The sequence below is a fragment of the Medicago sativa genome, chromosome 8, assembly GCF_051527215.1.
Source record: "Medicago sativa cultivar Bolivia chromosome 8, Bolivia_mono, whole genome shotgun sequence".
NCBI lineage: Eukaryota > Viridiplantae > Streptophyta > Magnoliopsida > Fabales > Fabaceae > Medicago > Medicago sativa.
In genome coordinates, this window is record NC_140756.1 from 32,702,488 (window position 1) to 32,846,666 (window position 144,179).

The 144,179-nt window shown below is 34.2% G+C and overlaps 9 protein-coding genes, 2 long non-coding RNA genes and 2 pseudogenes across 19 annotated transcripts; 9 read left to right on the top strand and 4 right to left on the bottom strand.

The window, feature by feature from the left end:
• The first annotated feature begins 1,869 nt into the window (after nucleotides 1-1,869).
• On the top strand, nucleotides 1,870-3,268 carry LOC146898535 (uncharacterized). 2 transcript variants are annotated; one of them, XM_085733759.1, is made up of 4 exons: nucleotides 1,870-2,007; nucleotides 2,243-2,309; nucleotides 2,581-2,690; nucleotides 2,782-3,268. In XM_085733759.1, the coding sequence occupies exons 2-4, from the start codon at nucleotides 2,264-2,266 to the stop codon at nucleotides 3,031-3,033; spliced, it is 408 nt and encodes a 135-aa protein (XP_085589885.1). In that variant the 5' UTR covers nucleotides 1,870-2,007; nucleotides 2,243-2,263; the 3' UTR covers nucleotides 3,034-3,268. The 2 variants fall into 2 exon arrangements, with proteins under 2 accessions (XP_085589885.1, XP_085589886.1); XM_085733760.1 differs by having other exon boundaries at nucleotides 1,877-2,007; nucleotides 2,249-2,309.
• Nucleotides 3,269-4,856: 1,588 nt separating this feature from the next.
• Nucleotides 4,857-11,118, top strand: LOC146898536 (TMV resistance protein N-like). 2 transcript variants are annotated; one of them, XM_085732491.1, is made up of 6 exons: nucleotides 4,857-5,399; nucleotides 5,508-6,609; nucleotides 6,832-7,122; nucleotides 7,232-8,158; nucleotides 9,333-9,854; nucleotides 9,960-11,118. In XM_085732491.1, the coding sequence occupies exons 1-6, from the start codon at nucleotides 4,930-4,932 to the stop codon at nucleotides 11,010-11,012; spliced, it is 4,365 nt and encodes a 1,454-aa protein (XP_085588617.1). In that variant the 5' UTR covers nucleotides 4,857-4,929; the 3' UTR covers nucleotides 11,013-11,118. The 2 variants fall into 2 exon arrangements, with proteins under 2 accessions (XP_085588617.1, XP_085588615.1); XM_085732489.1 differs by having other exon boundaries at nucleotides 9,333-11,118.
• Nucleotides 11,119-17,572: 6,454 nt separating this feature from the next.
• Nucleotides 17,573-18,688, top strand: LOC146898537 (uncharacterized; annotated as a pseudogene).
• Nucleotides 18,689-23,235: 4,547 nt separating this feature from the next.
• Nucleotides 23,236-29,653, top strand: LOC146898538 (TMV resistance protein N-like). Its single transcript, XM_085732492.1, has 6 exons — nucleotides 23,236-23,814; nucleotides 24,421-25,525; nucleotides 25,919-26,218; nucleotides 26,308-27,246; nucleotides 27,807-28,358; nucleotides 28,472-29,653. The coding sequence occupies exons 1-6, from the start codon at nucleotides 23,318-23,320 to the stop codon at nucleotides 29,534-29,536; spliced, it is 4,458 nt and encodes a 1,485-aa protein (XP_085588618.1). The 5' UTR covers nucleotides 23,236-23,317; the 3' UTR covers nucleotides 29,537-29,653.
• A 4,369-nt stretch (nucleotides 29,654-34,022) lies between these two features.
• Nucleotides 34,023-41,536, top strand: LOC146898539 (TMV resistance protein N-like). Of its 2 annotated transcripts, XR_015021433.1 has the most exons (7): nucleotides 35,011-35,596; nucleotides 36,515-37,622; nucleotides 37,814-38,092; nucleotides 38,185-39,108; nucleotides 39,484-40,008; nucleotides 40,094-41,269; nucleotides 41,425-41,536. XR_015021433.1 is itself a non-coding variant. In XM_085732494.1 (6 exons), the coding sequence occupies exons 1-6, from the start codon at nucleotides 35,127-35,129 to the stop codon at nucleotides 41,165-41,167; spliced, it is 4,380 nt and encodes a 1,459-aa protein (XP_085588620.1). In that variant the 5' UTR covers nucleotides 34,023-35,126; the 3' UTR covers nucleotides 41,168-41,409. The 2 variants fall into 2 exon arrangements, 1 of the variants encoding a protein (XP_085588620.1); XM_085732494.1 differs by lacking the exon at nucleotides 41,425-41,536 and having other exon boundaries at nucleotides 34,023-35,596; nucleotides 40,094-41,409.
• Nucleotides 41,537-41,630: 94 nt separating this feature from the next.
• Nucleotides 41,631-48,817, top strand: LOC146898540 (TMV resistance protein N-like). The gene is made up of 6 exons (XM_085732493.1): nucleotides 41,631-43,281; nucleotides 43,913-45,020; nucleotides 45,260-45,559; nucleotides 45,726-46,667; nucleotides 46,754-47,266; nucleotides 47,513-48,817. Exons 1-6 carry the CDS (start codon nucleotides 42,812-42,814, stop codon nucleotides 48,668-48,670), a joined length of 4,491 nt encoding a protein of 1,496 aa, XP_085588619.1. The 5' UTR covers nucleotides 41,631-42,811; the 3' UTR covers nucleotides 48,671-48,817.
• A 3,271-nt stretch (nucleotides 48,818-52,088) lies between these two features.
• On the top strand, nucleotides 52,089-59,798 carry LOC146898541 (CO(2)-response secreted protease-like). Its single transcript, XM_085732495.1, has 11 exons — nucleotides 52,089-52,207; nucleotides 52,295-52,398; nucleotides 52,758-52,855; nucleotides 54,744-54,905; nucleotides 56,290-56,401; nucleotides 56,587-57,091; nucleotides 57,298-57,398; nucleotides 57,686-57,928; nucleotides 58,258-58,372; nucleotides 58,488-58,695; nucleotides 59,064-59,798. Exons 1-11 carry the CDS (start codon nucleotides 52,118-52,120, stop codon nucleotides 59,609-59,611), a joined length of 2,286 nt encoding a protein of 761 aa, XP_085588621.1. The 5' UTR covers nucleotides 52,089-52,117; the 3' UTR covers nucleotides 59,612-59,798.
• Nucleotides 59,799-64,366: 4,568 nt separating this feature from the next.
• Nucleotides 64,367-76,810, top strand: LOC146898542 (CO(2)-response secreted protease-like). The gene is made up of 11 exons (XM_085732496.1): nucleotides 64,367-64,475; nucleotides 64,567-64,661; nucleotides 64,803-64,900; nucleotides 66,443-66,607; nucleotides 73,320-73,431; nucleotides 73,563-74,100; nucleotides 74,342-74,442; nucleotides 74,668-74,910; nucleotides 75,411-75,525; nucleotides 75,640-75,856; nucleotides 76,089-76,810. The coding sequence occupies exons 1-11, from the start codon at nucleotides 64,395-64,397 to the stop codon at nucleotides 76,634-76,636; spliced, it is 2,313 nt and encodes a 770-aa protein (XP_085588622.1). The 5' UTR covers nucleotides 64,367-64,394; the 3' UTR covers nucleotides 76,637-76,810.
• On the bottom strand, nucleotides 69,514-72,479 carry LOC146898543 (uncharacterized). The gene is made up of 5 exons (XR_015021434.1): nucleotides 72,350-72,479; nucleotides 72,159-72,249; nucleotides 71,325-71,422; nucleotides 70,436-70,767; nucleotides 69,514-70,308 (listed from the first exon to the last, which is right to left on the bottom strand). It is a non-coding gene; the product is annotated as an uncharacterized LOC146898543 (long non-coding RNA).
• Nucleotides 74,504-77,474, bottom strand: LOC146898544 (uncharacterized). Its single transcript, XR_015021435.1, has 2 exons — nucleotides 77,346-77,474; nucleotides 74,504-77,133 (listed from the first exon to the last, which is right to left on the bottom strand). It is a non-coding gene; the product is annotated as an uncharacterized LOC146898544 (long non-coding RNA).
• A 14,282-nt stretch (nucleotides 77,475-91,756) lies between these two features.
• On the top strand, nucleotides 91,757-98,946 carry LOC146898545 (histone-lysine N-methyltransferase, H3 lysine-9 specific SUVH1 pseudogene; annotated as a pseudogene). 4 transcript variants are annotated; one of them, XR_015021436.1, is made up of 3 exons: nucleotides 91,757-91,848; nucleotides 91,924-94,107; nucleotides 98,503-98,946. The product of XR_015021436.1 is annotated as a histone-lysine N-methyltransferase, H3 lysine-9 specific SUVH1 pseudogene, transcript variant X1 (transcript). The 4 variants fall into 4 exon arrangements; XR_015021438.1 differs by having other exon boundaries at nucleotides 98,506-98,946; XR_015021437.1 differs by having other exon boundaries at nucleotides 91,936-94,107.
• A 76-nt stretch (nucleotides 98,947-99,022) lies between these two features.
• LOC146898546 (protein ZINC INDUCED FACILITATOR-LIKE 1-like) lies at nucleotides 99,023-104,309 on the bottom strand. The gene is made up of 17 exons (XM_085732497.1): nucleotides 104,078-104,309; nucleotides 103,205-103,245; nucleotides 102,796-102,856; nucleotides 102,607-102,709; nucleotides 102,377-102,479; nucleotides 102,140-102,193; nucleotides 101,855-101,917; nucleotides 101,574-101,623; nucleotides 101,237-101,312; nucleotides 100,968-101,159; nucleotides 100,798-100,885; nucleotides 100,628-100,713; nucleotides 100,440-100,547; nucleotides 100,275-100,319; nucleotides 100,045-100,133; nucleotides 99,870-99,913; nucleotides 99,023-99,463 (listed from the first exon to the last, which is right to left on the bottom strand). Exons 1-17 carry the CDS (start codon nucleotides 104,226-104,228, stop codon nucleotides 99,351-99,353), a joined length of 1,467 nt encoding a protein of 488 aa, XP_085588623.1. The 5' UTR covers nucleotides 104,229-104,309; the 3' UTR covers nucleotides 99,023-99,350.
• A 4,481-nt stretch (nucleotides 104,310-108,790) lies between these two features.
• LOC146898547 (protein ZINC INDUCED FACILITATOR-LIKE 1-like) lies at nucleotides 108,791-113,632 on the bottom strand. Of its 2 annotated transcripts, XM_085732499.1 has the most exons (17): nucleotides 113,437-113,632; nucleotides 113,224-113,264; nucleotides 112,590-112,650; nucleotides 112,400-112,502; nucleotides 112,193-112,295; nucleotides 111,957-112,010; nucleotides 111,809-111,871; nucleotides 111,434-111,483; nucleotides 111,255-111,330; nucleotides 110,708-110,887; nucleotides 110,521-110,608; nucleotides 110,103-110,188; nucleotides 109,905-110,012; nucleotides 109,744-109,788; nucleotides 109,563-109,651; nucleotides 109,388-109,431; nucleotides 108,791-109,248 (listed from the first exon to the last, which is right to left on the bottom strand). In XM_085732499.1, the coding sequence occupies exons 1-17, from the start codon at nucleotides 113,576-113,578 to the stop codon at nucleotides 109,136-109,138; spliced, it is 1,446 nt and encodes a 481-aa protein (XP_085588625.1). In that variant the 5' UTR covers nucleotides 113,579-113,632; the 3' UTR covers nucleotides 108,791-109,135. The 2 variants fall into 2 exon arrangements, with proteins under 2 accessions (XP_085588625.1, XP_085588626.1); XM_085732500.1 differs by lacking the exons at nucleotides 113,224-113,264; nucleotides 113,437-113,632 and adding an exon at nucleotides 112,726-113,202.
• Between the last annotated feature and the right edge of the window lie 30,547 nt (nucleotides 113,633-144,179).

Below are 144,179 nucleotides of genomic sequence, written 5' to 3' on the forward strand. Positions count from 1 at the left end.
GCAACCAAGATTAGATTGAGGGGTGGTAGAAGAAGAGTGTGAAGGAGAGAAGAGAAAACAGTTACGGTGGTGGGAGAGAAGAAAGATGAAGAAGGATGATGAGGGTATTTTTGTCCATTCCCATGCATTTTGCTAATTTGATGACGCGACAGTCATTAACTGGGTCAAAGGACAAAATTTTAACTGATTAAACTTTGCAATGGCAAAAAACAAGGATTAGCGAATATAGGGACGAATTTTTAAGCGACCCCTATTTGCAAGGATGAATCACATATTTAACCCCAAGAAAAAAGAGGAAAGAACGTGATTAAGTTAAAAATCAACAATTCACATATTTATATTGTAAGGTAGGACATTCACATTCTAAAATTTGTGAATATATAGGCAAAATGACCCTAATCTTGAATTATGTCAAACAATTAAATCCTCCTATTAACTTCTATTTAATTTACTAGCAAATTATTCTCTAAACTATATCATTTATTAGTAAATTAATAGTTATCATACTATTATCAAATTAATCCATACAAGTTTTTTTTTTGTGTACTAATCCATACAAGTTAAGAGAATGATAAAGTTGTTTGACATCATTCAAAATCAAGATCTTTTTTGTCAAGGACATTTAAAATGATTGTCAAGTTTCTGGGTGAGGGTTGTTTTGCGTTGAAGGAAAAAAAATTAAAAGAATAAGGTGTTGCCTTCGTGATTGACACAAAAAACATAGTCAAAATATTGAAGAACGATTTCAAAATTTAAATTGTTTTTACGACTTTTGGACAGAAAGAAAAATAGGTAAGTTCGTCTTTAGAGAATCAGGTTCTAAGAAAAGAGCTGGTGCATCAAATTTTCTCTATAAGGCAAGTAAATTGTAGTCAATGACAAACGTCTCACAGCATGGTTGAAAGAAGGTGATGCAAAATACGAAATTCTTTGATGATTTAGTCAAAAACTAAATACGAAATTCTTTGATGATTTATTCAAAAAATAAAAAAAATTGTTAAATTAATAAATTAAAGAAAATTGGGTGTAAACTAAATTGTACAAATGAGTATGTGAAAATTATTCATAAGAGATTCAAAATTAAATATGTATGAATCGGTATATAATCCAAGAACCAACTAATTCGATCGGTTAAAATTTTACCATTCATTTTAAGATCCCATTTAAAGCAGGACAAAGCTATCTATCAACTACTTCATCGAAAAAGAGACATAGAATAATTGAATGTAAGACCTTAAGAGAGAAGTCCTAAGTCAACACGAATTCCTCAAATACTCCATCTAGTTCTTATAATTAATTACGCAAAAAATGATTGAACGGATGTGTAAAATAATTATGGAAACTTTTACGGTACACTCGTAAATTGTGGTGTACCGGTACTCTTACTTCCTAAATCTATAAATTAACGATCAATTTTATGAAATAAATAGTTATTTGTCGGCATTTATATTTTAGAAAATATCATTTCATAAGAAAAACACATCATTCATTGTTTATAAGAATCATAGTAAATTTTAACACATTATCGTATAAAATAATCAAATTTCTCTATTTTTAACGATAAAAATTCAATTTTATTTCGTTGACGTTTTTGGTGAATAAGATTTAATCATTATAATTATTTTAACGATAAAAATTCAATTTTATTTCGTTGACGTTTTTGGTGAATAAGATTTAATCATTATAATTATAAATGATAAAAAATAATATTTTTCTTCAAAAAAACAACTCAATTAACTATAAATTTTAATGTTTGGTGTACCGACACACTCAAATATGTTGGGTGTACGGTGAAATTTGCCAATAATTATATAAAGTTATATTAATTAAATCAATATGACAATAATGTTATTATAATGGTATAATGAGGTGGAAATTAAGTGGGATGTGTAAAATACGGTAACGTTAATCAGGGTGTCATTCATAGCGTTTTCTTCTTCTATCCTTTCCCTCGTTCGTTTTGAGATCAAATCTTTGAATAATCATTGTTTGCATTCTCACGTTCAGGTATTTTCATTTTAGTTGATTCATAATTCTTTTGCCTTTTATGAATTGAGAAATTGATTGAGTGTGTTTTGATGAAATTAAACCCTAAATATTCGAATTTGTTATTTGATGGTTGGAAATATTCAATCAAATTTTGTCCGATTAGGGTTTAAAACCTTTGAATTAGGGCTTCTCTTTTTTCTTTTTTTTTTTTTCCTTTTTTTTTTTTAAGAATTTTGATAGTTCATATTTCCAGCTGCAGCCGATTGAGTGTATCATGTCATATGAGGAAATATATAATGTGCCCCAAATGCCCGAACCGGGTAAACTCAATTCTATGTTCTTTATTGTCTTTGTTGAAGATTCATGTATTTAATATCTTCTTTGCATATCACCCATCTCTCATGATCATTTTGAACCATACATTTCTTTTTCTTTTGTTTTGACTTACCTATTATTATATGATAATGAATCTGCAAACTCTTTTTTTGGGAAATCAACCCTAGTTTATTTTTTGATGTTCTGTCTCTCTTCTATTTTGCTGTATATTAATACAACAAGCTCACCCTTTGTTTTTATCATTCACCAAAACAGATGATATGGATGATTATATGCTTCAGCATAACGATGCAGATGCTACATTAGTAGCAGCCAGCCCCGTAAAGTTTTATACGTCCTGGGAACGTGATCATGAATACCTCGAGGCAAGTAATGCTTTTGATACAAGGTTCACAAATTTAGTAGTTTCTATGTGCATATTTGAATTCTTAAGTATATCAATCTCTATACTTGCAGAAGAAATATGAAGTGTACAAGAATAGCAAGGCCGCGAGAAGGCGTGATATAATAGCACACTATGAAAATGAGCGAAACAAAGCTTTAGCTAAGCTGGATGAGGAAGATTCGGACGATGACTGGATCGTGGCAAGGCCTTTAGCTAACCAGAGGAAGGAAAATTTGGAGGCTGACAGGGCCGTAGCAACTGATAGTAAGGGCCCAGGAGCTGATAAAACAAGAGGGAAAAAGAGAAAGAATGACGATTATTGAATGTTGGATTAGTTACTAATAAAGTACTTTCAATCAAAGGTTGGAATCATGTGTGTTAGTGGGTTGTTATGCTATGTGTTTGTTGGGCTCTATGTTGGATTGTACTTCCTGCATTTTTGTTTATTGTTATTCTTATGTAATATATTAACTAGATTCTGATTTGTTTCCAACCATATCAGTTATCAAGGAATATTGAAAGTCAGAAATAAAGTGTGTCTAATTTTGTTTAAGGAAATTGATTAGCACCAACATGTTTATTGTATTTTTTTCTTAATCTTCAGCTACTGAAATGCTCTTTTTGAGAGTAAGAGTTGGGGAGAATTGACACATTTTATTATTACAGTACTAATATTTTAGAACAAGAGGGGCTAAAATGTCAAAAGGTCTACGTTTGATGTGGCAGTGTTGGGATTAGAAACGAAATGAAGAAAGTTGGTGGGAGTGGTGTTTCAATGTTATTAGAGGAGAGGGTGTAGTAGGAGATGAGGTGGGGTCCATCCAAGTGATGGAAATCGCAAATACAAATGAGTTTTTATGTGTACATGTTTCATAACTTCATTCAATCAGTATGGGTTTAGTGTACATGTTTCATAACTTCATTCAATCAGTATGGGTTTAGTTTGCCACTGCAGGCTGTTTAATTGATTTGAGTATCAGTTAAAGATGATGATGTGATGGTTCCGTCGATTAGCGTGGCGGTGGACTGAGCGTGTGTTCATTGTCTTAGAAGGTTTGAAGAGACAGAGTTGCCAATGTTCCTTTCCACCTTTAAGCACAGCACACCACGTTCCAATGTATTGTTCGTTTTCAATATAAACCCTTCACAATTTTGTCCTTTGTAATCGTCGGTTTGAGGAGTGTGGATGTTTATAAAAAATACCCTTGGTGTTGACTCCCAATCGATGTGGGACTTTTAAGGTGTACAAGAACAGTTTCCCCTGAATCGAGGTTAAGGGAGTTTTTGAACTTGATCCCCAGTGAAGTCGCTAATGATTCAGTTGGATCTAAGATGGTTGACTTGTTGCGGAAGATCCACTGTGTAAGGGGGTGTTGACGTTGTTGTCTATTGTGGTCTGTCTCCACTGGAGGGGGTTGATGTACCTGCACGTGCTCCGACGCTCAAGTTAGTGAGGGTTCAAGAGAGTGCGTCTAATAATATGGTAAATAGTAAGATACATGACCCAATGTTGTGCATTAAAATTTATAAGGACTAAGTAGAGTTTTGACTGTCAAACTTTCACCTAGACATGTGTTACCATTTGAGGGGTACTGGAGCATTGGATCTGTTGGTCCGTACCATTATCTGGTGGGATTTAGGGTGTGTCAATCGCATGGACTTGTCTGACTTCGGGTCTCGAATCGAGATAAAGGTCTAACCGGATTGAGCCTTAGCCCATTTTGATCTTTCTCTTCCAATTACATCATCAACTTATCATGTCTACCAAATACTTTCTTTAAAAGAAATGATATTTGTACAATTATTTTTGGACATCTCTCTCATATTTTCATTATGTTTTACTCTCACTTTTTTTTTTCTCTATCTATGTTTATTGTTTTTGAGAGAAAGAAAAAAAAAGTATCTAAAAAATTGTTACTAAATGGTTGAAATAATATTAATTTTTCCTTAATGAAATAATTTAGTTTTCCATTATAGAAAAAAGAAATAAAAAAACGAAGTAACATTTATACAAAATTTTGAATAACTCTCTTTCTTTCTTTCTCGTTGTGATCTTACTTTGTCTATTGTTGTTTTTGACAAAAATTTTATATATAAAAAAGACCGATAGAAAGATTGTCCTTAAATAAATAAATGATGGATTTGGCAATTTCAATCAATCAATCTGCTGCTTCATACAACGTTGACTTTGAGCAGTGTTGAAACTCATCCCCGATCTAATGGCTAGTCAAGCTTCCTTCAACTACAAATACGATGTGTATCTGAGCTTCAGAGGCGAAGATACGCGACAAGGTTTCACTTCACATCTCCACGCTGCTCTCAGTCAAAGAAGGATCAAAACCTTCGTTGATGACGGGATGCTTCTTAAAGGAGAAGAAATCACATCATCGCTTTGGAATGCAATCCAAGAGTCTAGGATTGCCATCGTTATATTCTCTAAGAACTATGCCTTTTCAAGCTTTTGCTTGGATGAACTCACCGCAATCCTAGACTGCTATGAGGAGAAGAAAAACGGTCTTGTGGTTTTACCCGTTTTTTATGACGTCAACCCTTCTGATGTCCGGAAATTCACAGGTAGCTACGGTGATGCATTGGCTAAACATGAGAGGATGTTCACGGAGGAGAAGGTCGACAAATGGAAGGCTGCTCTATCCCATGCGGCTCAACTCTCTGGCTTCCATTTCCAACGGTATGGTTTCTTTCTCCTATCCTTATGAAAATAACTTACATCAAAACCATTTCACTTTATTTTACTTTTTTGTTATACATACAAGTAGCTTATACATTAATTGAGCAGGGGCTATGGATACGAATACACATTAATTGAGAGTATCATTGAGAAAGTCTATGGCATGATTTCTCGTGTTTCTTTACATGTTGCCGATTATCCTGTTGGATTGGAGTCTCGAGTGGATAAAGTTATCTCGCTTCTGAATCTTGGTTCTGATGATCTAGTCCACATGGTAGGCATCCATGGTACCGGTGGAATTGGTAAAACTACAATTGCTCGAGCAGTATACAATTCAATAAGTCACCTATTTGAAGGTATGTGTTTTCTCGAGGATGTCAGAGAGAATTCAATAAAATTTGGCTTAGAGCATCTCCAAGAGACTATGCTTTATGAGATGTGTGGATTGAAGATTAAACTTGGACATCCGAGTGAGGGAATTCCAATCATAAGACAGAGGCTCAGCCAGAAAAAGGTTCTTTTGGTTCTTGACGACGTTGACAAATTGAACCAGCTCCAGGTTCTTGCAGGATCATCTGATTGGTTCAGTCCTGGCAGCAGAGTCGTCATTACAACTCGGGACAATACTTTGCTTGTTGAATTTAAAAGAAAATATAAGGTAGAGGAATTAAGTGAAAAAGAGGCTCTTGATTTGCTTATATGGAATGCTTTCAAGACCGACAAAATAGTTGACCCAAGCTATGCACCCGTTTTAAAACGTGCACTGGCCTATGCTTGTGGGCATCCACTGGCTTTGCAAGTAGTAGGCTCCAACTTGTTTGAAAAAAGTATAGACGAATGCAATGTCGCATTGGATCAGTATGAAATGGTTCCTAATAAAAATATCCAAAGCGTTCTCAAATTAAGCTTTGATTCCTTGGAGGATGAAGAGCGTAGTATTTTTCTTGACATTGCTTGTTTCTTCAATGGACATAAATTGGAAGACGTGGAAGATATACTTGGGGCTCATTATGCTTTATCTGTGAAATATAGTATAGGAGCATTGATTGAAAGATCTCTCATAAAGATTGATAGTGGTCTTGTGACATTACATGACTTAATACAAGACATGGGTAGAGCAATTGTTCGACAGGAATCACCAGATGAGCCTGGAAAACGTAGTAGGTTATGGCTTCCCCAAGATGTAATTCATGTCTTACAAGAAAAATCGGTGAGTAATTGACTGATATTGGGTGGTTTGATTTTTCATTTTTAACCTTGATTTATTCACCCCACTGTTTCTAATCTTGTTGACAGCACCAATTTACAGTTGTTTTTTCCTTTCTTTTTCCACTATATAATATTTGAGTTTCTCTTAGTATGCACGTTGAAGCTGAAGCATATATAATTCTATTGTGATTAACCTGTAGTGCATTTCTACTTGTCTTAAAAGGGTTCTAATACAATTGAAAGCTTATTACTGGATTTCCCCAACGATGGAATAACATCAAATGGTGAAGAAGTAAATTGGGATGGAGAGGCATTAAAGAAGATGCAAAACCTCAGAACACTTCTTATTAGAAATGATTGTTTTAAAAAAGGCCCCACACATCTTCCCAATAGTTTAAGAGTGTTGGAATGGTGGCATTATCCTTCACCAACATTACCAGATAATTTTCATCCAAAGAAACTTGCCATACTCAAGTTACCTGAAAGTTGCTTAAGGATAAGTGAACCAATTCAGGCAAGTATTGTTTGTCTGCACACTTTCCTTTAATACTAATAAATGAAATTTAAATTCTTATGATTTTTTGTTTGGAATCTTGTTTTTTCCTTCTTTTTTTTTATTACAGGGTTTCAAAAGCCTTACAGTTTTGGATTTCAGCTACTGTGAATCGATAACTCATATTTCTGATGTATCTGGCCTCCCAAATTTAGAAAAAATATCTTTTAAACACTGTGGAAGTTTAACTGAAATTCACAAGTCAGTTGGACTTCTGGAAAAACTTAGAATATTGGATGTTGCTTATTGCAAGAAGCTCAAGGCTTTACCGCCCATCAGATTGACCTCTCTTGAACAATTCAACCTTTCACATTGCTCAGTTCTTGAAAGTTTCCCAGAAATATTGGGCAAGATGGAAAATCTAACAGAGCTTTATATAATGGGAAGTCCAATAAAAGAATTGCCATATACAATTCAAAAACTTGTCCGGCTTAGAAAATTAGAACTACACATCTGTGGAACGATTCGGTTACCAAGTAGCATTGTTATGTTACCAGAACTTAGTTTGATGTGTGTTTCAAAATGCCAAACGTCGTGGTTTTCTAAACAGGACAAAGGTGACGATATGGAGTCCAAGTCATCAAATTTAGAGCATCTTATTCTGTCATATTGCAACATATCAAATGACTTACTTCCAATAGTTCTTACTTGGTTTGCCAATGTGAAAGATTTGGACCTATCAGGGAATAATTTTGAATTTCTTCACGCATGCATTAAAGAGTGTCCCTTTCTGAGGAACCTTAAGCTGGATTATTGCAAGAGTATAGAAGAAATTAAAGGGCTACCATGGAATTTAGAATCATTTTCTGCAAAAGGATGCTCATCTTTGAAATACCTGGACTTCACAGGAGAACGTCCATCTTCGATAAGAACAATTATTTTGGATGGTTGCTCGTTTTTACGAGATGTCATAGGTGTTCTGCCAAACTTGGACAGTTTCTCTGCACAAAACTGCACATCATTGACTAACCAGTCTACAAACATGTTTATGAACCAGGTTCCTCTTTTGATTCTTATTTAATTGAATTAAATTACCATTTTTTAAGTTTAGTCACTGCATAAATTTTATTCAATTTTAGTCCTCGCTAAAAATCTTAAAAAACAAAAAAATGAGTGTTTTTCAGTTTAAATCCATACTAGTCTCTTAAAATGCAAAATAGGGACAATAATTGAAAAAAAAAATAAAAATCTATTGGAACATGAATACCGTGAATTTTACAGGACTAAGAGGATATATTCAGCCCTTTAAATAGTTATGTTGACTCCTATTATACATTATTTCTTGTTGGTGTTTGAGTGTGTTGATTGTTACGGTATTTGCTGGCAAAGTTAGTTGATGCTGTAGATGAGTATCAGGAAGATTGGTGATTGGATGGAGTGGTTTGCTATACTTATATAAATTTGAAGTGCATGATGCCTATGTATTGGCTTTTATCACAGCCACATCAATTGCTTAAGAGTTTGTAGACATTAAAAGTCTTCACTTTAGTGATCTGTAAAATCAGTTCCTATCAAATGAGGATTAATTCCCGCTGACATCTCAAAATTTTCTGACAAAATCTGGTATCAAATGTAATTATTTATGAATAACAAAGAGTATTATCGATATGTCTTTGGAGAATGATTCCCAATCAGAGATTCAAACATACAAACATACAAAGTTAACAACAAAATCTGTTTACAAAGAAAACAAATAACGGAAACGCTCTAACAACTAACAAGGACATGGTTGTCTTGGTTCTCCAAGAATTGGAGAGCTAGTCCTCTCCATCCCAATAACCACTCAACTTCCCAATAACCAATTCTCTCGTCTTTCCTTCTTTATTCTAAAATAGAAACACACATAAATTTCCATACATAAACAACACAAATTATAATAAAAACATAACCGCATAATAGCTAACTTTGCACGCTCGCCTTATAGGACAAAGCTTAGGTGTGTTTTCTTATGTGCTTTTCTTATGGTTCTTAACTTATCTACCCATGATTTCCTTAAATCCATAATTTTCTCAAAGTTTGTTATAACTACAAAAAGTGTATTTTAAGGAAACCATACATAAAGTATCTAAGGAAATGCACTTAAATTTTGTCTCCTCTTTTAATTTTCTTTAACGAGAGGTCTAACACTATCTTGATTAACTTTTAACAGTTTCAGAACTTTTGATTGACAGGAATCAGTAGAAGCTGGAAACAAGATGTTTGCTTTTCCAGGAACTAAGATTCCAGATTGGTTTACACACCATATAAATGGAGAATCGATATCTTTCTGGTTTCAAGGCAAATTCCCAGTAACTTGTCTCTGTCTTGTTATTGGACAGGTGGGTGAGCAAGCTATCACCGTGAAGTTTAGCACCAGAGTGTTCATCAATGGCAATAAAAAGTCCCTTGGAAATTGGAAAGTTTATGAGTTCAGTATAGCAACAGATCACATAGTTTTGTTTGATATAGGGCTGCTCAAATTTGAAGATAATGAAGATGTAGCCTTTTCAAACAATAACTGGAATGAAGTTGTGGTTTCATATGCGGTTCATTTTAACAAAAATGGGTTCCCAACCAAATTGGCTTCCAAATATAGTGGAATACATGTATCTCAACAAAGGAGTGGCGAGACAGGTATCCAATTCATCGAACCAAATTCTTCGCAAAGTGTGAATTCAACTCCAAATTCAACAGAGGCAGACAAAAGAGATCAGGTGAAAGAAAAAAATTTCTCAGTTCTTTTCTCCTTTACCCCATTCCTATGTCGCTCAACCAGTATTTTTCCTCCTTGTTTTGTTTTTGTTTATTTATTTTTTCAGATCACGTCAGAGAGACCGCAAAAAGATCAGACAAAGGTTTTATCTTCCCCCATTCTCTCATCCACCCAACTTCGACCACCAATTACTGATGTGAGTAAAGGTTCACACCCTAAACTAATAGTTCCAGCTAAGAGCTTTTTGGATGATGTCACTGGAGAAACTTCTAAGAGGCTTCAAGAGGAGGAAGTTCATCCTACTACAATTCCAAATGACCCTTCTGTCATTCAAAGTTGTTGTGAGGAATCTTCTGAACATGAGTCTTCCAGCATTGAATCTGAAGGTTCTGACTCCGATGATCCCTTTGACCATGTTGATAGAAGACTCAGTATTAGTGCCGAGGAAACCATATCGTCTGCATCAAGTTCTGGAGATGCTTCACTTGAAGCAATTAGAGAGGCTATCAATTCCCTGGAGTTGTTAATGGTTAAGGACTTATCTGAAGTCTCTTCTGATCCTAAAACACAGTCTGGACTTCATCAGCTGTTGGATCTACTGAGTGCAAGTAGCCACCCCAAGGTGACAGTACAGGCGAAGGAGGCTATTGTGGAGTTCAAGGGAAAGGCCTTTTTATCATTCCAAGAATTCCGAACTGCTGCTGTGTCTGTCAACAAGCTAAAGGATTTTGAAAGGCATCTGGCCAGAATTAAGGAAGAGACTGTGGCAGGCAAGGGTCGATGGAAGGACCTCAAAAACTCAATTAAAAAGGTTTCTTTGGCCATTGAAGCTGAAATTAAGAGGAAGAAGGAGTTAGAGACAGAAATTGCAACTTTAAGAATACAACTATCTACTAAAGAAAGGGACCTTGAACAACTTGTGCTGAACCTCAAGAATCAGGAGGAATCACTCTCAACCTATTCAGCAAGTTATGCTTCTCTCAATGAACAAGCTGGAGCACTATTCAAACAAGCTGATGATCTACTTGCTGCAAACATTGGGGTAAAGCATGAAGGTAAAGCAGCTGAAATGAAGCAGACTAGGCTCAAGTCGACCTGGTCTATTGACCTAAACAACCAGTTCCATATGATTAAAAGTAACATTATTGACCTTTCATGACAACTAGATCCTTAACGCCCTTCTTAATATGAAAGGACTACAATATTTGTCATGTTGTTGATACATTGCTTATGAAGTAAACATGAATACATCTGTTTACACCTAATTTTTTCATCGTTCTTTTGATGCTTAGTGAGATTTTAAGTCATATTCAACAATTCTTCACCTTGACTTCAAATCGATGGTGATGACAATTTAGCCATCAATCACATTGTTCCTTGACCTTGCCTCAAACTACACTTTGTAGTACCACAAGATTTCACATTTACCTCGGAATACCTTCCACCCTCTTGAAGAACTTGCATTCAACCACCTTAGGATTTTTAGGTAGCTTCACAAATTTTCACCGAAACCTGCTTTACCCCTGGAGTGAGCTTCTCCGTCCTCTTTAAGATTTCTTAATCTCATTTAAAGCCTAGAAGAGACGGTATCAATAGTCGTACGGCTCTCTTCCAACATTGTTTGTCTCCTCCTAGTCCCACTAGTGGAAGACTAAGTTTTCTCCATCCGAACTTTCAAATGCCTACATCCACTATGCCTTTTGTAACACCCCGTTCTCCCAACAACGTAATATTAATTATTATAATCAGAGTAATCACACAACGGAGTGTCACACTACTTTTCAAAAATTCATAAATAGAAAATATCTATTTATTTAAGGCCAACTTAAAGAATCTTAATAAACTGCAGCGGAATAATTCTTTAAAAATATAATTTCAACCAAATTCAACATCAATGAAAATCTTGGCACAAAGGCCTCAACGTAATAGACATTATCCTCAACAATGATAAATCCAACAACGAGGTCTTTTCAAAATATGATACATAAAAGTATGAGAAGACATTCGCAACGATTTCCCCATCCTAGTATGTATCAGAGCCCTAGACACTTGAGCCAATTAACCTACAAGCCATCATTACCTGCACATTACCCACGGTCGAGGCAACATATACGCAGAAGGGGTGAGAAACTTATCCAATAATAATAATATATAATTCATCAAATTAATGAAAATAACAACAGTTCAACAACAAGCATTATCAAGTTCATATATACATATAACTCAGCATCATATTCATTTTCAACTGCATTAAACAACATCTACCACAACACCAACGTCATTATCAACAAAGAACACCAACTCGACTATGCAACATCATCAACTTAACATCATTTAATAAGGATAAAGCATCCTACCACATCTTAGTCATCAACAACATATATATTCATCATTAGATAACATCAATTAATATCATCCATTAACGTCAGAACAACAACAACGTCATCAAGAACAGCAACAACATCTTCAAGAACAACAACAACAACAACAAATTCGTTATCAATAACGACACCGACAACTCGACAATGCAACGACGGCAACGACAACAACGACAACTCGACAATGCAATGACAACACGACAACTAATGCATCATGCATGTGGTACCAATCTACGCGCGTTGAATGCTAAGCATTCCAGGGCATAAGCCCCCAACAATTTGGATGGTTAAAGCATCCCAGGGCATAAGCCCCCAATAGATGAATGATAAACATTCCAGGGCATAAGCCCCCAACGGTTGAATGATAAACATTCCAGGGCATAAGCCCCCAACGGTTGAATGATAAACATTTCAGGGCATGAGCCCCCAACAGATGTGAGTATGCAAATAGACTCAACCTGTGTATATCAACATACAACTTCAACAGCGACTACAACAACAACATATGTGCCTAAAACAATTATGACACACTCCCCAACTTCGACATCAGATGATACAATGACATCAACAACGGAAATCAACAACATAGCGTATATATAAATTCAATTACATTCCTCTCAAAGTTCAAAACATCCTTCAATAGCAATTAAGTTTTGATCAATAGAACATAAGCCAAATACCCATAAAACACCTCAATTAAATCCCTACCACTTAAGTTTGAAGTTGGAAAACCAACCATAAGTTTTTGGACTAACTAGAGATTAGTTATGCTAAGTTTTCTTAAAATTTTCTGAAGACCCACCAGAACTATTTTTATCATAACTCAAAATCTACAAATCTTTTCCACTCCAAACCAAGGCCATTATAAAGCTAACTTAATTATCTACAACTTTCATGTTTACACCGAAAGCTAATTCAACACAGAAACGGGTGAAAATCAGTGAACAATCGAGGAAAAAGTTTGCAGAAAACGTGTCACGATTTTGGAAAACGTGCCACGTTTTTACGACCAGAAAAACCCAACTTTCGACATTTTAAAATCGTGCCACGATGCCCAAAACGTGCCACGTTTTTGACAGTACCAGGTCAAAAAAACAGCTTTTCAAAAGTGCGATTTCAACATAGTTTCACCCAAAAATCCCATCTTTGATCCCTTAATCACCCAAATTGTCTTAGAAACATGTTTACAGGTTTAGTATACAACATAAGGAACAAAACAACATATAATTATGCAATTCAACAACAAGTTTCATCATAATTCATCATCTATCATAACTTCTCAAACCCTAGAAACCAAGAACAACAAATTCATCAATTTTCAAATTATATATCACGATTATTGAAAGGAATCCCACCCTTACCTTAATTCAGCAAAAATGAACGAATAGCTACAACAATCGATTCCTTCCTAGCTCTCTCTTGGTTCTTCTCCTCTTCCTCTCCAAAACCAGTTGTTTCTCAATTGTACGTGAAAATGTTTCTGTTCTCACTTTTCTTTCTTTTACTCTCAAAAATATAACTCTTTCCTTTTCTCACTTAACTCCCACTAAACTCTCATAATTATTTACTTAATTCTTATTAACTAAAATAAATACTATTTCTACCTATTTCTATTTCTCCTATTATTTCCACAATAATAAGACAATATTCATTCAAATAAAACACAACTCTATAAATCATATAATAAAATAGCATCACACCATATATCACATAAAATCACCCAAAACACATATTTCACATAAAATCATCTATTTAACAAATAAATTCATATAAAAATACTCACACATCTACTAAAAATAATTAAATAAAAATGGGGTGTTACAACTTTCACTTTGTAACCTCTGGCTCCCAACCTTATCATCGGTGTTTTTGAAGGTGAAGAAAACGCGGGGGGGGGGGGGGGGGGGGGGGGGGGGGGGGGGGGGGGATGGAGTTTAATTGTGCTGGCTTTTTTTGAAAAATGAGAAAAGAGAGACAACATAAACAATTATCCTTCTTTAAAAAAAAAAACCAATTATCCTAGTTCACCCCCACACTAGGATAGTCCAATCCTCTTGCACTTTTAAAAGATTTTCCACTCTAATCACACAAGATTACAAGTACTTAGACACACAAGTCTAAGATTTCATTGCCTCACACAAGAGGACTTCTATAGTTAAAGTTTACAATAAATTTGTGTGTGTTTACACTTTATATTTAGAGTGGTAAACTAACTTAAAGTTCAGATGACTTATAATACCTAAGAAATTCTAAGATATGAAAATTTATAAGAGTTTCTCTAAGTGTTTTTGTGCTATTGAATTTGACAAAGTTTAGACACTTGTAAAATATGTGAAGTCCCTTGTTATTCTATAAACTGCTCAGGTCCTTTTATATGAGAGTCGTTGTTTAAAGAGTACTAGAGGGGTCTTTTGCTTCTTTAGGAATGATCTGTTACATTCTATTTGCCATTGAAGTTCTTTGTTTGTTTTTGCATGTGGTCAGAAAAAACAAACAGTATTATTATAATGATAAATTTTTAGCAAGTGTACTAAAAATGCATCGAATTAATAAAATTGATAAGATTCATTTTCACAGGGACAATTTCAATTTCTACTCGACAAAAGCATTATTATTAAAGATGTGTTAAAATGGGGGGTTGCACAAGGCAGTTGATTTGGTTTGAATTGAATAAATTAAATAAAAGCTTGTAAAAAGATTGGTTAAGATAATTGGAGAAATATATTAAGTCTTGGAAGTGCAAGGGGACTGGACTACACCTGAATCCTAGGAGGAACCAGTATAATTGATCTCTGTGTGTGTGTCTATATATATATATATATATATATATATATATATATATATATATATATATATATATATATATATATATATATATATATATATATATATAGGGTTATGATAGAAGACACCTTTTGTGAAGGTGTCTTTTATCAAGTTACTCTATGAGCATTTGTTAAAAGACACCAACTACTTTTTATGAAGGTGTCTTTTATCAAAGTTATAACTAAAAAAGTGAAAATCACACCTTGAGGTGTGACTTGATAAAAGACACCACACTACTTTTTATGAAGGTGTCTTGTAACATAACCCATATATATATATATATATATAGAGGACATATCATGTGAGAATGACAACTTTATATAAGAATGTGAGAATATAATATGAACCATTGGATTCAAAATGAAGGGATAAGATTAAAACACTCCACTAAAATAATCATGTGACCAATTTTCACACACACTCTCGCAACTGTTCAACTATCCAGCACCACCGCCGCTTCATCTTTCCAGCACCGATTCACCATCACGGGAACCAACCTGCTTCCCTCCTTTATGATATCATCAATCAATTTTATGTGGACATTTTGTTCTAGATTCCTCTTAAAATATGAATTATATCTCTCATAGTTTATTAATTAAACAAATAACAGCTAAAAACAATTGGGAATCAGATCTTTGAACAACTAATCATACTAGATATTAATTTGGTACTAAATAATTCTTCGGTTAAGAATTGAAATGGTTCAGAGCTTTGCAATTGAAACTTGGGTTTTCAAAACTAACAAAATCAACAAAGCAGATGAAAAGAAGGCAGCGATGAGAAAGGGTGGTCACGGTGAGAAGAAGAAGAAGAAACGTAACCTGAAGATGAAAAGAAGGCAGCGCTGGTCCATGTTATGTTTATTTTGGTACTTTAAATCTAAGTCTTTCATTTTAATCTAAAGGGTTGATAATGTATTCTCACATTCTCATATAAAGTTGTCATTCTCACTAGATATGTCCTATATATATATATATATATATATATATATATATATATATATATATATCTTTGTGCTCACTCCCAACCAAACTTTCGAAAATGCCTCTGGCACGAGTTATCTCACGCATGTGTTAAACCAGCGTGAGTTAACTCACGCTATGTCTGTGCAAAAAATTCCAGAACAAGCAGAAACTCAATTTTCCCTAATTTTCTTCATTCCTTCATTCATTCATACATCCATTCATTCAGTTGCATCCATTTTTTCATCATTCATTCAAGCATTCATTTAAGTATTCAATCACCATAATTAAAATACGCATAATAAAACCTCAAAATACGCAAAATATCATAAAAACGCAAATGCGCAAGTGTAAATATATTACATTCATATCCGACAAAATGGCATAAAAAAACTACAAATATACGAAAGTCATAAGATAAGACCCAATCCTCCTCTGCGGAACCGGCACCTCTTGCACGATGCTATACTCGGACCGGATGCCCTCCATAATGCCAGCAACGACAAGATTTGAAAACACATTAGGATACCACATTGCACTCTCCACTCTGACTCTGATGTTGCCGATGATCTGGAATGGGTCGGGAAGCTGGCTGGCCCACTGATGCTCAACAATAACCTCTTCGTAGGGAGGGACAAGAGCTGTGTAGGGAATCAACACCTTAAGGAATCAACACCTTTTTACTTGTTGGTCAAGACGCGTGCTTTTTGTCCAAAATCAGCTGTGTGATTATTTCCTAAAGTAGTGACAATATTTTAGGAAACTTTGGATGTGTATTTGCGGTTCCTAAAGATGTTCCGACGTTTTAGAAAACAATGTGTTTGTTCCTGATTCTTGTAAAGCGGGTTAGCTCTTGGATCTGCAGCGTTTCTAAAGCCCAACAAGTCTATTCAGTCGGTACTGCTTCAGAGTATATATACAAGGACGCAAAACCTAATTCATCATTCAAGCTGTCATTTTGATATTAGTGCTTTATAGGGCTTTGAGTCATTGTGAATTGTGAGCCTTTCTTGTATCACCTTGATGCAAGTATAGGATTGTGTTATTGAGTTGTAAGTTTGTATATTACTCCTAAGCTTTGAAGTACGGAGTTAGTTTTTGTTTAAAGGTGTCTTCAACTTATTTTTGTAATCATGTAATCATGGGGTGTGTGATTAAGTGGAAGTGAGATGAGATCTCAGATCTAGGAGTTCCTAGGTTGAAGTCAGTACGGGTAGGTCCTAGGTCTTAAGTTGTAAACTTGGAGTTTTCTGAGAACTCAAAATAAGGACTACACTAGTGGATTTCCTTCCTAGCTTAGTAGCCCCCAGAGTATGTGTGTTTGTCACCGAACTGGGTTAACAATTCACTTGTGCCATTTATGTTTGTCATTTAATTTTACCTTATCTGTTTGTTTTTCGTTAGTTAAATGTTTAAACATTAATCTAAACATTCTCGGTGTTGGAACATTGCATAGAACATTATATTACTAGCGTGCCAAAATTTCAATTGGCATCAGAGCGGACACCCTGCCTGTTTTAGGGTGAGTTCCAGGGAAGATACTTTCTGGCGTTATGGACAAGGAAATAGGATTTGTGAACAGACCACCTCTGTTGGATGGTTCCAACTATGACTATTGGAAATCTCGCATGAGTGATTTCCTCAAATCCATTGATAGCAAGACATGGAAAGCAGTTCTAAAGGGTTGGGAACATCCTGTTGTTCTTGTCAAAGATGGAAACAAGACAACTAAGCTGAAACCAGAAGAAGAGTGGTCCACAAATGAAGATGAACTAGCTCTTGGAAACTCCAAGGCATTGACTGCGCTGTTCAATGGGGTGGACAAGAACATGTTCAGACTGATCAAGCAATGCACTATGGCTAAGGATGCTTGGGAAATTCTCAAAACTGCTCACGAAGGTACATCTAAGGTGAAAAGTTCAAGACTTCAACTTCTCACTACCAAGTTTGAAAATCTAAAAATGTTGGAGGATGAGAACATACAGGATTATTACATGAACATTCTTGACATTGCTAACTTGTTTGATTCACTTGGATAGAATTTTTTTGATGAAAAGCTTGTTAGAAAAATTCTCAGATTTCTACCTAAGAGATTTGACATGAAGGTGACTGCTATTGAAGAAGCCTAAGACATCTCAAGTATGAAGGTTGATGAGCTGATAAGGTCGCTTCAAAACTTTGAAATAATTGTCAATAACAAGACTAATAAGAAAGGCAAAGGCATTGCTTTTGTTTCAAATGTTGATGCTGAAGAGACACAAGGGAATCATGAGGATGATGAAAGCTTGTCAGAGGCTATTGTGCTACTTGGAAGACAGTTTAAGAATATTCTGAAACAAGTTGACAGAAGACCCAGGTCAAATGGTCAGAACATCAACTTCAACATCGATAAACAACAAAGTAATGTGAAGAAAGCAAGAACTGATGAGAAGAACAATCAATCCAAGGGATTCCAGTGTCATGAATGTGAAGGATATGGTCACATCAGAACAAAATGTGCCACATTTTTCAAGAGACAAAAGAAAAGCTTGGATGTTTCTTGGTCTGATGAGGATGACTCAGAAGGAGAAGTGGAGAGTGAATCTGCGAAGCATGTCTCAATTTTGACTGGTAAAGTTATGTCTGATATTGAATCTTGTGATGAAGAACTAACCTATGAAGTAATATAGTGGGTTGGTTTTTAATTTTTGCCCTCCAAAAACGCTGATGTGTCCATTTTTTTAGTGACGTGGCCAAAATGAAAATCAAATTGGGGATTTATATGAACCCCAAATCTTCTTCTTTCTCTCCTTTGTTTCAATTGCTTCGACATTTACACACTCTTTCTCAATTTGGCCTGCACTACTGTTTGCCATAAAAAATTAATTAAGTTTTTAGGGTTTCAAGAGGTTTGTGAATTGTAACGCCCTCCTTTTTATCTAATTATTTAAATTAGTTTTATAATATATTTATATGATGTATATGAGGGATATATGATTTGTTGAGATTAGATGTCTTTTTATAATTTAGTTAATATATTTTGTTGAGTGATATTTTGTTATGTTATATGTTGGTATTTACTAACATAATATATTTGTTAATTATTATAGATATATATTTGTTATTTGGTGTATTATTATATATTTAGTAGAGAAATATTATTTATTAGAATATGAGGATTATTAGTGTGAGTGGATTTGGGGGTTAGAATAGAAAGAAGAATAAGTTGTTGGGCCTAAATAGATTTGGGAAGAATATTTTAGTATTATAAATAGAGAAGCTTAGGTTGGAAAGAGTTTACCCTAAACCGCTTTTTGGAAAAGAGGAGAACAAGAAAGAAGAGAAGAGAAGAGAAAAGTCAAGAGAAGAGGAGAAGACCTTAGGAAAGAAGAACGCTGCTGCTGATTCAGGAATTAATCTAAGGTGAGGGTGAGACTATCTTGCATTAATATTAAGTTGTTAAATCATTAGATTACATCTAACAAGTTGGGGAGAGTTTGTGAGAATTTGAGAATTAGGGTTTTGAGAGAGATTTGATGATTAGAAGATGAAAACTTGTTGAATTGATGTAGAAATTATGTACAGACCTTAGATAATCCATAGGATGATTATTGGAAGTAGTTTTGAGGTTAGAACCATGAGATTAGGTGAAACTTGGAAAAAATCTGCATTCAGCCCGAATTTTGATATTAAAACTGGAATTGATCGGTGCCGAATTGGTCTTAGGTGTAAACACGAAAGTTGTAGGTATGGATGTTAGCTTTCTAATGCCGTTGGTCTCATGTCAAAACGATATATAGAACTTGAGTTATGGTCAAATTACTGCACATAGGTCACAGTGAATTTTTATGGACTTTCAGCACAACTTTTCCGAATTTAAAATAAAAACTGGTATTGATCGGTACATAATTGGTCTTAGGAGTAAACATGAAAGTTTTAGATAATTTTGTTAGCTTTCTAGTGGCTTTGGTTTGACGTGAAAATGATGTTTGATCTGTGAGTTATGATGAAAATACTACAGGGAGGTCTTAACAAAATTGTACGGTGACAGCATTCTCTGTTTCATGTTTTTGCGTTTTATTCATATGTTTCTGTTTTGAATTGATCTTTGTTGTAAACATGAAAGTTGTTGATATTTGTGATATCTTTCAAGTAGCTTTGGTTTGACATGAAAATATGTTGTGGATAATTTATTATGTTTTTACAAAGATACATAGTGAATTATTGTTGATGTTTAAATACGATGTTATATGATGTTGTCTATGATTGATGAATTACTGTATGATTGTTTATGATTGATGAATATGATGTTTTAAGATGTTGTTTATTATCATTTGATATTGTTATATTATGATATGACATGAATTATTTATGTGATCCATATGTTGTCAAGATGTTAAGATGTTAAGACGTTAAGATGATAAGAGTTGTTAAGTCGTCAAGTCGTTATGAAGTCATCAAGTTATTAAGATGTTATGTTGTCAAGATATCAAGATGTTAGGATGTCATAGATGTTCATGAAGTTGTCTAAGTTGTAGGAAGTTGAGTCCATTGCATACTCATATACGTTGGTTGGGGGCTTGATGCTCTGGAATGCTTAGTCATTCACACGATTGGTTGGGAGCTTGATTATCTGAAGAGCCTATTTACGCTCATATAAGTTGGTTGGGAGCTTGATGCTCTGAAGAGCCTATTTACGCTCATATAAGTTGGTTGGGAGCTTGATGCTCTGTATTGGTACCAAATGCATTTGCATATCAAGAAGTTTTAAGATGATTTAAGATGTGAAGTTGTCGAGTTGTCAAGTTGTTAAGTTGTCAAGATGCTAAGATGATTTGAGATGTTAAGAGTTACATAGTCGAGTTGAGTCGCATTGTCGAGTTAAGTGAGGTTTGATTATGAAGTTTGATTGTGATTTAAAGATTATGATTTAATGATGATGTTTGTTTATGAAGTTGATTATGAACTTGATTATGAAGTTGCCTTCGATAAATGCTATGTTTTGATAATGATACTTATGTGAATTATATGATGATGCTTACGATTATATTTGGTGTTAGATATTGATGCTTATGATCATGATTTAAGATAAGATGTTTTATGAATAATAATTGAGATTACTTGATGAAGTATATGACTAATGTAGGAAGGATAATGACACTAGTTAAGGAAGTTTAAGTTATTAGATATGATTAATGAATTATAAGATGTTTAAGTTGTTGAATGTACTTTATATGATTTATATGCTTAATATTATTGTTTGAGAAATCTCACCCCTCTGCTTGGAAATGTTGCTCTTCGTATGGGTAACTTGCAGGTAACCAGGATAAGTTGCGGTCGTGAGTGGACTCCTCACAAGTGTGTCTTAGGTGCTCTGATACGTAACGGGATGAGATTATGTCTTCTATTTCTATTCCTTACGTATTACTTATGGATTTTTATGAATAAATGTTGAACAAGACTTATGAGATTTTTATGTTGAGGCCTGCGTGCCAAAGATTATTTTTATTGTTGAACTAATTTCCGCTGCGAAGTTTTGAATTACTTATGTTAAATGATTTTGAAGAATAAATTGTTATTTATTCAGTTTATGAATTTTTAAGAAGTGTAGCATTCAGTTTAAAGTTGAAAAACTCTGATTTATTTATGAAATTTTTACGTTGGGAAAACGGGTGTTACATGAATCCGGGGTTTCAATACACAAAAGCCAATCGACTTGCGACTTTGATTTTGGGGTTCCAGTTCATGAAAGAGGAAACAAAAGAGGGAAAAAAAATTTTGATTTCGATTTTCAATACACAAAACCCAATTGATTTCAATTTTGCGATTCCATTGCACAAATGGGAAACAATTTTGAAACTTGAACAACTGAAGAAAAAGAAGAACTGGAAACAGATTTCGATTTGTTGAAAGAAAACGATGAGGAAGAAGTTGTAATTGAGCGAAAATGGAGGAAGAACGAAAATGGAATTGAATGGATGGATTGAAAACAGATTTGAGAATTAGGGTTTTTATCTTTCTTTTAATTTCATTTTAATTTCTTTCAATTTGTTTTTATTTTAATTTATGAAATGTTTAAATTGTTACTCCCTCCGTCTCACAATATTAGTCGTTTAAGGTTTGTGCACGATTATTAAGGAAATGATTAATTGTGTTGATTTCAATCGTAAAATTAGTAGCATTTACTAAAATATCCTTATTAATTGTAGTTAGTGGAGTAGTTAAGTTGAATGAAATTCAATAAATAAGGGTATAATAATGGAAAAAAGTAATAAATGTTGCATCGATATTGTAAAGTGACAATTATTTTGAGAAAAAGAAAAAATGCTAAAGTGACAATTATTGTGAGACGGAGGGAGTATTTTAAATTAAAAAAATGATGTTTTTATGACATGTTAATGTCATTTTCCAAGTTTGCATTGCCACATAGGTGTTCCTTTGCCATATCAACGTTTTTTAGGGCAAAATGGGGGGTAGGACTAAAACTGCAAAAAACATGATAGTTTAAGGATGGTTTTGTTCGATTTGAAAGAGGCAGAACTATTTTCGTGAGCTGATCAATATGCGAGGACGAAAAGTGCAATTAAGCCTAAAAAAAAATGTTCTTCTATTTATACCTTTTTCTTTTTACATTTTTTCTTATGCATTTCTTAATGTTACTTAAACCTAAAAACAACATTATCTTTCAAAGAAGTTAAAGAATTCACAACTAAGGCTAAGATTCCTCCCGTCAATTTACCGAAGGAAATGGAATCATAGTTAAATAGGTAAAGAACTTAGTAGACCGGGACTAATTTTTGCTACCATCAACAATATATGTTCAGTTTTTATGATTTTTTTTTTTACTAATATATAACGTATGTTGTTTTCCATGTAATACCTATGTTAAGAAGAAGAATGTTAACCGCTGTTTCAGAGCATTGATTAAGCTATTAAAACAAAACACCCTTATAATAAATACATTACATAATTTTTAAGAGCATTGCTACCAAGTGTCGTTGTGGAACTTGTTAAGGATTTAAAAGTGAGATGGTGTTTCAACGTGTTGCTTCAACATAAAATTTCCACATCAAGTGTCGTCCATTTGATTTTCTTATTTTTTTGGGTAATGTTAACCGATGTCCTTAAATTTTCTTAATCAGTAGATACCCGTTAACATGACCATTTTTTTTTTGGTGTCGGGTGCTGGAGGACAAATACTTATCTACATTTGTCACGACTATGCACCCACCTACTTATCTACATTTACATTGTGAGTTTTCAATCGATCTTCTTGCTACGTTGACTTTTGTTGTCCAAAGCTCGTACATACTCATCTAATGGCTGGGCGAGGATCTTTCACCTATGATGTGTTCCTCAGCTTCAGAGGGGATGATACACGACTGGGTTTTACGGGAAGTCTCTATAGTGCTCTGAGTCAGAGAGGAATTCACACCTTCTTTGACGATGAGGAGATTCGTAAAGGAGAGGAAATCACTCAAGCACTTATGGATGCAATTAAAGGCTCTAGAATCGCCATCGTTGTGCTGTCTAAGAACTATGCTTCTTCTACTTTTTGTTTAAAGGAACTCACGGAGATCATAGAGTGCTATGAGAAGAACAAAACTGACAAAACTGGTCGTGTAGTTTTTCCAGTTTTTTATGACGTTGATCCTTCTGATGTCCGACACTGCCGAGGCAGTTTTGGAGAAGCACTGGCTGAACATGAGGAGACTTTCAAGGATGACATCGAGAAGGTCAACAAATGGAGGTCTTCACTGAAGAAGGCGGCACCAGAGAAGACTGCTGAAATTGCTGGTTTCACTTTCAAAACTGGGTATATTTGTTAAAACATTTTTTGTATTCAATTCTATAGAAAATGAACAAGTTTATGTTGTCATTTTCAAAGTGATTTTAATTTGAGTTGTTTGAACCATATGCTTTTCTATATTTACTATCAATATTACTTACACATGAATAGGAGGCAAGCGGGCAACAAGCTGCGCCGCTAGACCTTTTTGAATGGCAAAACCAATCCTCGTAAACAAAACATCTATGGACCTAGGAGACATAACATTGCTATGCATAACCCTTTGGATTCTATGTAGAATGTCAGCAACCTCTGATACTAGGAAGCCGAAAGTGTCAAAAGCAAATGGTATAAAAGCATGTTGATTGTCAGAACACGCTTTCTCATGTTTGGCCACTTTGCTTGACGCATCTTTTAGGGCTGCTTGTCCTACCGTAAAAGCCCCGACCCCTAATCCCACAAGTGGTGAAACCCCCAGTCAAGTCCACGCATGCATGTTTTCCTCCTACCCATCCGTACACCATAACATCCGCAGGGAGGGAATTTAAAATAGAATGACTTCACATCCAGATTGTGAGGATATGATGCATTATATATGACTTGACTTCACACACCGTTTTTCTTGCTTGGCAGGGAGGGTTATGAGTATCAATTTATCGGAAGTATCTTTAAGGAAGTTGCCCTCAAGATTAACCGTACACTTTTACATGTTGCAAATTACCCTGTTGGATTGCAGTCTAGAGTGGATAAAGTAATCTCACTTCTGAAGGTTCCGACTGATGTGTGTCAAATGGTAGGCATCTATGGTATCGGTGGAATTGGTAAAAGTACGGTTGCTCGAGCTGTATATAATTCCATTTGTGACCAATTTGAAGGTTTTTGTTGTTTTCTTGAAGATGTGAGAGCGAAGTCACTTAAAAGTGGCTTATCAAATCTCCAAGAGACAGTTCTTTATGAGATACTTAGAGACAAGGAGACCAGGTCCTCAAATGTGTGTGAAGGAATGTCAATAATAAAGCAAAGGCTCTCTGGAAAAAAAGTTCTATTGGTTTTGGACGATGTTGACGAAATAGAGCAGTTACAGGCTATTGCTGGAGCACCTGATTGGTTTGGTTCTGGTAGCATAGTAATCATAACAACTCGGAACGAAAAATTAATATCACAGCATGAGGTTAAAAGTAAATTATATAAGGTGGAGGAGTTGAATGACAAAGAAGCTCGTGAATTGCTTAGTTGGAATGCTTTCAAAACTGACAAAGTTGATCCAAAGTACACCGACATTTTAAACCGTGCAGTGTGTTACGCTTCTCGGCTCCCACTGGCCTTGGAAGTAGTAGGTTCCAACTTGTTTGGAAAAGGAGAAGAAGAATGCAAACTTATATTGGATGAGTATCAGAGAATCCCAGATAAAAAGATCCTACGGATACTAAGAGTAAGCTTTGATTCCTTGGATGAAGAAGAGAAGCATGTTTTCCTTGACATTGCTTGTTGCTTCGGAGGATATAAATTGTCAGATGTTGAAAATATACTACAGGCCCACCATGGTTCTTCAATGAAACGTCGTCTTGGGCTGTTGATTGGACTATCTCTCATAAAGATTGATGAAGGTCTTGTGACATTGCATGATTTGATAAAAGACATGGGTAGAGAAATTGTGCGACAAGAATCAGACGAGCCTGGAAAACGTAGTAGGTTATGGAACATTGAAGCTGTAGTAGATGTTTTAGAAGAAAATAAGGTAAGACTGATTTTGTTTGTCTGATTTTTCATTTGTTTCAACACAAGAGATATAAATTTTCTGCACAGGCTTCCAGTCACATATCACCATTTTGCCAGGTCGTAATGTCTTACTATCACGACTTAAAAACTTGCAAAAATATCTATATATCGTGATGAAATATGATTGAATGTTTGTAAAATTGATCTACACTTGCAACGCACATGCATTAAATTCTAATTATAATGTTCTAGATGTATTTCATTAATTCCTCTGTTGATTTGTTTCTGATATTTTGTTGACAGTATCGATTCATAATTGAATTATTATTTTCATAATATGCTGTCAATTAATACACAATTTGTTTGTTATGTATGAGCCTAATATCTTCATGTATTGTGACTGCCTTAAAAGGGAACTAGCAAAATTCAAATGTTAATTCTGGATTTTCCAAAAGATGAAGGACATGTGAAAGGATCCAAAGGGGGAGAAGTAAAGTGGGATGGAGAGGCCTTAAGGGAAATGAAAAACCTCAAAACTCTTATTATTAGAAATGGCCATTTTTCCAAGGGCCCGGTACACCTTCCAAATAGTTTAAGAGTTTTGAAATGGCGCGGATATGCTTTATCATCTTTACCATATGATTTTCGTCCAAGGAAACTGGGTATACTCGAGTTACCTGGCAGCCACTTAACGCCATGCGAACCAATCCAGGCAAATATTTATGAATTCACATCAAATTCCTATGATTATTTATATAGCTTATTTTTAATCTTTTATTAAAATTATTATTATTTTTGCAGCCACTTGCATATTTGAAAATTTTGGATTTCAGCTACAATGATTGTATAACTGAGATACCTGATGTATCTGGTCTCCCAGGTTTAGAAAAATTGTCATTTAAACATTGTGAGAAGTTAACTAAAATTCATGGCTCAGTTGGATCTTTGGGAAGTCTTAAGATATTGGATGCTTCTAGCTGCAAGAATCTTCATACCTTTCCGCCCATCATGTTGACCTCTCTTGAACAACTCAATCTTTCACATTGCTCAAATCTTAAGAGTTTCCCAGATATACTGGGGAAGATGGAAAATATAACAGAACTTTATATAATTGGAAGTCCAATAAAAGAATATCCATTTTCAATTCAAAACCTTACCCGGCTTCGAAAGTTGGAACTACAAATCTGTGGAATGGTTCAGTTACCTATCTGCATTGTCATGTTGCCAGAACTAAGTTTGATGCATGTTTCAAACTGTGAAGGGTTGTGGTTATCTGAAAAGGACAAAGGTAAAGAAATGGTGTTGAAGTCTTCAGATATGGATCATCTTATTCTCACGTACTGCAATATATCCAATGACTTCCTTCCAATAGGTCTTAACTTTTCCAATGTGAAAGATTTGAACCTGTCGGGGAATAATTTTACAACAATTCATGCATGGATCAAAGAATGTCACTTTTTGAGAAACCTTAAGCTGGATAATTGCAGTTATCTACAAGAAATTAACGGGATCCCAAAGACATTAAAAACATTTTCTGTTAAAGGATGCACATCCTTGAAATTCTTGGACCTCACCGTTCTTCCTGCATGCACTGCAGAATCTTCTTTTTTGAAGGAACTGATTTTGGATGATTGTCTGTTTCTTCAAGAAATTACAGGGCTTCCACAAAACTTGGATCTGTTCTCTGCAAAAAGCTGCACATCATTGACTTCCCAGAGTATAAGCATTTTATTGAATCAGGTCCTGTCATTAACCTATTTTATTTAATTTTATATTGATTTTGTGTTGGTGTTTGGAATGTGAGGACTTGGAATGATAGATAGTTGACGCTATAGCGAAGATAAAAGTACTATAGAAGATTGGTGATTTGAAGTACTATTTCAGTATTACTTACTGATAAATATGTAACAACGTAGTACATGATATGCCCAATTATTTTCTTTTATCATATTTAATTATTATTGGATTGATAATATTATCTCGTAGGGTTAGTTTCCAGATTATTTAGTTATTATCATGATTTGTATTCCCTATTTATTTAGGATTAGGATTCTCTAACCCGATCCTTAATAAATATTAGTGTTGTCTTTTGTATCAAACTACTATCAAGTTATTGTCAATAATATTTAAACTTCAACACATCATACAACCGTCGTTCTAGATTTAACCTTTTTAGTATCTACATTAAAGTCTTCACTTCTGTGATCACTAAAATCAGTTCCTATCAAATTGCTATCAATTCCTATTGATGTTTTCAAAAATTGGTTAACAAGTAACCGTTCTAAACTTATGACTTACAGGAAGGGGTAGAGGCTAGAAACAAGATGTTTTTCTTTCCAGGGAAAAGAATTCCAGAGTGGTTCATGTCTCGTACAAATAAAGTTCACGCCTCCAAAGTGCTTACAAAACAAGAAATCACGGGGTCATTGTCTTTCTATTTTTGCAACAAATTCCCAGCAATTTCTCTCTATCTTGTTATTGGACTGGGGAATGAGCAACTTCTCACGGTCAAATTTATCCCCCTTGTATTAATAAATGGCAATAAGCAATGCATTGGCTGTCAGAAAATTTACGAGTTCACGATAGCTACTGATCATGTACTTCTGCTGAAATTGGAAGATACCGGGGACACAGTTTTTTCATATAATAAGTGGAATTGTGTGGAGGTTTCATATGCTGTTTATATTACCAACAACGAGGTACCAATTGGACAGGTTGTCAGATATAGCGGAATACATGTATTTGAACGAACAGTCGAACCACGGGATTTCCAATTCACCAATCCTGCACAAACAGTGATAAACGAGAATTTGAATCAGAACTCAATGGAAGGGGAACACCAAAGAGCAAAGGTTAAAATTTTATCCCATTTTTTTTCCTTTCTCTTTTACCATATCACTGTAGTTCATTTATATTTTTGCTATTTTTTTACTTTTCTTTTGTTTTTGTTTATTGATTTTTTCAGATCACATCAGAGAAACCACGGAAAGACCAAACAAAGGTGTTATCTTCAGCCATTCTCTCACCGACCCAACCACAGCCTCCAATTGCTGAGACGGAAAAAGTTCCGGTCCCTAAACAAATGATTCAAGCTAAGAGGTCTTTGGAGGATGTCGTTATAGAAACATCCAAGGGGCTTCGACAGGTGGAACTTCATCCTACTACACTTCCAAATGACCCTCCTGTCATTCCAAGTTGTTGTGAGGGTGATGATATTGACCTGGAAGCAATATCCTCACGTGAACTTGCATCTGAAGGTTGTGACTCAGATGATCCCTTTGACTGTGTTGATAGAAAACTCGGTCTTAATACCAAGGAAACCATATCTTCTGCGTCAAGTTCTAGAGATGCTTCACTTGGATCAATTAGAGAGGCTGTTATATCCTTGGAGCTGTTAATGGTTAAGGACTTATCTGAAGTCTCTTCTGATCCTACCACACAGTCTCAACTTCATCAACTGTTGGATCTACTGAGTACAAGTAGCCAGCCCGAGGTGACAGCAGAGGTGAAGGAGGCTATTGCGGATTTCAAGAGAAAAGTCTTTTTATCATTCAAAGAATTCCAATCTGCTGCTGAGTCTGTCAACAAACTGAAGGATTTTGAAAGGCATCTGGCCAGACTTAAGCAAGAGACTGTGGCAGGCAAGGGTCAAAGGAAGGACATCAAAAGCTCAATAAAAAAGGTTTCTTTGGGCATCAAGGCCGAAAATAGGAGGAAAGAGGAGTTAGAGACTGAAATTGCAACTTTAAAAGGACAGCTATCTACCATAGAAAGAGACCTTGATCAACCTGTGCTGAATCTAAAGAATCAGAAGCAAAGACTCTCAACCTATTCAACAAGTTATGCTTCTCTCAAAGAGGAAGCTGGAGCACTATTAAAACAAACTGACGATCTACTTGCTGCAAGCAGTGGGGTAAAGAATGCGGGTAAATCAGCTGAAATGAAGCAGAGTATGCTCAGGTCGACCTGGTCTATTGACCTTACCAACCAGTTCAATGAGATTAAAAATAACATTATTGACCATTTATGACTATGATGGCTCGGATGTAATCTTTCTTTTCTTTTCTTTCTAATCAGTTTATCAAGAATGACCAGAAACCAATGTAAAATAGAAAATATTTGGCTTTGCAATTTGTTTTTTGGTAAACTATCACTAATCACCATGCCAACCATTGTCAAGTTCAGACTCCATAAGAACAAGGAATTACTGGCGAAGAAAGGTTCAAAAGTTAGAGTGACTGAGAGGCGCCATACTCATTAGTCAGAGTCTCAAGCATAATTCCAGATGCAAAAATGAGGCATTCTTGAAACTCGCCACAAGAAAGATGGTTAAGTGGACACATTTAAAAATTAAACACACTTGTGTGTAGAAACCCTCATAAACTAATCTATTATTCTGTTGTAAAATTTCCTGCAACTCTTAGAAAATATATGCTGGTATTTAGAACTGTGCCCATCTCTATATGCAGAGAGTAAGGAAACCTGTTATATAATCTTCAACAAAATTTTGACATGAAAAAGTTTGATATGAAAATAACAAGCTTTGTTAATGAAAGTCAACTGGGTCTTAATGAACTATAGCCCTGCATTAACAGAGCATGTGATCATACAAAATTACCACTCATCATTAATTAATAATTATAAGTAATTTTGAAGTACACAGAATTCAAATCAGCTGATTTACCAAAAGATCTCTAAGAGTTAGGCTTTGATAGGGAGGTAAGATTAACCAAAGCCTTCTGAAGCTGGTATTTCAAGGTTGGAAAACCTTGAATAGCTAGGTAGGCTAATGAGGATGGAAGCATTGTCTCTAGCTTCTCAAGTGGAGTGGCATATTTGAACTTACAACTATGATGGTGAGGACCCTATAGACACTTCTTAAATATGGAAAGAGTTTTTTTCACTTCCAAAACGTTTCTTTGCCAAAAGCAATCAAGAACAAATTGCTTGTACTCTCTATCATCACGTCATTATGAGAGAAGTTATATTCACGAATACATTAAGTCTCATTCTCCTCTATCATCATAAATTTTTAGTTATCGTAGTTAATTTCTTGACTGTGAACTTTTTTTGTGCAAACTACAACTTACAAAGTTCTCTTAGACTAGTACTAAAGGTTATGATCTTTTGGCATATTTGCTAGACATTTCTAATCGTATTTTTTATTTTGTTCTAGATTCCCTTTTGAAATCCTTTTGTTTTTTCTAATCGTATTTTTATTTTTTTTATATTTGTATATTTCGCTTGGGGTTATTCATTTTTTTTTTTCCTCAAGAACTGTTAGGGACTTAAAGCCCATTTTCATTCCCAGAAAGATATACAAAAAAGGAAACCAATGTAAATGAACGCATAACTAAAAACGGTCTCATTAAAAAAAATATTGAGTTCTCGTAATAATAAAAAAAAAAGTATATTGAATTGTCTTCTAATGCCCTAATCAAAAGTGTTTGTCCAACACTTGATATATGAGTTTGCCATTTTACTTTTTCATCATGGTGTTCACCATCCACTTGACTCATTTGACAGCCAACTGTTTGGTCTATTTACAATTGTAGTTCACTGGCGTTGCGTTTTGGACTTATTTTTGAACAGTAACAACAATTAACACTTTTGTTTGAAATACAAAAGCACAAATCAATCCCTCCAATCTCATTCAAATGAATCTCATCTGTAACGACCTGATTTTTCGGATGAATTAGCAACTTTTTAGTGAAAAGGCAATTATTTTCTTTTAAAATAATAAAAGTAACGTAAAACTCATCGATTTTAAAATAAACCCATAATTAAGTTTCTTTTTGAATTTTAAAAAATAGTAAATCAGAGTTCTTACATCAAAACTATAAATTCCTAAGAACAAGACTTCTGGCCTTTTCCTACCCAAGACAAAACCTAGTCGGTCATAGTTGTAGATGCTTGTGAAAAGTTTTTTCAACAAGACTAATACCATTGCCAGAATATAACAAGCTTCCAAAAGTGCACCACTATTTTACTTGTGTCTTCTTCTAATAGATCACTTTGTCTCCCTGGCGTCACCCCCAAGGAGAAAAGTCGGATTGACAGTCATCTGTCCAAAAGTAAGAGTCAACTTCATGACAAAAATTTCATAACGATAAAAATACATAAAACATACATGACACCTCACTCCAATATCATAATAACCACACCTAGCGCTAAGATACAACCTAACTACAATGTGTTAATCCCTATTGGTTAATCTATATGTCAATGCTCATGATCTGGATTTCACCTCTATGTGGAGCCTAATGTCCCACCATTGGACAATATACCCCACCGTTGGGTAATAACTCATAAAAATTTGATATTTAGTACCCCACCGTTGGATATTATTCTGAAACAACTAATATATGAATGAATCGTCAATACCCCGCCTTGGGTAATAACTCTTAAAACTCGATGTTCAGTACCCCACCATTGAGCATTTGTTTGAGTCATCTAATGCATGAATGTCTCCGTAAATACCACACCATTGGGTAGTAACTCCCCAACTCTAATGTCTAGTAACCCACCTTTCGATATAGTTTTGAATCACCATTTTAGTTACTTAACAGTTATTCACCCATTAACAACTAGTACTTATGTTAAAGCAACACCACACAAATAATAACACATAATATTCATTTATCCAAAAGTAAGGGTCATCTCCAACTAACAAACATGGTACAAATAGAAATGTAGACATAAATTTCTTGTTTATTGCGGGAGTTAAGTGCAATGTGATAACCAACTATTTTGCTGGTTATCAAGATTCATGTTTCTAATGTTCTTAGGATACGATCAATTCAAGATCCATGTGAGATTTTTTGTGAAGAATGGATCTAAGGTAGTATCGGTTCCGGTGGTGATGGGATGCAGTGATTATTTCTAACACGCTATTTTAACTGATTGAATTTAAAATGAGTTCCATTAAATTTATGCGGGGGCTTAAATGATTTATTGAGATCCGCTTGACTGTCAATCAATTAGATTATCTCCAATGACGGGATCTTAACCCAATAACCATTGGTTGTACATAGATACCCCTATTTGGGAGAAAAAGTGGAAGGAGCTTATTGAGTTGAGATGCTCAAATAAGCACCAACATTTTTTATGGGCACCATGCATTTTAATATTAAAATAAATGTTGCTAAAATGTAACGATATAGAGTTATTTTCCTAACCTAAAACTTTTTTTAATATAGAGTTATTTTTGTAATCTAAGTTGAAGAGATTATGTGCTTATTTAGTACTAATATTAAAAAATTATAAATAAATAATGTGTATGTGTGTGACCCATTTAAGTATCCAAAAGTGAATGTCTATATTGTAGATGCCCTTAGATAGAGTGTCATGAAATGAGTATTCATTTCATTAGTTTAAGAGGAGTATATTCATTTCTTCCATTTAGAAAGAGAAAAACATAAATAAATTTGAAAAAAAAATTATAAAATAATTAATAGTGGATGAAACCCATTTAGTGATATTATCTGCTATTGTATATATCTCTCTAAATTTTGTATTCTCCATCCTATCTATCCTGTCTTATAGGTTATTTTTGCTTGTTTTAGGAGTAATGTAGACGTTATGGATCGAATCCAGGACCAAAAACTTAAATGCATTTTGTTTTACGACTACACCTTTGCAACACACCGGTTAAAAGAGGTGACTTAAAATAGTACTCCATCTATCCTAAATATATCATTCTAACAAAATTTGTTTTATTGCAAATTATATGTCATTTTATAATAGCAAAGAATCATTAATCATCATTTTTCAATTATGTCTTTTACTATTTACTTACTTTATCTTTTTTCAATTCTTTTAATTTATGTTTTTCATACTATTATTGAATGACATTTTTGTAAAATAACTCACAATTAATGTTTTTTATACAACTATAACTATATTTTTTTTTCCTGATCAAATAGGCTAGTGATTAGAATTCACTTTTTAAAGTGAATATGTGAGATGTCTGAATAAAGATCTCTCCATTTATCAAAATAAATGAAATATGCAATTTGGAGATAGAGATAGGCAAAAAAAAAAAATAGCCACCGTGTTTATTCAAAAAAAAAAATTAAAATAGCCACCATGTCTTACTCCCTCCGGTCACTATTATAAGAAAAAAAAACTACTTTTTAAGTTCATTGAATAAATGATGTATGTGGTTTATATTAATGACCACATACATCACTCATTCAATAAACTTAAAAAGTAGTTTTTTTTGCTTATAATAGTGACCGGAGGGAGTACCTCTTAGTGGGTCTTATCATTATTAATTATTGGGTTAATTAAGTAATTGATCCATATAAATATTCAGAATTTCGTTTTTAGTCCTTATAAAAAGAAAATCAAACTTTTTAGTCTCTATAAAATTTTTCGTCAGCATTTTCATTCCTTATAAAAAAATTTTGTCAACATTTTTGGTCCCTAAAATGCTTAAGGAAAATGTCACAGAGACTAAAAAATGTGATTATATTTTGTAGGTACTAAAAACAAAATTCTGAATATTTATAGGGATCATTTACTTAATTAACCTTAATTATTTTATACTTTTTTTAAAAAAAAAATTGTGTCTTTATCTCTATAAATAGAAGAAATGGTGAGAATCATGAATGGAGAGCATTCTAACTCTGGATGTTTGAGGCTCAAATCATACCTATAACAATGTAGTTATAATTCTCTCTATTTAAACTCTTCTCCATTTATTCTATTTGTAGAGGTAAAGAAAACAATTTTTTTAAAAAAATATTAATGACGGTGGAACCAATTAATGATAGAACTCACCACTTACTTTTTTTGTGTTTATCTCTTTTAATGTCTAATTTATAATGGTAATCTTCATTAATTTTTATAAATAAAGAGGATTTGAACGCATAACAATGCATTGTATCTGTTGTCAACTAAGTTAAGTAACACTAAAACTATACTCCCTCCGTTCCTTTTTAAGTGTCTTTTTTGGAGAAATTTTTTGTTCCTATTTAATTGTCACTTTCAAAGTTCAATGCATCATTAAATGCTGTTTTACCAATATTATCCTTTGTTATTTATTGCGGAGAGAGAAATATATAAAATGAGATGTTAAATTAATAAGGTCATTATAGTAAAAGTATGACTTATTGCATCAAAAGTAGAAACAATTATTGATTGTCTTGGTTTATGTAAAATGTCAAAAAGTGACAATTAAAAAGGAACGGAGGTAGTATTTCTGCGTTTGGTCTTACTAAAAGCGCCTTAAGAAATCTACAAAGAAATTTTGTTTTGAAATATTAGATGTTACTCATGTAATGATTAGACAACTTTTTCTTTAAAAAGTGACTAGTATAGGGATGGCTAAAGTCATTATAGTTTGGGAGTACTCCCTCCGGTCCTTATTATAAGAAAAAGTTGACTTTTTAGGTTCATAGAATAATTAATGTATCTTATTGTAAATATAGACTAGATACATCACTTACACATTGAACCAAAAAAGTCAATTGTTTCTTATAACAAAGACCGCAGTACATAGGAAGGCAATAAAGACAATTAAGAGAAACCGGTATTTTCAACCTCTCTTCTTAATCTTTGTGTTGCAACCGTTGACTCTGAGCAGTGTTAGAAACTCCATTGATCTATATAATCTAATGGGTGGGCGAGGTTCCTTCACCTACGATGTGTATCTAAGCTTCAGAGGCGAAGATACACAATGCGGTTTTACTTCACATCTCTTCCATGCTCTCGTTCAAAGAGGAATCAACACTTTCTTCGACGACAAAGGAGACGAAACCACTCCATCATCACTTGTCAATGCAATCAAACAATCCAGGATCGCCATCGTTGTTCTCTCTAAGAACTACGCTTTTTCTTCCTTTTGTTTGAAGGAACTCACCGCGATCCTAGGCTGCTTTGAAGAGAAGGATGTAAAGAATGGTCGGTTTGTGTTCCCGGTTTTTTATGATGTCTATCCTTCTGATATTCGGCACTGCAAAGGAAGTTACGGTGAGGCATTGGCTAAGCATGAACAGACGTTTAAGGATGACATCCAGGAGGTTGAAAAATGGAGGTCGGCTCTACAGATGGCTGCTCAACTCTCCGGTTTTCGTTTCAAGATTGGGTATTGTTATTCATCGCATTTCAATTTAGAATTACACTTTTTTTATTCTATTAATATTTCAAAATAGTTTGTCTCTGTCAAAAGTTGCTCAGATAGGTCCCTTAGTTTATGAAGCACAAACACTCCTCGGATTAGACGTGTCTTGGTGTTGGACATGTGTCGTGTCCGACACCGACACATATAATTACACTGAATTATGTGATTTTCTTAAATTATTAGGGGTTTCGGCGTGTCCGGTGTCATGTCCGGTGTCTGTGTCCGTATCTGTGCTTCGTACTTAGTTAGTATCTGTCATCTAACTACGTCAACATACAGTGTCATTTACTAATGGGCCACGTTACCATGCTACCGAAACTTTTGGCTAGGAAATTGACTTTTTTGAAATACTAATAGAGTTTGAGAGTAAGGTTTTGTGTTTGGAGGGGAGGGAGGGCTTTGGGAAAAAGGAAGGAGCAAGTGGAAGAAGTAAAGAACATTGGGAGGAGAAGGCTTTGCGGATTCATTTTTCTCCATGATGAAAAAATCAGCCTAATTTGGGGAACTTAAAAAATATATTGGAGAAGGTTTATATGAAATCTTCAAATTTAATCTACATTGTTATAATATTCTTCAAATTTAAAATATATTAATCTTAAGCATTGCCTTTTCATTCTCAGAAAAATATTTCAAAGAACGTGAAAAATTTCTTCATTTTCCCATATATTTAGCACCCCCAAAAGCCCTCCCTTCCAAACTCCCAAACAAAGCCTAATTTGAGAGTAACAGGGGCCAAATTGTTGGTTTACTCAACAAGAAATCCTTCATTATCCTTGTGTATTAACTTATAATTAAGAATAAAATAAAATGAAAATGGAACCATGCATACATGAAACTAAAATTCTTCTAACTTCACACAAGCATCTTTGATTCGGCATGCAGGAGGGACGGACGTGAACATGAATTTATTGAGACTATCGTTGAGGAAATCTATAGAAAAGTTACTCATGTTCTTTTACATATTGCTGATTACCCTGTCGGAATCGAGTCTCGAGTGCACAAAGTAAACTCACTTCTGGATCTTGGTTCCGATGATTTAGTCCACATGGTAGGCATCCACGGTATAGGTGGAATTGGTAAAACTACTGTTGCTCGAGCAGTGTATAATTCAATAAGTTACCAGTTTGAAGGTCTGTGTTTCCTCGAGGATGTTAGAGGAAATTCTATGAAATTTGGGTTAGTGCATCTCCAGCAGACTATGCTTTATGAGATATGTCGAGATGAACATATAAACATTGGACATCTGACTGACGGAATTTCAGTCATAAGGCAGAGGCTCTGCCGGAAAAAGGTTCTCTTGGTTCTTGATGATGTTGACGATTTGAAGCAGCTACAGGTCATTGCAGGGGTATCTGATTGGTTTGGTTCTGGAAGCAGAGTCATCATTACAACACGGGACAAGCATTTGCTAGCCAGTCATGGTGTTGAAAGAGCATATCCGGTGGAGGCATTAAATGAAAGAGAATCTCTTGATTTGCTTTGTTGGAATGCTTTCAAAACCGACCAAGTCGATCCAAGTTATGCAGACGTTTTAAAACGTGCATTGACTTTTGCCTCTGGGCTTCCATTAGCTTTGCAAGTAGTAGGCTCCTACTTGTTTGGCAGAAGTATAGATGAATGGATAAGTGCATTGGATCTGTATGAAAGAGTTCCTGAGAAACATATCCAAACGGTACTCAAGATAAGCTATGATTCCTTGGAGGAAGAAGAACAGAGTATTTTTCTTGATATTGCTTGTTTCTTCAATGGACATAAGTTAGAAGATGTCACGGATATGCTTTCGGCTCGTTATGGGGAATCTACAAAATATAGTATTGAAGAATTGATTGAAAAATCTCTCATAAAGATTGATGGTGGTCTTGTGGCATTACATAACTTGATACAGGACATGGGTAGAGAAATTGTCCGACAGGAATCACCAATTGAGCCTGGCAAACGTAGTAGGTTATGGTCCTATGAAGATGTACTTCATGTTTTACAAGAAAATTCGGTGAGTAATCTACTGATATAAGATGGTTTTATTATTTTATCTGTATTATCATCTCTGTTTCTTATCTTTTGTTGACATCGGATTTTTTTTTTTAATGCTTCATGATATCTTAGTTTGTCTCTGAATGCATGTTGAATTCTAAGTATTTATAATCATATTGTGATCGACCTGTACTTTTTTTTTCTTAAAAGGGTTCTAGTACAATTGAAAGCTTATTTCTGAATTTCCCCAAAGATGACGGTAAAGAAGTATATTGGGATGGAGAAGCTTTAAAGAAGATGCAAAACCTCAGAATACTTATTATTGAAAGTGGTTGTTTTAACACAGGCCCCACATATCTTCCCAACAGTTTAAAAGTGTTGAAATGGCGGGGGTATCCTTCAACATCATTACCAAATGATTTTCATCCAAAGAAGCTCGCCATACTTGAGTTACCTGCAAGTTGCATGGTGGTAATTGAACCAATTCAGGCAAGTATTATGTTTGTTTGTTGTATATTAATAAATTCACTTCAAATTCTTCTGATTTTTCGTTGGTGTCATGTCTTTTTCCCCCATTGCAGCGGTTTATTTGTCTAAAGGTTTTGAATTTCAGCAACTGTGAATCAATAACTCGTATACCTGATGTATCTGGCCTCCCAAATTTAGAGAAATTGTCATTTAGAGATTGTGAGAAATTATCGAAAATTCATGAGTCAGTTGGATTTCTGGATAAACTTAGATACTTGGATGCTTTTCACTGCAAGAATCTGAAGACTTTTCCACCCATCATATTGACCTCTCTTAAACAGCTCAACTTTTCACATTGCTCAACTCTCGAGAGTTTCCCAGAAATATTGGGGAAGATGGAAAACTTAACAGAGCTTCGTATAATCGGAAGTCCTATAAAAGAATTGCCATCTTCAATTCAAAACCTTAATCGGCTTCGAAAATTAGAACTACAAATCTGTGGAATGGTTCAGTTACCAAGTAGCATTGCCATGTTTTCACAACTTGGTTTGATGTGTGTTTCGAGATGTGAAGGGTTGTGGTTATCTAAACCGGACATAAGTGAAGAATGGGAGACCAAGTCTTCGAAGACAGAATTTCTTATTCTGTCCTACTGCAATTTATCAGATGATTTCCTTCCCATAGGTCTGTCTTGGTTTGCCAATGTGAAAGATTTGGACCTATCCGGGAATAATTTCACTATTCTTCACGCATGCATCAAAGAGTGTCACTTTCTCAGGAACCTAAAGATAGATGACTGCGTGCATATACGAGAAATTACAGTGATACCATGCAAATTAGAAACACTTTCTGCAAAACGATGCAAATCCTTGAAATACATAGACCTTACAGAAGAATGTCAATCTTTGAGAGAACTTATTCTGGACGACTGTATTTATCTTCGAGAAATTGACAGGGTTCTGCCAAACTTGGATCATTTCTCTGCCAAAAACTGCACTTTATTGACTTCTCAGTGTGCAAGCTTGTTAGTGAATCAGGTTCCTCTTTTGATCTCTGTTTTATTTTATTTAATTAATATGCTGAGTTGTATTCATAATTTCATGTTGATTATTATGGTATTTTCTCTACAAATAGTTGATGCTATAATGTATCAGGCAGATTGGTTGATGGAGTGTTTTGGTATACGTGAAAATACTTACATAACTTTAAATCGATCGATGCTATTTATAAGCTTTTATCATCCCCATAGTAACCTTTTATAAGTTTCTAACATTTCTTAATATATTTTTCTAGATTGAATTCTTCACTTTTTTGATCATTAATATCAGTTTCTATCAAATGGGTATCAATTCCTATCAATATCTCAAACTTCTAGATTAACTTTTAACAGTTTCTAAACTTATCACCGACAGGAAATGATTGAAGCCGGAAACAAGATGTTTTCTTTGCCAGGAACAAAGATTCCAGAGTGGTTTTCACACCGTACAAGTGGAGATTCAATATCTTTCTGGTTTCGTAACAGATTCCCTGCAATTTGTCTGTGCCTTGTTATTGGGCAGGCGGATGAGCTACCTATCTCAGTCAAGTTTAGCCCCAAAGTGTTCCTCAATGGCAACGAACAGTCCAGTGGCAATCAGGTAGTCTACAAGTTCAGGATAGCTACTGATCATATACTTTTGTTTGATGGGCAGATGCTAAAATTTGAAGATAACGGGGAAATAGTGTTTTCAGACAATGAGTGGAATCATGTGGTGGTTTCATATGAGGATCTTATTACCAACAATGGGGTTCCAATCAAAGTGGTTGCCAAATATAATGGAATCCATGTATCTCAACAAAGTAGTATTGAGAATATCCGATTCAGCAATCCCCAACAAACATTGGTAAATGTGAATTTCAATCCCGATTCAATCGTGGGGTCACCTCAAAGAGTAAAGGTAAAATTCTTCTTGATTATCTTCCCTGTTAATCCTGTTATACATCACTCATGCTCTCGTTTGTTTTTGTAAATTTTGTTTTAAGATTATGACTAAGAGACCCCAGGAAGACCAAACCACTGTGCTGTCTCCCTCACTCACATCAACACAATCTCCTTCTCCACCCTCTGAAATCAAAAAAGGCATTGTCACTCTTCCTACATTTCCAGTAAAGATGCCTTTGGGAGATGTGGGAAGAGAAAGTTCAGAGAATCTTTCCGATAATGAAGCTTATGCTACTGCAATTCAAAATGAGACTCCTCTCATTCAAAGATGTAGTGAGGGTGATGATGTCGAGCTGGAATTAGTATCCTGTGAAGAAGAGTCTTCTTCCAACACCGAAGGTTCTGACTCGGATGATCCCTTCGACTTAGTTAATAGAAAACTATGCGTTAGTGGCAAGAAAACCATATCTTCTGGGGTAAGTTCTGGAGATGCAAATCTAAGATCTATTAGAGAGACTATTAATTCACTGGAGTTATTGATGATTAAGGACTTATCTGAAGTCTCTGCTGATCCTTCCGCACATTCCAAACTTCGTCAGCTCTTGGATCTATTGAGTGCAAGTAGCCACCCCAAGGTGACAATAGAGATGAAGGAGGCTATTGCTGAGTTCAAGAGAAAGGCCTTTGCATCATTTCATGAATTCCAAGCCACTGTTGAATCTGTGAGTAAGCTGAAGAATTATGAGAATCATCTGGCCAGAATTCAGCACGAGACTGTGGCCGGCAAGGATCAATGGAAGGACTTCAAAAAATCAATAAAGAAGGTTTCTTTGTACATCAAGGCTGAAAATAGTAGGAAAAAGGAACTAGAGTCAGAAATTGCAACTTTAAGAAAACAGCTAGCTTCCAAAGAAAAGGACCTCGAACAACTTGTGTTGAATCTCAAGAATCAGGAGACAACACTCTCAACTTATTCAACGAGTTATGCTTCTCTCAATGAACATGCTCGAGCACTATCAGAAGAAGCTGATGATCTACTTGCTTCAAGCGGTGAGATAAAACATGATGGCGAAGCAGCTGAAATAGAGCAGAGTAGGCTCAAGTGGACTTGGTCTATTGACCTAACCGGCCAGCTTAATAAGATGAAAGAAAACATTCTTGGCTCATATGAGTAGCACTGGATGTGATCTTTCTCTGTTCTAACCGGTTTTTATCGAGAAGCACCTGGAAAGCAGCATAATAAGGATAACATATTTGGCTATGGACATTGTTTATTGGTAAAATGTCCTTACCTTCAATCTGAATAGTTTGACGTGCTTTACATCTTCTAAATGAATTGAAAATTGTAAAGCATAAAACTCGTTCATATATCCATATAAACATAGATGAGTGAATAAGCAAATATGTGATTATTTAACTTTTGTTGTTACAGGCTATGGCGTAACATGTTAAATGAACATGTGATTTTTCATGTATATTCCACATCAATGCACATCACCAGAAACTTATGTGCCACATTAAATTTATGCATATTTTGCATTAAATTTTAGGTCATGCTAACAGACATTGAGGATTCCATATAAGAAATTTTGTCTTGGAAATACTAGTCTTGTCAAAATAATAATTATATCATTTTTCTAAACAAAAGTTACCTCTTGATTCATTAAACAATGTCTTTAGAACACTTGGTAGCATCATCAAATTTTTTACACCTTTGAAGAGTTTCTTTTTTGTGTGAGTTTTTATTGTATATTATGGAGTTGGGGATAGATATCGTTTCTTCCCACTCATAATTGGTCTCATGATAAGGTACTATTTACTTTTGATTTCAAACATAGCTTTTTAAATTGTACCTTATCATATTTGGTCTCATGATAAGGTACTATTTATTGCTCTCATGATAAGGTACTATTGTTTTCCACTTAAGCTTCATTGCTTCCAAATAACATATCTAGAGTAATAAGCATCATATTAAAGTCATATCAGAACGAAGTAAAATTAAGATGTAAGACTATAACTTTCATGAAGGCACATAAATCAATATCAAAATTATAAATGGTTGAAATTGGATACCAAGACGACAAAGAGGGATTTTTGGGTGTATCGGAATAATAGCCCTCAGTCGAGGTTAATAGAACTCAATAAAGGGTCTGTCAGGCATTGTGCGTAACATAGATCTCATTTCCACGCACAACGCTAACTCTAATGGACCAGAGTGGATATGAAAACAACCGGAACTGATTGGATGCAACGGAAGACAACAACTACTCTTTGGAGGAGGTGTTGTACCTGAAAAGACTCCAACGCTTAAGTTGTGATTTGTGAATCACGTCAGATTGACCTGAATAACCATTTTGGACTCGGTGTCCCTTTACACCACACCTATAAAAGGACTCTAATTATTGGTGAAAGATACCTTCTCTATTATGATAAAACTTCTAATATCTCCTAAAATTCTCACTGACTTGGGTGTTGGAGTTGACTTGAGCGTTGGAGTTCTTGCGGTACACCACCCCTCCGAGGAGTAGCCGTGGTTCTCATACACATCCAATCAACTCCGACAGCGACTGTTGTCTTCAAGTCCACTCCAGATAAAAAAGAAAACTAAGAATCAAAATAGTAGCAAAAAGGGTACGTGCAAATAGCTGCACCTAATCTAAATTTATTTTTCAATCACAAGCAAACAAATTTTTACAGATTTATGTGTTGACTTTGGTAGAGAGAGAGAGAGAGAGTCTCCTAAAATAAATAAATATCACCAACCATCATCATCTTAGCATACCATTTCAATCCCTCTGCTTACACACATACTCCCATTAATGGCTGGTCGAGGTTCCTCTTACTATGATGTCTTCTTCAGCTTCAGAGGTGAAGACACAAGACTTGGTTTTACAGGAAACCTCTACAGTGCTTTGAGTCAACGAGGAATCCACAGCTTCTTTGATGATAAGGAAATTCGAAAAGGAGATGAAATAACTCCATCACTTGTTAAGGCAATTAAAGAATCCAAGATTGCCATCATTGTTTTTTCTCAGAACTATGCTTCTTCTTCCTTTTGTTTAGATGAACTTTCCACCATTCTAGAGTGCTATGAGGAGAACAAGGGTCAGCTTGTTTTACCTGTTTTCTTTAACGTTGATCCTTCTGATGTACGACACTGCAGAGGAAAATATGGTCAAGCATTGGAAAATCTTGAGGAGAGATTCATGGGTGACAAGGAGAAACTCAACAAATGGAGGGTTGCTCTACACAAGGCAGCTAGCATAGCTGGCTTCACTTTCAAGAATGGGTATATATGCTACTTATCTTTTCATTTCCTTTGGCTTATCTTGTTAGAAACACTCTTTTATTGGGTGAAATCCATACAAATCACACCATTTTTTGTGGGACCTAGTGTTGAAAGGAGAGTGTTATTAACACTCCTAACGACGAGGACTAGAAATTGTAAGGAGCAATATAGGAATTTACGAAATAGAAAATCAGTCCTTCAATTAATGATCAACATTGGATCCGAACTAGATGGTTCAGATAGGTGATCGGGACTGCGATCCAGTGGACTTTTGGGCGTGTCCATAACATGAGTCTGCCTTGAGTTGGATCTTAGTTGGATTTGGATCCTAACTTGGATTGGGCCTTGGCCCAGTTTGAAATATAAATAAATCAAGATTTTAATATTATCTTAATGTTAATTAAATTATTTGAATCTCTGTTAAGTTAATAGAATAATTTGCATGAACTATTTCTGGACACCTAGAATAAGAGAGAAAATTTTGTATGACCTAAAAATGTATTTAACTCTAGAATTTAAAAAGAAAAGAAACGCTTAGACTATAATATTACATTTGAAGTACAAAACCATAGATATAATGCATTTTATATTGCTTGGCTTTACTTCACACAAGCTTTTTCTTACTGAGCAGGAATGGATATGAATGTGAATTCATTTGGCGTATCTTCAAGGAAGTCTCCCTCAAGGTTAATCGTACACTTTTACATGTTGCGAATTATCCAGTTGGATTGGAGTCTCGAGTGGATGAAGTAATCTCACGTCTGAATGTTGGCTCTGATGACGTGGTTCACATGGTAGGTATACATGGAATTGGGGGAATTGGTAAAAGTACTATTGCTCGAGCTGTATACAATTCCATTAGTCACCACTTTGAAGGTTTTTGTTGTTTTCTCGAAAATGTGAGGGAGAATTCGCGCAAATATGGCTTAGGTCATCTCCAACAAATGGTTCTTTCTGATATACTTGGAGACGAGGATTTTAAGTTGAGAAATGTCAGCAATGGGATGCCAATGATAGAGCAAAGGCTCTGCAGTAAAAAGGTTCTTTTGGTTCTTGATGATGTTGACAAAATAGAGCAGTTGCAGGCTATTGCTGGAGCACCTAATTGGTTTGGTTTGGGTAGCAGAGTAATCATTACAACTCGGGGCTTAGGCTTACTAAAACATCATGAGGTTAAAAGAACATATGAGGTGGAGGAGTTGAATGACAAAGAAGCTCGTGAATTGCTTTGTTGGAATGCTTTCAAAACTGACAAAGTTGATTCAAGATACACCGCCATTTTAAACCGTGCAGTGGGTTATGCTTCTAGGCTTCCGTTGGCTTTGGAAGTAATAGGTTCCAACTTGTTCGGAAAAGGGGACGACGAATGCACACGTACATTAGATCGGTACGACCGATTTCCAGATAAAAAGATCAATGACATACTTAAAGTCAGCTATGATTCCTTGGAGGAAGATGAGGGGAATGTTTTTCTTGACATTGCTTGTTTCTTCAATGGACATAAGTTGGCAGATGTTGAAGATATACTTTCGGCTCATTATGGTGTCTCAGTGAAATATAGCATCGAAGAACTGATTGGAAAATCTCTGATAAAGATTGAAGGTGGTCTTATGACATTACATTACCTGATACAAGACATGGGCAGAGAAATTGTCCGACTTGAATCACCACATGAGCCTGGCAAACGTAGTAGGTTATGGTTTTGTGAAGATGTAGTCCAAGTTTTAAATGAAAATAAGGTAAGACTGATTTTGTTGGTTTAATTTTTCATTTGTAATTTTGGTTTGTCTCTTTTAATTATAATATGGCATATGTATTTTTTATCTATCCACTCATTTCTAATATTCTGTGGATGGCATCAATTCACAATTGTTTTTTCTATCATCTTAGTGTAATATGCTACCAATTTACAATTTTTCTGATATGTTTGTTCCTAATATATTCATGTATTGTCATTGGTTGGTGATTGTCTTAAAAGGGAAGTAGCAAAATTCATATCTTAATTCTGGATTTTCCTAAAGATGAAGCGCACATGAAAGGACCGAAAGGTGAAGAAGTAAATTGGGATGGAGAGGCCTTCAAGGAGATGAAGAACCTCAAAACACTTATTATTAGAAATGGTAGTTTCTCCAAAGGCCCCACACATCTTCCAAATAGGTTAAGAGTTTTGAAATGGCAAGGATATTCTTTACCATCTTTACCATGTTATTTCCATCCAAAGAAACTTTCCATACTCGAGTTACCTGATAGCTGCTTAAAGCCATGTGAACCAATTCAGGCAAGTGACTGTGCGACTGTGTGTACGTATTTATAAATTCACATTAACTTCACATGATTATTCATTTTGATCTTTTATATTTAGTCCAAAATTTGTACCAAATACATCAACTTCCGTTGACCAATTTTTGTCTATATTTTGATACGGAGGGAGTACTTTTTTGCAGGCATTTTCACTTTTGACAATTTTGGATTTTAGCAACAGTGAATCTGTAACTGAGATACCTGATGTATCTGGTGTCCGAAATTTAGAAAAATTATCATTTAGACGTTGTGAGAATTTAGCTAAAGTTCATGACTCAGTTGGACGTCTGGGAAAGCTTATGATATTGGATGCTTCTGGTTGCAAGAATCTGAAGACTTTTCCACCCATCATGTTGACCTCTCTTGAACAACTCAATCTTTCACATTGTTCAATTCTTGAGAGTTTCCCAGAAATATTGGGGAAGATGGAAAAAATAACAGAAATTCAAATAAGGGGGAGTCCTATAAAGGAATATCCATTTTCAATTCAAAACCTTACTCGGCTTCAAAAATTGGAATTGCAAATGTGTGGAATGGTTCAGTTACCTAGTACCATTTTTATGTTGCCTGAACTAAGTTTGATGCATGTTTCAAAATGTGAAGGGTTGGCCTTATCTGAACAAGAAAAATGTGATAAAACGGTGCTCAAGTCTTCAAACGTGAATCATCTTGTTCTCTCAAACTGCAATATATCCAATGAATTTCTTCCAATAGGTCTTAGCTTTTTCTTCAATGTGAAAGATTTAAACCTATCAGGTAATAGTTTCATAACTCTTCATGCATGGATCAAAGAGTGTCATCTTTTGAGGAATCTTAAGATGGATGATTGCAGTCGTCTTCGAGAAATTATAGGGATTCCGAGGAAATTAGAAAGAATTTCTGTGAAAGGATGCATATCCTTGAATTGCTTAGACCTCGGAGTTCTTCCTGAATGCACTGAACAAAGTTGCTTTCTGAAGGAACTGATTTTGGATGACTGCGTGTGTCTTCGAGAAATTACATGGCTTCCATCAAACTTGGACAGTTTTTCTGCAAAAGGATGCACATCCTTGACTTCCCAGATTATTAGCATGTTATGTAATCAGGTCCTCTCATTATGGTATCATCAATTACTTTCAATGTCTAAATGTTGTTGGTGAAATTTTAACCATTCTTTACTTACGATTGACAGGAATGGGTAGAAGCGGGAAACAAAAAGTTCTTTTTTCCGGGAAAAAAAATTCCAAAGTGGTTCGAGCATCGTACAAGGGGAGGGTCAATGTCTTTCTGGTTTCGTAACAAATTCCCTGCTATTTCTCTCTGTCTTGTTATCGGACACGGGGATGAGAAACATATCAAGGTCAAGTTTAGCCCTCGAGTATGCATCAATGGCAATAAACAGTTGCTTGGCTGTCAGAAAATCTACGAGTTCATGATAGCAACAGATCATGTGCTTTTGCTAAAATTTGAAGATAACGAGGACGTAGTGTTTTCAGATAATGAGTGGAATCATGTGGAGGTGTCATATGCGGATCATATTACCAACAGTGAGGACTCTATCAGAGAGGTGGCTAGCTATTGCGGAATCCATGTATTATATGAACAAACATCTGGTTCGAGGAATGTCCAATTCCATCCTCCACCACCAATGCTAAATGTGAGTTTTGATTCAAAATCAATGGCGAAACCACAACAAAGAGTCAAGGTTAAATTTTCTTCTGGATTCTCTTGTGTTTTACCTCAATTTTTTATAAAATAAAAATGGGGAAGGGGAAATTAATAATAATTATTAATTAAAGTGATATTAATAACCATTTTACAAACCGTCACTAAGGAGATTTGATACAAAATCAAACTCTTACAACTGAGTTGATACTTGTGGACAAATTCAAGGTTGCTCCATTCTGGATTCATATTCAATTCATCTGTTTTTTTTCTTTCCTTTTTCCAGATTGTAACAGAGAAACCCCCGAAAGATCTGAATACGGTGTTATCTTTGACGCAACCTCAACTTAATGATGGAGATAAGGTCCTAGCCCCTCAACCAATAATTCCAATTAAGAGTCCTTTGGAGGATGTCATAGGAGAAACTTCAAAAAATGGTAGAGAGGATGAAGAAGCTTATGCTATTACAATCCAAAATGACCATCCTTGCATTGAAAGACGTCATGAGCATGATGCTGTCCAACCGGAATCAGTATCCTCTTGTGAAATTCAATCCGAAGAGTCTACGTCTACTTTCAACACTAAAGATTCTGTCTCAGATGACCCCTTCGACCGAGTTGGTAGAAAACTCTCTATTAGTGGCCTGGAAGCCACATCTTCTGGTGCGAAATCTAAAGAGTCTTCTTCCAACACTAAAGGGTCACACTCAGATTATGTCATCAACTTAGTTGATAGAAAACCCTCCGTTAATGGCCATGTAACCATATCTTCTAGAGCTGATTCTCTTGGATCAATCAAAGAGGCTATCAATGCCTTGGAGCTGTTAATGGTTAAGGACTTATCTGAAGTCTCTTCTGATCCTGCTACACAGTTTGGACTACATCAGCTATTGGATGTATTGAGTAGAAGGACTGTTGAGGTGCAAGAGGCTCTTGCAGAGTTCAAAAGAAAGGCAGTGACATCTTGCCAAGAATTCCAATCAACTGTCGAGTCTGTGAACAAACTGAAGAGTAATGAAAAGCATCTAGAAAGAATTCAGCAAGAGACTATCACAAGTAAGGGTCGACGGAATGATCTCAAAAACTCAATAAAAGAGATTTCTTTGGCCATCGAGGCTGAAAATAAGAGGAAGACGGAGCTAGAGGTAGAAATTTCTAGCTTGAAAGAACAACTAGATGCCAAAGGAAGAGACCTTGAACAACTTTTGTTGAATCTCAAGAATAAGGAAGCAACACTCTCAACTTATTCAACCAATTGTGCTTCTTTGAATGATAAAGCTCAAAAGCTATTAGAAGAAGCTGATGTTCTACTTGCTGCTAAAGACGAGGGTGAAGCTGCTGAAGTAAAGCAGAATAGGCTCAAGTCAACCTGGTCCTCTGACATAACTCTGCAGATTAGTAAAATCAAGCATAACATTTTTGGTTCAGTTCACAATGAATGTTGATCTCTAATATAACCTGATAATAGGAACTAATCTTTGTATCTTCTCACTGCATTATCAAGATGGATCAGGGAAGTCCTAGCACTTAATTTATTGGGAATAAGGAAACCATTTTTAATTAATCAATTCATAAATTCTCTTCATTTTCAACCTGAGTAGTTCGTGATGCTTGTAAACTTTAAATCATTTTAAAAGAATATATTAATCTCTCGGTATCTATAGTTTTACCAAATTTTTAATTAAGTATTGATTTAAAAAAAAAAAAAAAATTAGGATAGTCCTTGACAAAGCCCTTCTATGAGTGTTGGAGAAGGAAAAACTTTGGGATAATGACATGCTTTGAAGTGGCTAATGGAGCTGCAAATTCATCAAAATGTCTTTGGGATCTTGGTGTAGTGAGTTTTTGGTTGTTTTGTTTGAGGCTCTTCGTGGTTTGAGTCCTCATTTGTTGACTGATACTATGAGAGTATCCTCCTATTGGTATCAGTTTTATGCCTTTTTTTTTGCCTTAAAAAGCAATAAGAAAATGGTGTGGGGGAAGAGTCAATATATGTATTTGCAAAAATACATATAACTGGTCGTTGGTATATACATCAACAGATCAACTGGAGTTTTTTCTTGCAATGATATTATCAGATTGATTTAGTATATTTGAAAAATCAGTTGTAGGAATAATACTAGAGTAACTGGTCGTTGGTATATACATCAACAGATCAACTGGAGTTTTTTCTTGCAATGATATTATCAGATTGATTTAGTATATTTGAAAAATCAGTTGTAGGCATAATACTAGAGTTAATGTTTAGAGATGTTATATTCAATCTATTCAGTTGCAACAAAGTTCAGAAGCCAGGTAAACATGTCTATGATGATTTAAGGGATTCCAACTTAGGTTGTAATTCATATTCAGAGTATCGAGAACTTCATAATACTGATAAATTGTGAATTAACATTGAATTGAATTACAAAGAGTGCAGTACATGTATTGCTTGTGGAACAAGTAAGCTTTGACCATAAATTACCATAATTTATTCAATCTATCTGCATTGCTTGGTTTAGTCAACTTTGAAATTGTATTGCTTGGTTTGAAATGAAAAGATTATTGCACAAGACTTCCAAACAGACCCTATAGTATCATTTGACCACCACAAAGGCTTCAATGGAGCATCCTAGCAATATCACGTTTGGCTGCTTTACTCCTAACTTTTGTCATGCCTTCATCAGTTTAAGCTTGATTGTGTGGCATAACTTCTTATTGTCTTAACTATTCAGTTGTCAATGGAAGGGGATTTAGTAATTAATAGTTTGACCGAGAGATAAATAAAGTCTAACTAATAATTATTTCGATTAGGATTTAAAGTGGAGTGATTATGTGAAGTAATTTTTTTGGAAATTTTTTCCCACTCTTCCCTCTTCTCACGGCCTTCGTTTTTGACTAAAATACCTCCGTCGGTCAGATTATATAATACTAACCAAAAAAATAAATCTCGGTGGATCGGATATACACATTGAATGGTTAGAATAGCTCTTCTCATATTTTCTAAGGGTATATGTTTAAATCTCGTTGTTGATATAAGAATTTCGTAGATAAAATATATTTAAGTATTTTTAGAAATAAACGGCTCTTGGGTCGGAGACTGAGTTTTCATTTTTTTTTTTTATAAGTATTCTTTAAAAATCTTGAGACTTTCTTTGACCTAATGAGACCAAAGCTCGTTAAACTAAACTATTTATTTACTATTAAAAGAAGGAGAATGCTAACCATTGCCCTTGGGGCATTGGTTAAAGTACTAAAATAAATAAGTTTACATTGAAAAATGGTGTAATTATTGCTAAGAAAAAAGTACATTAATGAAATCCTTAACCATTGCCCTTAGGACACTGGTTAACAAGACCCTTAAAAAAAATACTAATGCATAGGACCGAATGAAATTAGCAAACAAAGTACATAATTGCACATATGGATATATAGAATTCTCCTTCCCCGCTCTTTAGCACAAACAGAGACAAATATACTTGCATTTCAAGCACAAGATTTGCTTTATTTCATTAATTAATACATCTAATCTCAAAATAAAGAGAGAGCATCTGCATGGACAGGTAATAGAATCTCACTTTTTCTTTCTTTTTCATAAGAAAACGGGTGCTCAAAACAACTACATCAATATAACCATTTTTTTTTTTTTTGGTACAACATCAATATAACCATTTGAATTAACATATACAACTAATTCACTGGCATGCAAAATTTATATTTTTATTTTGCTACTGGCATGCACAACGGTACAAACATAGTATTTCAATAACAAATGACAAAAAAAATCCACCACAACCATCTGTATTTTTTAGTTACTGCTACAAAATAACGAAGGTTTCTTATCTACGCACAAATGTTAGTATTTTTGTTAAGAAAAAATTTACAATAAGAAAGAAATACAAGAAATAATTAATATTTTATAAACTTTCTTTTCAATTCTTTGATTATAATGATGAGACAAAATATTTAATTTTTTGTAAAAAAATAAAAATCGAAGTTTTGAAGGATACGAGACTTGCAAGTTGATGAATGACGATGTTGTTTTTTTTTTTTTTTTTTTGGATGTTTTATAGGTTTGAAAAAGTTACATATTTTAGTTTATAATTTCCATAATTTAATATTAAACAACTTTGTTACCAATACTTAGTATTTGTAGCGATTGATAATGCCATCACATGTTTCATGCTTCAAGAAAGAATACTAAGTATTGGTTTCTAAAGTATTGGTAACAAATACTTAGTCTCAAGTATTGACAAAGTCTAGTATACTTAGACTTTCATGCTTCAACAAAGATTCTTTCAATGAATTCTTTGTAGAATTCATTTAGCGATTGGTAACAATGAATGAGACAATTTAGCTTAGTCTCAAGTATTGAAAAAGTCTAGTATACTTAGTAACAATGAATTCTTTCAATACTTAGACTTTCATGCTTCAACAAAGAATACTAAGTATTGGTTTCTAAAGTATTGGTAACAAATACTTAGTCTCAAGTATTGAAAAAGTCTAGTATACTTAGACTTTCATGCTTCAACAAAGATTCTTTCAATGAATTCTTTGTAGAATTCATTTAGCGATTGGTAACAATGAATGAGACAATTTAGCTTAGTCTCAAGTATTGAAAAAGTCTAGTATACTTAGTAACAATGAATTCTTTCAATACTTAGACTTTCATGCTTCAACAAAGAATACTAAGTATTGGTTTCTAAAGTATTGCTTCAATAAATTCTACTTGAGACTAACATTAGTTTAACATAAGTGGTGGACCAAAAAGAATGAACAAAGATGCCATCACATGTTTCATGCTTCAACAACCTTCTTATTTTATTAAGAAAAAAATACACACACTTAGCCTATAAATGGACGATTGCATGAGCAACTCTATTCATTAGAAGCAATTGATACATCATTTTCAAATGGAGTGGCTTTTGCAATTCCTTCATCTCCTCTTTCTAGCTTCTCTTATATTTAGTAGTAGTAAAGCAATTTCAGATCAAATTGCTAAGGTTCATATTACACACACTTCCCCTATGTCTTTATTTTTAATTATTTTTTATGACAAAAATCACCAAAGCTTCTCCTATTTTGTGTAGCCTTATGTTGTTTATATGGGAAATTCATCACCAAATAACATTGATATAGATGGCCAAATACCAGAATCAGTTCATCTTGAGTTACTATCATCAATCATTCCAAGGTTTCTCACTAGTCACTACCATCACTATATTCATATAGTTTAATTCATTCATTTTTTTTTTCAATATGTCCAAGTAATATTCAACTTAGTTCGCAAGTGGACGATGAGATTGGTCCCCTTAGATTAGTCAGTTCATGGATCATACCAAATTTTCAAAAAATAAATATTCAACTTTGTTTTTGAGCTAAGGGACACCAATGAAGATATAAGCATATTCAAAATTTGATCCCTAAAATCTAACATAACCCTTAACTAACATTTTCCTATCAAAGAAAATAAATACATAATAATTATATTTAGATTAATTGAAATTTTTTTACCTAATGGAAAACGTTCTTCTCTTTTTTCAATTTTCGCAGTGAAGAAAGTGAGAGGATAGCACTTATCCACCATTATAGTCATGCCTTTAATGGATTCTCTGCCATGCTTACACAAAGTGAAGCTTCTGCATTATCTGGTATTTCATCTTCTCAGTTATATTGTTGAGTTTATGAGAATTCGGAGAATTAGAACGAAAAAGAGCCATAAGGTTTTGATTGAGAAAAGATTATCAGAGAAACATTCGGATCAAAAGATAGAAAATGTGTACAAACTAGTCCATATTTATAGGACTTATTGGACTAACCTATTGTGTAACTAACTTCAAACTCCACTAACTAACTTGTAATCCTAATTAACACACTAAATCCTATGAATCTTAACATATATAGCCTACACCTTTGCTATCTTCAAATGCCTAACTTTTTTAACTTCTTTTCTGCTTGTTTTTGTTTTCGTGTGAAGTGATCATTTACTCCTCTGCATATAAATTAATAATTTTGCTTGACAACCTAAACTATATTATTGTTCAAAAAGATTATCATAAAAAAAAAAAATCAAAAGATGTACAAGAGCAACAAAAAGTATTGTTGGAAGGAAATGGTTGTTTAAATAAAAAAAAGTACTATATTTATTCTTTCAAAATAAAAAACATATTTATGAGAAGAAAAAAAATGAACAAATAAGAAGGAAATGTGAAAATAAAGACGTATAAAGAAGTATATATCGTTTTGATAAAAATTAGTATTTTAGTTACAAATTTGAAACTAAACATAAAATTAGTATTTGTGGGTTTAAAAATAAAATATACAAAGTTGAAAATTGCTCTTCTCCCTTTCGAAATTGTTCATTCCATTTAACCAAAGGAATTAACTCACGTTGTGCACTTTTCAGCGTGAGTTAGCTTCCATTGACACTTTTAAGATTGGTTGACACGATTTAAAAAGTGATTGAACCGATTTAAAAAGCGTCACTGTGAGTTAACTATCGCTGAAAAATACCGAACGTGAGTTAACTCCCACTGGATAAAGGGAATGAACAATTTTAAAAGGTGAAGGGTAATTTCCAGTTTGTAATTTCACTCTAAGTGGTAGAGCTTATAGACAAAATGGACTTCTCTCAAAAAAAAAAAAAAAAAAGACAAAATGGACTGGGCTCCTCAAAAACTCCAAAATACCCTCTTCAGATTCTAACCCCTAATCATATCGCTTGATGGTGTTTTATAATTATGTCGATCAGCCCATAATTACTACGGTAGAAAATGGAACACCATCATATGCTAGGATTGACCGGAGATTGGGGGTATTTTGGAGTTTTTAAGGTACGAACAATCCAAGAGGTCTAAAGAACAATTTTCTAAAATTAAACGATAAATTGTAATTAGATTCTTTAGCTCATCAGGATTAAGACTGTGTATCAGGCTAGGCTTCGGGCTACCTGCATGACATGATGAATTACTTCCAAAGTATTGAGATTGAATATCTCCTCAACCTTGTTATGTAATTCATTGAATATTCCTAAGATTGGTCAAACAAAGTTGATGTACTTATCTAATTCAAATTTTAGATCAAAAACATTAATTTTTTTTTATCAATTTTTAATTGAACATTGCTAGATATCCCTAAGGATTTTATAGTGAGAGAGTCCCGAATTGAATTCCAACCTATTAAAATGTTTGCTGGCCGCAAAATATGGAGGTGAGGTTCTTATTTTTTATTTTTTTTTACTAAGCAGTCAAATAAAACTGAAATCTAATAGCCATTAATTTGCCAACACATTCGTGAACTGTTCACGAATTTGCTTTTCGCTAGATCTATCATTTCCGTTTTTAATTATATTTGATATCGGAGTACTGACCAATATTTGAGTGTTGAGACTATCTCTAATCATGAGTGACTTAGACTAGATTCACCTAAACTTTTTTATGTTGTAACTAAATTGGATTAAGGGCCATTAAATGACTTTTATGATAGTATTAGTACTGTCCCTTTGATGATGACTATCAATGTTGTATGGTTTGTAAACAGGCAATGATGGTGTGGTGTCAATGTTCGAAGATCCAATTCTTCAATTGCATACAACCAGGTCTTGGGATTTCTTAGAGTCAGATTTGGGAATGAGGCCTCATGGCAATATTCTTAATCACCAACACTCATCAAATGATATCATTATTGGTGTTATAGACACTGGTACGTCATAAACAAAATATACTCTATTCATTACTTTTCATTTGTCGGTTTTTCACAAAGAATTAATTTAATTTTTGTCAACAACACTTATATATTTGCAATTTCTCTATCCATTATTTGTTAAATACACTTTTACTATATTAATTTAATCCATAAATACACTTTTACTTTACAATATTAAATAAAAAGAAATGCAAAGACACTTGTCAAAGATAGGATGTGATCTAAAGGAATAATTCTTGGGTGAACACAAGAATTTGGACCCTCTATTTAATCACAAACACAAAAAAGTGAACATGTTATAATCATTAGAAAATTAATAATTATTTAATTGTTATTTTTTCTACCTTTTCCTTTATACGTGTGTGAACAAATAAAAAGTCCAAATTTCTTACTTAATAAAGCCAAAACACTTAATTTTATAGTAAAAGTATTACTAGTGCTAAAAGGAAAATATAAATATTACCTTCTTTATCGTTGCATGTTACTTTTTTTTTTGGTTGCATGTTACTTAACCAGAACAATTTTTGACTTCACTCTGACATGAATATTTGTTTTGTTATAATGCACACTGCATTTGTATGATGAATAAATTTTGGATATAATCTACCTAAATACTTTTATGCTAACTGAGAGAAAACATGCAAAAACTATTACACTATTCCCATGCAACTTTATGCCAACTCAGATACCTTCAATTAATATTATTGGCTTATCTTGATATTATTTTTGTTTTCAATGGTATATTATATAATATAGGTTTACTTTAGCAAGTATGTATTTATGCAGAATAAAGTATAAAGTGAAACATGCATGAGTCAAGATAGCAGCTAGAGTGAGCTAGTGATGTGAGAAAAAGCAACCACTATTCCTTATAATAATGCTAATGAATAAATAAAATTAACTTTGCTTTCTCAAATAATCCCCAGCTACCAAAGAATCCATACACTGGCACAAACTTTCTCTAGAAAACATTGTAAGATAATGTTAAGTTGTAGCCACCTAGTTAGAGATACAATTTGTTGGGTGTTTGTTATTTATTTTGAAATACATTGTAACTAGAGTCTTTGACACTACGACGAGTACATTAAAGTATCACCATAGTTTCAGGCTCTTTAGACCGACTATGAGACTAATCCCAGATCGACGGGTTGCACAGGACTTTATCCCTTGGTTCTTGGCCTCCCAATATGACAAAACTAAAGTGAATTGAAGTGTGTATGTAGCATTATTCTTCTAAAGAATGAATCCATGTTGAGCATTCAATAATGTCAAATGTTATCAGAATGTAGACTTAATGTGCAGCAACAATTTTCTTCCATATTATGAACAATTTGCTTGAATATTATTGAATTGTGTTATGTTATTTCTGTTCTGCATCAAGGGATATGGCCAGAGTCACCAAGTTTCAAAGATGAGGGTATAGGGAAAATTCCATCAAGATGGAAAGGAGTTTGCATGGAGAGCCATGATTTCAAGAAATCTAATTGCAACAGGTCAAGATTCCTTAGGAACAGTGTAGTAATTTCCATTTTTCAATTCCTTGACTGTTACCCTATTTGGATTCATTAGCAAGACCAGAAGCTCACATCTATTGCTAACTCTTTCTATATTTTGGATTTGACAAAATTCGTAATTGATTATATGTTACATTTAAAATTAAAACTTAAAACTACTGCAGAAAATTGATAGGAGCAAGATACTATAACAAAAAAGATCCCAAAGGTTCCCCAAGAGATTTTAATGGACATGGAACCCACACTGCATCAACTGCAGCTGGTGTCATTGTTAAAAATGCTAGTTACTATGGTTTAGCAAAAGGAACAGCAAGAGGTGGTTCACCTTCTGCTAGGATTGCTGCCTATAAAGCATGTTCAGGAGAAGCTTGCTCTGGTGGCACTCTATTGAAGGCTATTGATGATGCTATCAAGGATGGAGTAGATATAATCTCGATCTCTATGGGATTTAGCTCAGAATTTCTATCGGAATATTTGAGTGATCCAATAGCTATTGGAGCATTTCATGCAGAACAAAGGGGTGTGATGGTTGTGTGTTCAGCTGGGAATGATGGTCCCGATCATTACAGTGTTGCCAACACAGCGCCATGGATATTTACAGTTGCAGCTTCTAATATCGATAGGAATTTCCAGTCAACCGTTGTCCTTGGAAACGGGAAAGCTTTTAAAGTAAGTTTCTTGATCTCCAAGCCAAAAGAATGACGATAGACCTAACTATGTATGAAGTACGAACACAAGCACAAACACTAGACACTGATATGTAGACACCGATATTAATTGAAGAAAACATAATTGTCGGATACTTACACGTGTTGGATATTAGACACGCATTTGATCTAAAATTAATTCAATTTTCCGTTTGTTTGTGTTGTCAGGGTGTTGGCATTAACTTCTCAAACCTTACTCGCTCAACGATGTTTTCTCTTGTTTTTGGAGAGGACGTTGCTGCCAAAAAAGCAACAAAATCGGAAGCTAGGTACATAATTGTGATACTGATTGTTCTTATCGTGTTACTGTCATCCTTTTTTAAGCCTAAAATAACTTAGTTATCATTTCATAGCTCAACTCTAATGAGATATATATTCAAATTCAATATTGTTTTTGTTGTTGTTGGTAAATACTAGTAGTATATAAAATATATACCAATTAGTTTTATGTCATCAACACAAGCAACATATATACATACACACATAGTTATATTAAGCCTCTGATACTAGTTGACAGAAGCAGTAAGAAAAGTGTGAAAATGTCTCTAAAATGCAGGAACTGTTATCCTGGATCACTAGATAACAAAAAAGTTGCAGGAAAGATTGTTATTTGTGCTAACGATGATCAAAATCTTACACGCAAAATGAAGAAGCTAATTTTACAAGATGCGGGAGCCGTGGGGATGATACTCATTGAGAATGAACACATAGATCCTCCCTTTGATGCAGGTCAATTTCCCTTCACAGAAGTTGGCAATCTTGAAGGCCTTCAAATCCTTAAGTACATAAAATCTACCAAGTAAGTACCATCATCATTTGCATAAAAACAAATAATCGCATAAAATGTTAAATGCATAAACAAGGTTTTAAGTTACAATCATGATTGCAATTACAATATTTTGTGGTCAAGATGCAGTTGCAAAGACTTCTAAAATCGCATGATTGCCGTCACAGTTTAAAACACTTATTGAATGCTAAAGCCTAAAAGGTGAACATCTTTGTATAAAGGAAGAATAATATAAGTAAATAAAATGGTTAAAATTATTATCATTCTATCTATAAGTTGATTGGAAACAGTTGAAAAATAATATACCATAGATATGCTCAACCTATCATGTTCTGTTACAGGAAACCAACTGCGACAATTCTTCCAACAACAGAAGTTTCTAGATACAGGCCTGCACCGATTGTTGCATCTTTCTCATCAAGAGGTCCTTCAAGCCTTACTGAAAACATTCTCAAGGTATTTTTATAACATGTGTTCCTATTTGCAGTTCATTTCATCAATAAATTAACAAGAATTAAAGAAGCGTCTTTAGAAAATGTACTCACTGTTTTTCGCTGAATCTATTGTTAAGCCGGATGTCATGGCTCCAGGAGTTTCGATATTGGCTGCTTTCATTCCTGAAAAAGAAAATGTTCCAATTGGTAAAAAGCCATCGATGTTTGGCTTAAAATCTGGTACATCTATGGCTTGCCCACATGTGTCGGGTGCTGCAGCATTCATCAAATCAGTACATGGAGGATGGAGTCCTTCAATGATCAAATCAGCATTAATGACAACAGGTAATCATAGACTAAAACCTTTTTCTAATCTTTTAATGTATCACCGACACCTCAGATTAGAGGCATGTATGTGCCGGCCAGACAGCAACACATGTGGTTATATGCAATGATTTATATTCCCTTAAATTATCGCCGGTGACAGTGCCATTGTCGTGTCTAGTGTTTATGCTTCTATTAGTGCATCATATACAAGGGAGAAAGAGAGGATCAATAAAGCACTGACACTTCGACACCAACAGTAATTTGAGAAAATGAAATTGTTGAATGTAAACACATGTTTCTGTGTCAGACATGCCTTCAATCTGAAGTGTCGGTGCTACATAATAGAGGATTGATACTTATGTTGTTTTGTTCTTTCATCTTTTCAGCTACAACCTATAATAACATGAGGAAGCCGGTGACAAATAGCTCAAACTACATTTCCAACCCACATGAAATGGGAGTTGGAGAAATTAATCCACTCAAAGCTCTCAACCCTGGTTTAGTCTTTGAAACAAATGTGAAAGACTACATTAAATTCCTTTGTTACTTTGGCTATTCCAACAAAGACATAAGAAAAATGTCTAAGACTAATGTCACATGCCCAAGGGCCTCAAAAAGTCTTATAACCAACATCAATTACCCATCAATCTCTATAGAAAAACTTAAAAGGAAACAAAAACCAAAAGTGATCACAAGAACAGTTACCAATGTTGGATCCCTTAATGCTACATATGTTGCAAAGGTACATGCACCTGAAGGATTGGTTGTTAAGGTCATCCCCAAAAAACTTGTGTTTTCAGAGAGTGTTCAAAGAATTACCTATAAAGTCTCGTTCTCGGGAAACAAGGCTCGCGGTGGATACAATTTTGGGTCTCTAACATGGCTTGATCGTCGACATTATGTTCACACGGTATTTGCAGTCCAAGTTGAATAAATATGTGAATGCACAGCCAATGAGTTGAATAAAATGGTCTAATTGTGTTTTTTTTTTTTGCATTACTTTATGTTGTGTATGTGAAAGGGCTTGTTACATTTAATGAGCCAACAATAACATGCTTGTATTTTTAACAAAGCTTCCAACCTTTGTTCTTCCATATTGTCAATGGACTTTCAATTACAAATATTGTAAATTTGGATTGACATTACTAGCGTTTTTCTTATAGAAGTATTACAATAGTGCCAGCCAAGTTAAATTTGCAAGATGTAATTTGTAGATGTTTGATTTGATTATCAACTATCAGCTATGGAATGCAAATATGAGCACTAAAACAATAACATTTTCTGATACAAATGAAGCAGTTCACAAATAAAATATCACAAACAGTTAAGAAGTAAAAGAAGATATTGTCTTCATCTGAACATGAAGAAAACTATAACAACAGCAACAACAACAAACCATATCCCACTAAGGTCGGCTACATGGATCAAATTATGTCATTATGTTCGATCATAAACCATATTTCGATCATTAACCTCTAAATCGTTCCTAATAGTTTCTCTTACAGTTCCTCAAAATGTATTTAACCACTTTTTAGTGTATGATTTTTTAACCCAAGAATTTTTGAACAAAAAACAACTTAGCATAAGTCTACAAAATCATAAAAAAAATGAAGGAACTTGCCAATAAAATAAAGGATATCAGTCAAGAGAGTTTTTTTTTCTGGCCCCTCAATATCTCTCTATCCTAAAAAATGAACTTCGAGAGGTATCGATCGTAAATGTTAAAACTACACATATTGCCGCTCGGTAACTAGGAACCGAATGGTTTAAGAGCTTGTTTGGTTTAGCGGTGCTTTTTTTATAAAATCATGGTAAGTTTTCACATTTTTACAAAAGCTTGCTTTTGTAGCTTCAGAATTTTCATGTCAAACTTGCGCCGGGACGTCGTGATATTTGCCTTGCAAAAAGCTAATTCAAACACATACTAAGCATTTTTTGGGGGGTCTGTCATAAGCAATGAAAGGACTTGACTTGGTTAAACCCAAAACGCTGCCCCAATTTCTTGTGGGCCTTAGAAAAAACTTGTAAAAAATTAATGGAAATTACTTTTACCACCCTATGCTATTCTCGCACGCCCTATAAAAGTTTCAAAAATGTCCATGGGGTTTCAGATTATAAAATCCGAAAACATCCAAATTAAGTTTGAATTTTATAATACGAAATATGCGTATAAGCAGCAATCAGAATCTCTCCCATTTTAGGAGTTTTGAATTTGGCTTTTAAAAACAACCAAAAAACAAAGTAAAAAATGATAAAAATCTGTCAAATAAAATTATAAAAATCCCACCAAAAAAATTCAAAATATCAAATAAAACTAATGCAAATTTTTTCGGGTTTTTCTGAGAATATGAAAGAATAAAAAATATGGGTCTAAACGATTTAATTTTGAAATTTGAGGGGCGGAGTCCCATAAGAAGTCCTTCTACAACAGTCTTGATCCTTGATTTTTTTTCCTGATTTTCTAAGGAAGTTTCAGAGCAATCTGATAAAGTAGCTCGAAAACCGGATTTTTGAATAATAACAACTAACAATGACCTAAAACAGAATGATGAAAGTTAGGAAGATTAATATGGTCCGTAAATTGTTTATCAATGTTACAAACAGACTCATAATTTATGCTGATACAGTTCAAATTATAAAAAAAAAAAAGGGTGTTCGTATTCTATAATCCGAAAAAAAACAAGGAAACGCGCCCTATTTTTTTTGAGGTTTTCGGATTATAAAATCCGAATTCGTGAAAAACTCTTTTGTTTCCACCTCGTAACAAAGGAAAAACCCAGTTTGGATTTTAAAATCTGAAAATTTCAAGGCATTTTCGAGAGAAAAATAGGGCGCACGAGAAATGAGTAAGGTGAAAAAAGTAATAGTCAAAATTAGTTTATCAATAGTTTTTTTTTCCTTATGCGTAGTTGATCAATAGTTAGATTTTATTTTTTTGACAACACAGTAATTGATATTTAAAAATAAGAGAATAATTAAGAAAAATTTATAAGATGAAATATTTTCTAAATCTAAATAGATAAACTAGCTAGAAGATTAAATGGAGTTCTGGAAAATTGAGTTTATTTCTAAAATTCTAAAAACCTCAAAGTTCCGAGTTATCAAGAATAAAAAAGTTTTTTAGGAAAAAAAATAAAATAAAATAAAAAGTTTTCGCAAACTACATCATATAGTCTTTTTAAGTTATTTAATTATATCAAGTTAATTTTTTTGAGGCATATCATAAATTGTGAGACCATAAAAAGTTTAACTTTAATCATAAAGACGTATAATTCACATAAAAAATAATTTGATTAACAACATAAACTCTTGTGATACATAAGTTTTTTAAGACCGACAATAAGTATTCAACTTGAAGGCTTTATATCACAATATGCACACAAAGGTCACTTCACTTGTGTATTGAAATCGAGTAATTATATGAAAAGTTCTATAGTAACTTATTGTGTGTACTCAACACATTGTTAAGGGTGCCCCTATATAGAGTCTATAGACGTCACTAATTGGCCAAAGAGCCCAAGTAAGAACCTATAACAAAGAAGAAGAAATGCTTGAAGGTTAAGAAATTAATGGGAATGAGAGAAAGGGAATGGAAAGAATCAAATGAGAAAATTACACATGGCTATGGAAGTATGCAACAATTCTTTCTTAGTTCTTTTGCACAAAAAGAGACTAATTTACTTGCGTTTCAAGCATATGATCTGCTTTAGTTTATTTCACTCATACCATCTTATCTTATTAAAGAGAGGGCATCAACACAGGTAACTAGAATCCCACTTTTCCATTCTTTTTGACAAGAATTCGGGTAAGTAATTGACAATTAAAACTTATTGGCTATAGTATGCATAAATGTACTAACACACTACTAACATGGTACTCCCTCCGGTCCTTAATACTCCCTCCGGTCACTATTATAAGCAAATTTTGACTTTTTAAGTTCATTCAATAAATGATGTATGTGGTCTATATTGTAGATCACATACATCATTTATTGAATGAATCTAAAAAGTAGAAATTTGCTTATAATAGTGACCGGAGGGAGTATAAGAGAAGAATCTTTTTTTAGGTTCATTGAATAATTAATGTATTTGGACTACAATATAGACTAAATACATCATTTATTCAATGAACCTAAAAAAAGAATCTTCTCTTATATTAAGGACCGGAGGGAGTACAACATATTGCGATATATTTGGGTCTTTTCCAAGTGTATGAAAAATGTTTTTTGAAAATAGTTATCAATTATTTCATAGAATTAATCTTTGCATTTGCATGTTATATGTGATTGTTCTTTGATTTAAGAATAATGTATTAAACGAAAAAGTTTAATTAATATGAAATAATAAATAAAAAACTCACAAAAGCAATATAAAGAATAATGTTAGAAATACACTCTTCAAGACACACATCCCAATGCACTTTGATCTATTTTTGGTGACTGCTTCAAAATTATTACTAATTTGTTTTGTTCCTATGTAAGGAAAAATTTTGTATGGTTATTAGGAAAAAAAATTGACTGATGCAACAGTTATGGATTAAGAGTGACCAAATAGAATTAGGGTCTTGTTAACGAGTGTCCCCATGACATTTTTTAAGAATTATAAATAAAGTAATTACTCCCTCCGGTCCTATATTTAAGAAAATTTTCAAAAAAAATGTTGGTCCTATTTATAAGAAAATATCACAACTTTTAAGGTGTAGTTATTGCTTAAAAGACTTTTCTACCCCTTATTTAGTGTTTGTCTTTTTAATATTAGTAAGTGTATTTAGTGCTACACAATTTTTTATGAGGGTATATTTGTAAAAATATTCAAAAAGTTACACTAATTAATGAGTCTATTGGTTTTGACGTTTTTTGGTTTTTCTTCTTATATTAAGGACCGGAGGTATTTCTTAAAAAAATCAAATATTTCAATTTTCGATACATTAAGTACACACCTTTAAAAAAAAACTTACTACTAATTATGATACTTTTTTTTTTAAAGAACTAATTATGATACTTAAAAAGTGTTCTGAAACTACCCGTTAGCATTTCCCATAAAATTACCTAAAATTTATGCGTTCTAATTATTTTCAAACTTTGATGAGCTTTTTTCTCTTTCTAAAGATGGCAACATAAAACAGACAAATATTTACACTCAATACAAGTACAATATACCATGTCAGTGATGTCATAATATGCAAATTGTGTACTCCCTCCAGTCACAATTATAAGCAAAAATCAACTTTTTAAGTTTATTCATTAAATGATGTATTTGATATATATTATTGACCAAATACATCATGTGATGAATGAACCTAAAAAGTTGATTTTTACTTATAATAGTGAACCGGAGGGAGTATTATACCTAATTTTACTACATTGATTTAAGAGAAATGGTATTTTTTCTCTTAAACTCTCATTGTATTTCTACTCTTTCTTCCTTTTTCACTCTAGTGTTTTCTATTAATTTTGACAAGCAATAATGAGTAAATGTGTCCAAAAAATCAATATTGACTAACCTTTTTCTAGAAGCAGTATCAGTTACTATAAATGATTAATGCCAGAGAGAATAATAATAAAATAGTAGCAGTAGTAGTAACCGTAGTTATATACAATCATACTCTCATACAAAGGAGCAAGCTAAAGAATTAACAAAGATGCTCTCACATGCCTATAAAATCAACAATCTCATGGGAAATTCTCTTCACTAGCAATAATTCACACCTCATCTTCAATGAAGAGCCTCCAATTTCTTCTTCTCCTCCTTGTTTCTCTTCTTATTTGCAACACAACAATTGCAGATCAAATTACTAAGGTACATATTACACTTTATTTCTGTCTTACCATTTTATTTTGTTATATGATAAAGTGACCAAATTATAGTTTCTGTTATTAATTTTATGTAGCCTTATGTTGTTTATATGGGAAACAACATTAATGGTGTAGATGGCCAAATACCAGAATCAGTTCATATTGAGTTACTCTCATCAATCATTCCAAGGTTAATACATCATCAATGTCTTCATTAATTTTTATATATACCATTGATTTTTTTTTTATCTATAAATCATAATCAATATTTAAATAAATTGAACTTATGAAATGAAAATGCTTTTTTTCTTTTCTTTTTTTTTTTTTTCAGTGAAGAAAGTGAGAGGATAAAACTTATTCACCATTACAATCATGCTTTTAGTGGATTTTCTGCCATGCTTACACAGAGTGAAGCTTCTGCATTGTCTGGTATTTGATCTTCTCTACTATAGTCTCTCTTTCCTTTTTGTCTCTTTTTGATAATTCCTAACTTCCATGTTTCTTTGACTTTTCCTACTATACTGTTTTGCTGAGAAGGCAATATTGTCATTTTGGTACTCCAAAAAAACTAAATATCGTCATTTTTAGATATTGTACGTTTTGTGACTTATGTAAACTTCACCGTTTTATTCTTTGTAAAAGACGTTTGTTGAGTCGAAGAGTGTGGATGTCGTTTTATAAACTACCCTTACTACATTCTTTAGCAATGTGAAACTTTTTTTATGTATCGGAACAGTACGTAGCCCCTTAGTCGGGGGCCAAAGGGCATGTCAGTCCTTGAGCGTACGTTAAAGATTCAACCTCTATTTGGTGCACCAATGTTCCGAATCACCGTCTAAATTATTGTCTGCTTTTGATCTTGTGTCGGCCCTCATAGTTTTGTCTTATGTAAAAGAAGTGTGATTGTTGTTTTATAAACTACCTCAATTTTCAAATAATGTGAGATTTTTTTATATAAACACATAACAAAGACAAAAGAGTGTCACTTTCATTATATTGATTCTTTGCTTGAAGCACAGTCTGTCTAGATTAGTAATTAATAAAGAGATTGAAAGTGAATTATTATGTCTAATTATCTATAGTTATTTTGCCCAAAAAAACTTTATTTACCAACCTTAATTATGTTCACAAAGATGTAAAGGACAAGCGATCAACATCATTTGTCAAAAATTAAATAAAACAATAGGGTGCACTTTAATCAACAAAATTATTTACACTCGAGGTCGAATCGTTTAATCATATTAAAGAAATATTTACACATTAATTGTGAGTAGTTAGATTTTACTTTACACATAATGTTATCTACTACTTCGGTATCAAATATAAGAAGAAAAAAAAAATCAAAGAAAGTTGATGTATTGAGAAAAATTTAAACTTTGTATATCTACTTTGCTTGACGAAAAACATTCTTTTCAATACATTTTCTAAGTGGTTGAAATTCATGCACATCTCATTGTTTTAAAATTTGATCCCTTTCAATCCTATGGATCTCGCAAAAATTTAATCAGAGCACATGATATAAATTTCAATCAATAGAATAGTGTATATTATTTGTCTGAATCCCCTATAAAGAATTGTACTATATATGCCCATGAATATCCCTCTAATAATATTATTATATATAAAAAAAAATACGTATTTGAGACCAGAAAAATTATTATTTTATCAAATAATCTAGTGATTAAAAATTCATATCATAAAATAAAATGAATAAATGAGGTATTTAGAGTTTGAACTCTGCCCCTTTCACATATATCTCAAAACTAGTAAATATTTCCAATGTCCAATCCCTCCAAAAGTAATTACTTTTACCGTGTGAGATAAGATAGAGATAAATAAGTGATTGAGATTGTAGTGAAGAAATTATTTTATGGAACATTTTCCCTTATCCATGGACAGTTATATTAATTTGATGAAAGTGATGTTATTGTCTCCTTTTGAGGTAACTAATAGTTTGTGATTGGTAAACAGGCCACGATGGGGTGGTGTCAGTGTTCCCAGATCCAATGCTTGAATTACATACAACGAGGTCTTGGGATTTCTTAGATTCAGATTTGGGAATGAAGCCTCCTGCCAGCAATGCCATCACTCACCAACATTCATCAAATGATATAATCATTGGTCTCATTGACACCGGTAAGTCATAAACAAAATATAAATATTTATTGGATCATGATAACACGTGCGACATAAGTACACTGTTTAAGAAACCTACAAAAAGAAGTTTTGTTTTAAAATTATAAGTAAAAAATATGTAAAAATCATAACCGCATAATTGTATCTTATTAAAGATTGACACAAAATGTCTTTCACAGGAGTATGTTCCATGCTAATGAAAGAATTGTTCAAAAATAAACCTTATAATAATAATTGGGGTGCATCTTAGAAATGATCTTATTAAATAAAGTAAAAAAGGGAAGAAAAAAACTTATTTATATTTGAAACTATAAAATATGAATATTTTTTATTCTCTTACTTAAATCTAAATATAGATGAAATTTTTACAATAAAAAAAAATTGATGCATATTTGTTGACTTCAAGGTCAGCCTTTTTTTTCATGAAAAGGTCAATCTTTAATAAGATACAATAAACTTTGTGTGTAGCGATGAACTAAAAAAGAAAAAGAATATACAACACTATTTCTACCTATGAATTAAGTAAAAAAATTATACTAATCTAAGAGCAAGTACTCTGTGCTGCTAGAGAGTGTCACACATTAAATAAGTAAAGTAGATATAACCATTTTGATTTTTGTTACAATATAACACATGATTTAGCAAAACACAGTTTTTTAATTTTTTTTTTTTTTTGAATAAATTGTAATAGCAAATAAGAGAAGGGATACACATAAAAAACAAATTTAATAACATATAGCGTTGTCATGTGAAATAGATTTGTCATAACATACTACACCTTTTTTTGGATACTCACTGTTGTTCACTCCCTATTGACGGTTTTTTTTTTTTTTTGAATGGCAAAATAATAATATAACTATGAAAAGAGGGAGCAAGTCCCAAATAGTACAAAGATAAGAAACAAAGTACAAACCCAATAGGGCTAAACAGGCCCCAAACTCGTTCACTCCCTATTGACGGTTTTTTTTTTTTTTGAATGGCAAAATAATAATATAACTATGAAAAGAGGGAGCAAGTCCCAAATAGTACAAAGATAAGAAACAAAGTACAAACCCAATAGGGCTAAACAGGCCCCAAACTCGGTGTACCAGAGGTACTCCCGAAAATAAAACAAAAACACCAAACTAAAACCAACCTGAAACAAGGAAAACTAAACAAAAGCAAAAACACTCCCTATTGACGGTTGAAGCGTCAATATCATCTCTACTAATGTTGCTCTATGGTCTCTCATCTTACTTAAATATTGAAAATAGTCGATCGAAGGATGGTTTTTGATAAAAAAAGAATCCAATCGAAACATATTTTCTGATAAATTTGTTCCATCGAAAGATATGTTTCGATAAATCAAAGGGTTTTTTAGCAATTTCCCATATCTATTGTGTAAATGGAAATTAATTGTGGCAATGTGGCCCACAACCAGCTGTTATGATTGCCACCCACATGATTTTTCATTTTGAGAGAAAACAATGTAGTAACTACTCGACTTCCATAGCACTTTATGCCGATTGAATCATTTACAAGCATCTTGGCATATTACATCACATTGGCTCCCCTAGTGTGACAAGTAAGGATATTTTTATTCATTAAAAGAAGTGAGTATTTCTTTACTTTTAAAAATAAGACACATGATCCGAGGCTGGGTTCTTAAATTAGGTGTTTCTCTAGTGATGATATGATGAGTTTGGAAAGTTAAAATAATTAAAGGAAAGGTTGAGGTGCATTTAAATTCCATCATTGTCTCTTGTCCTTCCTTTTCATTTATCCATTTTAACAAATACTCCCTCCGGTCTTTGTTATAAAAAATAATTGACTTTTTCTGTTCATTGTATAAGTGATGTATGTAGTCTATATTTATAACAAGATACATTAATTATTCAATGAACCTAAAAAGTCAATTGTTTCTTATAATAAGGACCGGAGGGAGTAGTACTATACTATAAATAATAATAAAGTGAAAATTGTAACAAAAAAAAAATATATAGTTCATTGAAGTTTATAGAACTATAGGTGACAAAAGGATAATAATAAAGTGAAAATTGTACCCAAAAAAAAAAAAATATAGTTCAGTGAAGTTTATAGAACTATAGGTGGCAAAAGGATGTGATAGTATAATATATAGTTCAGTGAAGTCAATATAAATTTCAATAATATCAATCCAGTAGTGATTATTGAGTACTATCATGCAGTTAATGTGTGAAAATGTAGTAATTCATTTTTTATAATAGTAGCATTTATGAAACTTATATGAAAGAACGATTGGGTTGAAACAATTAAGAAATTTTTCAAACTACTTTTGTGGCTTTTGTCCTTTAGCTACTTTTTAACATTCTCAATCCATCACACTCTTCCTATCTTACACTACTTCCACCCTCCATCATGTTACTTCCATCTCATTGCTTACATAGAAATTACAAAATAAGTGATACTCACTACAAGAAAACACTTGATTTCCTAGGGAAAAATTCCTCGGAAAACAAGCCTATTTCGTAGGAAAACATTGTTTTCCTAGGGATTACCGAGGAAATAAGTTGTAGGAAATTTTAGATCTATTCCTACAAGTTTTCCGAGGAAATGTTGTTTCCGAGGAATTTACCTAGGAAAGTTTTGTAGGAAAGCACTCTGCAGACTGCCAAAACTGACACATGCTTTCCGAGGAATTTACCTAGGAAAGTTTTGTAGGAAAGCACTCTGCAGACTGCCAAAACTGCCACATGCTTTCCGACGAAATTTTGGTAGGAAAGCATTTTGCAGGCTACCCCACACTTTCCGACGAAAGTTTCCTAGGAAACATTAATAATTGAAAAACATTAAATTAAATCCAAATTTTCAATTTGAAATGAAAATGGCGCCAAAATTTCAGAACAAATTCAAATTAAAAAAAAACAAATAAATAAAGTGCGCCAAAATTTCAAAAACACCCAAATTTTTTTGAGAATTTGTTTCTATAATGTTGATAATAATTACATAAAATTCATTAAGGCAACTAAAATTATCTTTAACAGTGGTGAGGCAACCTGAATTTTCTTTGACAGTGGTGATGTACCACTGCAAACCACCTAAAACAACCCCAAAAGTGCCCCAAATCAGCCCCTAACCAAAAAACCTGCTAAAAACAACACCAAAATACACAACAAGAATAAAAATTACTCGCTATGATCATCATCCCGCTCGTCGTCCTCATCATCATCATCAACGTTTTCATCGTCGTCATGTGATCGGTCTTCTTGAACCGATGGTGATGATTGACTCGATGGCGACGATGATTCCGATGTTTTCCTACTCTTCATGCCACCCATCCTTTTCGTAACCATCCTTTTGAGTTTTCTCATTTCATCTGCTTGTTTGGCCAGCAATTCCCTTAACTCATTCTCCGATTCTTCTTTCTTTGCAAATGCCTCCTTTTGAGATTGCAACTCTTGGTTCATTCGTTGTATCATTGCTTGCATCTCAAGAGGCAGATCCCTAGAACGAGATGAGGACTCTGGTGGAGGAGGAACATAGAACAAATCTCCATGTACCACATTGCCGGCTAACGGCCCAAGACCGTACATTCTACCCTTTCTTCCTTTTCCTCCATCCAGTCTTCCTTTTTCTGCAGCCTTTGCCCATAATTGAAGTTTAATGGGGAAGGGAATTTCTGGATATGATGGAATCTCAAGATTCTCCTCCAAAAACTCCGCTGCATTCGTGCGATAAGCTGCCTATAAAGAAAAGTAATAAACAATAAAGTCATAACCAGGAAGGAAAAAAACACAGACACAGCAGCAGTAAGCAAGCCACAAACAAAAAGTGTTGATAGCTACAATCTCAAAAATGAAAGGCACCAACCAACAAAAAACGCCGGCAAACAGAACAGAACAGGACAGCATTTTCTGGGCAGCAGCAAGCTTTAATAATTTAACTAACAATGTGATATTTATAAGCATCAAGGTCCTTTAAATGGTTTAGAACATCTTTTGGGCTCCGAATCAACCTACACGTACATTTAACACACGGACATCTTATCCCTCCCTCCAATTGAAAGGCATCTTGCGCCATGGCGTAAGCAACAAAATCACGAACTCCATCCACAAAAGCCGCCTTAAGTTTCCTTTTCCCCGGATATTTTCTATCGTACATCCAACTACGATGGAAAATATGTTGGTCCATTTTTCGCGTCACTGCAGTTGACTCAAATTAGTTCCATTTTTTATACGTAAATATTTTTCTAATATAAATAACAATTTTTTTCTAATCACCTAAATACTTAGAAATTTGTACAAAATAAACATGGTATCGCATAAAAATTATATAATATTTTATATTTTATGACTAAAATATATAACATTTTGTAACCTATATCACATTTTCTAAAATTTGTATGAAATAAATTGCGCGCATATACAACTTACGAACCACAAATAAATGTTAAGCGCGGACACCAAAACTAATTCCCACAAAATAATTCACATATGTCATATTAATTAACTTCATAATTTTTTTTACTAATTTACATTATTTTTCTAACAAACTTTATTATACATATTTTTTTACTAACTTAACCTTTTTTTTTAAGAACTACGGTAACATTTTTACTAACTACATTTTTTTTAAGTAAAACAAATTTTATCTAAATAACATATTTACTACAATGTAATTTTACTAACTATGTTTCTAATAACTAATATTTTTATTACTAATCCATTGAGTTAATTTTAAATAAATAAAAGATACTAACCTCAAATAACAAGCCAATGAACAAGTGGATGCAAAAAAAATAAAGCAACAACCAGCCAGCAACAACACCAACCTCAAAATGGATCCAAAGCAAGGAAACTACAAAAAATAATGCAACATATTTTACTAACTAAATTAACAATATATAAATAATATAATTTTATTACAATAGAATTTTACTAACTATTTTTCTAATAACTAATATTTATATATAATAACTAATATTAATTTTTCTATTTTTCTAATAACTATCTTAACTAATTAAACTACAAGTTTTTCTACAAGATAACACTTTTTTATTATACTCTCTAACACTAATAAGTTTTTTTTTTAAAGAAACACTAATTTGAAATTTAATTCAATCCCACTAAATATTTTTTTGATGAAGTTAATCCGACTACAAAAAATAATGCAACATATTTTAATAACTAAATTAACAATATAATTTTATTACAATATAATTTTACTAACTATTTTTGTAATAACTAATATTTATTTCTAAGAACTAATATTTATTTTTATATTTTTCTAATAACTATTTTAACTAATTAAACTACAAGTTTTTCTACAAGATAACACCTTTTTTATTATACTCTCTAACACTAATAAGTTTTTTTTGTTTTGAAAGAAACACTAATAAGTTGAAATTTAAATTTAATCCCACTAAATATTTTTTTGATGAAGTTAATCCAACTAACATTTTTTTTATACAAAAAGCCCAATAACATTTTTATTTACAATATAATTTCACTAACTATTTTTCTAATAACTAATATTTATTACTAATATCATACCATTGTAGCAATTATTTAAACTAAGTTAGAAATATACCAACCTCATAATAAGTCGACGAATTAATTGGAGGCAGCAAAATCAACAGCAACGAACAACACCACCAACCTCAAAATCGATCGGAACCAACAAAACTATAAAAAAAAAACGTAACTTATTTTAATAACTACATTAAAAATATATAGATTCAAACACATAAAATTGAAATCAATTATAAAAAATAACAATAATAACCTGTGCTAGAAACTTCAACAATGATAGTAAAATGATGAAAAATAGTGTAAATAATGAAGAATAAAATTTGAGTGATATTAAGAAAATTTGATTGAGAATTAAGTGAAGAAAATGGTAAGGAAAATAGTTGGAATTGGTATTGTGAGGTAGAATGCAGAAGCACATATATATACACATGCTGCCAACGGTAACAACAACGGATCTCTTCAAGAGACGTACACTTTTTAAACGTTATTTTGCATGTGGGTCCGCTGCTTTCCTACGAAACATTTCCTAGGTAAATCCACCATTCACAAGTTGCCACGTACAATTTTTTAAACGTTATTGTCCTTGTGGGTCCCCCGCTTTCCTACAAAATATTTCCTAGGTAAATCCAGCCATTCACAAGTTGCCACGTACCATTTTTTAAATGTTATTCTCCATGTGGGTCCGCTGCTTTCCTACAAAATATTTCCTAGGTAAATCCAGCTATTCACAAGCTGCCACACACCGCTTTTCTGTGTATATGGGACCCTCTTTGACTGGCAGATGCGTTCCTACGAAAATTTCGTCGGTAATTCCTCGGTAAACGTGTCGTAGGTAATTTTGTAGGAAAATTTTGTAGGAAATACAGGATTTTCTTGTAGTGACTGGGGAAGGGGTGGCAGGTTAAGAAATTAATGAAAGGGAAAACAAAGTTAATGGTAAAATCAACAAAAAGTCCTAAAATTGATAAAGCTTGTTAGGCATCTGATGTCATGTGTGTACACCACATATGCTCACACATAGAATATGTGACAAAATTAGAGTCTAAGTGTAAATATGCATGCAGCGGTATCAGTGTTCTTACTTCAGTGTAAAATCATCCTGAATTCTTCATAGTATAAAATATGATCAACAAGACCTTACTTGATTTTTCCTGTTCAATATTGTAAACAATTTGTTTGAATATTATTCAATTATATAATGCCTATCTTTGTTCTGCACAAAGGAATATGGCCAGAGTCACCTAGTTTCAGAGATGAGGGTATAGGAATAATCCCTTCAAGATGGAAAGGAATTTGCATGGAGGGTCATGATTTCAAGAAATCTAATTGCAACAGGTGATTATCTGCTTTCTTACAAATGTTGTAAAAATGACAAACATTGAAAGATTAGATATGTCAAATGAAAAATATTCATCATAAAGTACATATTATATGCTACATTTAAATCTCTTAAAAAATAAATACAGGAAATTGATAGGTGCAAGATACTATAATACACAAGATACATTTGGTAGCAACAAGACTCATATTGGAGGAGCCAAAGGTTCACCAAGAGATTCTGTTGGACATGGAACTCACACTGCATCAACAGCAGCTGGTGTGGTTGTCAACAATGCAAGTTATTATGGTTTAGCAAAAGGAACAGCAAGAGGCGGTTCAGCTTCAACTAGGATTGCTGCCTATAAGACATGTTCAGAAGAAGGTTGTTCAGGTTCCACCATCCTAAAGGCTATGGATGATGCTATCAAGGATGGAGTAGATATAATCTCAATATCTATTGGACTTAGCTCACTGATGCAATCAGATTATTTGAATGATCCAATAGCCATTGGAGCATTTCATGCAGAACTAAGGGGGGTCATGGTTGTGTGTTCGGCTGGGAATGATGGTCCTGATCCTTCCACTGTTGTGAACACAGCACCATGGATATTTACAGTTGCAGCTTCTAATATTGATAGGAACTTTCAGTCAACTATTGTCCTTGGAAATGGAAAAATTTTCCAAGTAAGTTTCTTGATCTCAATAGCTTCCAAGCCAAAAGAAATATCGCAGACCTAACTACCTATGAAGCATAGACACTAGACACGACAATGACATAGACATGTCGATACGATAATTTAAGAAAATAATGTCCGTGTCAGCATCTGATACGTTTGTGTCTGATGTCTTGTTGCTACATAGCTTACTGCTTATCTTTTTCATGTTCTAAATATTAAATCAACTTTCTCTTTGTTTGTGTTGTCAGGGTGCTGGCATTAACTTCTCAAACCTTACACGCTCAACGATGCATTCTATTGCCTTTGGAGAGGAAGTTGCTGCTGAATTCGCGCCAACATCAGAAGCTAGGTACCTTATTATTGATCATTTTCTCTTGGTATGGAGTTTCATTAGGCCAATTCAAATGAGATTCAGTAAAATTTAATAGTTTTGATACTACTAGTATGTGTATTAAGCAATAGTATGTTGTGATTACACACGAATATAAGGAGTTCTGATACTAGTTAACAACAACTGTTGGGCATTGAAAATCCCTACATAAGAAAAGTATACTAAGTGTTCTATGAACTGCAGGAACTGTTATCCTGGATCACTAGATTATAACAAAATAGCAGGCAGAATAGTTGTCTGTGTTGACGATGATCCGAATATTTCAAGGAAAATCAAGAAGCTAGTGGTACAAGATGCAAGGGCCATGGGGATGATATTCGTCAGCGAGAACAACAAAGATGTTTCATTTGATGCAGGTGCATTTCCCTTCACAGAGATTGGAAATCTTGAAGGGCAACAGATCTTTCAGTACATAAACTCTACCAAGTAAGCATTATCAATATTTACATAAACTCTACCAAGTATGAAGTTAGTCTAACAATGACGGTAAATGTGAAATGCATTGACAATTTTTAGGTTGCAATCACAATTGCAGAAACAGTTATGCTGTGGTTATTGAAATGACACAAAATTGTGGACAAATGCAGTCAGGATGTAGTTGCGTGGACCTGGATTCCCCAGTTAATGACTAACACATTTGTTAATGCGCGTAACTGTGTCTTTTTTCAAATCTGGGGAATCCAGATCTGTAGTTGCAAAGAGCCAAACACTTCCAAACCTATACTTCCTTGTACCAAAATTTAAACTATTTGAATGCTAAATGCCATTTTATTTCAGTGATTATCTAAATTAAACAGTTATATTTGAAGAAAAATAATAATAAAATAAATTAATTTATAAAAAGTAATTTATTATGTTTGCCTTGGTTGGAAAGCAGAAAAATTATATACTAGTTATATGCTCAGTCTGTCATTTTTCTGTTACAGGAAACCAACTGCTACAATTCTTCCAACAACAGAAGTTCCTAGATATAGGCCTGCACCAATTGTTGCATCATTCTCATCTAGAGGCCCTTCAAGCCTAACAGAAAACATTCTCAAGGTAATTTTCTACTATGTGTTCCAACATGCATTTCATTTATTTATCCAAGTATCAATAGTTGCGCAAGGATCTTAAGAACAGTGAACTGACTATTTTCGCTAATCTATTGTCAAGCCTGATGTCATGGCTCCAGGAGTTGCCATTTTGGCTGCGATGATTCCCAACAGTGATGAGCCAGGAAGTGTTCCGATTGGGAAAAAGCCATCCTTATTTGGCATAAAATCTGGTACATCTATGGCTTGCCCACATGTGACAGGGGCTGCAGCATTCATCAAATCAGTACATGGAAGATGGACTCCTTCCATGATCAAATCAGCATTAATGACAACAGGTATTTCTATACTAATACCTTTTTCTAATCTTTTAACTAATGTAGCACCAACACTTCATATTGAAAGCGTGTCTAATGTCCTACACATGTCAATTTTGGGCACTGACACATGTTTACATTCAGTCACCTCTATTTTCTCAAATTATTATAGATCTCGACATGTCATTTTCGTGTCGGATGTTCGTGTTTGTATCGATGTTTTATATACTTACATTGTTATGTCATTCTTCAGCTACAACCTACGATAACATGAGGAAGCCAGTGACCAATAGCTCAAATTACTTTGCCAACCCACATGAAATGGGAGTTGGAGAAATTAATCCACTCAAAGCTCTCAACCCTGGATTAGTCTTTGAAACAAACCTAGAAGACTACATCAGATTCCTTTGTTATTATGGCTATTCAAAAAAAATCATATGGTCAGTGTCGAAGACCAATGTCACTTGCCCAAGGACCTCTCCAGACCTTATATCAAACATCAACTACCCATCAATCTCTATAGGAACACTAAAAAGGAATCAGAATGCAAAAGTGATCACAAGAACAGTTACTAATGTGGGAACATTTAATGCCACATATGTTGCAAAGGTGCATGCACCTGAAGGATTGGTTGTTAAGGTCATCCCCAACAAACTTGTGTTTTCAGAGAGTGTTCAAAGAATTACCTATAAAGTCTCATTCTCAGGAAACAAGGCTCGCGGTGGATACAATTTTGGATCTCTAACATGGCTTGATGGTCGACATTACGTTCATACACTATTTGCAGTCAAAGTTGAATAAAAATTTTCACACACACACATATACATATTCAAATAGATATCATAATTATACATACCTGATTGTGTAACATTTTGGCTAACTTTATATTGTGTTTGGAAATGGACTCTTTCCATTTACCAGAATCTATAATTCAAATATATGAATTTGTCAATGAGACATAGTCTTGGCTGCCAATTCTCTTGATCTATTTCACATTAACGACGAGACCACAATAATGTTATTGTGTCACAGTAAAAGATTTTCTAAAATAAGATCCAAACAAGACATGTTCATGAATATATGTTCACGAATAAATGTTACCAACCAGAACATAACTCAAATGGAAGTTAGGCTCCGATTCAATCGTCTTCTTTGTGATGCGTTCGGCAGTTATATAGTCGGAACACTTAGTACGCTCCAAGAAGATCAATGATGCAATTATAATGTTCCACCCACGACAGGCTTAATCTCATATTCCCGCATGAAAGCAAAAAACCTTCTCCCTTCATCAACCAAACCTGCAGCAAAAGTGATGGAACCTCCAATAAAAGTAAATAATTTCCTTAAAATAATATATGTCTAATTGTATCTCCTTAAAAGTAAATAATTTCTAATTTCACAAAAAAAGTAAATAATTTCTAATTCCAATAAAAGTAAAATTATATTTCTCAATGAGCACTAACAATATTTTTTGTAACAAGTAATTGAAATAGAAATGAAGAATATATACTTCATATAGTTGTAACCATTTTACTATTAAAAAATTTATATGTGAATGAATGATTTCAAACTTGTCCATGCCTCTTTCATTTTTGCTTGGATGGTTTGGAAGGTTGCAATGTTCATTTAATGGCAACGAAACAAGATGTCCATTTGTTTGTCACAAGATGCAACCCAATCTTATTTGAATAATTTGAAATGCATACGTCATTGTTTGATACAAAGGTATTGTTTCACAAAATTAATGGCCGGTTAGACAAAAAAAATACTCATCTACTTTGGTAAATATAATTTAGTATTCATAAATTTATTAAATTAATGATAAATCATATACATATTAATTGAGTATTCATAAATAATTTAACGTATTATATCTTTTGTTTGCTAAAATAATTATGTTTTCCCATTTTATTACACATTAATTAAACAAGGAACCACTTTGCTTTATGTCAATCAACCTACGCGTGTCCTCGTGAGCTTAGCTCAATTGATATGGACAATGCATAAAATATGCAAGGTTTGGGGTTCAAACCCCGGCCACCACCAAAAAAATCAACCTACGTGTGCATGCCTTATTAAAGATAGGGACGAGAAGACTTGATATTTCACCCTTTTACAGCATAGTACACGATGTGATAGATCAAAAGAAATTGAAGTTATATTTTAATAAAACTGAAAAAGAAGAAAAAAAAAACTAAGATAGAGAGCATTTGCATCTGTATAAAAAAGATTCCTTGTTAAAAACTCATATTAATATGTATGAAATGTGTGTTGTTTTTCTTGTTATTAATGTAATCAATAGGTTTCAATATAAAATACCATATTATAATAAAACTAAAAATTGGATTTAAATAAAATTTTGAATAAAACCATACACGATGGAGTTTACAAAAGTCGACTTTTTAATTTAAAAAATACATGTCTATATTTTTAAAAAGATTGCCTATAAATGCATGATTATAACAAATTAACATTGCACTTTAATTTAAGTTCATACATAGATCAAATGATATACGTGGAATTTAACAATGATTGTGACACTAAACAAAACAACAAGCACACATGGTGGTTCTAACTTTCGTTCTATAAAAAATATTTCATTCACATCTGGACAATACCAATTTAATTATTTCAATTTCAAATATTAATTTAAGTATATATATATATATATATATATATGTGTGTGTGTGTGTGTGTGTGTGTGTGTGTGTGTGTGTGTGTGTGTATATATAGATGTATGTGTGTGTCTATATATATTTATATAGTCCTACGTACAATTTCCCTAACTCGCGAATTTGTATCATATTCTTCTTCTATCCAACTTTTTGTCATACAATAAACCAATGGATTCTAAAAGAGTTTATTTCATAAATCAGGTAAAATATCTACGGAATAGAGAAAAAATGGTGACAATATTTTTTTGTATTAAGAAATTATTCTTATTAATTTAATTTCTTACTTAACTATACTTGATACAACTTAAAACAATCATACATATATACATATGGACATGTTGAAACACAAAATATTGTTATCTTTAAATGTGTCTTCCCAACTTTACAAAACTGCACACAATATACTACAAATAATACGTTTAATACATGTGGTTCGATGCACTTTATTTGACACCGAGACATATCTATCAAACTATGGATGTCACACTACATAAATGATTAATTATACACGTGGCTTGATACACTTTCTTTAATATTTAGATTTATCTATCAAACTGTGGATGTTACACTATATGAATGTTTAATGTTTAATTCAACTCACTGCACTTGGTTTAACAATACTCATTTCACTTAATATAATTGTAGAATTTCATATTACACCCCTAACCACGATACACTATTATATACGTTCGTACAATAGTACAAATTTCATACATTTTAACAATGAAACATGTCTTTCAACACTAAAATTAGAAAATAAATAATACTTCTTTCATCAAAACAAGTCTTTGAACACTAACATTTTGATATTATATTCAGATCCGTTAAACCAAAAATAAATTTGTGTTATTTTTACTTTGTTGGTGTTATTTACTCGATATTATTTTAAAATATACGATAAAGTGCACGATTATTATTGAAATAGGATCTGTTTATTCTATTAGTAAAAAGTTCAACTGATCATAAACTTCATTTTTTTTTGTTATATTTTGAATATTATTTTAAATCAACATGAATTTTGTAATTCTAATAACATCATTTTGTCAATTTATCAAAAAGTAATTATTGTAATAAAACCAAAAACAGTGCTACAGAAAGTTCATCCAGGGGAGGCACTGGCACATCATTTGAATCAATTATCTATATTTAATAGGTTATTTTTATTATTGCAACATAAATCATTCCTCTATAATGTTATGATCAACAATTATGTATATATTGTTAAAATATAAGTCTATTGTACACTTAGATGAAATCTAATATAGTAACAGTTTTAATATTATTCTTACTTAGAATATAATCATAATTCCAACGCAATTTGTTACCAAATGAAAATATAAACTTTGTTTAAAAAATAAAAGTGCCATCAAAAACCTAGTTGGTACGTATATTAATAAATTCAATATAATTGTCTATAAATTATGATTCTTAACATGCATAATTAAAGTAAAGGAAATGACTTGAATAAACTAGAATTTTCACTTTGAATTTTTCTTCTGAACCAAATGGTTGTAAACAGCCACCGTATCGATATTCAACTCAACACCAAAACCTGATTTAAGAAACTTTTTCATAGCATTTGCATAAATACCGATTTTGAGGTTCCAGAAGCGTACCCATGTACACTAGTGTGAAAGAGTCCTTCCTTCCATTCAGGTTGAAATTTGTAAGCTGCGAATGGGCTTGCGGAAGAGTCAATACCCACTGAAACAGAATGTTTTTGATTCTTCATACTGTTTCAAATCCTTCCAGCCTGTTAAGTAACAATCAATTGCATCAAACTTCAGAGTTCTATTTTTTTTACTTTTCTTTCCATTTTTTGTTTTTTTCTGTATCAACACTAGAAAATGTTTGTTTAGATCTTAGATGATGATCATGATAATGCTGTCACGGTGTGTTATTTTCTCCCTTCATTTGCTTGTTTCTATACATTTCTTTTGCTCGATAGATTTCAATAATTATGAACTTTTCAATGATTCTATATAGTAACACTCGTTTCAAATATAAAAGAATTAAAGAATACTCAATGGAAAAAATAGTTTTAGTATTGTTTTCTGTTTAAGGTAAAAAAATGAAAAAACATATATGATACAATGGACTAAATCTTTGATTCATTAAGAACTAATTAACATACTCTAAATTGTATTTGTTTTGGCTAGTTAATGTCATTGATGTGGTGGTGGTGTAGGCCGTGAGGGTACTATGTACTTATAGTTGTAGGATTTTTGTTTTTGTGTTGTGCGTTGTGTAGACTCAGACCCACGGTATATCAGTAAAGGAGTTTCGCATGATCGCTCATTTGTCATTGTTGTTGATTATTGTAATTTTGGAGGGTTTTTGGATGGAGCAAAAGAGATTATTGGATTTAGTAACAGGGACCTAGATTCAACTAAGAAACTAAGAAAAAATGAAGGTTACAAATTTAAACTTACAAAATAGGGCAACTCATCACTTGGACATTCTTTTAAGTGTATGTTAAACTCACTAAGATGCTTTGGGAGCATAGATTGGGAACGATTGAAAAACAACGCACTTTTTACCAAATTTTTGCTTAGCGTGATAAAAAAACCAAAGGGGAAGTCACATATCGGGGCTTAGTTGAAAGTATTAGAGCTATCATTTACAAAAAGCTAGGGGGCCTATCACAAATCTCCGGACTTTATTGTAGTGAAACTCAGGCAAATTTGAAGTTTTTGGGAGGTCCTTTTAATGTTTAGAATTAGATGTGTCATCTGGAGTGACAAAAGTTGTTATTGTTGAATTTTAATTATTAATTAGAACAAACATAATATCGTGATGTTTGATATTATTATTTAGTAGCTAATTTGTTTGTATGTTTATGTTGCATTAGGGCAAACATAATATTATGATGTTTGGTTTTATTATTTAGTAGATAATTTGTGTGTAAGTTTATGCTGATTTAGGGCAAATGTAACATCGTGATGTTTGGTTTTATTATTTAGTAGCTAATTTGTGTGTTTATTTATGTTTGTGATAAATGATGCAATATTGATTGATTGGTAAGTGCTGCAATATTAAACCATATATCTGATTATTGCAGAACGCTAAGGAGCTGAATATGATTTTTGAGTATATCATATCAATGGGTGAGTCACTATATTGTATGTTTTCAATGTAATTCATCTCATTCTAGGACAACATTATAGCAATATTGCATTACAACCACATATTTTTATAGTACATAAGGTAAATACTAATCTATGTTACAACGAATGAGTTTCGCATAGTCACTCATTTGTTATTGTGGCTGATTTTTGCCATTCTGGTGGGCTCACGAACGAAGTTAAAGAAATTATTAGATTTTGTACGGGAACCAAGATTTATTTCAAAAACTAAGGAAAAAGATTACTGAAGATTGTATTACGTGATAAAAAAATCAAAAGAGATGTCAAATATGATAACTTAGTTGTAAGCATAACAACTATGATTTACAAAAAAAAAAAAAAAAAACACTCACATAAACCTATTATCAGCCCAGCAACTACCCAATTCCTCAAATCAAATTTGTCAACAGATAAAAAAAAATCAGCCAAAAATTTCAATGATAATCCTCTTAAGGAAGAGAATTTACCAAAAAAGTGACAAATAACATCTGAAGCAATTGCATTATCCGACTCAATCTTCTCTGCTGAACCCGGAATGTCTTCCTTATACTTACCAATGGATATCACCTCAGTTTCAACATACAAACTATAATCAATTGAATCATGGTGAGCACTACCACTACCACTTTCTAATCCCGAAGGACCACCACTACCACTCTCTGGCTTTGGCGGAGGTAAATAGAGTTCGTTGCAAAAGTCACCAATGTAAAGCCATTTAGTATCAAGTAAGATGAATCTAAAATTCTTGTACTTAATTGCAACGAAACTCAAGAAAAGTCAAAGTTTTTGGGAGTTTTTCTAATTTAAAAAGTTAGATGTGTCAATAGAAGTGGTGAATGTTGTTATTGTTGAATTTTAACTATTGATTGGGACAAATATACAATAACAAATGAGTGACTATGCGAAACTCATTCGTATGATTGGTGAATGATGTTTGATTTTATTATTTAGTAGCTACTTTGTATGTATGTTTATGTTGCGGATGCCAATTTTTGTTAAAATTGATGTTTCAATGATGTGTCTAAATAGTTATGATAAATGCTGCAATATTAATAAATACTATATATAAACTCGTGCGATGCGCGGTTTGATACTATATATTTTTGTATGTTGAAAAATATATATGATGTTCTAACTATAACTTTACTAATTGATTAAACACATTTGATTTAAAAAAACAATAAAATGAAACGATAATAATAATGGCTATTACCAAATATACCGTATAATTTATGAAATTGTTGAATCAAAATATAATCATTTGTTGTTATTTGTCATTTGTTTAGTGGTTGTTTGTAAAACATTGTGTGTTTACACACAATAATTTTTCACGAGGGTTATACAACCATTAAAAACTTTGTACATTAAGGTGTAATTTGTAATGTCGAATAATTACAAAATTCATATTTAATTGCACTTATCAACACATATGAATTTGTTAATCAATTTAATTGTAGGCGTCATGTGTTTTTTTTTTAGCAAAGGTGTCATGTGTTTAAAAGTTATAAAATTAACATTCTGACAGTGAGTTAGAGTGAATGCCACAAAAACACACTTCAATTGGAAAAACTTGCTCACAATGTTTACATGAACCTAGCTGACCTGTGATCCAACATTATTTTTATAGGATTCAACATTTCTTTTTTCTTTTCTTTCAAAACTGGATTCAACGTTAAGTTCTAAGTATTTTTTTCATAGTTAATTAACCTAGTTTCATTAAAATATGAAATTTTGTACTAAAAAATAAAAAGTGATTTTTACAACATCATTGGCAATCTTTTCTTCATTGTTGGTGTCCAACACCAACCTTAACAAACCATTTTTAACATCGTCTCTTCCAGCAACACGTTCTTCTGAAATGAAAGTAAGTGTGTTTCTTCGGTTCATAACCAATTTGTTAGGAATGTTTGTAGTAAAATTAAATACCCTTTTACCAATATTAAGGTCAGCAAAGATCTTTATCACTTTCCTAACTTTGGGAAACTTTTTTAAATTGAAACCAATCTTGTTTGATAATGAGAAGAATATGCGAAACTGTTTGCCCTTTTTCTTTAATCATCAATTGACGAGCCAAGTCTTCGGTTGAAAAATCATCAACTAAATCTTGAGCTTCATGAATCAAATCATAAAGCGTTTCCAACCAATGCTTAATTTCATGACTGTTGGTTCTCTTTTGTTGCTCTTTAGCATCCAAAATCATAGCTTTGGGAGCATAGATTGGGAACGATTGAAAAACAGTGCACTTTTTACCAAATTTTTGCTTAGCATGATAAAAAAAAAAACCAAAGGGGAAGTCATATATCGGGACTTAGTTGAAAGTATTAGAGCTATCATTTACAAAAAGCTCGGGGACCTATCACAAATCTCTGGACTTTATTGTAGTGAAACTCACGCAAATTTGAATTTTTTGGGTGGTCCTTCTAATGTTTAGAATTAGATGTGTCATCAGGAGTGACAAAAGTTGTTATTGCTGGATTTTAATTATTAATTAGAACAAACATAACATCGTGATGTTTGATATTATTATTTAGTAGCTAATTGTAACAAAAAAAAATATTTAGTAGCTAATTTGTGTGTATGTTTATGTTGCATTAGGGCAAACATAATATCATGATGTTTGATTTTATTATTTAGTAGATAATTTGTATGTTTATGCTGCATTAGGGCAAACGTAACATAGTGATGTTTGATTTTATTATTTAGTAACTAATTTGTGTGTTTATTTATGTTTATGATAAATGATGCAATATTGATTGATTGGTAGGTGCTGCACTATTAAGCCATATATCTAATTATTTCAGAACACTAAGGAGCTGGATATGATTTTTTGAGTATATCATATCAATGGGCGAGTCACTATATTGTATGTTTTCAATGTAGTTTATCTCATTCTAGGACAACATTATAGCAATATTGCATTACAACCACATTTTTTTATAATATATAATGTAAATACCAATCTATGTTACAACGAATGAGTTTCGCATAGTCACTCATTTGTTATTGTGGCTGATTGTTGTCATTCTGGTGGGCTCGTAAACGAAGTTAAAGAAATTATTAGATTTTGTACGGGAACCAAGATTTATTTCAAAAACTAAGGAAAAAGATTACTGAAGATTGTTTAACGTGATAAAAAATCAAAAGAGATATCAAATATGATAATTTAGTTGTAAGCATAACAACTATGATTTATTCCTTAAAAAAAAACTATGATTTACAAAAACAAAAAACATTACAAAATGAATCACAAATTCTTGTACTTAATTGTAACGAAACTCAAGAAAAGTCAAAGTTTTTGGGAGTCTTTCTAATTTAAAAAGTTAGATGTGTCAATAGAAGTGGTGAATGTTGTTATTGTTGAATTTTAACTATTGATTGTGACAAATATAATATCATGATGTTTGATTTTATTATTTAGTAGCTAATTTGTATGTATGTTTATGTTGCGGATGCCAATTTTTCTTAAAATTGATATTTCAATGATGTGTCTAAATAATTATGATAAATGCTGCAATATTAATAAATACTATATATAGACTCGTGCGATGCGAGGTTTGATACTATATATTTTTGTATGTTGAAAAATATATATGATGTTTTAACTATAACTTTTCTAATTGATTAAACACATTTGATTTAAAAAAAATTAAAATGAAACGATAATAATAATGACTATTACCAAATATACCGTATAATTTATGAAATTGTTGAATCAAAATATAATCATTTGTTGTTATTTGTCATTTGTTTAGTGGTTGTTTGTAAAACATTTCGTGTTTGCACACAATAATTTTTCATGAGGGTTATACAATCATTACAAACTTTGTACATTAAGGTGTAATTTGTGATGTCGAATAATTACTAAATTCATATTCAATTGTACTTATCAACACATATGAATTTGTTAATCAATTTAATTGTAGTCGTCATGTGTTTTTTTTTATAGCAAATGTGTCATGTGTTTAAAAGTTATAACATTAACATTCTGACATACCTCAACATTTCATTTGGTTTTCATAGTTAGATACTCCTTTAATAAATATTAGGTATAGACTCGCGAGATGCGCGGTTTGATGCTATATCTTTTTGTATATTGTTTTTGAAAAATATATCATATGTTTTAACTATAACTTTTCTATATAGTTAAACACATGATTTTTCGATCATTGTTAACACAGATAACAATTTTTCCTGCTACGTTTTTTGTTATCTAATGATCCATGATAACAATTTCTACATTTCAGAAAACATTTTGATATTTTTCTTACCGCTTCTCTGACTAGTGTTAGTGTCTTATGATACATGTATGGCATATGTATATATGTTGTTTGTGTTAATGTCGTAAAACTAATTGGTATATATTTAATGTACTGCTAATAATTACCAAGAACAACAATATTGAATTTGTATATACATGAACTTTATGTTGACATAATAAATTTACAAACTGGATTTCATAAACTTGAAATATTAACTCGGGTATTTTAGGCTTAAGATGGATGACAATAACATGGTAAGAACAATGTTGGTTTCGTGGCATACCCTTGATTGTGTTATTTCTATGATTTTGTTCTTTGGTTTGTGAGTAAATAAATTGATTATTGGTTGTATTATTTTCAGAATTCGTTATTTCTAACTCTATGAATATGAGTGTTTCAGTTGTACTTGTTGCATGAATTAGTTCGTATCATTGTACTTTGACTTATTCTTGATGTGCTTCTACACATAACTTCAATAATAAGATGTGTAACTGAAGGTCTATTCAAATTATTTTGATGTAGATTTATTTTTGGATATATATATATATATCGTTAAATTTTGTTGTCTAAATATATCTTATAAAATTTTCTTCTTGTATCTTAATTCTACTACACACCCTAAAATTATTTTAATCAGGACCTTTTGTCCTTCTTATGACCGACATTCTTATAGCGAGTTACTCTCGACATGTTCTTTTCATCACAAGGATAGAAAAATAGTATATTTCTTGATAGCGAACAAATTGTGTTTTTCTTCTTCAAAGAATAGCCAACTGATTGCTTAATTTTGAATTGTAAGTCATGCTCGAATTTAACACATTTGGAGCACTCTGCATCTTCATAATTATAGTGGGACAAAACCAAGATAATTTCTCAAATTTGACTGCATAGTCAGCCATAAACATATTCCCTTGCTTCGGTTCAAAGAATTCCCCCACTTTACGGTTGAGAACATCCCCAGGAAAATACTGCTCTAGAAATTCTCTTGCGATGGTTTCTTAAATGATTACAACATCCTTTGCTTCCGTACATTGGCGAGTATTCTCCCACCAATGTTTAGTCTCTTTTGACAACATGAAAATATCAAACGATACCATTTGCATACTTGTTGTCATACCCCAATTTTTGACCTAAGGATCCTACATTCATACACTGACACATGTCGTTTAACCTTAATTAGTCTCCAGCTGTTCAGTGAAAAATTCGGTAGAGAGGTATTTTAAAATACCTCATTTTTGATCCCGAGTCGGGCCCTCTTTCCTCTTTTATTTTTTATTTCCATCTTTTATTTTTTAATTAATTTTAATTTTAGTTTTAGTTTTTTATTTTAGTCATTATTTCTTTTTATTTTTAAGATAAGCTCAAGTCTGCATAGTTTTTTTTATTTATTATTTATTTATTTATTTATTTTGTTTTTACTATCATTTTATTTTTTCTTTTATTTTATTATTATCTGATAAAGTCTAAAAAAAAGAGTTCCAATCCAAGTAAAGCCTGTCACGCGTGCATCTTCTGTTCTAATCCAAAGCCAGCTTTGACAAGCCAATCTGCAAGCAATTCTCCAGGAACAGAAACCGCTCCTCTCATACCAATCCAAGCCAATTTTTCTGCATCTTTCAACAGACCCTAGGTCCCATATCTTTCACTATAAATAACAGCTTCAATTCATCAGCAAAGGGGGTCACAATTTCACAGAACCGAAACCCAGCAAAACCTATAACCTGCAACACAGCTTCACGTCTGTAAACAAAAACCATTTTTTTCATCAACACCCTAAACCCAACTTCACGCACCAGCAATTTCATCAACCTCTAAACCTGCAAAAGGCCAAAAACGCATAACAAATTCACTCAAAAGTTCATCAATCCCATGCCATTTTCGGACCAATTTCCAGGAGCAAAATTTTCAATTTCCAGCAATTTTCCCATACAATCATGGCCTAATATTCAACAGACATTGCAACCCTCAATTTTCCAAACCGTAAAACAAAAACTCACAAAAAACATCACGACCATAATGTCTCAAAACCCAACTTCAAATCACACACGCCCGCAATCCGATAAACCTCGTCAAACCTACTCAAGCCGTCGCTGATCACACAACCCTTTTAACAAAACCTCATACTCACGGCCAGCTTCCAATCCAATCACGAACACAAATATGTGAACCCACAACCGCACATGTCCTCAACAACCAAAAGCACGAACCAGCTCACAGTCGCAACGCCGATCTAGAATCAGAAGGGACGAAATCAAGAAGGACGAACCGGTCATCATCAACACTTGCAAACCGTTCTAGAGGCGGCATCAGCTACATACATCAAAGCCGAGTCATTTCAAAGAAGCACAAAAGGTATAATCTCTTTCTCCTTAGATCTTAAACTGTGTGGGTGTATTTTGAAAATTTTAGGGTTAGAATTGAGAAGAAGAGGAAGAATAGTACTCGAAAAATAAAAAAAGATAAAAAAAGGACCCTTCTTGATGTCTGGCGCGGCGGCGCCACCACCATGGCCGGCCAACCACCGTGCCAAGAAACTCATACTCGCCGGTTTTCTGGAGAAGGTACAGAGAGAGACGAGAGAATATAAGATTGCAGAGAGAGAAAATAGTGGAAAGAATGAGGGTTTCTAATGGCGTTGGGTATATATACCCTTACCTAGATCCAATGCGTGCCAGACCACGCCTTAGCGTGTGTACTCGTCCATTGGATCCTTGGTTCTGAATCACACAGTCAATAATGCTCCACCTCGTGATTGAATCAGTGACGTCTGATCAAATAGACGGTCCTGATTCACTAACCCATGTCCCAGACCCGTTCCTTTAACAGAACCGATCCAACACAAAGACCGACCCGGTTCGTTTTAACCTAAGCCCATTTCCACTTCTTCTTTCATTTCCACACACCCCTTATTACTGTTAACACCCCATAATCTCGTTTTTTTTTTTTTTTTATCATTTTCATGCATTTTTAAATATTCCTTGCATTTTATTTTTTTTAGCATTTTATTTTCTCTTTATGTTATTTAGTTACCAGCACTCACATATTATTTTTACATCTTCATTCCATTTTTTTTTCTTGCACATAATTTAGAAATGTAAAATAGGCCATAATGTAAATTATTTATTTTTTGCAGACCTTAGAATGTAAAATAGGTTTTTGTAATAGTTTAGGTACATGTGTGCGTGTGTGGGTGTATGTTTACTTTTTTATACTTGGTAGTTTAGGTAAAAGGTCCTTGTGGTGGTCCAACGCCACCATAAGGTACCTACGCTTTTATTTTTCTACTCCGTTAGTTTAATTCTAGTTCAATTATTTAAAAAACAAAAAAAGTAAATAACCAAAAATCACAAAAAATATTTTCATAGACAAACCTTGATCCTAAATCAAGTGATCGTCTTTTTTATTTTATTTTCTTAAATCAAACGTCAATCAATTTAATTCTACTTCGAGTCTATTTTCATTTAAATTAAAAAACACAAACAAATTCTTATTTGCCACTTGGCTTTTATTTTTAAAACCCTTTTTCGAAACCAATAAAAAACACAAAACCAATCAAACGTCAATTTCTACCACGAACTACGTGATTTTGATCCCTCACGGGTACGTAGCAAAGGATTTGTCTTTCCAAATCAATAAAATGTAGATAATTAGGTCTTTGTATTTTTAATCATTCAAAATTCCATTTTTTCTCAAAACAAGAAAGTTATAGCACATTGTTTAGATAAAACCAAGAGGTTCCCGTAGAGTACTACGGACATAAAGGGTGCTAGCACCTTCCCTTTATGTAATTAACCCCCGAACCCTAAATCTTTTCAAATATGGGGTAGTTTGAACTTTTTCCCCTTTTCTTAAAAAAATTAAATGTTCGGTCGTGAAATAATCAAGTGAGTCAAAAGCTAATCAAATAGCCTTGATCTCCGAAAAATGACGCGACACTTGGGTTTGCCATTATCGAAAGATCTTCTCAACTTCTAAATTCATTCTGAAACAAATATTATAGGATAATTTGATCTGATGATTTAAAATGTAGCTGCCTAATTCCTCTGTTATCTCTTCCATATTTTTTTTTTGTAGTTCACTTTCTTTTGCCTGTTATGTGCCGTTTCTACTTTTTTACGGCCAAATAATGAGTAATTTGAGCTTTCAACTAATTGATGTTTTCTCTTCTCAATTTGGGTATATATATATTTTTTTCCTCACAACTTAATTGTAGATATTGTTGTCTAATGTCTTAAGACTAAGGTCTTGCTTAGCCATACTTGAGAATAAGATGATCATATTTGCACCAATAAAAGTATTGTTGGAATGAGAAGGCTCACCTTGAGTCGCGTGCTACAACACTAGTTGTAGATGAATGATCAACTATTCATTCCCTTCCAACAATTATTTTTCTTAGCTATCTATGTTATTTTTATTTGGTGAAATTTGTATTATGAACTGGTGAGTTTACAATTTTGCTTATGATTAAGATTGTTGTAAGCAAGTAGCAATGTATCATGATTCTTAGACTCAATAGTTTTCTTGAATTTGAATTGTATGTTAGAGATGCAGCAAATGACCTTTTTATTATATTTGACATCTAAATTTAATGTTTTAAACTATCAAAGGATAAGCAATCAAACAAGTTGAGATTTGGTTGAATATCTCATTGTGGTCAATTACATGAATGAATTAGTTCAAAGAAGAATGTATATTTGATTATGTCTCTTGATTATTTTATAGATAAAAAAGTGAAAAAATGATTATAGAGTAATTAGAATGGTTATGATTCTTAAACTGACTATGCTTGTCACAAAAATGTTTGATATGTAGGCTGACAAAATTTGAATTATATAATCTGAAATATGTTAACATATGAATTACAATTGTTATTTGAAATTGGTTTGCTGGAGATTTAACATATTTGAGATTATATAATCCGATCTTGTATTATCTTTTTCTAGTTTATACCTTTTTGAATTATTTAAAAAAGGAATTACATAAAGTAGGACAATTTTCCCTAAAAAAAAAAAACAGGACAATTTGTATTTGGTTTATGAATTTTTGAGTTGTTCCTATTATAAAATCCGAAATATTAAAGATGTAGTTAGGATTATATAATCCAAATGAATGCACAATGGGAAATTCAATATTTTTTCATAGAATTAAAGATGTTTTTTTTAAATTTTTTTTAGGAAAAAAATTACAACAATCTACCCCTTAACTTAATTTTATCTAACATTTTTGTCCTTTATTTTCTTTGATTTAATCATTAGTGTTATAAAATGTCAATATCATATCTATTTTATGAATTTTTTTCAATAAAATATGAGTTTCTTGGTTTGTATGTTCAAAATTTTGATATCTATTTGATCAAAAAGAATAACAATGTTGACATTTTATAACATAAACGTTTAAATCTAAAAAGCATTGTTATCTGAAAAACATTGTTATCTGAAATTAAATTAAATGACAAATTGTAAAAAACATTGTTATTGTTATCTGAAATTAAATTAAAAGACAAATTGTATAATTTTACAAATATTTATCTTTTTTTTGGTGGTGTATGAGGTTCGAACCTCAAACCTTGCATATATTATGCAATTATGCATTGTCCTTACCAACTGAGCTAAACTCACGGGGACAAATATTTATCTAATTGTTTGGTCAAATAGTTTAATGATTAAAAATTCATATTTAAAATAAATAAGTTGAAAATATAGAGTTTAAACTTTAGATATTACATACATATACCTCTATCAATTGAGCTTTAGGATGACAAAATTTTGCAAATATTTTTTATTTTAAGTATATATATATATATATTTTCACAAAGTCAAAAAATAGTACAAGTCAAAGAAACTGAGAAGAACAAACGATCTTATTACAAACAATTTCTTCCTCTCTGAATTCTAGAAGACTCCCAACATTCGTTTCTCTTCTTCTTCTTCAACATCCACATGTTACAACTTTAGGTAATTTTTTTTTTTAAATTACAACTTTATTATAATTTTGTATTAAAAATGTGAAATTTCTTTCATTGATTTTAGGTTTGTTGATAGGGTTTATTTATAATAATGGAAGAACAACACAACAACAACACTGCTTCAGATTCATTTGACAAATCTAAGATTGTTGAAGTCAAACCCTTACGTAGTTTAGCACCTGTTTTACCAAAACATGTTCAATCCGTGTTTTCTGGTGGATACCCATCTGGGTTTCCTCCATTTTACTCATTTGTCAAACCCCATCAAATTCCTCTTCCGAAAGAAGCTGAGGAAACCCCTGTTGATGTCAAAGTAGCCGAGAAAACGCCGGTGAAAGCAGCAGCAGCAGCAGCTCATGACACTCCTGTTGCTGCCAAAGTGACTCCAATAAGGGTCTACAAGAGTTCACATGATGAAGAAATGAATCAACAAGGCTATGGAGATAGCGACGATTATTCGGAAGGGTTTGTAGGTGATAAACGAAAGCGTAGTACGGATAATATTGAGAATTGCAAAGAGTTTCTTAAAAGGAAGAAGAACAAAACTCGCGAGCCGGTTGTTGGTGGTACGAGTTCTTATGTTGGTGTTAACCCGACACTAAAAGATGATGGTGATAGGGAGTCAGTTAATCATGTGCTTATGACGTTTGATTCAATTCGAAGGAGGCTATGCCAACTTGAAGAGTCGAAGGAACTAAACAATGCACTTGCTATCAAGCGTGCAGATCTAAGAGCGAGTAATGCTTTGACTTGTAAAGGGTTTAAAACTAACACGAGGAGAAGAGCGGGCGTGGTGCCTGGGATTGAGATTGGGGATGTTTTCTTTTTTCGAATGGAAATGTGTCTTGTGGGTTTGCATGCTCAATCAATGGGAGGAATTGATTATATGAGTATCAAGGATGGATCTAAGGAGGATACTGTGGCGTTAAGCGTTGTTTCGTCAGGTGTATACGGTGATGATACAGAGGATAATAATGTTTTAATTTATAGTGGTCAGGGTGAGAATTTCAACAAGAAAGATAAACATGTGACTGATCAGAAGCTTCAAAGAGGTAATCTTGCTTTGGACAGAAGTGCACAGCGGCACGATGAAGTTAGAGTCATTCGAGGCGTGAGAGATCCTGTGAATAGAAGTTCAAAAATCTATATGTATGATGGTTTATATAAAATCCAAGATTCTTGGATTGAAAGAGGGAAATCTGGCGGTGGTATATTTAAGTATAAGTTGGTAAGGTTACCTGGTCAAAAAATTGCTTATGCTGCTTGGAAATTGGCTCAAAAGTGGAAGGCAGGTTCCTGTACAAGGAATGGTTTTATTCTTGCTGACCTCTCCAATGGGGTTGAAAGTATTCCAGTATCACTTGTCAATGATGTCGATGATGAGAAGGGTCCTGCTTTTTTCACTTATTTCACGTCTCTCAAAAACCCGAAACCTTTTGGTCTAGTGCAGCCTTCTTTAAGCTGCAATTGTAACACAGCATGTGTCCCAGGTGATTTGAACTGTTCATGCATTCAAAGAAATGAGGGTGATTTTCCGTATACTGCAAATAGTATTCTAGTGAGTCGGAAGCCGCTTATTCATGAATGTGGCCCTATGTGTCGGTGTTTTCCTACCTGCAAAAATCGAGTATCACAGACTGGTTTAAAACAACACATGGAAGTGTTCAGAACAAAGGGTAGAGGTTGGGGGCTTCGAACACTGGATCCTATACGTGCTGGTACTTTTATTTGTGAGTATGCAGGAGAAGTTATTAACAGAGCCAAGGTATATCAGAATGTTGAAGGAGATAATGACGAATATGTTTTTGATACAAGCCGTATTTATGAACCTTTCAAGTGGAATTATGAACCTAGCTTACTGGAAGATGTAAGTTCAAATGTATGTAGTGAGGATTATACTATACCATCTCCTCTAATTATAAGTGCCAAGAATGTGGGAAATATAGCTAGATTCATGAATCATAGTTGCTCCCCAAATGTTTTTTGGCAGCCAGTCTTATATGCGGAAAATAATCAATCCTTTATCCACATTGCATTTTTTGCCCTTAGACATATTCCTCCAATGGCAGAGTTAACATATGATTATGGAATTACCCATGCTGGTCATGCTGGAGGTAGCAGTGCCTTTAGAAGGAGAAAGAAATGCTTGTGTGGGTCAGCAAAGTGCCGTGGTTTCTTTGGTTAACAATTTGTTGCAGTTGCTCACAGACAAACATGGTGCTTGCAAGTCTATTCATGGCTAAATGAGGTTTGTGCATCTATTGCAAGTTTTCAAAATACTTAGTCATTCAGATGTGATATATATAATGTATGTATACTGATTTTAACTTTTTAAGTTGCCTTGTTACGTTGTTATCTAAAGTTTCTAATAAATTTTCAATCTTATTGCGTTTCCCAACAAAGGCATGTGACGTAGATCAGATTTGTTAGTATCTTGGCTTGTATTATAAGTGTGCATTTTAGTTTGAATGATCTTTTTCACAGTAACAACTGACTAAAGAGTATGTTTTTTTAACTTACTTTCTCAAGATAATTTTAAAATAAATCAGTCTTGAGCATAAATGATAAGTTCGTTTGTATAAGCTACTGATAAGTTCTTTTACAGTTGAATTTAATTAGGCATCTTAGGTCATAATGCCTCAAATTCACGATAGATTCCTTTTTTGAGTTCATTTCTATTATTCATTTTGTTGTTCGTGGTCTATAGTATTGTTAAGAGTCTAGAGTATTCTTAATAAGAATCTCAAATTTTATGAGATAAGGCCTTAAAATGTGTCTATAAGTGGTTGGTATTCCTCACCTTACAAGTTGATTTTGTTAGGATTAGTTTTGAACTTAAGATCTGTGTTTTGAAAGAAGAAATTTGTTGATCTTGTGCTATTATGCAACTCTGTTAATGCTTTGATTTGTTGCCAATCATTATATATTTGATTCCATGTTTGGATACAAGGGTCATGTTAGATAGTTAATTCTAGGTTGTTACTCGAATAAAATGCATTGTGGCACAAGTATGTTGTGGAAGCAAGATTTGCATTCAGTCATTTAGAAGGTAGCTAAAGGTACACTGAGAGAACCAAGAGGCTCTGTACCTAAGGTTAGATAATATTTGAGGTGGAAAGTGTTCAAGAGGTAGAGTTTAAAATGGGCACGTCAAGGTTCGATGTTTGTCTAAAAATGATGAAAACCTCTATTGTCAATGCAGAAATGCGGCGTGGCGCGGCCAACCCAAAAATTGGCGCGGCGCAGGAGAGGGGTGCGTAGTGGGCACTATTTCGGTGGTGTGACCACTAATAAATTTAATACTAAATACCATACTATTCAATAAGAAATACTAAAATACCTTAAACATTACTCCAAATTTCATGACGTATTCATAATATGAAATAAAAGGGATAGCAAAATTGAAAATCACTAATACCAATTATATACAACTAGTACAAATTATCGTTTTACTATCGATAGGTCCTCTTTGACTGCTTTCCACTTCTGCCACGCGCCGACGTGCCCTGACGCGGTGGTCCTGATTTTTCCGCTATAGCGGCCGGCGCGACCGCTTTTGATAACAGAGATGAAAACTAATAAAAACAAAGTCAGTATAAAAAGGGGATGCTAAGAAGGGAATCAGGTAGATGAGACCTAAATCATTTGACGTGTTATAACATATACCAATCTTTAGGCACCAAACATGTTGATTGAAAGAAGTGTTTTGAAGCTTTGCTTTTGGTATAGAAAGAAAAATAAGAATCTCAGATCATGCAACATTAAGGGACTCAAATATTTTATACAGTAGTGAGGATGGTCAGAATCATACCTTTTTTTTGGTAGAATTTGGAATCGTGGGCAAGAAGAAATTGTAAATAAGATGGTTTATGTACACTAATGTACGGAAGGGTTTGGATAAACAATTTAATTTAATTAAAAGCTTATTATTCAATAAGTGTTTATCATATTAGAGTTTATATATAGGCTGCTTTTACTGTTGAAGAGAGAATAAGGATAAACTTCATACAAACTTTGTATAAGCTGCTACTACAAACTATCTTGAGGGGCCGTTCGGTGGTTCTAAGTTTGTGGTTTTAAAAGTTTTTTCAATTTGAAAACAAACCATATTTGGGTAAAATGGAGTTAAATTAGTTTTTTTTTTACTTAATTTTAAAACAGTTTTCAGCTAAAGCCCAATACTACAGAAATAGATTTTATGATTTTTGTTTCAATATCAAAGCTAACACATCATGTCCCTCTCTATTTCTTTGTCCCTTCCTTTCTTTTCCTGTCGTTCTTGACCAAGTTCCATCCCTTCTCGTTTTTCCCAGTTCTGCCTGCACAAAAGGCAGTCATTGTTCCAGTTCCTTCTGCCTGTGAGTCTGGTCTTGTTAGGATACAGAATAATAGATATTAGAGTAGTTAAAGTAGTTAGAAGAATCAGTTAGTTTGTTGTTTGGATTGTAGTTATGAGTTGTTAGAGAAGTTACTTAGTTTGTGTTGGAAATTCCGCCTTAATTGCGGTCTTCCCCTAGTCGCCTAAATTGCGACCTTTGGTTAGCCTTAATTGCAGCCTCCAACACCTTCATTGTGTTGGCTTTGAGCGGGTGGATTTAGTCCCACATCGGATAGATAGCACTCTTGAGAAGAGTTTATAAAGAGGAGGCACTCCTCACCTTACAAGCCAGTTTTGTAAGGATGAGTAAGTCCCCAAATTTCCAACAGTTTGTTATTTGGATTAGTTTTAGAGAATGTGTATAAATAAGAACAAATGTTTATAAATAAGAACAAATGTCAGGGATAGGGAGAATCAGGGATAGGGAGAATCTTTGAATATTTGTAATTATTGTGAAGGGGAATCCCTTGGAGGAGAGATTCTCTCCTATCCTATCATTTTTGTTAATTAAATAGTTATTTCTTTGGAATCCAGTTCTTGGCTTCGTAATAGGTCATCATTCCATCTTTTCTGCCCACAATATATTCAGGTGACTTCGTGGAAATAACTCCTTTATAGCGCATATCTGCAAAAGAATCATGGGATTGAGTGGTTATTGAAGTAATGGATTGACCACCAGGATACCCCCTGTAAGGGCAAAGAAGCCATGTTATCTTTAGGAGTAGCTGTCACTGTGAGGTCTAAAACATTCACTTGATTTGTCTGGATCCCAGATAACTCAGCACTTGACCAATTATCGTTATGTGTACCTTGATCCAGTAGTATAGAGAAAGAAAGTTCTGAATGTTGAGAGGCTAGTGAAGATGAAATTTCATATCCAATTCTTATACATACCTCTTTTTTTGCCTTCAAGGTGTGTTTCCAACAAGGCATTGTTTGAGATACCCATATTGGGTGGGGGGTGGGGGTGGAACTATAGGTGGCTACTTTTGGACTTTTATCTGGCAGTTTATTTGGGATGGGAAAAACTGTTTTCACATCAGTAGTCAGGTTTTGAATAGAAATAACACCCTTGCTGTTTTACAAGTGATCAAACCTTATGGACATTTGCATTCCCTGAAGAACATTCTGACTTGATTATTTTTGTCATAGTAAGGCAAGGTAATGAGAGAACTGAAATTCAACTGGAAAGAAATTTGGTTTTTTAAATTTTCAAAACATAAAACGAAAAATCACCCGGAACATGATCTTTAGAGAGCTTGTGAAAATAAGCTGAAAACAACTTATGTGAAATTGGGCTATCACAATCTTATAAGTTCTTCAAATATTTACACACGTACTTATGTCATAAGTTAATTCCAAATAAACTTCTAAAATGGCCCCTAATTGGCGCACTAGAAGCAAAACAGAGTTTATAAAATTCAAGTTTAGCAAAATGTGCTAGCTTTGTCTGAGTTCAAAATAAGAGATTGTAAGAAATAAGAGTTGCTTCCAGTCTTCATACTACACTAAAAGTTACATCATTAGCTGATTTTGATCTTTATGGAGAAATAAGAGATTGTAAGTCATAGGATCAGGTTAAGGGATGAAATGTAGATATGTTTTGGATGTTCTTTGTGATAGAAAGGTAGCTATTAAGCTCCAAGGAATATCGTACCATGTAACCATAAGCTAATGTTCTGAGATGAGAGTGTCCTGGTAGATGAGTGGAAATACGAGCAAAAATTCGGTAATGAATGTGATAGACAAACATTAGGAGTAACAATGGTTATTAAAAAGACGATACATTTACTAGAGATGATTTGGTAATGTAAGGTAGATAAAGATATTAAAAGGTAAAATACTACGAACCATTAAAATTGACTGAGTTCTGAAGGGACCAGGATCCTCTCCAATATGTATCTTTCCCCAACTGTAGAGGATCCAACTTCGTTGTGAAAGACCCAGTGAGAATTTGGTATTACAAGTGAGAAAATGCTTTAAGTTCTTATTATTGTTCATGTGCTGTTGTGCATGTTTCGGACTGGTGTGGTTTTCCATGTTAAATTAACGTTTTTTCATCTGTCTTCATGTATATTAAAATCTTATGCAACATGTTTTAAGATTATACATGCATCTCAGACAAACGTTCTCATGTATGCAAATGTTTATGCTTTTCATTATCTACCAATAGAGTTGAGATTATTTCCATTTCTCAAGAAATTTTGTACCTAGTTAAGACTAAATTTATTGTTTTTATTTATCCACACTCTTTTCGTTTAACAGCAGATGAGGAAATTCAATTTCAAGAGCCAGATCAAGCCTGGAAGTTCCAACTTAGCAAGAACCAGATCAAGCCTGGAGGCTCCAACTTAGTGTATGTTTGCTTTCAAATATAATTGTGAAGGGTAGATATTCTGGACTAAAATTAATCATGTTGGTCTCTGGGCATTACTATTTTATGGATCTGACTTGGATCATCATACCCCATTCCTAATTTAAACGGGTAAAATTTTGCCGAGTTGAAATGTCATGAAGGCTTGAAATATCATCAACATGCTGATCTTTGTCCTTTGAAGTATTAACTTAGATTTTCTTGTAATTTAGTAGTTAATGTTGATGTTCATTATTAGAAAGCTAATGGTGTATTTTACATATGGGAATGTAGAAACTAATTTGTTAAACCATGCTGTGTATCTTATTTCTATTTCTGTTGATCTGGTGACTTGTTTACTCGAACTATGTAACATACTAAAGATATTGAGCTTGAACTTTGCTGTTTATGTAGTATATAGTCCTACCCAGATTAGAGGATAAGTCCCCACAATTGTGCTTGGGGACATCAAATTTATATTAATAGAAGGGTAATAATGCAAGTGGTGCTATGTATTCCTAAACATTATAACTTACATAGAATTGTAATCTATATATTCCCACTTGAGAGTCATTTCTCTTAAACAAATGAAAGTTGAAAGAAATTTATAAAGGTTATGACCAGAAGGACAATATAGAAACAGAGAACAGATTGCTACTATCAATATAGAAACAGAGAACAGAGCTAGTAATGCATCTAGTTTCCATCACTGTCCTAAATAATGACCCTGTGATTATAACTCCTGCAAAGTTGTCTGATATCAGTTTAACTGATCTAAATGTGTTTTCTTCTTTTCACCAAGGAATGGTTTGAACATCATAAGTATTCCAAGTCCTTCAACCAAATTAAGGAAGAAAAATACCATATGGGTGCCTGCAGTTAAATGCACAATAGTAAGCTACCAAGTAATACATCTAGCAAAACAACATATACCTCTTATTATACCCGTTTGGAAGAGCTTATTTAAAGTTTATTTAGGTTTATGTTACGACATAAATGGTTGTTTGAGTGTTAAGGAGAGCTAATAACAACCGATAATAACAACTTACTACTATATATATAAAAAGAGTTTAACCACATTCCCAAAATGGTTTATAAGTGCTTATAAGACAATCACTTAATTGCTTTTGAATTTTTTTGATATATCTCAGGTGCTAGCCTAGTGCAGTAGTGATTGTCTAGCTCTGTGATCTTAAGGGAGTGGTGACTGTCTAGCTTTGTAATCTTAAGGGATAATGTTCAAATAGAAATAAACAAACAAATTAGTTGAGCATCGTACCTGGGAGGAAAGAAGCATCCATACGCTTTTGTGACCAAGTTAATCTGCATAAACAAATATCATAAAAGAAAGAAGAAAATTCAGAATGATTTTTAATAGTATATCTTAAGTGTAGTAAAAAGCATGTAGATTAAAATTTCTACTAATGAAGAAAAATTAGATTCAGACTACTCACATTGTACCACCTGCAGCAGGTCCAATGGCTTTGAAGAGAGACATAGCTGTCATAGAAATTCCATTAGCTGCCCCTCTTTGGTGTTGTTCCTGTTTTCCAAATCAATATGTGCCATAATTCCATTAAAATCTAATACCAAACTTTGTGAGAAAACAAGATAATGAATACAAAATAAAATGTAACATTTTTTATTTTGAAGAAAATGATACAAAGATAATGAATACACTTACCACTGCTCGGTTCTGTATAAGGAATAAACCTGTTGTAATGGTCACCTAAGTCCATAAAAAAGGATATAATCAGTCAAATTTGGTTAAGTGAATCCATTTAATATATCTTAAACTCTCAATATTAGTCATAAATGGTTAAAGAAAGAAATGAAGAAATGCACTTACACACACAATATTCATGAGGATGGAAGCAAGACTAATGATTATGTACAATGTTATGCCTGACAACATTGCTATGAAGGGGTAACTTTGCAACAATGGTATAGAAAAAATCTGCACATGGAATAATAAATACACATATTTCAAAAGACACTCAATGAAATGCAGAATTTCCACAATCAGATGAAACTAACCCCTGTGATTCGAGCAATGTTAACAGGTCCACAAGCTTTTTCCATATATTGGTATATTGTAAGTTGGTATATAACAAGTGCTAGACCTGAAAATTTCACAAGTTAGTAATTGTACAAAATATCTATTATGTAAAATAATAAGAATACAAAGATCAACACCGAATATGCACCTGTAATTGCAAGAACATTACCGACATCATCAGTTGTGAAGTTCAATCCCCCCAAATTTAGAGGACTAACAGACCACAAAGAGAAAACCTATTGAAGGTAAACAAGCATGTGAGTCCAAAAAACTTATATATAATGAGATTCAATTTAACCTCATTGATTAAAAATTTACCTCTTGATAAGCAATATCATGAAGTGAGAAGACACAGTAAGCAATGATAGATGACATAAAGGGCCAATTCATCAAGAGGTTTTCATTCTTTTGATCGATCTTTTCTTTGTCAACCTTTATGCTTCCATTTTCTATAGCTTCAGCATCATCTATGATGGACTCACTGCTACCATTGTGCTTGTGAAGTGTTTCCTGCATGTAGTTTAAACAATTATATTGAGTTATGAAATAGAAGCCATAAAACATATGATAAAACCGATGATACATACCGGAATCCACAAGCAGGCAATAACTACTACAAATGAAACTCCTGATATTATGAAGCAGGGCAAGAAGTAAGGGAACCTGCAAAATGATTTGTTGTGAAAAATGGAAATCCACATATGGAACCATAGTTGAATACTTAGTGTCTGTTTGGTATCAGAAAACATTTTCTGCTTTGTTTTCACTATCTTTTGTATAGATGTTTGAAAGAGTAACCAAAATGAAAACGAGGTGATATTTTTACAATTAAATGTGAAAACATAACATGAAATAGAAAATGTTTTCTAAACCAAACAAACCCTTGAGTTTTATAAAATTGAAAAGTAGGAAAAGTCCACTTACTTATCCCAAAAGGAACCCTTTGGAAAGATATTTGGATATTTCTCTGCTGGCTGAAAGAAGAAATTTCCCAAAGTATTAGAGAGATTAATGATGAATTTTCACCTAAGTTTTTGCCACTATCAGCACACACACTGACACAGAAGTTTAAAGATGCAAAATGTTTAAAAAATTTCAAAAGACCATTTATTTGGTCATGGAAAATGAGTTAATTTTTTTTTTTTTTTATCCTTCAAACTTTTCAATTGAATACAAAGTTTCAGGCATCAGAATGAAAATAGCACCTGAGCCAAATAGCCTCCCAATGCTGGTCCAATGATTAAGCCTGTTCCCCAAGCTGCACTTACCTAAAAATATAAAACCATATATCACAATTTTAATTATTATGATGGAATGCTGTATTGTTAAAACTAAAAGGGGACACGGTTTTCAACTTCGGTTTGAAAGGGCGCAACTGCAGTCCTGATGCAGCTTCAAATGCATAAAAAAATATTGACATTTTTGCTATAATCGCAGCTGCAGACTGTTTTTTAAAACATTAGTAGTATATAAGAGTTTGCGAGACTTACTGTTGAGAGTCCTAGAGCTTGGTGTTCTTCTCGAAAAAGCTCAGTAGCATAAGCCTGTTAAATAGAGGAGTACTCTCAAATACATACATAATTGAAATTTTAAAGAGATCGAGTCATTGAACCAGTTATGTATCCAGGTGCACACATTAAAAAATCCTAGTGCAATAGACGAAAAATTAGAGTGCTAAGAATGTTAATTAAAAACTTGTGTTAACAGCCATCCAAAAGAAATTGTACCTTTACTGGTCCAATTGCACCATTTAAAGTTCCCAAAAGAAATCTTGTGATAACAGCCATCCAAAAACTCGTACTAAGGCCGAAAAGTGTGTTGAGAACGACACTGAAATCAAATGATGACTATTTAAACGAATTCGTGTCTGTATTCTATTTTCAACTTTGAAATATATCATAGTTATTTTCTACGATATCTTAAGAAAATCATCAAATTGATTGACAGATATACTTACACTGTGAAAACACCAATGACTATAACAGGTTTTCGACCATAGCGATCAGAAACCATTCCCCATAATACAGATGTCAAAGTTCTACCGAGCATGAATGATGATCCTACAACATTTTCAATCATCACCAGTGAACAACTTATAACAATGATAAATGACTTCAAAGAGTGGAAACATTAAAAATAATCTTACCTACATAGCCAGCATAGTAGCTAATATCAGCCTCGGATTTTGCAATTTTAAAATCCCTTACCTGAAAAATAAATGTTGCCTCATTGAAGATTGTATTATGTGCATCACTATAAAATCCTAACCAAAAATTGTATTCTTAATATTTCACAAAAATGATACAATGTTGCATCATTAAGTAGTTTATATTATAATGTGCCACAGTACAACAGACCAACACTATAGGACCAATTATTCATATACATACAAAAAGGATACTCAAAAACTGGTGTGAAAATTGAAGAGATTATGCAATTTTTAAATTCATTTTTAATTATAAATATAATTAAAACCCACTTGGGTTGGCCTAGTGGTATTGGCTTGGGACCTGGGAGTGTGCTCCTCCTCGAGGTCTCAAGATAGATACACTCACCATGAAATAAAGGAATGGAAAAAGTGATGATGCAGGAAGTGCTGAAAATGACAACAAAAAAAGAGACGTATCAGATTTCAACTGACTGAAGAATAATACATGAGAACTCATAAGTTTAATAATTATTATATATAAACAAATCCCTGCATTTCTTACTAGGGTACTTTTGTCTTTACCATTATAGAATGATTAATTCATGTTAGACTAGTTTACTTGCAATGCAACTATGCAAGTTAGGTGGTTATGTAGTTAGAAAAACAGTTACAAATTCTGTTACAGTAGTTAATTGACAGTTAGAAAATAATTAGCTATCCAATGTGGGATTAGCAATTAGCAATCTCTGCGTAATTCTCATTTTTCAGTTTTGTGTTAATTCCTATTCTCTCTTATTGATTACACAACATCTTCACCTATACGTTGCGAGCGAAAACAACAAAAGATTCAATCTGTGTTCTAACATTTACAACATACTATAAGCTGTAAAGTCACATACACACCCACATTTTCTCTCTTTTTACAAACTTTTGCCTAAATAAAGGAAACTCAAATGTAAAGAATCTAAATTCTTCGATCAATCCGCACGAACTTTTTCAAGATCTTCTTCAAGAAGTAATCAAGAAAATGAATGAACTGTGGTTAGGAAAGCTAGTTCAATCTCAGCTGAGAGATTAATACTCTTAACTCCGAGATTGGACTCGCTACATGCTCTAGAGAATCTAAGATACAATCACTAGTACTTATGAACTTTGAATAATAGCATTAGCAAACTAAGAACTCAAAGATACTTAAAAGTCCTAATGAACAAAAATTGGAAAGAAAAAAACTTAAACTGTTCAGAAGTGTATGAAAACAAGAGATTGAAATATTGCTTACTTGAGCATAACACAACCATCCATATGACGAAAAGATTTTTAATGGATACACCTTGGTTAAGCTCTTTTGCTTGGTCAACCTTACAACCAGGACAATCCTTGTAGTATTGCTTCTTCTCCAACAATGGCTCTCTCATATTTTCATCACCCATGTTTATGTGACAGATTAATCAGAAAGAGATATATCAAAGGAGAGCTATTATCACCCTTTTATTTATGATACTATACCAACTGAAAAAGAAGTGGTTGTGCAGATATTTATAGAGTTCATTGAGAAACTCTTGGAACTAAAAGAATTCAAAATGAACAACACAGGTCTTATTCTCACGTGTTGAAATTTCACATATTTTGGTAAAATAGTGTGTCATTTAGTATACATGAAAATAAGAGATACTAGTGCTAGTAATAAGCTTTTTTTCCCTTAAAAAAAAAAGGGAAATGCTAACAATTGTCCTTAGACACTTGTTAAGAAAGAAATTTTATCTTGGAAATGGTGCATTCAATGCATTGAAATTTTAAAAAATAACTTTTTCTACTTAAAATTTACCAATTGTTTCTATTTTTGTATCCTTAACAAGTGTCCTAATGCACTTTTTACACTTTTTTATTTATTTAGGGAAATGATATATCTAGCGAGAGATTTTGTTCCGAACACAAAGCGAAAACTTTTCATTGGTTGGTAAAACATTTGACCCAACATGTTTTCCATGCCATGTGGAAGTTAAACTTTATTGCTACATGTCACCTCATGAAATTTTTGACAAGCATCCATAACCATATAGCATCACTGTTTTATCTATTATTATATTTATTGTTTGAAATTTATTTACATCTCATCAAATTTACACTCATATAGTTTTGTGAAGTGTATTCTATAATAGTGAAATCTATATATTTGTAAAAAAATGATAGTGAAATCTATTTAAATTTCAACTAAAAAAAATATATTATTTCAGAGTGTACTATGCTATCTCTTCACCCTCTTGAGTAGGTGAATGATATTTACAAAATTAAAGTCCAAATAGATGGTTAAATCTGAATATCTATTTCTTTTTTACCCCTTTTTGAAAATAAATAAAGGTGAGACCCAGACTAACCAATGAGAATTACCTACTTGTGTAAATTAGCAAGTGATATCCACAAATTAATTTTATTCTACTTAGAAATTGATTTAGGCTGCTAATTTTTTTACTACTTTTAGTCACAATTTCTTAATGGTGGTCTGTATAACTATAAACTAATGTATACGTGACGGCCAAGAAAAATTATATTGGACTAGAAGAAGTATCAAACTCTAACTGATTAGTCACATACTGACATGCGTAGGAAAATACTTGGGGTGACATTAAGTCACCGTGACATTAAATCTGGGCCACACAAAGGTGTTGTGTTGTGTGGCCCAGATGTGTTGTATGTGTTGTGTGGCCCAGATGTTGTGTGGTAATGTGTGTTGTGTGACCCAGATTTAATGTCACGGTGACATAATGTCACCCAAGTGCTTCCCGACATGCGTATATGTTATTGGCCTACTTGTAACTGGGGTAGGGTAGGGTGCCTCAGAAATCACTGAACGGATCTTCCAAAATAAAAAATTATTGACAACGTTACATAAGAAACTCAAATTGATAATGCAGTTACTTGATTAGTATTATTTTAATCTTTAAAGTTCAAAAATTCAATTTATTAATCAGCTAAAGATATATTTTATTAGTGTTAACACTTCAGTTTCTGAGAAAAGAAGTTCCTACAATCCGAACTTAGCAAATAAATTCCGATTAATAATTGAATTTAGATGATCTCAAATGATTATTTTTTTGGTGGATTTTATTAAACTTTTCCAAAATAATATAAATAATAAAGTCGTATATTTCTTAGACAATGTTTAACTAAGTCAAGAGTCTCCAAATTAGATTATATGCGTTTTCGTAAAGTAGAGGCTTAGTAAGAAATGTCAATTCTCAATATGATATCGAAATTATAAATACAATTCGATTTACCAAAAAAAATTATAAATACGATTCTAACAAAAAAATAAAAATGAATTCTGACCAAAAGAGTATGGGTCCCTGAACTTGGCCACACATTTTGTTGCTAAAATCAAATTTGAACACGGAAGTGAAACGACCAAGATACCACATGAGAGTGAGACACGTTCATTGGACTTGAGGTACTTGCTCCTTACTTACATCATTCTATCACTATTATAAACAAAAATCAGCATTTTAAATTCATTCATTAGATGGTGTATGAAGTATTTATTATAAACCACATACATCATTTAATGAATAAATCTAAAATGTTAATTTTTGTTTATAATAGTGACCTGAAAATGTACTTAATAACTAGTCTAAAATAAGTAATTGTAAAATGTGATCAATGATGTTTCTTATGTCCAAATTTCCGAATCTTATCATTTGGTTTTGTGTTAGCAAAAATTGATTTTGACAAAATTAATTTAGTAAGTAGTGAGTTGGATAAAAAATATTTTATGTTTGGATAAATTAAAATATGAGTGATTGTTATTTTCATTTAATTTATGTTGTTTGAATAATTTGTTTACGAATTGATTTTGTATGTATAATTATTAAAATGGGTTCTACTATGTTTGGTTTCAATTTTGGATATGATAAAATTGATGACTCTTTCTAGTCTCACCCCATATAATTCTAGTTACACCCAAATTTATTTAAAATTTTACAATAATACCAAAATTGTCCTCTTCATGTAAATTTCTAAAATCCCTTCTTTCATTATCATTCTAAACTCTCACCCCTTTTTCACCCACAAACCACCATGGATATGCAATCAATACCTACTAAAATCGCCAATTAAATCAACATCTCTTCCATTGATACGTACTCGATTCATACAAGTAAGTGAATTTCATAAATTTCTTCGAGTTTCTATTTATCGTTTACTCTATGATTTATTTGATGTTGTTAATTTTACCATGGATGTTTATCGTTATTGTTAATTTCACGTTTGTCTGTCGATTTGTTTGATTTAATTTTACGTAGAAGGGTAACGTAATTTAAGTTTACATAGGTCTCACGTGAATTTAGTTTACGTACATATTCTAAAGAGGAATAACATACACGTAAACTCAGTTTACATGAACTTAAGTAAACTTAGTTTACATAAACTGTGTAAACTACGTTAGTTTACTTAACTTATGTAAACTCAGTTTACATTGTGTATGTAAACTCAGCTTACATAAACTATGTAAACTGTGTAAACTCTTATTGTAAACTCAGTTTACATAGTGTATGTAAACTCAGTTTACATAAACTACGTAAACTTAATTTACATAAACTGTGTAAACTCAGGTTTTGTAGTGTATGTGAACTCAGTTTACATAAACTACGACATAAACTACGTAAATTGAGTTTACATAAACTACGTAAATTCAGTTTACATAAACTGTATAAAATCAGTTTATGTTAGTTTACTTAACTTTTGTAAACTCGGTTTATGTAAACTCAGTTTACATAAACTACGTAAACTTAGTTTACATAAACTGTGTAAACTCAGTTTACGTAGTGTATGTAAACTCAGTTTACATAAAATAGTTTATTTTAATTAAAGGGTATATTAGTAATTTTGGGGTGTAACTTGGATTATTTGGGGTGTGGGTAGTATCTGTCAAAATTGATTCATGAAATTGATTTTGATATGTTTAAATGTTTTTTAGAATTGGTTTTACCTTTGAAATTGATTCAAATTTGAAGGTAGATAGAATTTATAGTTTTTGACTTCAAATGTGACTTCTATGCTCAAATTTATCGTTCAAACTCACTTTTACGCAAATATAAACCAAACATAGACTGCGTATTTAAAGTTATTTATAGATTTTATAAAAATATAGATTATTATGAGTTTTAATATTTTATAAAATTGACATATGTTTAAATTATGGCTTGATATTTCCTGTGCCGGACGGAGCCGAGACCAATTACCATCGTGGATCCGGTAACTCCTCGCTAACACATGAACGGAGTATGATATAGACCTGCTCTAAATTTATTGAATCAAGGTCGAGGGAGCTAAAATGGACAGTCTAAATCCGAGGCTAGTTTGTCATAACATGCTTAGAGTGTCCATTGTGGACAGCTGTCTGGGTAAGGTTTTGAGGGCTAGAAACCCTAGTTCCTCGTTTTAAAGGCTAACTCACAACCTTTTCACAGGCTCACACTTTACTACCCTAATTACCGTGCATATTCGGCATATTCTTATTTGATCATCGAAGTGTTTACAATATACACCCCCACGACCACCACCCCCTACCCCTCTAGGAGAAGAAAGAAGGATACTACTGAACGAATTCGGTGGCTCAAAGTCATCACCTCTCACAGACGTAAGATCTCAGGTCCTAACGGATCATTTCCAAATAGAAAAGTGAATGCAGCAGGATTTGAAGCAGATTTAAGTTGGAGTAAAGACACAGAAATGTACACCAGGTTACGGTTTAAGTTCTTAAATGCTCCGATTTCTTGGAGTTCAAGAAAGCAAACTGGTGCAGCTCTATCATCATACGAGACAGAATATATTGCAACGACTTAGGAAGCATGTCAAGCTACTTGGCTTGAATCATTACTGAAGAAATGAACATGAAGATTGATTACCAGAAACCAGTTCAGTGTGTGTTGACAAGTTGCCAACAATTCTTCAAATAATTTGGCAAAGAATTCAATTGCACATCATAAGAACATGTATATAAAGATAAAGTTTCATGTCCTTAAGGATCAAATCAAGTGAACAAAAGGATGTTGGAATCCATGTATTGTTGCGCATTTTTACAAGTGGCTCGTGTCTTTACCAAACCATTGAAGGCAAAACTATTTCTAGAGCTGAGAGAAATCCTATGTGATCTGTTAATGGATAGTTCGGATTGAAGGAAAATGATAATTCTCCTTTGTTGCTTTCTTATTTGCTTTTCTTATTTGGTGTTGTTACAATCAAATTATCAATGACAAAACTAATAATGCACCTAGCTACCATCACTGTCCCTAATTAGAACAAAGTGATACATGATAACTCATGCAAAAATGATTAATTAATATCAATGTAAAAGATCCGAGTTTGTTTTCTTCTTTTCACCAAGGAATGGTTTGAACAACAAAAGTATTCCAAGTCCTTCTACTAAATTAAGGAAAAGAAAGACCATTTGAGTGCCTGCAATTACATGAGCAATAGTTAGTTCCCAAGAAATATATCTAGCAAAAGAACCACGTTCCTGGCTATAATGTGAAAAGAAAATAAAAATGACATATAAACTAGATAAATGTTGACTGTTTATAGTTGAGCATCATACCCGGTAGGAAAGAAGCATCCAAACGCTTTTGTGACCAAGTTAATCTGCATAAACAAAGATCATAAAAAGAAAGAAGAAAATTCAGAATGATTTTTAATAGCATATCTTAAGTGTAGTAAAAAAGCATGTAGATTAAAATTTCTGCTAATGAAGAAAAAATTAGAAGAGTACTCACATTGTACCACCTGCAGCAGGTCCAATGGCTTTGAATAGAGACATCCCGGTCATAGAAAGGCCATTAGCTGCTCCTCTTTGGTGTTGTTCCTGTTTTCCAAATCAATATGTCACAATTACATCAAAAACTAATATCAAACTTTGTGAGTGAACAGATAAATGATAACAATGACTACACTTACCACTACTCGGTTTTGTATTAGGAATAAACCTGTTGTAATCGTCACCTAAGTTAGTCCATAAAAAACAATACAATCAGTTAAATTTGTAATACAAAGAACCTTTTCTCGATTACTTCAAATGAATTTTGGTTAACTGAATCCATTTAAAGAAATGAACTTACAGACATAATATTCTTGAGGACGGAAGCAATACTAATCACTATATATAAGGTTATGCCTGACAACATTGCTATGAACGGGTAACTTTGCAAAAGTGGTATAGAAAAAATCTGCATATAGAACAACCAAAGTTACAGATCGTATTTCAAATAGTTAGCAATGAAATTCAGAATTCAATAACTGCTATAACAATTACTGACCCCTGTGATGCGGCCAAGGCCAATAGGTCCACAAGCTTTTTCAAATGAAGGGTATATGAAAAGTTGGTAGATGCAAAGTGCAACTCCTAAAAATTTAACAATTAGTAATTAGTCAAAATATCCAATTTATAATAGATATTCAAAGATCAATACTTGATATAAAAATATATCTAATTATCTAGGAGTTTAATTTTGATACATTGTGTAAAAAGTTTTACACTATTGATAAATCACAAACATCATATGTATGACTTTAGAAGTAGTTACGACTAAACTCAAACGTTCTTAATGATCAGATGATTATGATTGATTGACAAAGTAGAAAATCTTTAGACTAACGGACGGCGTATATGAATTAAATCCATTATCTATTATGACCGACAATGATAAACAGTTATTATAGGTTCAAAAGATGCACCTGAAATTGAAAGAACATTACCAACATCATCAGTTGTAAAGTTCAAACCCCCTAGCCTCGGAGGACTAGTAGCCCATAATGAGAAAACCTAAAGAAAGCAACATGAGTAGATGTTTTTAACTTATATATATTAAAAGAGATTTACAATTGAATGTACCATTTTTAACCTCAATAATTAGAAATTTACCTCTTGATAAGCAATATCATGAAGTGAGAAGACACAATAAGCAATGATAGATGACATTAAAGGCCAATTCATGAAGAGGTTTTCACTCTTTTGGACTGTCTTTTCTTTGCTGCTTCCATTTTCTAAAGCTTCAGCATCACCAGTGGACTCTTTGTTGCCGTTGTGATTATGAAGTGTTTCCTGCAGATAGTTTACACAACTATAATTGACATGGGAGATAGAGAAGACTATATAAACAGTGGAGGCAAAGCACGGATAAGCTAGAAAAAACACAGGAATTAGTTTACATTATACGTACATTGACGTTCCTGTCTGTCCACTTCAATTTTTAATTGAATAAAAAAAGATGAAGTTGTAAATAAAATCGTTTAAAAAATGATAAAATTTGAAGAAAAAAGTCACACCAAAGTTCAGTATCCTCTTTATATGCAGGTATAGATTATAAAACATCATTATAGTGTTCAAGTAAAAGCCGCAAAAGATAAAAACGACTGAAACATAAAATTAGAAATTAACCTAGATAGATGATAAAATCTAAGATACATACCGGAATCCAGATGCAGGCAATTACTACTGTAAATGCAAGTACTGATATTATAAAGCAAGGCAAGAAGTATGGGAACCTGCAAAATTGAAATATCATTTAAGGATAAACTATAGAAACACAAGATGGGAGCCAAAATCATTTGGTTTTGTGAAGTTAATAACCAAGAAAAGTTCACTTACTTATCCCAAAAGGAATCCTTTGGAAATATTTGTGGATATTTTTCTACTGGCTGTAAGACAAAATTTCACAAAGTATTAGAGATAAAAAAAATGAAAAATGTGCACATGAACATGTACTACTTATAGGCACAATCAAACACAATAAAATCAAGTTGCAAAATATTCAAAACATGCACAAGACCATTTATTTGGATATGAAAAACGGTATAAATTTATTATCCTTTGTAGTTCTCAGTTGACTACAAAATTTCAGGCATTAGCCTTCTTAATATACCAGAAGTATTTCAAATAAGGTAACCTTAATGTGCATGTGAAATTCAAGGCTTTTTTCAAGATGTATTTTATACATGATAATGCTAAAAATCAAAATAGTACCTGAGCCAAATAGCCTCCTATTGCTGGGCCAATAATTAAGCCTACGCCCCAAGCTGCACTAACCTGAAATCATACCACACTTTGAATAATTACGATGGAAATGCAGCATTAAGAACTGATATTAAACAGAAGAATTGTTGAGACTTACGGTAGAAAGTCCTATAGCTTGGTGCTCTTCTCGAAAAAGTTCAGAAGCATAGGCCTGTTAAATACAGAAATATTTCATATAAATTTTGTATCGGCAACTATTACAGTTATGAGTTAGGTAATCTGTTTTAACAGATAACCGAAAGCCTTAAGTAATTAACGAATATATTCGCAGTACAATATTAATCAGAATTAGGAACATTAGAATAGGAGTAGAATACTCTGACACGCACATACCTTAACTGGTCCAAGCACGCCATTTAAACTTCCGAGAAGAAATCTCGTGATAATAGCCATCCAATAACCCGTACTAAGGCCAAATAATGTGTTGAAAATGACACTGAAATCAAGTAAACATCAATGATTATGAGTGAAATCACACAACATGATTTAAAGAAAACACCAATTTCAATATTCATTTTTTGGATACTACTTAGTACTTACACTGCAATGATTCCCATGATTATAACAGGTTTTCGACCATAGCGATCTGAAACCATTCCCCATAGTACAGACGTCAAACATCTTCCAAGCATGAACGAAGACCCTACATCATTTTCAGTCACTTCAATGAACAACATATATCAATGATAATATTCTTCATGGAAATACTAAAAAAACAAGAAATTCTTACCAACATAACCAGCGTAATAACTTATATCAGCTTCTTCTTTTGCAACGTTGAAATCCCTTACCTGAACATAAGGGTTGCATTATTGAGGAGTATATTATGTGCATTAATCATTTTATCACAGTAGATCATACCATACCAGTATTATAGAACCAATTGTCTGTACTATATACAAAAAAAGATCATTAAACAGTGAACTGATACTAATTCATTCCTTGAATTGTCACAAAAGATTAGGAAAAAGATCAATCTAACGAAAACTTATTCATGGAGATTCAATTTTTCTGCAACTGTGACACCTGGTTAATGAAATGCAAAATTGTGGTTAATTCAGTTTAGTAAATGATTAATTTAGATCACGTTGAAAATTGTTGTTAATCTTGTACTTGAATCAACCACAACTTCGAACGTGAATCGATATAATCATCCACTCAACTGAATCAACTACATTTTTTAATGTGATTAACCAGATGTCACATATGTAGGAAAAATGGGTGTTTGAATATCATAACTCTAAAAATAAAGAACAATTTTTATGTGTTCATTCAGGCAACTTCTTAGCAATAAAAATGTGACAACATGAGAGAAGGAATCTTGTAGAAGGATACAGCTAACTGTGGTAGGTAGACAAACTCACCATGAAATAAAGGAATGGAAAGAGAGATGATGCTGGAAGTGCTGAAAATGACAACAAAAAGTAAGTAACATCAGAGAAGGACAAAAGACACATAAGACATAGCATAAAGTACTAAGAACATAGAACAGTAGGAACTCACAATCACATGTAAACAAAAAGTTTCAAATAACAGAATTGTCACATATGTAAAAGAAGAAGTTGAATAATGCTTACTAGCAGATAATACCACCATCCAAATAATCACAAGATTTATTATGGATAACCCTTGATTAAGCTCTTTAGCTTGTTCAACTTTACAACCAGGACAATCTTCATAGTATTGCTTCTTCTCCAACAATGGCTGCTCTTTCTCCATGTTTCTAACAGAATTCCTTTGTTTCTATATGACTTCACAATTCACATGTAACATGAAGCAAAAGCTTAATCAATCAGAAAATTATATATCAAAGAATGCGTGTTTGTTTTGCCTTTTATTTTAAAGAAATTAGTGGTTGAGTTGAGTAAATAAATGGGGCACACCAAACAAAACAATATAGGTGTCCTTGAGAAGGTTTTGAAGGTGAATGAATGAGAAATGAACAACACCACCTTCCTTTCCTTATTTATGTCAGACAAGTCGGGTTTAAATATTTCATTTCTCAACTAACCGACATACTACATAACAAAACACTTAATTTGATTAAACTTCTTTATTAATATTTTATTATTCAGTTTGCTGATTTTTTTTTTGTGTGAATCATCTTCGTGCAATCAGAAAGATTAACGTCTCGAGCTGAGAAGGGCAACAACAGTTAATAATAAATGACAAAGTGAAGGTATTTAAATATTAATAGCAGTTTTGGTCCCTAGTATTATGAAGTTGCGATTTTGTCCCTTAACAAAATAAAATACAATCCAGTCCTTTAAGTACTGTCCCTTTTACAGTTTTGGCCCAGGGCAATTTTGATCAAGTCAAGGCTGACGTGGACGCCACACGTGTAATTTTTTATTTTTTAAATTAAAAAATTAAAAAATAAATAAAAAAATTACACACGTGACGTCCACGTCAGCGTTGAATTGGTCAAAATTGGCCTGGAGCCAAAACTATAAAAGGGACAGTACTTAAAGGGCTGGATTGTATTTTATTTTGTTATGAAACCAAAATTGCAACTTGCTAATACTTAGGAGTTAGGGGGCTAAAACTTCTATTAAGCCTTAAATATTTATGGGTATTTTGAAAAAGTTTTAATATTCGCTCAATTATTTTCAGATTATTATTTTTCAATATTTTAACAAATATATAGATGATAGTTTTTTTAACAAATATATTATGTGAAGGTATTTTTTTTTATTTTTTTTAATTAGGGTATTAATTCAAAGTATTCATCATTGTCCCCGTGAGCTTAGCTTAGTTGATAAGGACAATGCATAATATATGCAAAGTTTAGGGATCAAACCCCGGACAAAAAAAAAAAAAGTATCCATCATTGTTTACCCATGAGTTGATAACTAACCTTCGTCAAAAAATGATGAGACATGATAAGTTCTCATTTGTCAAACGATTTTAATTTCATCGTACAAAAAAGTTATGAATCAAACTTAGTTAATTAAGTTTATCTGTAAAACTAAAAATGTTATCTCAATCTGTGTATTCAGCACATTGAAACATCAAAAATAATTTTTTTTACATAAAAGTTATAAAATATTTTCATTTTAAAATTCTTAACATGTGCCTTAAAGACACTTGCTTGTTAGGAAGACCCTTAATTAATTTTTTTTTTGAAGAGGCTAAAATGAAATATATTACCAAAATAAAATGTTCTTCCTAGCACAAGGTGTACCAAGGAAGAACAATAGAGTCATTACAATAATTACAATATAAAAAATGACAACACCAAAGAACTAAAAGAGAGAAACAAACTAATTAGTGCTCCACAAAGTTAATCGACTAAGCCACCACCCAAGAAAATTTAATGGAAGAGATGCCAATTTTGCCTTCAACCACTCATAGGAAAGTGCCTTAATCTTATCCACCACTTGTAAAATGGAGCACTATTTTTCCTTGAAGATTTTGTTGTTTCTTTCTTTCCACATTTCCCACACGGTAGCACACCAAAGCACCTGCATTAATGTTCGTCGCGCTTTAGCTCCACCACCAGCATAAATAAATTGCTGAAAATGGTCCATTACATAACAAAGAATAACCATAGAAATTCTGATCCATCTATAAATAAATTTCCAAACAGAACCAAAAAAGCGACAATGCAATAATAAATGAGATGAATTTTCCAATGAGCCACAACCAGAAGCACACAGCTGAGAATCATGATCAATCACGCCACGGTGAAATAAATTAACCTTTGTCGGTAACCTATCTCGAAACAGACGCCAAGCAAAAATAACTACCTTCAATTGAATATCCTTATTCCAAAGGGATGATGACTCCACCATTGTCGTAACAAGAGGTTGAGCTGTCAGATAATGGTAAGCAGTGCAAATAGAGAACACACGAGAAGTATCCAAAAGCCAATGCCACGAATCCTCTTTGTCAACATGTAAATTAACATTTTGAATTAAAAGAGTAAGCTCCCCCACCATCTCCTCCCACGCGAACAACCTCCTTCTCCACCTCCAAGCCTCACCCTCAACCCCCTACCCAAGCTGGCACATCTCAGACACGGTGTCCCCCTTAGACACCGAAAAATCATAAAGTCTACTAAATCTGCTTCTAAATGACATACCACCAACCCAAGCGTCCGACCAGAAGGAAGTACTATTTCCATTTCCAATCGAACAACTAACATTGTCACCAAACCTACCTTCTCTGCACGTGGCGGCTATATCACGCCACCAAGTAGAGACGTCACGACCGCCATCCAACACCTGCCCTCCCTCCACACCATATCGGGCCGATAACACCCTAAACCAGAAACTCTCCCTCCCCAACAACAACCTCCAACACCACTTGCCTAATAATACAACATTAAACTCTCTAATTCTCCTAACCCCCAAACCACCAACCTCTTTACTCCTACAAACAGTGTTTCAATCAACCCAAGATATTTTCTTGTGGTCCCCACCCCCCCCCAAAATTTAAAATAGATTCAACAGAGAAGACAATACCTGAAGGATCTTTGAAGAAGGATAGCGCATAAACAGGCAGAGATGTCAGGACTGACTTCAAAAGAACCAAGCGGCCACCCAACGATAAATGTTTGCAATTCCACACAGACAGTCTAGATTTAATGCGAATAAGCACCAGTTCCCAAAAAGATAACTGTCTCGCATTACCTCCAATAGGCAACCCGAGATACACAAAGGGAAGAGAACCAACGTTACAATTCAGAACCAAAGCGGCTTCTGCTAACCAAGAACTAGGAACATTGACGTCTACCAAATGACTCTTAGAGAAATTAACCTTCAACCCAGACAAAGCTTCAAACAAAAGAAGAACAGCCCTCATAGCACGAATGTTAGCCCAAGATTTTTCTCCTAAAATTAAAGTATCATATGCAAATTGAAGATGAGACACCACCATCGGGTCACTCCCACAGACCTTGTAACCAGTAAAAAAATGGTTCACAGATAAAGATTCCATCAAAACATGAAACCCCTCAGCAGCTAGAAGAAATAAGAAAGGAGAGAGAGGATCACCTTGTCTCAACCCCCTCTCTAAGTAGAACTCCTCTGTTGGGGAACCATTAACCAAAACCGAAGTTGAGGCCGTCCCTATACATTCTTTAATCCACTTCCGCCATAACATCGGAAACCCCATTTTCAACATCACGTCCTCTAAATAACACCAATCAATAGAATCATAGGCTTTCTCGAAATCCACCTTAAACAGTAACAATTCATTCTTATGTTTACGAGCTTCGTCGACAACCTTATTAGCCACCAGAATGCCATCAAGAATTTGTCGACCTTTAATGAAAGCAGACTGAGAATTCAAAATGACAGATCCAATCACCATTCGAAGCCTATTGGCAAGGACCTTCGCCAAAATTTTGTACATACTTCCAGCCAAAGAAATAGGGCGGAAGTCATTCAAACGTTGAGGACTATCAACCTTAGGAATAAGGGCAATAAAAGTACTATTTATCCCTTTGGCCAACCTCCCATTCCTATGGAATTCCACCAAAAAACACATCACATCATCCTTAAGAAGATCCCAAAATTGTTTGATAAATCCAAAGGTAACACCATCAGGGCCTGGACATTTAAAATTATCAAATTCCCACACCGCTGCCTTCACCTCTTCCATAGAAAACAGTTTGACCAAACCTGCCCCTTCTCTGATAGAAAGAGATCGAAAATACAGCCCATCCAACCCGGGGCGATCAATTTGACTGGACTTAAAATGGGAAGAAAAGTGTGAAAACACAGCATTACGGACGTTGTCGACCCCTTCAACAAGAACCCCATTGTTATACCCTAATTTTGGACCTAAAAATACTAATCAATTTCTCCTTTTCTTGCATTTCAAGTCATTTGATATGTCTCTGATCAATTGCATCTTTCTCTGCATTCTATTTCAATGTTATTTGCAAAATTCACATACAAGGGTATTTTAGTCATTTCCTGTGTCAAATTTCTCTCAGTCTTTCAAAATTTTGTTTGAGTCCTTTCAAATAGTTTGAATAAGTCTTCATTTCAATTCTATGTCAAAATCCATTTTAAAATTGCATTTGAAGTCATTTTTAAGTCAATTTTGCCCCTAGGGGCATTTTAGTCTTTTCAAGTGTCAAGTCACTGTTTAAATCCTAAAAATTATCCCTGAGTCTTTTAATTTTGCCTGTGTGAGTCTTTGATTCAATTTCTGTCAAAAATCCATTTTTTAACTGCATCTGAGTCATTTTTAGTCGTTTTCAGCCCCAGGGGCATTTTGGTCATTTCACACGAAATTTCGGCAGAGAGGTACTTTAAAGTACCTCATTTAGGCCATTGTTTCATTTTAGTCCGTTTTGTCAAATTTTAGACGTTTCACTTTACGTTAGTCAGGTTATCATTTTTTATTTTCAATTTTATTCTTAGTTTTTTTTTCTAAGTCCAAAACTTCCAAAAATTGCATCCAAGTCCTTTTCAATTTTCTTGTCAGGCCCTTCAGTTTCGTATTTTTGCATATTAGTTTTTTGTTGTTTTTTGATTTCTTTTAAGTTTTTATTTTTTGCAGTTTGGTCCTCTTTGACTTTTATTTTGCAGAATAGTCCTCCAAAGTTTCAAAAATTGCAGAAAGGGTCCCAAGGTCCAAAATCATGCCAAGGCCGAATCAGTTAGGGTTTTGTCCATGTGTCAATTTTCTATTGGGGCATATATCCACATGTCAGCTATATAAGGAGCCCCAATCATTGCTAAACCCATTGAATACACGCCAACTCAACAAACACATTTCAGATTTTCTCTCTGATCATCAAAGATCAAACACCAAAATTCTCAGAAAAGTTTCAAGAACATTCATAACAGAAACCCTAACCGTTTCCAAAATCTTCAAAGTTCCTCAAATTCACATCAATACAAAGCTTAAATTCAACAATTCATTGTGCAAATCAATCGAATCTGTCACGAACTCTCAGAGATTCATCAAGAACCTTCATCATCGAGTTCGTACCTTCGCAATTCAAGCACCAAAGTGCGATCACGAAGGGTTTGAGGCGAGAAGAAGAGTAACAGAAGCAATTGTGAATCAGTGAAGAAGAAGAAGAGGATCACCGATTTATTTTCGGTTCCAGAACTTACCAGAAGCTTCAACAAGGATCTTTTGTTCGAATCTCCAAAAGTAAACCAGGTAATCCTCGAAAAACCTCTTCGTTCTCATCGCAAAAGCTCAACGAAGCTCAACAAACAGAAATAAACGGTGAAGTTGAAGAAGAGCTTTGAAAGAGATTCGAAGAACTTCGAAACGAAACCCTAACGATGTGAATCTTCAAAGATTCACCGTTTGTTTCTTGAAACGAGGCCTATAATCATCATAAGTAAGAAAAGTACTTCAGTTTAGGGTTTCGTTTCGATATATTCAGAAAAAGTTTCAAAAGCTTCGAAAACGAAACCCTAAAAGACAGATCTGTACAATTTAACCGTTCGTTTTACAAAATCAAGATCAAATCTATCATCAGCAGAAGAAATAACATGGATTAAAGCCTCGTTTCAAAAGTACGAAGAGTTTTCGAAAAACTTGAAACCGTAAAGTTTGAGCCTCGATCTGCATAGATTTAAGTCTTGTTTGTGATGTCTGATGCTTGATTCGTGTTTAGATTGAAAAATAAACGGTGAAAAGCTTTAGATCGGAGAGTTTTGGTATGTTTGAGTATTAGTTAGGTTTCCGGCATCGGAATCTTCACCGGCGGCGGTGAAACCCGCCGGAGAAGATGAGTCTAGAGAGAAGAGAGGAGAGAACGATAGAAGAGAGAGAGAGACATGTTGAGAATGAGGATTGGACCGGTCTCATGCCTTATATAAAGGTGTTGAACCGGTCCGGTTTGTTCCTGGTTCAGTTTCTTTTCATTTTACCCGTTAGATCTAGGTTTTGGAAACCCTGGATCAATCCAACGCCTCTGAGGCTCTTGGATGATCCAGACATATCCATGGGTTTGGGCTTGGGCTTGGTATCTGTGCAAAATTCGTTTTCCTTTTTATTTTTGCTATTTCCTAACACTGTTTTGCTTTTTACACCTCTGTTCATGATCAAAATTACTTGAAAAATTCCATAAATTTTTGTGCATGTTCTTGTTAATTTTTGTGGTGTTTTTATGCATTTTGTTTACTGAAAATCTTGATGGAAAATATTATTTCATTTTTCTTGCTTTATTTCCTTAAATTGTTTGAAAATCCATGAAAATTTTGTCCAAATTCTATTTCAAATTCTTGATAATTGTTTGTGATACATGCTAGATGTTTTGTGGGTTTATTGCTACTGTTTGTGTTAGATTTTACTGTATGCATGTGAATATTGATTAGTTACTTAGCTTGCAAGTCATTAAGTAAATAAATAATGTAAATATGCTTCAAACTTGTTTTAAAATGTCAAGTAAACCATGTAGCCTTAATTCCCATTCCAATACTTGTTTCTAAACCTTTAAAATGTAATTGGAATGTGAGAATTATAGGTCACTTGGTTCTTGCATTTTATGAACAAATTTTAGCCATGTTTGCACTTATTTTCTACCTTTTACATTCTAATATTTCTCTTACTTCACTTCTTTGATATTTGCCTTATGCTACTAACCATTTTCCTTTCATATTTCATATTCACCATAAGCATCATCATTGCATCCCATTTTCATCTCTATTTTCTTTCTTGCAACTTAATTTGTACCAAAAGTTAGAATGTAAACACTTAGGAAATTTTGTAATATTCTTTCATGCTTTTAATTTCTTGGCAAAGAGGCCATAGAATGTATCTAGGGTATGATGTAAAGGACAATGGACTCTAAAAATATACACCGACACAAGCACCGACACATGCACACACATCACTAAGTAGCTAGAATATGCATGTTTAGATGTATGTTTAGGATTGTATGTTTAGATGAATGCCTAGGGTTTATACTTAGAAAAAACCAATTTTTCAAACAAATGTGAACAACTTCACTCAAACCTTTTCCAAATAAACCTTGGGATCCAATATCCCATTGTATTTTCTTTTCCATTTTCTTAATCAAATTTCAATGAAAATAATCAAACTTTGACTTCTTTTGCAATTCACTAATTCAACCTCACTATTTCTTAATCTCATGCCCTTGAGGCCTCTTTCTATTCTTCAAAATCCATTTTCAAACTTAAAATCAACCAACAAAAACAAAAACATTTTTGAGAGAGAACTACGGTGGATTTGATCCCTTAAACGGGTACGTAGGCAAGGAACAAAATTCCTTCAATTCAAATAAAATAAAAATTCAAACACATCCTTCTCCCTCCACTTCTTCATTTAGTAACTCTTAGGTGTAAATAACATTTTCAAATAGCATTTAAAAATAAAGCGCGCGCGTAGAAGTTAAAGACGGTTCCTATAGGTTACTATAGTCGTTATGGGTGCCTAACACCTTCCCGTAGCGAAAACAACTCCCGGACCTCGATTCTCAAGGGTTTTGCTTACTTTTTCCCTTCCCAAGAAAAAATAAGATATCACCGGTTTAAAAGGTTTAAACGTAATCAATGTTTGACACCCGAAAACCAAGATAAAACAGCTGGCGACTTCACTGGGGAGATTCGAGAGTTACGCCTAGTCTTTATTTCCACGCTTGCGCTTGTATTTTTACTTGTTCTTTTACTTGCTTTCCTATGTGAATAAATGTTTAATTTCTTGCAAACGTGTGGGGTGAGAATATCAAAAGTCCTGCACCCGGGCTGAGTGAACTTAGGATTTAGGAGGGATATAATCGACAATTCATTCCGGGGGTTGCCTCGTGTTTTGGATTATGCGATCAATCCCACATAGCTGAGGCATTTTGGAGGTGATGTTGTCGGCGCGGGTTGTCGCGTTTAGGCACTTTACTTCTAATTGTTCTATGACGCTATGAACCGTAGATAACCAAACCCATCCATGGCCATTTTCTAGGACGTAGTGCGGAGGCTAAACCGAGTGTCGTCTCGAGTTTTAGTTGTCACGCGATACTACACTCAAGTTAGACCTTCCACGTATAATCATGGAGCGAGAGTTGTCTCGTGACACCATGAGATACGTCGGAGAGGTTGCAACTTGGGAACCTTTTTAGAACCCGGTTACTATTATCCTAAAACCCTAGTTTCACCGGACACCGTGTCCACCCATGACTCCTCGACTTTGAACTTCAAACCCCCCCATGTTTTCTCCGAACTTGAACATAATTATGCATTCATGCATACATGCATAAACTTTTTGTCATGCATTGTTATCGAAGGGCTTAGACCAGTTGAATTTGTAAACATTGTAGGGATAAAGATGACTAAGTCCTACAAGTTCAAGGAAGTGGATTTGGCTAGTTTGAGGGATTTGGCACTCAAGATTGAGGATCCGACTGGTTTCCGACGCCGTTACGGGGCTTTACTTCCTATTCTCCATACTAATGTGGATGAGAAGCTTGTGCACACTCTAGTGCAATTCTATGATCCGGGGTATCGGTGCTTCACTTTTCCAGACTTTCAGTTGGTGCCTACTCTAGAGGCTTATTCTTCCTTGACGGGTTTATCTATTGCTAAGGGGATACCTTTCTCAGGACCTGAAAATCCTCTTCCTCCATTGGTTATTGCTAAAGATCTCTATCTCAAGACCGCCGATGTCTCCAAGAATCTTGTCACTAAAGCACATATCCGAGGGTTCACTTCAGAGTATCTTCTTGGGAAAGCCAACCTCAATACCACTCGTCAGGACACTCTCGAGGCTATTCTTGCACTTCTCATCTATGGGCTTATTCTCTTTCCGAATCTTGATGGCTTCGTGGACATGAATGCTATTATGATCTTCCACTCCAAGAATCCGGTTCCTACTTTACTAGCTGACACATACCATGCTATTCACGATCGTTCCAACAAAGGTCGTGGATACATTCTTTGTTGTGTGCCTCTCCTCTATAGGTGGTTTACTTCGCACCTTCCGCAGTCTTTCCACGACAATCCGAGGAATTGGTCTATTTCACAGAGGATTATGGCTCTCACTCCTAATGAAGTGGTTTGGCTCACTCCCGCTTCTAGGGTCAAGGAAATCATCTTCGGTGGTGGAAAGTTTCTTAATGTACCTCTTCTTGGTACCCGGGGTGGAATCAACTATAACCCGGAGCTTGCTTTGCGACAGTTTGGTTTCCCGATGAAAGATAAACCCATCAATCTTGCTACGGCTCCTTACTTCTTTCACTACTCCAATGCTCCCACCGGAATTAGAGAAGATTTCATGCATGCTTGGACTAAGCTTCGGAAGAAAGAAGTAAAGCATATGGGTGTGAGGTCCGGTATCGCTCATGAGGCCTATACACAGTGGGTGATAAGCCGAGCTGAGGAGGCTGGTACGCCTTACCCCTCTATGAGATACGTGTCTGCAACTGTTCCTACCATGCCTTTGCCTCTACTCCCACCTACCCAGGAGATGTATCAGGAGCATCTAGCTATGGAGAGTCGGGAGAAGCATCAGTGGAGAGCTAGATACTATGAGGCTGAGAACTTGATCATGACTTTGGATAGGGTGAGCAGCAGACTCATGAGGTCTTGACACTGAAGAAAGAGTTAGCTAAGACTAAGAGAGAGATTGAGGAGAAAGATAGACTGCTTATGAGGGACTCCAAGAGAACTAGGGGTGCCCGTGACTTCTATGCACGATACTGCGACTATGAGTCCGACTCTGAGGACGACGCTTCCGCTTCCTATGCTTGAGGATTGCCATTTTCTGTTGTTATTTCCATTTGTTTATGTTGAAACCGTCTTGTAAAACTATATGTTGATTGTTTGTTTCCTGTTTATGTCCATTGTTGTTTAGTAATGTTTACAAGTTTATAATTCGTCTAAAACCCTTCGATAACACAAAAAGAGTCTTTTTTGCATATGCATTAACACATTCCATGCATCATATGCATCCATTGGTCACAAAAAACTTCTCTCGTGCTCATTGCCTCCTGGTTTTGTCCGCCGCAGTCTGAAAAGTGGCTCGTGTTCGCAAAGTCTACCAACCAGATAGAATTCATCAGACAAGATTTCACAAGAGAAGGATGATGGCTAATTTTGAAGAAGAGAATGCTCAGCTCCGTGCCGAATTGGCTGCTATGAAAGAAGACTTGGCTAAGGCACATGACGCTATGTCCGCTATGATGGCTTCACAGGAACAGCCAGCCACTTCTATTCCAGTTACTGCTGAGGGGATTCCCTCTATTCCACTATCTACTGTGGCTACTGATGCTCGTTTTGTTATGCCCAACGGCCGTCCGTACGGACTCCCACCTTTCTACTCTCCTAATACTGCTGCTGGTGTCTCTGGTTTTGCTGGTCAAGGACAGATTCCTGTGTCTACTGCTATGCCTCAAGTAACCACTGTTGTTACCGATCCTATTGTACACACTGTGCAACAGGTGATTGATGTTGATACTCCGCGTGGACAAGATCCCGCAATGGAAGCTATGAAGAGACAGTTAAGGGAGTTGGCTGGAGAACTCCGTGAGGTCAAGGCTAGCCGAGGAAACAATGGTGCTCCTGCTAAAGCTCGTGATCTGTGCTTGGTATCCCGATTTGAGGTTCCTAAGAAATTCAAAGAGCCAGAATTTGACAAGTACAATGGGACTTCTTGCCCACATAACCATGTTATCCGGTATGTCCGAAAGATGGCTAACTATGCCGACAATGATGCACTGATGATCCACTGCTTTCAAAGTAGCTTGACAGATGATGCAGCAGATTGGTACACTAGTCTGAGCAAAGATAACATCCATACCTTTGAGGAACTCGCTGCTGCTTTCGAAGGTCAATATGAATTCAATACCCGTCTAAGGCCAAACAGGGACTCTCTCAAAGCCCTATCTCAGAAATCAGATGAAACATTCCGTGAATACGCTCAAAGGTGGAGAGGGGCAGCTGCCCGTGTTTCTCCTCGACTTGATGAGGAAGAGTTAACACAAACATTCCTGAAGACTCTGAAGAAGGAATACAAAGAGAGAATGATAGTCTCTGCCCCAAACAACTTCTCTGATATGGTTACAATGGGCACTCGACTAGAGGAGGCCGTCCGAGATGGTATTATTGTCCTCGAGAAGGGTGAATCATCAACCAGTGCACCAAAGAAATACGGTAATGGTCATCACAAGAGAAAAGAATCTGATGTAGGGATGGTGTCCGGTAATCCATCTGCAGCCATGCAACTACCTTTGCCCTATCAATACATGCAATACTCCCAACATCCTTTCTTCCCACCATTCTACCAACAATATCCTCTGCCACCGGGTCAGCCACCAATGCCCGTCAATGCTATCCCTCAGCAAACACAACAACAGCCTCCTGCTCAACAGCAACGACAGCAACAACAGGGTCCCCGACCCAAGCCTTCTTTTCCACCAATACCAATGCGGTATGGTGAGCTGCTCCCAACTCTACTGGCTAAGGGACACTGTGTCACCAGACCAGGCAAGCCTCCGCCTAATCCATTGCCTCCCAGGTTCCGTCAGGACTTAACATGTGAATTTCATCAGGGTGCTCAAGGCCATGATATTGAAGGTTGCTTTGCTCTGAAATATATTGTGAAAGATCTGATAGAAAAGGGACGTTTGACTTTTGAGAATAGTGTTCCTCATGTCCTTGACAACCCGCTTCCAAACCATGCTGCTGTTAATATGATTGAAGCCTTTGAAAGGGTTCCCGTTCCTCAAGAGGATCCCATGTTGAATGTCCGCAATGTCGTTACTCCCTTGGTGCCATTACATGTCAAACTTTGCCAGGCTTCTCTGTTCAATCATGATCATGATTCTTGTTCAGAATGTCTGCAGAATTCTATGGGCTGTTGTGTTGTGCAAAATGATATCCAGAGTCTGATGGATGACAAACACTTGATCGTCAGTGATGTATGTGTGATTGTGCCAGTGTTCCATGATTCTCCTGTTGAAAGTGCAAAGAATGTTGAGCCTTTGGTGATCAGGCTACCTGGTCCGGTATCTTATACCTCTACCAAAGCAATTCCCTACAAATACAACGCAACCATGATTGAGAATGGAGTAGAGGTGCCTCTGGTATCCCCAGCTACAGTTGACAATGTTGCCGGTGAAGTTACAGCTCTGAGAAGTGGAAAAGTCCGTCCACCCTTGTTTCAAAGACAGGTGGTCACACCCATTGCTACGGTGACTCCACCAGTCGCTCCTCCTGTCGACAAGAACACCGGCCCAGTAGGCCAATCCATTGAAGAGTCCAATCTGGACGAAATCCTGAGGCTTATCAAGAAAAGCGACTATAAGATTGTTGACCAGCTGCTACAAACCCCATCAAAGATATCCATTTTGTCTCTGCTCATGAGCTCACAAGCTCACAGGAAGGTGTTAATGAAGATACTGGAGCAAGCTTATGTTGACCACGAAGTCTCTGTGGATCAATTTGATGGGATAGTGAGCAATATTACTGCCTGCAACAACTTAGGGTTTGGTGATGATGAGCTCCCCGATGCAGGGAAACGCCACAACTTGGCTCTACATATCTCGGTACATTGTGGATCTGACCTGATATCCAACGTATTGGTAGACACTGGATCGTCTCTGAATGTAATGCCTGAATCCACACTAAGGCAATTGAGCCATCATGGAATTTCTCTGAGGGGTAGCAGTTATCTGGTTAAAGCTTTTGATGGATCCCGCAAGGATGTTCTCGGGGAGGTGGACTTGCCAATCACCGTCGGTCCCGAGACGTTTCAAATAACCTTCCAAGTCATGGATATCAATGCCTCTTACAGCTGTCTCCTCGGAAGACCATGGATCCATGACGCTGGAGCAGTAACTTCCACTTTGCATCAGAAGCTCAAGTTCATGAAGAATGGTAAGGTTGTCACTGTACATGGTGAGGAGGCATTTCTGGTTAGCCAAATATCATCATTCTCTTGTGTTGAAGCAGGGTCCGCGGAAGGGACATCGTTTCAGGGCTTGACTGTCGAGGGTGCAGAACCCCGGAGGGCTGGTGCTAGCATGGCCTCACTGAAAGATGCCCAGAAGGCCGTCCAGGCAGGGCAAGCTGCTGGCTGGGGCAAGGTGATTCAGATCTTGGAAAACAAGCGTAAAGAGGGCCTTGGATTCTCCCCAACATCTGCTGTTTCAAAGGGAACCTTTCACAGTGCTGGGTTCATCAATGCTATTACTGAAGATGCTGCTGAAGGTGGTTATGTGCCTACATTTGTTATACCAGGAGGCACTGTGAGAAATTGGGAAGCCATTGATATTCCTTTAGTCATGCATGCTTCCATGTAATGTGTTTTGTTGCTCATGTCTTTTGTTTTCAAAATAACAATCCTTTCGCTCTGCCCAAGGCGAAAGTGATATCATTGTAAGGGCGTGTTTGTTTCGGCATTGCCGTTAATCAATAAAAAGTTGTCGTCTTTCTCACGACTCCTTGTTTTTTTTTACCTTTTAGTGCCTTTTTCTTGGAAATAATGGTAATGCCAGAAAAAACCAAAACATCTGTGTTTTCTTATTAATTTCAAAAATCTGCATGAAAAAAAACATTTTTCTAAAATCATCCCAATCATATTATGCAGATTGAACCATAATAAACCCGTTGAACACAGTGACCCTATGGTTCCTCCAAATTTTGAATTCCCTGTATATGAAGCTGAAGATGAGGATGATGATTATGAAGAGATACCGTATGAGATCACTCGACTGCTTGAGCAAGAAAGAAGAGCCATTCAGCCTCACCAGGAAGAGATTGAACTCATCAACCTGGGTACTGAAGAAAACAAGCGAGAGATCAAGATTGGTGTTGCACTTGAGCCAGAGGTGAAAAAGAAGATCATTCAGCTCCTCCATGATTATCCAGATGTCTTTGCATGGTCCTATGAAGATATGCCGGGTCTAGATCCCAAGATTGTGGAACATCGGATACCGACAAGGCCTGAATGTCCTCCTGTCAAATAGAAATTGAGAAGGTCTCGTCCAGACATGGCTCTTAAGATCAAGGCTGAGGTACAAAAGCAAATTGATGCGGGCTTCCTCATGACAGCTGAATACCCTGAGTGGATTGCCAACATCGTACCAGTACCAAAGAAAGATGGGAAAGTTCGAATGTGTGTTGATTACAGGGATCTGAACAAAGCCAGTCCAAAAGATAACTTCCCATTGCCTCATATTGATGTTCTTGTTGACAGTACTGCTCAATCCAAAGTGTTCTCCTTTATGGATGGTTTCTCTGGTTATAACCAGATACGGATGTCACCTGAAGATAGAGAAAAGACGTCCTTCATCACTCCATGGGGAACATTCTGTTATAAAGTGATGCCGTTTGGCTTGATAAATGCTGGTGCTACCTATCAAAGGGGTATGACTACTCTGTTTCATGATATGATTCACAAAGAGATTGAAGTATATGTTGATGATATGATTGTGAAGTCAAGTGACGAAGAGCAGCATGTTGTGTACTTGAAAAAGATGTTTGAAAGACTAAGAAAGTACAAGCTGCGTTTGAATCCTAACAAGTGCACATTCGGCGTAAGATCTGGAAAGTTGCTAGGCTTCATTGTCAGCCAGAGAGGCATTGAAGTTGACCCTGACAAAGTCCGAGCCATCAGAGAAATGCCGGCCCCTCAAACTGAAAAGCAAGTCAGAGGTTTCCTCGGACGTCTGAATTACATTTCAAGATTCATATCTCATATGACTACTACCTGTGGACCAATTTTCAAATTGCTCAGAAAGAATCAGCCTGTTGTGTGGAATGATGAATGTCAAGAAGCTTTTGATAGCATTAAAGAATACCTGTTGGAGCCACCTATCCTTGTCCCGCCAGTGGAAGGAAGGCCTTTGATTATGTATCTGTCAGTGTTAGATGACTCAGTGGGCTGTGTTCTCGGTCAACAAGATGAGGCTGGTAAGAAAGAGCATGCTATCTACTATCTGAGCAAGAAATTTACCGACTGTGAGACTCGGTATACAATGCTTGAAAAGACATGTTGCGCTTTAGCCTGGGCTGCCAAACGCCTGCGTCATTATATGGTGAATCATACAACTTGGTTGATATCTCGAATGGATCCAATCAAGTACATCTTTGAAAAGCCTGCTGTTACTGGAAAGATCGCGCGTTGGCAAATGTTGTTGTCCGAATATGATATTGTGTACAAAGCTCAGAAAGCAATCAAAGGAAGTATCCTTGCTGAACATCTTGCTTGTCAACCTCTTGATGATTACCAGCCGGTTAAATTTGATTTCCCTGATGAAGAGATTATGTATCTGAAAGCAAAAGACTGTGAAGAGCCACTGATCAATGAAGGGCCGGATCCCAATAGCAAGTGGGGATTGGTGTTTGATGGTGCTGTTAATGCTTATGGTAAGGGAATCGGAGCCATCATTGTAACTCCGCAGGGGCACCACATTCCTTTCACTGCTCGAATAACTTTTGAATGTACAAACAACATAGCTGAATATGAAGCATGCATCTTGGGTATTGAAGAAGCCCTTGATCTGAGAATTAAACACCTTGACATCTATGGAGATTCTGCACTTGTCATTAATCAGATAAAGGGTGAATGGGAGACTCATCATGAGAGGTTGATCCCATACCGTGACTATGCAAGACGTCTGTTGACATACTTTACCAAGGTTGAGCTGCACCACATCCCTCGGGATGAAAATCAAATGGCTGACGCTCTTGCTACTTTGTCTTCCATGTTTCAAGTCAATCACTGGAATGATGTGCCCGTGATCAAAGTGCAGCGTCTTGATAGACCCGCTCATGTGTTTACCATTGAAAATGTGCCAGACCAAGCTGACAAAGATGTGAATGATAAAAAACCTTGGTATTACAACATCAAGCAATTCTTGCAGAATCGTGAATATCCACCTGGTGCTTCCAACAGAGATAAGAAGACCTTGAGACGATGGGCTAGCAGATTCTTTCTGGACGGAGAAATCCTATACAAGAGGAACTATGACATGGTCTTGTTGAGATGTGTTGACAAACAAGAAGCTGAGAAATTGATGCACGATGTACATGACGGCACTTTTGGGACCCACGCTTCGGGTCACACTATGTCAAGAAAACTGTTAAGAGCTGGCTATTACTGGATGACTATGGAGCGTGATTGTCACAAACATGCTAAGAGATGTCACAAATGTCAAATTTATGCTGACAAGATTCATGTGCCTCCACACGCTCTCAATGTTATCTCTTCCCCATGGCCTTTCTCTATGTGGGGCATTGACATAATCGGAAGAATTGAACCGAAGGCTTCCAATGGACATCGTTTCATTCTAGTGGCAATCGACTATTTCACCAAGTGGGTTGAAGCTGCCTCCTATGCAAATGTGACCAAGCAAGTGGTTGTCAAGTTTATCAAGAATAACATCATCTGTCGATATGGTGTTCCCAACAAAATTATCACTGACAATGGTTCCAATCTGAACAATAGCATGATGCAAGCTTTATGTGAAGAATTCAAGATTGAACATCACAACTCTTCTCCTTACAGACCTCAGATGAATGGTGCAGTCGAGGCCGCTAACAAGAACATCAAGAAGATTGTTCAGAAGATGGTCACTACTTACAAAGACTGGCATGAAATGCTACCATTTGCCTTGCATGGTTACCGTACTACAGTACGCAGTTCAACCGGGGCAACCCCTTTCTCTCTTGTATATGGTATGGAAGCAGTTCTCCCTCTGGAAGTGGAGATTCCATCTCTTCGAGTAATCATGGAAGCAAAGTTAACTGAGGCTGAATGGTGTCAAAGTCGGTATGATCAATTGAATCTAATTGAAGAGAAACGTATGAATGCTATGACTCATGGACAGTTGTATCAAGTGCGAATGAAGAATGCCTTTGACAAGAAAGTCCGACCCCGAGAATTCAAGGAAGGCGAACTTGTATTGAAGAGAAGAATAAGTCAGCAACCCGACCCAAGGGGCAAGTGGACACCTAACTATGAAGGTCCTTATGTTGTCAAGAAGGCTTTCTCTGGTGGTGCTTTGATTCTTACACACATGGATGGTGTTGAACTCCCAAATCCTGTTAATGCCGATGTAGTCAAGAAATACTTTGTCTAAAAAGAAAAAAACAGCGTGGTAGGTCGAAAACCCGAAAGGGCGGCCTAGGCAAGAATGCGCTTCCCGGTGGATCGAAAACCCGAAAGGGCGATCCAGGCAAAAGTTAGGGACAAAAAAAAATGAATATGAAAGAGCTCGCTGAGATTGTACGCAACTCAGGCAAGAATGAGCGCCTCGATGAGCCGAAAACCCGAAAGGGCGGTTCATGCAAAAATGAGGTTGATAAAAGACAAGTAACTATACCTGGCAAATCACCATCACCCCTTGGGGCACCTGCAACTGTCAATGATCGTCTTCATCAGAGGCTTCTGTACCTGTGAATTCAAAATTTCTATGAAATGTAGCGGTCATCGTGTTCAATGTATCACCAACCAATAAAATTACCATTTTCCAAGCTTTGTAAATCCGTGAAGTCATGCCCTTGGCTGACTTTCACTCTTCTATATCAATTTGAGCCTTTCTATTGTTTGAAACTCTATTTTTCCTTCTACTTTCAATGCTTTATACAAAATATTTCCTTTCTATTTGATAATGTCAATAACTGAAACAAACATTTTTGAAAATTGAAAAATCTTTTTCTGTCTATTCTGAAAGCAAACCTGAGCAATAGGGTACATTTCAGTGAAACATGCATGAATGAATGAATGTCAATGTCTATTTCAATACATGTTACAAGCAGGTTACTCCCCAGGATGATCTGTGGTCAACGGCAAGAATGAAAAAACAAGAATGAAAATGAAAAATGAAAATGAAAAGCTCGCTAAGTTGAAAACCCGAAAGGGCGGCTTAGGCAAAAATGAGCACCCCGCTGATTGACAACCTATGAAGGCAATTCAGGCAAAAATGGGGCAATGAAAAGAATTTATTCCCCGGTGAATCGAAAACCCGAAAGGGCGGTTTAGGCAAAAGTGGGATTTGAAAATGAAAAATGAAAGAATGAAATATTGAAAAAGCATTGACCACAGATGCGAACATCCAATGTTTACCCAGCACTGACACACCTAGCAACGGCGACCTGTATCCAAGGACCTTCCAAGGGTCCTCCTCTACAAGCTTTACTGCCCTCAGCCATGGTTTTTGATACGTCTCTCAACGACGGTCTCTCCAAAGAGGTTTTTTCCCCCGTGAATATGTTGCAGCACGAGCCACTACGTGCCCAATCTTCCAATATTTCGTCTGCCTTTGTGAAACTTCTCCGTCAAACTGTCAATCAATCATGCATTTCAAGCATTCATACATGCATAATCATGCATTTTATGTGCTCATACATCCAATAATCTTGCTATACCATACATACATGTTGCATATCCAACTTTCAACTGCCAAATTCAATGCAAGTTTCAACTCTCCAACTTCAATTCCAATCATGTCAACTGTCAAATTCGAAGCAATTTCCAATCTCCAATGTCAATTCCAATCTCAACTTCAATGTCAAACTGTCAATTTCAACTCAATTTTAAATGTCAAATTCGAAGCAATCTCAACTTCAATGACAATGTCAATGTTGACATCCAATGACAATGTCAATGTCAATCTCCAATTCCAATATTGACATCCAATGACAATGTCAATGTCAATCTCCAATTCCAATTCCAATGCCAAATTCCAATTCTAATGTCAGTTTCAATGTCAATTTCCAATTTCAATCCAATTCCAATGCCAATTTTCAATCCAATTCCAATACCAATTTTCAATCCAATTTCAATCCAATTTCAAGGTCAATTGCAACTTTCCAATATCCAATGTCAATGTCAATTCCAATTTCAATGACAATCTCCAATGTCAGTCTCCAATTTCAATTCCAATCTCAATTCCAATGTCAATGTCAATGTCAATGTCAATTTCAATTCCCAAGCCAATGTCGATGTCAATGTCAATGTCAATGTCAATTTCAATTTCCAAGCCAATGTCAATGTCAATGTCAATGTCAATTGCAACTGTCAATTCAATTCAAATCAATGTCAATTTACTCTTGGGCCAACAAAAATGGTCATGTCTATTTCCAAATCAAGTCAATAACAATTTACCCTCAATTGGTATCTTGTTAAGCCAGACTCTCAATTTGTATCTTGTTACTGGTCAAGTGCCAGGTTCGATCCAAAAAGAACCACTTGTACCTGCTTATATACCTATGCTTCCGGACAAACGGCAGGTTCGATAGAACAGTTTGTACCCAGCTTATGCTGCGTTATTGGTCAAACGGCAAGTTCGATTTGAAGAACAGTTTGTATCCAGCTCATGCTCTGTTATCAGTCAGACGGCAAGTTCAAATCTGAAGAACAGTTTGTACCCAGCTTACGCTTTGTTATCGGTCAAACGACAAGTTCGTTCTAAGAGAACAGTCTGCACTCTCCCACATGATGTGGTGATAATCCAACAAGCAAGTTCGATCCAAAGAAGCAGCTTGTATCAACCCTTTTGTCTATGTCTCCGGCCAAACAGCCAGTTCAATCCAAAAGAACAGTTTGTGTCTGTCTATCTGTTTAACCAAGTGTCAAGTTCGATCCAAAAGAACCGCTTGTATCTGCCTATATGTCTATGTTTCCGGTCAAGTGCCAAGTTCAATTCCACGAACAGCTTGCACCTATCTTTTGTTTTGTATTCCTTGGTCAAGTGACTAGTTCGACCCAAAGAACAGCTTGTACCTTATTTTCTATCCCTGGTTTGTCTACCCTGTCAATGTCCACCTGAATCCCCAGTGACATCACAGGTTCCATAGACCCCAGTTGTTTGTCTTGCATTCATAACTAAAGTACTGCATGACATTCATAATTTTGAAACTCTGAAAGCGTATTTTTATGTCCAAAAACAGTGCAAATGTCAATATTTAAGTATCTTCGTCCCGTCAACTCTAAGACTTCGTCTCTTGACTCTCCGGACAAAGAAACTTAAATAGGGGCAGCTGTTATACCCTAATTTTGGACCTAAAAATACTAATCAATTTCTCCTTTTCTTGCATTTCAAGTCATTTGATATGTCTCTGATCAATTGCATCTTTCTCTGCATTCTATTTCAATGTTATTTGCAAAATTCACATACAAGGGTATTTTAGTCATTTCCTGTGTCAAATTTCTCTCAGTCTTTCAAAATTTTGTTTGAGTCCTTTCAAATAGTTTGAATAAGTCTTCATTTCAATTCTATGTCAAAATCCATTTTAAAATTGCATTTGAAGTCATTTTTAAGTCAATTTTGCCCCTAGGGGCATTTTAGTCTTTTCAAGTGTCAAGTCACTGTTTAAATCCTAAAAATTATCCCTGAGTCTTTTAATTTTGCCTGTGTGAGTCTTTGATTCAATTTCTGTCAAAAATCCATTTTTTAACTGCATCTGAGTCATTTTTAGTCGTTTTCAGCCCCAGGGGCATTTTGGTCATTTCACACGAAATTTCGGCAGAGAGGTACTTTAAAGTACCTCATTTAGGCCATTGTTTCATTTTAGTCCGTTTTGTCAAATTTTAGACGTTTCACTTTACGTTAGTCAGGTTATCATTTTTTATTTTCAATTTTATTCTTAGTTTTTTTTTCTAAGTCCAAAACTTCCAAAAATTGCATCCAAGTCCTTTTCAATTTTCTTGTCAGGCCCTTCAGTTTCGTATTTTTGCATATTAGTTTTTTGTTGTTTTTTGATTTCTTTTAAGTTTTTATTTTTTGCAGTTTGGTCCTCTTTGACTTTTATTTTGCAGAATAGTCCTCCAAAGTTTCAAAAATTGCAGAAAGGGTCCCAAGGTCCAAAATCATGCCAAGGCCGAATCAGTTAGGGTTTTGTCCATGTGTCAATTTTCTATTGGGGCATATATCCACATGTCAGCTATATAAGGAGCCCCAATCATTGCTAAACCCATTGAATACACGCCAACTCAACAAACACATTTCAGATTTTCTCTCTGATCATCAAAGATCAAACACCAAAATTCTCAGAAAAGTTTCAAGAACATTCATAACAGAAACCCTAACCGTTTCCAAAATCTTCAAAGTTCCTCAAATTCACATCAATACAAAGCTTAAATTCAACAATTCATTGTGCAAATCAATCGAATCTGTCACGAACTCTCAGAGATTCATCAAGAACCTTCATCATCGAGTTCGTACCTTCGCAATTCAAGCACCAAAGTGCGATCACGAAGGGTTTGAGGCGAGAAGAAGAGTAACAGAAGCAATTGTGAATCAGTGAAGAAGAAGAAGAGGATCACCGATTTATTTTCGGTTCCAGAACTTACCAGAAGCTTCAACAAGGATCTTTTGTTCGAATCTCCAAAAGTAAACCAGGTAATCCTCGAAAAACCTCTTCGTTCTCATCGCAAAAGCTCAACGAAGCTCAACAAACAGAAATAAACGGTGAAGTTGAAGAAGAGCTTCAAAAGAGATTCGAAGAACTTCGAAACGAAACCCTAACGATGTGAATCTTCAAAGATTCACCGTTTGTTTCTTGAAACGAGGCCTATAATCATCATAAGTAAGAAAAGTACTTCAGTTTAGGGTTTCGTTTCGATATATTCAGAAAAAGTTTCAAAAGCTTCGAAAACGAAACCCTAAAAGACAGATCTGTACAATTTAACCGTTCGTTTTACAAAATCAAGATCAAATCTATCATCAGCAGAAGAAATAACATGGATTAAAGCCTCGTTTCAAAAGTACGAAGAGTTTTCGAAAAACTTGAAACCGTAAAGTTTGAGCCTCGATCTGCATAGATTTAAGTCTTGTTTGTGATGTCTGATGCTTGATTCGTGTTTAGATTGAAAAATAAACGGTGAAAAGCTTTAGATCGGAGAGTTTTGGTATGTTTGAGTATTAGTTAGGTTTCCGGCATCGGAATCTTCACCGGCGGCGGTGAAACCCGCCGGAGAAGATGAGTCTAGAGAGAAGAGAGGAGAGAACGATAGAAGAGAGAGAGAGACATGTTGAGAATGAGGATTGGACCGGTCTCATGCCTTATATAAAGGTGTTGAACCGGTCCGGTTTGTTCCTGGTTCAGTTTCTTTTCATTTTACCCGTTAGATCTAGGTTTTGGAAACCCTGGATCAATCCAACGCCTCTGAGGCTCTTGGATGATCCAGACATATCCATGGGTTTGGGCTTGGGCTTGGTATCTGTGCAGAATTCGTTTTCCTTTTTATTTTTGCTATTTCCTAACACTGTTTTGCTTTTTACACCTCTGTTCATGATCAAAATTACTTGAAAAATTCCATAAATTTTTGTGCATGTTCTTGTTAATTTTTGTGGTGTTTTTATGCATTTTGTTTACTGAAAATCTTGATGGAAAATATTATTTCATTTTTCTTGCTTTATTTCCTTAAATTGTTTGAAAATCCATGAAAATTTTGTCCAAATTCTATTTCAAATTCTTGATAATTGTTTGTGATACATGCTCGATGTTTTGTGGGTTTATTGCTACTGTTTGTGTTAGATTTTACTGTATGCATGTGAATATTGATTAGTTACTTAGCTTGCAAGTCATTAAGTAAATAAATAATGTAAATATGCTTCAAACTTGTTTTAAAATGTCAAGTAAACCATGTAGCCTTAATTCCCATTCCAATACTTGTTTCTAAACCTTTAAAATGTAATTGGAATGTGAGAATTATAGGTCACTTGGTTCTTGCATTTTATGAACAAATTTTAGCCATGTTTGCACTTATTTTCTACCTTTTACATTCTAATATTTCTCTTACTTCACTTCTTTGATATTTGCCTTATGCTACTAACCATTTTCCTTTCATATTTCATATTCACCATAAGCATCATCATTGCATCCCATTTCATCTCTATTTTCTTTCTTGCAACTTAATTTGTACCAAAAGTTAGAATGTAAACACTTAGGAAATTTTGTAATATTCTTTCATGCTTTTAATTTCTTGGCAAAGAGGCCATAGAATGTATCTAGGGTATGATGTAAAGGACAATGGACTCTAAAAATGTACACCGACACAAGCACCGACACATGCACACACATCACTAAGTAGCTAGAATATGCATGTTTAGATGTATGTTTAGGATTGTATGTTTAGATGAATGCCTAGGGTTTATACTTAGAAAAAACCAATTTTTCAAACAAATGTGAACAACTTCACTCAAACCTTTTCCAAATAAACCTTGGGATCCAATATCCCATTGTATTTTCTTTTCCATTTTCTTAATCAAATTTCAATGAAAATAATCAAACTTTGACTTCTTTTGCAATTCACTAATTCAACCTCACTATTTCTTAATCTCATGCCCTTGAGGCCTCTTTCTATTCTTCAAAATCCATTTTCAAACTTAAAATCAACCAACAAAAACAAAAACATTTTTGAGAGAGAACTACGGTGGATTTGATCCCTTAAACGGGTACGTAGGCAAGGAACAAAATTCCTTCAATTCAAATAAAATAAAAATTCAAACACATCCTTCTCCCTCCACTTCTTCATTTAGTAACTCTTAGGTGTAAATAACATTTTCAAATAGCATTTAAAAATAAAGCGCGCGCGTAGAAGTTAAAGACGGTTCCTATAGGTTACTATAGTCGTTATGGGTGCCTAACACCTTCCCGTAGCGAAAACAACTCCCGGACCTCGATTCTCAAGGGTTTTGCTTACTTTTTCCCTTCCCAAGAAAAAATAAGATATCACCGGTTTAAAAGGTTTAAACGTAATCAATGTTTGACACCCGAAAACCAAGATAAAACACCCATCGACTAAAAAGCAAGGAATTGCATTTCTTTTCCTTCTGCTTGACATAATTCCATGAAAAAACTTTGAATTTGCACCCCCTTTCCGTAACCAGTGTACTCTTGACTGCTGCCAACGAATACTAGAATTTATTCTAGACAAAGATAACAAATTTTCTGATAAACCATGTAACTCCTCTACCTCATCATCAAGTAACAAGTCAGACTCACCTTTCAGATCAAAAGCCGAAATTTTGTCCTTCAAAGATGATATTTTAGCAGATAAATTCTGAGAGTGACATTGATGCCAGTCTTTCAAAGCCAATTTAATTAATTTGAATTTTTCTTTCAACACATAGCCTCCCCAGCCATCCACCTGAAAAGACTGCCACTTGTCACGAACAAAGTTTTCATAACCCGGAAAAGTTTCCCAACACTTTAACATATTCAAAGGTTTAGGACCCCAATTTTCCTCATCAACAGAAAGCTCTAACGGACAATGATCCGACAAACCGTGCACCCAAGCCGTCTGATAGCAATTAGACCAAATCAAACACCAACTTTCAGATAACAAGAATCGATCAATGCGACTCATAGATCTCCCGTCCCCTCGAAACCACGTGTAGCTGCGGCCCCGAAGAGGAAGGTCGATCAAAGAATTACGATCAATAAGATGGTTAAAGTCGGCCATCCCTGCAACTCTGGAGTTACCACCAACACTTCGTCTTTCCTCCACATAACAGACGACATTGAAGTCACCGCACACACAAACTTTCATATCAGTAAAAGACTCCATTCGGTTAGAAATATTATTCCATAGAACCTGTTGACGGTTGACATCACTCGGAGCATAAACATTAATCAACACAAATTGTTCCTCAGAGTGCAAAAACCGGCCAATAATAACCAAAACATGCTCAAAGGACATAGTCGACCACACTTCAACCTCCGTACAATTCCAAATAGTTAATAAACCACCCGTTGCCCCAACAGAAGGTTGAAAGGAGAAGCCAACATTAATATCACCCCACATTGACTTACAAATCACATAATCAAAAACAGATAACTTCGTTTCTTGAATACAAAAAATAAATGGTTTTTTATCCCTCATCAACTGACACACCTCCCTCCTCTTTTCATGCCCACCTAATCCCCTGACATTCCAAGAAATTATCTTCATTACTACCAATATACACCACACCTACCACCACCCTACTCCCACACACCCTTCTCGGCCTACACCACCTTCCCATCTCCCTCTTGATTTTTTCTTCCCGTCACAGACAACACAGAAAACATATTATTTTTATCTCCATTGAACTTTAAACCAACCGCTTTCCCTATCCCCATAATATCCTCATCCACCACTTTTTTATTACCATGTAACACTAACCAGTTTGACCAATCATTATTAACAGATGTCTGTGAATTAGTTTGAGCAGAACCTTCATTTGAAATGACCTTAGACTTTGAAACATCGGACGCAAGCCTACACTTCTTCACCGCCCTTTGTAACGCACGAAGAACTTCCTTTCTATCTTTATCCGGCAGTCTTGCCATTCGTTTTAAACTAAGAGCACAATGACGAGGTAACCACCTCCCTTTGTTTTACTAATTTTTTGAACACCTGATGAATCTAATTTATTGATAGTACTTGAATTTGAAGAAATATTGGCACTAGCATCAACAAGATTTTTCCTCTTAACCCAATCCAAACTCCACGGACTCACTGGCGGGCACGACGAAGTGCGTTTCACAACTTTTTAGGTGCACTTAGGACTTCACGGGCCCTACTACCACAACCTGCTGCAGCTGCATGCTCACTAGCTACTTTTGTTTTTTTTAAAGAAGTGCTCACTAGCTACTTGTGGCATATTTAACACAGGGAAATGTTAACTTATGCCCTTGAGACATAAGTTAAGAAACCAAATATAAAAGTTTTTGCTTGGAAATTGTGCATTCGGTATCTTAAAAGTCTCAAAAGTTATGATTTTAATATAAAACTTATTTTTTATTTCCATTTTAAGCTCCTTAACTTGTGCACTAAGAGCACAAGTTAACATGACCCATTTTTTTAATAATTTGTAGTGTTTTTCACCTCTTTTTTATTTATAAAAGTAAAATATAAAACTATTAATTAAAATGAAAACCTTAATTAGTGCTACATTAATGTAATAGATAATTTTAACCAAATAGAAATACTTTTATTGTTTTAATTGATTTCCACCAAATACTTTTTTTATATTTACCTCTATGACAAAAAATACTTCTATTATATTTTGTTACGGAGGAGTGTTCCGTCGACATGAAATTATGAATAGTTGAATTAAGATGGAAATTTTTGATAATGTAGTTTAAACTCGGTTAATCAAACTATAAAATTTGGGGTATACAATCTTGACTTGATATTTCATATACCATGAATCCATTGAACCTAATAGAATGGCTGCTTAATCGAGAGACCCTTACTTTGTCTCATACTTTTATTTGTATTAATTTCATTTACTAATAAAAAGATATTAAACTTTTAAAGTAAACAATTATGTGGATATTTTTGGAAAGAACGAAAATGCGAAAGATTGTTTACACCATTTCTAAAAGTAAATTATTTCTATAAATAAAAAAAAAATGAAAGCATATTAAAAAAACAGAAATAGAAAATACTTTCACAAATTAATTGGTAAAAATGGTAGGCTTTGATTTATTAATTGATCAAGATTGTAGGCTTTGAATTGAGACACCTACATTGATTTTAAATAAAAGAACACGAGGGGAACTTTCCTTTTGCTATTAGCACAGTCATTAACAATACATACGGATCGTTTTCATCTTCACTTTCCTGATAACAATTGAATGTGGGACATGGTGCACACGTAAAGCCAAATTTAAAATGAAGTCTTTTCAAGATAACCAATAATTAAATATGAATTTGGTCCTATAGATGTACAAATTTTTTGTTTAATCTCTCTAAAAATTTGTTACACTTTTCATCCTCAAGATATATTTTCATTGTTTCTTTTGGTCTCTACATTTTAGTCAACTCATGTTTAGACTTCATATTATTTTAATAAAGTTTTTCATAAATGATTAGAACATTAGTACAATCACTCCTAGAAAAATTAGAATTTTTTAACAAAACATGAATTAAATATAAATTTTTATATTTTTAGTGCTTGAAAATGAAATATGAATATTTATGTTTTTGATGTTTGAAAATTCATATTTAATTCATGTTTTGTTAAAAAAAATTCTTTTTGTTGGGAGAGATTGTCAAAATATTATATACATTTACATAAAATTTCATTAAAAAAATATGAAGGCTAGATATGAATTGACTAAAAAATGATAGATACCAAAAGCAGTGATAAAAAAATTTTGAAGGACTAAAAATTCAACAAAAATTTTAGGATAACTAAAACAAAAAAGTTGATATATCCATAGGAATCAAAACCATTTTTAATCCTTATATTAAAGGTCTTTTTTTTGACGTTAATATATTAAAGATCTTTTGATGTAAATCATTGTATCAATTGTAAACATATGGTTCAAAATTGATTAAGGGTAAACATTGTTTTAGCTTGGTTATTTCGGTATCTGCATTATCATTTCAATAGTCAAATTATTGTAAAGTATTCTATCGTCATATTCACCAACAGGTGGAATCACTACTATGCTAGAGTTAGTAGCCTTTCTATGTAGCAGCCTTGGTTAGGTACCTTTAAACAAAGAAATACTTGTGTGGACCAGGACTAAGAATTTTGATTTTGATCACACACACAGGTTTTTTCCTTATCTCTCTTCTCTTCTCTTTTCTCCATTTTCTCTCTCTTCTCTCTTCTCTCTCTTCTCTTTTTTCTCTTTGTGTGACCAAAAACCACTTGTGTGGACCAGAACCACACAAGATTTTCTCCCTTTAAACGGGGTATTTTTGGTTTGACTATCTCTAGGATGATGTAGACGTACTCTACAGGTTTTTTTTTTGTTTTGTTTTGTTTTTATTTTTTTTAATTTTTTTTTGTGTTTCTGGTTTCATTATCGGCGCTGTCTCCCATACGCGCGTGGAATTGGTCTCGTACCGTGCGAGATGTTGTATTTTTTTTTGTTACTTATAGGTGTAGGTTTTTGTGCGGTGTTTTACGTTTTGTAGTGGGTAAAATGTATTATAGAGACCAACGAAAAACGAGCATTTTCCGCTCTTTTTATTTTGCTAACGTTTAAAAATTATGAATAATGTTTTTTATGAAATTTAGATTTTGATTAAAACTAAAACTAAAAATATAAATGTTTGTTGCTTTCAAATTATAACAAACTAAACTAACCATGATTATCTATTTCAATGACATCAACAATATAACAAAAAAATAAATAATCTAATTTTTTTTAATGACACTAACAACAATTTTAAATATAAAAAAGTTATTTAAGGGTTGTTAGACTGTATTTTATCTGGTGCTTTTCAACAGTTAAAAGAATGTTTAAAGTTGCAAAATTCTCTAAGTTCATGATTGGAGTTGCTGAGTTCAACAGATACTGAGAGTTTTTTGACAGGAGCCACAATTCGACAGACATTGGAAGATTTCGACAGAAAGGTGGAAACTGACAGGCCGTTAGAGTAAAGAAGTTGGTTTCAAGTGTCCAGAAGCGTGAAAGGCATGTAGTGTTCTCGACAAAGACATGCAGTTTTCAGCAGTTTATGTTCTGCAATTATTTTCTATATGTATGTATATATATTGGACCGTCATGATATTCCTAAAGGGACTTAGGTGACCTCCAGAAAGTCCACTCCTTTGTCATCATCACTTCGCCTTGTCCCAAGACTTGTGCTTGGGGGGCTGTGGACCGTCATAATATTCCTGGGGTCCTAGAGGACCTCCAGAAGGACTCTAAAACATCCTTAAGGGGCGTAGAGCCTTCAGAAGGGTACGAGCGCCCTCCAGAAGGACCCCCCAGGGCCTGGCGCGCTCCGCTAAAGGCGTTGGCCCATTGGCCTTCTAGAAACCGCCTAAAAACCCCAGTAAATACGTAAATACCCCTGTTGCTTGGAAACCAAGTAACCAAAGCCCAAGCCCACGGCAGGCTATAAATACCACTCTTGGGAGCATTCCCAAGGCATCGAATAATCAGTAAAACCCTAGAATCCTAGTATTCCTTACCGTACTTTTTGCGAGTACATACATATATATATATATATAGTAGTTTTCATAAGGAAAAAAGGTCGCAAATCACTTGACTTTTCTTGGTCCTTCTGATGCTTTTCATATGTTCATCCTTCAATGATAGATTCATTCTATGATTCTGCACATTTGAACATATGTTAGTATTCCAACTGTTCTTCAATATTTTGTTATCATCAAAATCTTAGAGAAATTGTATGAACCATTCTTATTCCAACAATGTAGCCTTTTACATAGGAATTAAAGTAACACCCATTACCACATCCTAAAACCTGGAACATACTAACCGAAACAAAATACAAATTAAACAACTCAAAGTAACTAATTAAAATTCAACATTTACTATCTTAAATTGAAGGCTCGCATCAGACATCAGTTTACAACAAAGAGAATTTCAAGCATCATGATTAACCTCCTTTCTTGAAGAAACTCATAACATGCTATGAAGCTTCTCAAACACGGCAGTCTTGAGAGGTTTTGTCATTATATCTGCAATCTATTACTCACCCATGCAATAGATAACATCAATAAAACTATCCTTGCATATATCACACAAGAAGTGAAATCGAACATCTATATGTTTGCTCCTCCCGTGTAGAACATAATTCTTCGGCAACTTAATTGCATAGAAATTATCACAAAATACTGGCGTGGGCTCTTCTTCATCATATCCAAGCTCTCTAATTAACCTTCTCAACCAAATGGCTTGGCAAGCACATGATGTAGCTGCCATAAACTTAGCTTTAGTAGTGGACAAAGTAACTATTGGTTGTTTTTTCGATGACCATGAAACTGCACTTGAGCCCATCATGAAGATATATCCATATGTGCTTTTCCTACAATTTGCTCAGAGAGTGGAATCTACATTCTTCCCATTTAAATCCCTTTTTAGCTTCAAATCTACAAAAGTAGGAGTGCAGACTACATTGCAACCCTCCATTTGGAACCTGCTCAAAATCTCGAAAACATACTTCTTCCGTGACATAAAAATTCCTGCAACTGATTGTACTACCTCAGCAAGAAAATAGTACATCAGACCCAAATCATGTACAAGCTTAATGAAAAGTGTGTGCTCATATGGACATTTATGAAAGCCCGCTCTAATGAAATAAGACTCTATACGACTATACCAAACCCGTGGTGCTTGTTGCACCTTATTTAACTTGTAAACTTTCTTCTCATTCCCTTGCTTCTCATATCCCAATACATAGACATCTTATTGTAATTCACCATGTAAAAAAGCTGACTTAACATCAAATTGATAAATAGTCCACAAAATTTAGTTAGAATGTAAATAAGCCGATTTAACATCTCATTTAAAAGTGAAGTGTGCCTTTTTTAATGGAGCCATTGAAGAAGAAGGGTACATCAAACAACCATTGGAATATAAGTTGAAAAGAAAAGAATACATGGTGGCTCTCAAGCTTAATAATACATTTGTTGGGTATTTAGGTATTGGCTTCATTGTTGCTAAAACAAATACTCGTGTAT

Bases quoted from the DNA above. Each gene is read 5' to 3' on its own strand.
- LOC146898535 (XM_085733759.1), top strand. From the start codon at position 2,264: ATGTCATATGAGGAAATATATAATGTGCCCCAAATGCCCGAACCGG. The intron at 2,310-2,580 runs GTAAACTCAATT...TCACCAAAACAG, and splicing joins GCCCCAAATGCCCGAACCGG to ATGATATGGATGATTATATG. The intron at 2,691-2,781 runs GCAAGTAATGCT...CTATACTTGCAG, and splicing joins GTGATCATGAATACCTCGAG to AAGAAATATGAAGTGTACAA.
- LOC146898536 (XM_085732489.1), top strand. From the start codon at position 4,930: ATGGCTAGTCAAGCTTCCTTCAACTACAAATACGATGTGTATCTGAGC. The intron at 6,610-6,831 runs GTGAGTAATTGA...TTGTCTTAAAAG, and splicing joins ATGTCTTACAAGAAAAATCG to GGTTCTAATACAATTGAAAG. The intron at 7,123-7,231 runs GCAAGTATTGTT...TTTTTATTACAG, and splicing joins GGATAAGTGAACCAATTCAG to GGTTTCAAAAGCCTTACAGT.
- LOC146898540 (XM_085732493.1), top strand. From the start codon at position 42,812: ATGGCTGGTCGAGGTTCCTCTTACTATGATGTCTTCTTCAGCTTCAGA. The intron at 45,021-45,259 runs GTAAGACTGATT...TTGTCTTAAAAG, and splicing joins AAGTTTTAAATGAAAATAAG to GGAAGTAGCAAAATTCATAT. The intron at 46,668-46,753 runs GTCCTCTCATTA...TACGATTGACAG, and splicing joins TTAGCATGTTATGTAATCAG to GAATGGGTAGAAGCGGGAAA.
- LOC146898541 (XM_085732495.1), top strand. From the start codon at position 52,118: ATGGAGTGGCTTTTGCAATTCCTTCATCTCCTCTTTCTAGCTTCTCTT. The intron at 52,399-52,757 runs GTTTCTCACTAG...CAATTTTCGCAG, and splicing joins CTATCATCAATCATTCCAAG to TGAAGAAAGTGAGAGGATAG. The intron at 54,906-56,289 runs GTACGTCATAAA...TTCTGCATCAAG, and splicing joins TATTGGTGTTATAGACACTG to GGATATGGCCAGAGTCACCA.
- LOC146898547 (XM_085732499.1), bottom strand. From the start codon at position 113,578: ATGGAGAAAGAGCAGCCATTGTTGGAGAAGAAGCAATACTATGAAGAT. The intron at 112,503-112,589 runs GTAAGAATTTCT...AAAATGATGTAG, and splicing joins TTATTACGCTGGTTATGTTG to GGTCTTCGTTCATGCTTGGA. The intron at 110,888-111,254 runs GTATGTATCTTA...AACTATCTGCAG, and splicing joins TTGCCTGCATCTGGATTCCG to GAAACACTTCATAATCACAA.
- LOC146898546 (XM_085732497.1), bottom strand. From the start codon at position 104,228: ATGGGTGATGAAAATATGAGAGAGCCATTGTTGGAGAAGAAGCAATAC. The intron at 101,624-101,854 runs GTGCTATTTTCA...TTCTTCTTTCAG, and splicing joins TGGGAGGCTATTTGGCTCAG to CCAGCAGAGAAATATCCAAA. The intron at 100,134-100,274 runs GTAAGTGTATTC...TTTGGAAAACAG, and splicing joins TTATACAGAACCGAGCAGTG to GAACAACACCAAAGAGGGGC.
- LOC146898539 (XM_085732494.1), top strand. From the start codon at position 35,127: ATGGGTGGGCGAGGTTCCTTCACCTACGATGTGTATCTAAGCTTCAGA. The intron at 38,093-38,184 runs GCAAGTATTATG...CCCCCATTGCAG, and splicing joins TGGTAATTGAACCAATTCAG to CGGTTTATTTGTCTAAAGGT. The intron at 39,109-39,483 runs GTTCCTCTTTTG...TATCACCGACAG, and splicing joins CAAGCTTGTTAGTGAATCAG to GAAATGATTGAAGCCGGAAA.
- LOC146898538 (XM_085732492.1), top strand. From the start codon at position 23,318: ATGGCTGGGCGAGGATCTTTCACCTATGATGTGTTCCTCAGCTTCAGA. The intron at 25,526-25,918 runs GTAAGACTGATT...CTGCCTTAAAAG, and splicing joins ATGTTTTAGAAGAAAATAAG to GGAACTAGCAAAATTCAAAT. The intron at 26,219-26,307 runs GCAAATATTTAT...TTATTTTTGCAG, and splicing joins CGCCATGCGAACCAATCCAG to CCACTTGCATATTTGAAAAT.
- LOC146898542 (XM_085732496.1), top strand. From the start codon at position 64,395: ATGAAGAGCCTCCAATTTCTTCTTCTCCTCCTTGTTTCTCTTCTTATT. The intron at 73,432-73,562 runs GTGATTATCTGC...AAATAAATACAG, and splicing joins AAGAAATCTAATTGCAACAG to GAAATTGATAGGTGCAAGAT. The intron at 75,526-75,639 runs GTAATTTTCTAC...TCTATTGTCAAG, and splicing joins TAACAGAAAACATTCTCAAG to CCTGATGTCATGGCTCCAGG.